Below are 127,916 nucleotides of genomic sequence, written 5' to 3' on the forward strand. Positions count from 1 at the left end.
TGCATAGCGACAATGAACATTAATTCAATAAAGGACTTAATACATTTATGATTTATTAAAAATGACATCAAATATATATGTGTATATATATATATATATATATATATATATATATATATATATATATGTGTGTGTGTGTGTGTAGGTATATATATATATTAACTCTATATATAAACATATATATCCAATTTCATGCAAGGAAGGAAACTCATAGCAGCAGAGTCACTTAGTAACTCTACTAATTAAAAATTATATGTGCATGTATGTACGTATGTATCATTTAATATACACAAGATTTAAATTCAAACTACTATTACGTTCATACATTGTCAGGCAAGCCTGTATAGTATACTGTGTGTTTCCATGCAACCTTTCAGGCTCAGATATACAACATCACTGGTCTTTTCTGAAAATAAGAAAGGACACTGGTCTTTGAGAAAAACGTGAGAAAGGTTTAGAGGATGGGGAAAAGAAAAATGAAAATTAAGAATTGTGTCCTCTTGGCACATTTGAATCGAAATTAATGTGGTTGGTGTAAGTTGATTCAATGGGAGAAGGTAAAAGTTTTTAAGACTGCATTCTAAATCTACAGAGGTTGGTGTCACCAGTTCAATAAAAGAAATTTGATCGGATGCTTACATTTAATAAAAATTTCAGATTTGGAATTGGGTAGTTAAGTAGTATGTACGAATGCTTAAATCTAAAAAGGATATGTATCTTCAGCTACAAGACTTGCATCTTATTGAACCATTAACATATGGTGTGGATCATTCCAAAATGCACCACTTCATGCTGTACAGTGTGTAGTTGGCCTTTGAGTCCCAGATGTGGCCTGATAACTTAGTAGCTTTTTTCTTATCCATGTGTTAGAAAGACGAAAGGTAGTTAGCATATCGTTTTTTAAAACTACTTTCTCATACCAATGGACTTTTTCTTTTGAGTTTCCATATTTTGGAGCACTACATTGACTTTAGCTTCATAAACCACTGAGTTAATCATACATTCTTGGTTGAGTGGGCAAGTTTCTGGCTCTCAGCAGTTACAACTCAGAGTGGGTACCTGGTGTGATGCGCATGTGATAATATTTCATGGTGGGGTAGCATCTATATGAGACTTTCACTGAACAAGTGGTTGGTATCAAGAAGGGCAAGCAGTTGTAGAAATTGAGCCAAAACAGACTGGAACCTGTTACAGCCCCTCGCCTTAGCAGTTTTTGTCAGTCATTTAACACTTGCCAACATGAAAAACATGCTAAATGCTGATACTACACACATCTCTCTCTTTCTCTCTCTCTCTCTATATATATATATATTTTTATATATATAAAGGAATACAACAAATGGGACAAGAAGCAAAACATCCAGAGAGATGATACAAAAAAGGGACAAGAAAAAACAAGGATGGATAATTCAGAGTTTTCTTTCTTCAGTTGAGTTCCAGATTATCTTTGCAATTTCAGCTGGTTATACTGAAGATTGCTCCAATCTGGCCAGCCCCAAGGAAAAACTAAGCTAAGAGCACTAGATTCCTTGGAAGAAAGCAATGAATGTATATGAAAACAAGGACGGAAAAAAGAATGGAGAAATGGTACACAAATACGAATGCAAATAACAGGATATTAACAACAGGCGTCTTTTGACTAAGGACGAATTAAATTAAGCTGGTGTGTGTGGAAGTGAAGCCTTACTGCAGGGACATGAGAGATGACAGGCATGGGGAGGAATATAGATATTGTACAGATGGTAGTCAAACCAAGAAAGAAAGGTCAGGCTTGGCCAAACACTGGTCATGTGGAGAAAGAGGAAAGAGGCAGAGGGATAGAAGAATTAGGGAGGGACAAGAAGAAAAGAAAAAGGACAAAGTGAAGTGAAAGGGGAGGGAAGGTGAGAATGAAGAGAAAGCCAGGAAATGTGAGAGGGAGAACAAAAGAAAGAAGAGTGGAAAGAACGAAGTGTGAAGGGACTGATAGAAAGAAAGAATGAAAGAATAAGAGAGTTGTACAAAATTTATATATATATATAACAATTTTTTGCATAAGATAAAAAAAAAAACCAAGGCTGTATAGATATTAGAGCATTTATAGATATAAGGTCTTACAGATGTTTCTAGGATATTAATTAATAATAATATCCCTTCATCGGAGACAGTGTGAGAGGAAAAATTAAGTCATCGTTAGTTTCGATGTGATACAAAATAGAGAGTGAAGTGGAGGAAAGAAAATAGATGTAAGATATGTATGGGTATTGAATTTGTAAATCTGTTTTATAGGCATAGTGGTATATATGCAATATTCCAATATCCCTTGAGTAAAATCCAGAACCATTTATTTGCAATATTACCGAATCTGGAACTTAACTATGGTCTGTCTATAGCACTTATTCAGCATTACCTGACACCTTTGGGTCTCATTGACATCATTATCTCATATATATATATATGTACTTACAGATATAAACAATAAACATGTCTAAAGATATATTGAATATCATACTCAATAAATTCTTGATTTATTGTAATTATTTTCCCTTCAACAGAAGAGTAAACTAATTCCGTGTAGTAATTGTGACCAAGTCCAAAAGAGAAGGGGAGGTAATCTCAGGAATTTCTTAAATTGACATCCATTAAAGAAAATACAAGATTAATTGTCTGGTGTGGCTCTTTGGTTAAGAAGCTTACTTTCCAGCCATGTGGTCTTGAGTTAAGTCCAACCACCCAGGAAAGTATCTTCTACTATAGCCCCAGGCCAACCAAAGCCTTGATAGATGGAAAATGAAAGAAGCTCATCTTTTATATGTTTCAGTGTGTGTGTGTGGTACCTTTGTGTTGACATCTTGTGAGGGCTGTAAATGAGCATTACCAATGTCAGGTTCCAGTCTTCCATTGAAAACATGTCTGGCCATGGAAATTTTACCTTGTTTGGAGACAAGAGAGAGTTAGTAAGAGGAAGGGCATCCAACTGTAGAAAAGCTGCCTCAACAAATTCTGATATGTACAGGAACAGAAACATGATAATGGTGAGTATATATATATATATATAGTGACTGAGACTTTTGGAAATATGCTGTGCTTGAGAAGACCCGGCAAGCCAAATGAGATCATAACCTCGTGGCCTATGCCAGGGGCGTAACTAGCCCACTTATGTGTACTTTTTCCTTCCTTGGACACTAAACTCTGCTTGCAAAGACCTGTTGAGGCAAGTGAAATCAAATCAAAGTGAAATTCGATGACTGACACCTGTGCTAGCGGGGTGCAAAGAGCACCATATGAGTGTGATCGTTGACAGAGTGGCTAACCAGCTTCCATGCCAGTGGCACATAAAAGGCACCATTTGAGTGTGATCATTACCAGTGTCACCTTACTGGCACTTGTGACCTGTGCTTGTAGGGTGCTAAGAGCACCATCCGTGCGTGATCATTGCCAGAGCAGCTAACTGGCTTCCATGCTGGTGGCATGTATAAGGCACCATTCAAGCATGATCGTTACCAGCATCACCTTACTGGCACCTGTGCTGGTGGCATGTGTAAAAAGATTTGAGCGAGGTCGTTGCCAGTACCACCTGACTGGCCCCCGTGCCGGGGGCATGTAAAAGCACCCACTACACTCTCGGAGTGGTTGGCGTTAGGAAGGGCATCCAGCTGTAGAAACTCTGCTAGATCAAGATTGGAGCCTGGTGCAGCCATCTGGTTCGCCAGCCCTCAGTCAAATCGTCCAACCCATGCTAGCATGGAAGGTGGACGTTAAACGATGATGATGATGATGATATATATATATATATGAAGTTTTGAATGGAAAGAGGTTGCTCTTTCGCAGGGTTGTATTTTATCCAAGTATACACGGATTTAGCCCCGTATCAATTAATATACTTTGGATTTCATTAATTTGTGTCAGTATTAGTGTTAACACTCATGAAGTTCTAGTTATTGTTATAGATGTTTTCAACCATTTGATATAGGAGAGCAGAATTTTAATAACATAATGTAAGGAAAATGGAAAGTTTGAACATTGCTTGCATATGTTTCTTTGAAATTAAGGTTGCATTATGCATTTAAAAAGTAAAAATTTCTTCAGGGCAAAGACTGACAAATATTTGTTCACATCCTAATGGATGGAGAGTTGCTTACAGACTGAGATAGCAGCAGGCTTTTGTGTGTTTTGTATTTGTCAGCATGAGTCTTTTGGATTCTTTTCTAAAAACAGCTTGAGGTTAAACTATGACCACAGTGGACAATGGCAAGTTGTAGTTCTGAGGAACTAGGTCATACTACCATTCTCCTGAGATTGGTTTTATAAATGCTGGCTACCACTCCTATCTCTACTCACTTTTGAAAAGAATAAAAATAAAATATATATTATATATATTAGCAAGAATCCAAATCAATATATTTATTTAACTTCTCCTAAAAAGAAGGCCAAAAACAAAACACTATAATAATGAAAATTGTGACTACTTAAATAAAAACCTAAATAGGATAACAAATAACAATGTCATATATATTACCATTTAGGTAATACATATAATAATAATAATTCTATATAAAAGTTATTAAACTCCAGAAAAATTACTCTAAAAGGAATTACTATGAAAATAATATAGCATGGTTCATAATACCATTTGCAAAACAAATTAGGACCAATATAGTGAAATTTTTCTTGCAAACAATAATTTTGTGATATTTGCTTTCCTTTGAAAAGTGTTTGGCCAAACACTTTTCAAAGGAAAGCAAATATCACAAAATAATAAACTCACACAAATTAAGGATGGGTTTCTGCATTTCAAAAAATATTGCACAAAATGCTAAAAAATTAAATGATTTCTATAATAATAAGAATAAGGAAAATACAAATGATTTACGTAATGGTCAAAATGATGAAGAACATAACAATAGTAAGAAATATACAACAAACGAAGGAAGGGAAGTAACCCTTAATGCCTCCCTCCTAAAATCGGAAAGGAATCCAAAAGACACACATGCTGACAAACACAAAATGCACAAAAGTATGCTGCTATCTCAGTTGGTTAGCAACTCTCCATTCATTAGGATGTGAACGAATATTTGTCGATTTTTGCCCTGAAGAGATTTTTACCTTTTAAATGCATAATGCAATCTTAATTGCAAAATATGAATGAAGGTAAGAAACTGAAATGTACATAGGTGATATGAAATCAAACTTTCCATTTTCCTTATATTATATTATATTATATATATATATATATATATATATATAATTTATCTAGCACTTGTCTCAGTTATTTGACCATGGCCATACCGAGACACTGCCTGAAAGGCTTCTTCTTCTTCTTCTTGACCAACATGTTGAACAAACATGGTTGGGAAGCAAGCTTCTTACCCACACAGCCACACCTGAGCCTAGATATAGGTTTCTAAGTTAGGCACAAGGCCAGCAATTTCAGGTGAGTGGATTAGTCAATTACAGTGTTCAATTGGTACTGATATTATCAACCCTGAAAGGATGAATGGCAAAGTCAACACTGGCAGCATTTGAACTCAGAATGTAAAGATGGACGAAATATTGCTCAGCATTTTGCTCGGTATGCCAACTTCTGCCAACTTGCCACATTTCTTTGCCTACATATTGATAACGGAAATAACTATTATCAATAACAAGAATATTTCTTTGTACAGAGAATAGCAATGACCTGACATAATAGAAAAAAAATTTAGTTTCAAAGCAATAACATAAAAATGGAGAGAAAATCTCAAACAAGATATGCAAGATGCATATCCTCTTTGTTTTAAAGTCCAATTTTCCACATTTCCACATATTCATCAAATGTTGCAAACTTGAAGTTTTTATATCTTGCTTATAAAAAAATAAAAAATAAAAAACAAACAAATGTTTTCAAAACACTCATCACTACCTTTAGTCTCAGAGTTATCAAAGCATTTTAATTTGCACCAAAGTGCATTCATTATATTTTTGACTTTGAAATGAGTTATGTTGTGCTGAAGAGTCCAGAAAGAGGATGTAATAATACTATCCACAGCTACCAGAGACTTCAAGGGCTTTATCTCATGAAAATATGAAAGAATAATATGGAAATATATGCATACTCTTTTCACTCTTTGATAATGATTTCTCAACATAAGAAAAATAAACTTAGGAATGCACTCTCCTCTTAAATAACAATTTCCAATAATTCCACTTCATTTATGTTACATCTTGTCCAACCAATACTGATATTTTATTTCGGCAAATAGTTCAGGAAATAGAAATAACCCAATATTTTCACACAATTCCTGACTGTCACTTAGGTGGCCAAGTTTTGTTTCCCAGTGTGGGAACTCATTAACATAGGTACAAATGTCTTCTTCCAGAGTGACCAAAGCCTTGTGAGTGAATTTAGTTGACTAAACTGAATGAAGCTTGTCATTATGTATGTATGTGTGTGTGTGTCTTTGTGTTTGTCCCACACCATCAATTGAATTGGTGTTGGCTTGTTAATGTTTTGTAACTTAGCAGTTCAGCAAAAGACACAGACAGAATAAATACTAGGCTTAAAAATAATAAGTACTGTGGTTAATTTGTTTAACTTGACTTTTCAAGGTAGTGCCCATTATGGCTGCAGTCCAGTGACTAAAACAAGTAAACAATAAAAGAACTGCAAAACAGTGACATCAATTTTTTACACGATCACCAATACACATAAATATGCAGTAATAAAGCTGTATGCAGAATTGTTATATTTTCACATAATAAACTGAAGACTATTATGTTTAATGACCTTAATTAAATAAAACTAATTTGTTTTATGGCATTGTTTATGTCTAATTCTAAATTTTGAGGTATCAGTTTCAGTGCAAAAACTCAACAATAAAAATGATGGAATACTTTTAACCTTCTGATAATCTTTTGTTCTTGCAACTGCAGCCCCATTAGTCCAAATACTTGAAAAACTTTGCATGAAATTTCATTTTTTTCTTCCATAAATGTATAAATGAAATTAAATATTGCTTATCAAAAGGTTGGCCAATTAATAAGTCTACTTCAGCACTACCTTCATAAATGCAGTGATAAAAGTAAAGCTGTTAAACCAAAAATGTTATTTGACTTATCCATTAAAAGAATGTTCAGCTTATTTTAACCTATTAGCTCAGTTTCACAAAAATTTGACATTTCCTGTTATGTACCTTGAAACTGTGTCATTAGTAAGTCATATGTTAATATTTTCAACATTTGTTAACTGCTATACATTGTACCTAATTCTTTTGTATATGGTTTTATTAAGTTTTCTGAAATTGCATGTGTTTCATCTGTTTATATATAAATTTGACAATCAACGTGAGATGAAGCAAGTATAGCATTTTAATTTTTAATTTTCTTTTACAAAATGGCAGAAAAATAACTTTCCTTTGAGTCAGTTCTTAAGAATTTTCCTTTAAAATTCTTCACTTGGATTACTAAATTCTATGTGCAGCTGTGTAGTTAAAAAGCTTGCTTCCCAACTGTGGAGTTTTAGGTTCAGTCTTATCTGCATGTTACATTGGGCAAGTATCTTCTACTTGGGTCAATTAAAGACTTGAGCCAATATATGTCTGTAGTTTGCACTAGGTACACCATATGGAGTTCCTACCCACAACATTGCTCTGAAGGGATCAGGGAATTGTCACTTTTTTTTACTTAGTAGGAATTTGGTCTTTGCTAAATTAAATCTAAGGCCCTTTGATTCCTGACCTTGCTTCCACACCTGAAATTTCTTATCTAGTTCTGGTAATGATTCAGCAATAATGATTCAGCCTTGTGAGTGGATTTGGTCGATGAAAACTGAAAGAATCCTGTTGTACACACACACTCACACATTTATATATAAGGGTCAAAGCTCAATTAATTAGTAAGAGAGCATAGATGAAATGAAGTTTTGTTTTGTGCCAAGAAGAAACGCTATTGGTGCTATCATCTTGGTGAAACAACTGCAGGAGAAGTATTTAACTAAAAATAAACCTCTGTATTTGGCTTTTGTTGATAGGGAGAAAGACTTTGGCAGGGTCCTCTGCTCCCTTATCAGGTGAGCAATGCAGAAGCTAAGGATAGATAAGTGCTTGGTAAGAGCTGTACAAGCCATGTACAGGAATGCTGTCAGTAAGGTGAAAGTTAGCAATGTGTATAGCAACGAATTTAGTGTAGAAGTAAGAGTTCACCAAGGATCACTTCACAGTTTCCTCTTGTTTTTCATAGTCCTCCAGACCATAATAGAGGAATTTAAGATGGGCTGCCCATGGGAGCTTCTCTATGCTGATGACTTTGTTTTTATTGCTGAATCATTACCAGAACTAGATAAGAAATTTCAGGTGTGGAAGCAAGGTCAGGAATCAAAGGGCCTTAGATTTAATTTAGCAAAGACCAAATTCCTACTAAGTAAAAAAAAGTGACAATTCCCTGATCCCTTCAGAGCAATGTTGTGGGTAGGAACTCCATATGGTGTACCTAGTGCAAACTACAGACATATAACAGTGGTATCATAGAAAGGATAACAGGGAACGTAGTCTTTGTGTGTGGCAGATGTGCAGATACAATAAACACTAGAAATGTGCAGAAAATAGACCCTTAAAAGTAGTAGATAGTTTCCATTACCTAGGTGACCAAGTCAGCATTTGAGGAGAAAGCTTTGAAAGTGTAGTTTCAGGAATAAGAACAGGCTGGGCAAAGTTCAGAGAGCTGCTACCTTTGTTGGTAACAAAGGGTCACTCCCTCAGAGGGAAAGGCAGATTGCATGATGCCTGTGTACAAACAGCTATGCTACATGAGCTGTAACTATTGAAGGCATGCAAAGGCTTGAAAGAAATGGATGGGTAATGTTAGTGTGCATGTACAATAGAATTTAAATTACTTAAGAGAAAACTGGGCATAAGAGGCACCAGATATAGTGTGCAAGAGAGAAGACTGTGATGGTATGGTCATGTGGTGTATATGGATGAGGACAGCTGCATAAAGAAGTACCAATCTTTAATTGTGGAAGGATCATGTGGATGAAGTGGTGAAAAAGGATCTTCAGACACTAGGCCTCACTGAAGACCTGACAAGGGACCAAGACTTCTGATGATTTGCCATGCTTGAGAAGATATGTCAAGCTAAGTAAAATCGTGGCCATCTATACATGCAGGTATGTCCCCCTGTCAGCCAATAGGTCTTTGCCCTGCAGACTTGTGGGTGCTGGTGTCACGTAAAAGCACCAGTGTTAGTGCTACATAAAAGAACTAGTGCTGGTGCCACATAAAAGGCACCTATGCCAGTGCCACGTAAGAAGTACCTGTATCAGTGCCATGCAGGAAAGCACCCATTCAGGGTCGTGTAAAAATCTCTCATGCCAGAGCCACATAAAAAGCACCCTGTAAAGTTGTTGGCATTAGGAAACACATCCAGCCATAAAAACCATAACAAAACAGACAAATGGAGCCTGGTCAGCTCTCCTGCTGGCTAACTCCTGTCAAACTGTCCAACCAAGACCTACATGGAAGACAGGTGTTAAATGATGATGATGATAATAATGACACACACACATGTATACATTTGTGTGTACAAATTATATGTGTGTGTTTGTATGTACTTTTATCTTGACAGCTGGTGAGGGCTGTGAATGAGCATCACTGCCATACAAGGATGTTGCTCATTTCCAGCCTTCATTGAGAAACCAGTGAGGGTTGGTGACAGAAAGGGCATCTGGCTGTAGAAAATCAGCCTCAATAAATTCTGTCTGGTTCATACAAGCATGGGGAGGCAGACTTTAAATGTTGCTGTTGCTGCTGCTGAGGTTGATGATGATTATGTATTGTCTCTAAATGTTGCTTTAGTTTAGCTGGATGTAAGCAGCTGTTACTTAAAACCTTTTCCCATTCAGCACACTGTCAACTGAGCTTGGTCTTTTCACCAGCTTAGGTGAAATCATAAGCAAATAAAAATGTCATCACCTTTCCTTTCATCTTATTGTTTTGATGTTGATTTTTTTGAAGATGAACTCATTGTTGTATCCAACTAAATAATTTCAGGCAGGGCTCTGTGATAAGAAGTTTCCTTCTCAACCACTTGGAACAAAGTTCAGTCCCACTACATGGCAGCTTCGATAAGTGTTTTCTACTATTGTACTGACCTGATAAAAGCTTTGTGAGTGGATGTGGTAGATGAAAACTAAAAGAAGTCCATTGTGTATATATATATATCATATATACATATATATATATATATATATATATATACACACACACACACATATATATATATATGCATATATATATGTATATATATACATTTATATATATACATTTATATATATATATATTATATATATATATATATATATATATATATATACATATATAATATACATATACATATGTAACAATAAAGTTTTTAATTAGTGCAGTTACCAATTGTAATGGGTAAGATTGATTAGTAAACAATATTATGAAATATCGGAGTCAGCAGTTGTAACGATAAAAATTTGTTGTTATAATTGTATACTGTAGGATGCGAAAGATGAACAATGCATAAAGTTTTAAGAAAGTATTTATTTACTGTTACGTTGAAAAATACCATACCTCAATGGGCAGGGTTATAACATCTGAGAGCATGCGAAAGAAAGCTAGATGTGGTAGAACTTTCTTTTGCATAGTTTGGCGTACACAAATTGTTAGTAGTAATCCACTGATAGTGATAGATGATGTTGTAAGAGAACAGAATTAGAGCTAGTGAAAGTTGGAGAGTTGTGGGACATTGTCTCCCAGTTGCTGACAGTAAATTTCATTTCTCTTGCTGATCATAGTCTTCAGTAGCTGCATTCCTTGTGATCATGATTCTAGCAGTCCGTTCCCTAACTAACTGAGTCGTCACAAGCCGCCTTGCTCAGTTGTAGCCAAGTGACTACTTGGTTTTTGCTTGGGGGTTCTTGCTTTTATAACTATCCAGAAGGCTAGACATATCATTGAAAACAATAGATTTAGTTGGTGGTCTTGTTATCTCTATTCTAGCTTTTGGTGAAGTAGAAGAGGTTACAAAGGGTCAAGTGGTGAAGACATTATTTCAGCCTAGCTAAAGGCATCTGGAAAATGTGAAACTGCTGTCACAGAAAAACCATTGTTCCACCGTGGGAAAAGTTCAGCTGCAGTGTTAATTTAAATTTGGTTATGGTGGATTGAATCCACTTCATACTTACAAGATCCACTACACATACACGTACACACACATATATACATATATATGTGTTTATTTTAGACATATATATATGTATGTGTATATATATATATGCTTTTTTCTCGTATATATATATACATACACACACTCATATACATTCATATATATATATATATATATATATATATACATACACACACTCATATACATACATACTTGCATACATACATACTTACATACATACATACATACATACATAATACATACATACATACATACATACGGGATTTGAACTCACAACCTCACGATCGTAAGCTTGATGCTCTAACCACTGAGCCATGTGCCTTCAATCTTCACATACCTTCACATATATACATGTATGTATGTATGTATGTATGTATGTATGTATGTATGTATGCATGTATGCATGTATGTATGAATGTATGTATGTATGTATGCATGCCTATATATATATGTATATTTTTGTTTCTGTTTCTTTGTCTTTGACATTGTGTGATAGTTGCAGAATGGTTGTCACTATCATACCAGCAATGTTCATTTATTTCCAATATTCTGTGAGAACATATCAGGGCATGGGGAAAATATTACCTTGCTTGAAAGCAGGTGAGGGTTGGTGATAAGAAGGGCATCCAGCTGAAGAAAAATCAGCCTCAATAAATTCTGAATGATCCATGCAAGCATGGAAAAGTAGGTATTAAGATGATGATGATGAGATAACGATGATGATGATGACGATGACGGTGGTGATGAGGATGAGGAAGGATGTGAGGATGAGGAAGGGGTGAGGAGGATGAAAAGGAAGGGGAGGCGGAGGAAAACAAAAAGGAGGAGGAAGAGTCTCAGCACTCAGGTCCAGTGAGAGGTAAACAGAGTGCAATTCATTGATTATAAAGAATTATAATTTCCCAAAGCTTTAAAAATTAAAAAAGTATTGCCCAAAGCATACAAAATTCACTAAACTATTCAATAACGATTGTACCCTTTTTAACGACTATTTCAAATTTGTCCTTACTAAACAAAAAGCAACTGAAAATCATCACATAACATTAACTTCTGTCACCAAATTTCACGAACTGAGTCAAATGCCTCTAGACTTATAATAATATTCATATATTAAAAGTATTGATTATCTAAGCAGAAGTTACTATATATGCCCTATATAAAATTGTACTGAAATTATACAAGACGTACTGTCACCCCTGCAGAAGTCTATATTGTGCAATCATATTAGTTTTCTTTGCCTGCTCCACCACTGCATGTGGCTGAATAAGTGTACATGTATGCATCTGTGTGTGTGTGTGTGTGTGTGTGTGTGTGTGTGTGTTGTGTGTGTGTGTGTGTGTGTGTGTATGTGTGTGTGTGAGGTATGACAACTCAGTGCTGAACAAGTGTAAGGCACTGACTGTGGAGGTAATGACAGTAGTAGTATAGAGAACAAATGAATAGAGAGGGAGCGAGAGAGAGAGAGAGGGAGAGGGAGAAAGAGAGAGAGAGTGTGTGAAGAATTTTAGAATGGGAAGAGCTATGTCCTATATGTGTGTGTATCTTGCCCCAGTGTATGTTAAGTTTTCTAAACTGCATGTTATATATATACTTATGTGTGTGAGTGTGTGTGTGTGTGTGCATGTGCATCTGTGTGTAAATATATATTTTTTCCTATTATGCAAAAGTGTCATAAGTCCTAAACATTGCTTTTTCAGAAAATGAAAAAGTAGTTTCACCATTCCTTAGCAAAACCGTTGTACTATACTTTGACAATTTTTGATATCTTGACATCTGAAGTAGCTATTGCAAGCAAAAATAAATATTGAGAAAAATATATTTGGTCAAATTTGGACACACGAAAATTTAACATAATAGCAATGATATATATATATATATATAGAGAGAGAGAGAGAGAGAGAGAGAGAAGAGAAAGAGAGAGAGAGAGAGAGAATTCACAAAAAAACAAAGACAAAGACAGGTGGTGTAGAAAACAAACAGAAGTATTAGTATAATGCTCGGGAATTGAAAAAGTCTTTAATGTTTTGAGCCTATGCTCTTCCACAGAAAGAAACGAGAAGAGAAAAATGTGTTTAGTGGCTAGCGATCTATTATGGCGAATGCCGAACAGAAGGGTCATACAGGGGAGCTAAGAAGAAGGGGAGATAACAAAGTAGTAGTAATCCCAATATAAGGTGCGCATGTGTGTAAGAGAGTACGTATGTGCGTGCGAAAGAGGGCTGGTGATCTTGACGTGTGCGTGTGTGTATGTGTAGGTGTGAAAATGTGGGGATGGAAATTGGTCAGTGCTGGTGTGTGTGTGGTGGTGTGTTGTGATGTGACGCGTTGTGTGGTATGGTGTAGTGCAGTGTGGTGTGATGGTGTTGGGAGATGGGGGAGGCGAAAGTGGGGAAAGCATGGGTGGGGTGTGGGGGGCTGGGTGTGGGGGTAGAGGTGAGGTATGTGGGTAGGGTAGAGGTGGGGTATGTGGGTAGGCAGAGGGTAGCGGGAAGAAGTGGGGTATGTGGGTAGGCAGAGGGTGGGGGTAGAGGTGAGGTATGTGGGAGAGGGTGTAAGGGATGAGATGGGGTGGGATGGGAAGGTGGGGTAGGAATGTGTAGGGGTGGGGTGAGCTTATGGAGGAAGGTTGACGATGAAGGAGGGAAGGAGAAGGTGGGTATGAGAGAAGAGAGAAAGAGAGTAAGAGAGATGAGCCCCTGGTCAACCAATGTTTCATGAGTGAATTTGGTTGGCAGAAAATGTGTGGAAAAGGCAGTGAGCTGGCAGAAACATTAGCTCACCGGGTGAAAGGCTTAGCGGTATTTCGTCTGCTGTTACATTCTGAGTTCAACTTCTGCCAAGATCGACTTTGCCTTTCATCCATTCAGGGTTGATAAATTAAGTACCAATTAGACACTGGGGTCGATGTAATCGACTTAATACCTATGTCTGTCCTTGTTTGTTTCCTCTATGTTTAGCCCCTTGTGGGCAATAAAGAAATAAGAAAATGTGTGGAAACCTGTCAGATATGTGTGTGTGTGTGTGTGTGTGTGTGTGCGTGTGTGTGTATGTGTGTGTGCATGTGTGTGCGTGTGTGTATGTGTGTGTGTGTGTGTGTTGGGGTGCTGGAAAGTTCTTGGCTTTGAAGGTATCGTAAAAGGCTCAGTTGGAGGCCCAACCTTCTGAGTTCTTTTACAGGGCTTAGAAAATCTAAAGGGCTGCTGCAATAAGCATGTGAATCTGAGAGGGGAACATGTTGAATAACATCATAATTAACTGATCCTTCTCTATTTTCTTTTACTCAAAGCCTGGATCTTTTCACCACTCCTGCATATATACGTGTGTATATATATATATATATAATCAGCCGAAATTGCTAAGATGATCTGGTTCTTGACTGATGACTGAGGGCTTCGAATGTCCCGTCCTGTGGTTCTTGTGTCGTCTCTGTGGTGTTTCATGTTCTTGTCCATGTCTGTAATTATTTTTACTGTTTACCTATATATATATATATATATATACACATACATATATAACATTTTAATGTCCACTTTTCTATGCTTGCTTGGCTGGGATGGAATTTTGTTGAGGCTGATATTCTATAGCTGAATGCCCTTCCTGTTGCCAGTCCTCACCTGTTTCCATGTAAGATAATATTTTCTCAGGACCAGACATTTTTTCCGCTGAAGATCGGGGATGATGGACACTGCTTGCATGACAGTCTCATTTGTTTCCGATTATCTCATGATGTCAAGACAAGGAGTCAGTAATACACACACACACACACACACACACACACACACACACACACACACACACACACACACACACACACACACACACACACACACACATACACACATATACATATAAAGGTCCTTTTTGAGCCATAGGCTCATAAGGCCAGCTTCCTGGATTCTGTGGTGTACATATTTCCCTGTTGGATGAGACACCGGTCCATTGCAGGATTACTCATTTTTGCTAGCTGAGTGGACTGAAGCCATGTGAAATGAAATGTTTTGCTCAAGAGTACAAGCAACATTCGGCCCAGCAACATTCAAAACCACAATCTTACAGTCATGAGTGTAACACCCTAATAACTAAGCCACATATACTCACATGAAAGAGAATCGAAGACATATTTATTAGCACATAGCTCATAACCCTACCTCCATAAAACACAAAGGATAAAGTTCTTACATATTAAATTGCTTATTGATCAAAGAAGCCATAGAGAGAAATGTACTGAACAAACAACCTTTATACCAACCCACATCTTTTTGTGAACATCAAAGCACAAGATAAACAAATTTCTATACTAACAACACCATGGCATACTTAACTAATAACCTCCACCTTCCAAATACAAACAGAAAATATTCTAACATCAATAGCAGTAAACAAACTTACTGACCAGCTAAAACATACCACTAACTTACATTCTATTATTGTGCACCCTTAAAAATACCATTATAAAAAATGCTGTCACATACAATTACTAAATTTTTAGATGCTGTTTTTATATTGCTAAAACAAAGGATTAAATCCAATAAATCCCAAAATGATTAAAACTAATGATGCATCTGCTAACTAGAAAACTTCCTTTAATTACCTACTTCCTTTTTGTGAACCACTAAAAAAAATCCTATGACCTGAAGCTGACACATATAAATATACACACCTATTTTCAATTCCGAACATAACCCCAAATTTAATTCTGAACAAAATTCAATTCTGAACAAAAACATAACCCCAAATTTAATTACTAAAATGTTCTCCACAACACTTCTCTATTACAACCCACTCTATAACCGAATTACTGTTCAACTGAACCCACAAACCCCAGAAAATTTTTATCTCAACAGAGACTATATAAAGCCAAGATTAACTTATTGAATCACAATCCAATGGTGGCTTGGCTGACCAAAACTTCAAAGTCACTGCCAATACTATTCTTGTTAAGGAATAATAAATCTCTACACTACAAAAGTTAGAGTGACTCTTCAGATTAATGCAAAATTGTTTTTATTATAACTAAACATCAGAACAAACATTTAAACATTTATGTGTGTGTGTGTGTGTGTGTGTGTGTGTGAGTATGTATTCAAGGGCTTCTTTCAGTCTCTGCCTTCCAAATCCATTCACAAGGCTTTGATCAGCCCAATGCTATAGCAGAAAATACTTGCTCAAGGTGAAATATGGTGGAATTGAACTCAGAACCATGTGGCTGGGAAGCAAACTTAATATCACAGTGATGTCTAAATATCTATCTATCTATCTATCATACATACATATACATATTTTCTTTTGTCTATTTTCATAAAGCTTCCCGTTATATATATATATATATATAATATTTATTATATAGAAGGAGCTTCTACAGGACTAGAACTGTTTCATTCAAGAGAAATCTTCAGGAAGCTAGTTAACAAGAATTGTATTGGCATTTATACATTTAGTAGGCAGGTTTAAAAGGGTGTTGGGGGGACTTTTTGGGGGTAGGCATAGCGCAAAAAATCATACTTGGGGGAGTGGTCAAGGAGTCAGTGTTAAATTAGATAGGAGAATAAATAAAAAATAAAAAATAAAAAATAAAAAAAAAAATAAAAAATAAAATAAAAAATAAAAAATAAAAAATAAAAATATAAAATATAAAAAATAAAGAATAAAAAATAAAAATAGAAAATAAAAAAATAAAAAAATAAAAAATAAAAAATAAAAAAATAAAAAAATAATAAATATTATATATATATATATATATATATATATATATATATATATATATATAAAGGGGGGAATAGAGTTTTAGGTAAATAAGGAGATTCTCACTTATACCTCTACACATACACACATATATAACAATCACACATACATATACATATCTACTACATACACATATATATGTATACATACACACACTCACTTGCATACACGTATACGCACATGTATATATACACACACGACCACACATACATATACACACAGAAAAAAATATAATACCACATACACACACATCTACTCACATACACGCATACACACACACAAATCCATACACACACATGCACACACAGCACACTAGTCCCTATATACACATATATACACATACACACATATATATACACCCACACATACACATACTACACATATATATAACATACATACACATACATATACACATATATATACATACACATATATATATATCTCACATATATATACATATGTGTACCCATGCATACCTACACATACACACATTATATATATACATATACAAATACAGACCCATTCCCTAATTTTAATTTTATTATCTTCGTTTATTACTTTTGTTATCTTTGGCCGCTTGGTCACAACATCTTGGCTATGACAGCCAGACCATTTATCCGGCTACTGGAAAACAATACTCATTCACTCACCCACTCTTTAGCACGTACACTCACTCATTCGTACACTCATACGCATACACGCACGCACGCGTTATATTCATACATACATACATCTACATACATTCACGTATAACACATACGTACGCGTACCTACAGATTCATGTCTACACTCTTAGAAGGCTAGTCTATACATATACACCAATAAATATAAATACACACACATACATGTACACCTACATACAAATACATACATGTACATATATATATATACATATATATATATATATATATAATATATATATATATATATATATATATATATATATATATATATATATATATATATATATATATACACGCGTACCTACAGATTCATGTCTACACTCTTCGAAGGCTAGTCTATACATATACACCCATATATATAAATACACACACATACATACATGTACACCTACATACAAACATACAAGTACATATATACATACATATAACATGTGTACATGTATGTATGTGTGTGTATTTATACTTATGGGTGTATATGTATAGACTAGCCTTCGAAGAGTGTAGACATGAATCTGTAGGTACGCGTATATATATATATATATATATATATATATATATATATATATATATATATATATATATATATATATATATATTGTATATATATATATGTACATGTATGTATTTGTATGTAGGTGTACATGTATGTGTGTGTATTTATATTTATTGGTGTATATGTATAGACTAGCCTTCTAAGAGTGTAGACATGAATCTGTAGGTACGCGTACGTATGTGTATATACGTGAATGTATGTAGATGTATGTATGTATGAATATAACGCGTGCGTGCGTGTATGCGTATGAGTGTACGAATGAGTGAGTGTACGTGCTAAAGAGTGTGCGTGAGTGAATGAGTAATTGTTTTCCAGTAGCCGGATAAATGGTCTGGCTGTCATAGCCAAGATGTTTGTGACCAAGCCCAAAGATAACAAAAGTAATAACGAAGATAATAAAATTAAAATTAGGAATGGGTCTGTATTTGTATATGTATATATATATTTGTGTGTTGTGTAGGTATGCATGGGTACACATATGTATATATATGTTATATATATATATATATGGTGTATGTATATATATGTGTATATGTATGTGTATGTATGTATATATATGTGTATGTATGTGTATGTGTGGGTGTATATATATGTGTGTATGTGTATATATGTGTATATAGGGACTAGTGTGCTGTGTGTGCATGTTGTGTGTATGGATTTGTGTGTGTATGCGTGTATGTGAGTAGATGTGGTGTATGTGTATATATATTTTTTCTGTGTGTATATGTATGTGTGGTCGTGTGTGTATATATACATGTGTGTATACGTGTATGCAAGTGAGTGTGTGTATGTATAATATATATGTGTATGTGTAGATATGTATATGTATGTGTGATTGTATATATATGTGTGTATGTGTAGAGGTATAAGTGAGAATCTCCTTATTTACCTAAAACTCTATTCCCCCCTTTATATATATATAATATATATATATATATATATAATTTATTTTTTATTTTTAATTTTTATTTTTTATTTTTTATATTTTTTTATTTTCTATTTTTTATTTTTTATTTTTTATTTTTTATATTTTATATTTTTTATTTTTTATTTTTTATTTTTTATTTTATTTTTTATTTTTTATTTTTTATTTTTTTTTTTATTTATTCTCCTATCTAATTTAACACTGACTCCTTGACCACTCCCCCAAGTATGATTTTTTGCGCTATGCCTACCCCCAAAAAGTCCCCCACCAACACCCCTTTAAACCTGCCTAAATGTATAAATGCCAATACAATTCTTGTTAACTAGCTTCCTGAAGATTTCTCTTGAATGAAACAGTTTAGTCCTGTAGAAGCTCTTCTATATAATAATTAATTTTACTCTGCTATGTATTGAGTACCTTATTTACTGTGGTTAACCCCGAATCAACCCGGGACCTACATATATATATATATATATATATATATATATGTATAATATATATATGGATGTGTGTGTACAGATATACATTTACATATGCACATATATACATAAATACATGTATATATATAAGCACACACAAACACACACACACAAACACACACTCACACACACACAAACACACACACACACATGCACACACATACACATACACGTGTAGCAACTGGGAAATTTTTTTTAGTATACTTTGGTATAAACACAAATGTTTCATATTTGCAGATTACAATAATTTTAGGCTCTTTTGGACAAGAACAATTATGATTTATTTGAAAGGCAAAATACAGAAAAAAAGCAAAAAAAAAAAAAACAGGAGAAAATGAAAAATAATTCAATTATATATTATGGAGCAGCAACACACAAACACACATCTGATATGCTTTCTATATGTATAAATAAATTCTTGGCTTTCAGCCATATTTTCTGTTTTCACATTTTGATTAATTACAAAAACATTTGACTATGTCAATACACACACACACACACACACACACACACACACATACACACACACATACACACACACACAAGACACACATGCTTTGCCATAATTCTATATCAAGTTTGATTTTCTTTGTGGAAACTAGTAGGGCAACTGACTTACAAGTGACACGTCATACACTGAAGACATGTTTTGAAAAATAAACCTAGTAAAGATTACTTGTATAATGTAGATTTTTAAAAATAAATTTTCTCATTGTAGCTCAGGAGTTGAAAGCACTAGTCTTGTAAACCAGGGGTCACGAGCTTATATCTCACTGTAGGAAATGGACTGTATAACTATATTGTACATTCTGATTTTGTCCCATTGCATCATAGTACCACTGTGTGACACCTTGGGCAAGTGTCTTCTACTATGTCTCCAGCCCAACCACAGTCTTGTGAGTGGATTTGGTAGAAGGAAACTGAAAGAGGTCTATTATGTGTGTGTGTGTGTGTGTGTGTAAGTCTGTGTGGAAAGGGGTTGTTCTTTCCTAGGGATATTTATCCAAGCATACACTGGTTTAGCTCCATATCAATTAATGATACTGCAAATTCCAGTATTTATCGTTGGTTATTCTCTGATATTAGTACCTTACACTTTTGAAATTCCAGTTGTCACTATAAATGTTCCCATCTTTTAGAAATAGGAGAAAAGTTTTAACAATACAAAGGAAATGCAGGATACATACACAGAATAATCAATATATTTATTATAATAGTCAATTCATGTTGCTTAAGTGCATTTCAGTTTAATTCAATTGCATTATGAATTTGAAAAAGCAAAATTCTTCATCAGGGCAAAAATTGATTGTTATCAAGATAAAGATTGATTGTTATTTTTCACACATCATAACGGATGGAGAGTTCATTCCATTGAATTGTAGCATGTGTGTCTTAGATTCTGTTCTAAATATAGCTAGAGGTTGATTTTGGTCTCACTGGACAAGGGATAGGTATAGTCCAGAAGAACTATGTTATTTAACTATTCACTCCTTTTTTAGTGGTGCAAACCAGCCCAGAAAAGCATTGTCTTACAGTTATCTTTTTATCTTTCACTTGTTTAAGTCACTGGACTGCAGCCATACTGGGGCACCACCTTGAAGGTTTTAGGTAAATAAATTGATCTCAGTACTTAGTTTTTTAACAAGTTTAATACTTATTCACTTATTCTATTGGCCTCTTTGGGTGAATTGCTAATTTGCTAGGACATAAACAAATCAACACTGGTTCTCAAGTGGTGTGGTGACAATCACACAAACATGCACACACACATTTTTATATGTATGACAAAGTTCCATACAACTTCTGTCTACCAAATTCGCTCATAAAGAATTGGTTAGCTTGGGTCTATAATCAAAGATGCTTGCCCAAGTTGCCATGCAGTGGGGCTGAACCACAAACCACATAATTGCAAAGTAAGGTTTTTAACCACACCAACCATGCCTGTGCCTAGATTTTAGAATGAATATGTATGTATGTATGTATGTATGTATGTATGTATGTATGTATGTATGTATGTATGGATGGATGGATGGATGGATGGATGGATGGATGGATGGATTTTTAAAGTTTAATTTAAGTTCTTCTTTAGAGAATTTAAGCTGGTTGCTAACAAAGCAATGAAACTTTTTGAATTAAGAGAGTAAATATGTGGTTGTGTTGGTGTGTTGGCTGAACTGTTGATGCATACACCCAAGTGTGTGCATCTATTCACATGAGAATCTCAGATAGAGAATTTTTAGAATGTCTTACAAACCTTCACTGTGTCACTAATAGATTGGATATAGGGAGTCCGCATAATTTTCTTTTGCTCCTTTTCTGTTAAACCAAGTATGTCTAGGTTTTTGTGCAAATCTGTTGGTATATAACCTAACACACCTATGATGATAGGTACATATGTAGTATGTAGTATGTATGTATGTATGTATGTATGTATGTATGTATGTATGTATGTATGTATGTATGCATGCATGCATGTTCTTTCTCCTTTTAATTTTAGAGTAAATTTTGACTGGTTATTTACTTGGTAGCAAGATTGTGAAGGGAAGTATCTTGCTTTAACCTTCATCCTTTAAATCTTAAGAAGGTCAATATGTATGTGTGTGTGTGTGTGTGTGTGTGTGTGTGCGCGCGCATGTGTGTGTGTGTGTGTATTGTTGTATACTTGGTAACAAAACACCATAAATGGTCATGTATATTATGAATTATTTAGGATTACAACAATAAACCTATATGCAGTGAATGAACAAACTAAATGTACCACCTGATACAAAATAGAAAGGATACATGCATGATCATAATTCATAGCAATATATGTATGTATATATATATATATATATATACACGTACATACATACATATTATATATTACATATATATATATATACATATATATGTACACATATATATAATAATACATATATATATTATATATATATATATATATATATAATATATATATATACCTACATATACACACACACACACCACACACACACACACATATATATATATATATTATATATATATTATATATATATATATAACCTACATATACACACACACACACACACACACACACACTATATATATATATAAGAAAGATTTCTTTGATCAAGCAAGGCTATCCAGGGATTAGACAGTAATATCAACAAAAACAAATATAACAGCAGCAACAACGACAATGATATTATACATAGATATAATAATGGTTATTATCAACTGAGGTTAAATCCTTCCTGACCACTTAATTATTAAACATAGCAATATGAGGCTGAGAGTGGTTGCTATGTTATTGTCAGTTTTATTGGATGAAATAATTTTAACAGTGATGAATACTTAGTGATTTCATGATTGTGGTATCATGTTGCTGGTCATATTTTATTGATTGATTTTTTGTGATTTACATACATATTTTTCTTGTTACCACGAATGCTATTTTCAGCAAAAGCTTTCTTATTGTATCTATATTCTACTATAATTAGTATGGATTGAATATATCAGATATATCTTTTCATGTGTTTAGAATGCATAATTTCATCTGTGGGACCTAAGTTTCTCAAATCTGGCTGATTTCACTTGCTTCAGTCATTAGATTGTCACCATTCTGGGGCACTGCCTTGAAAGGTTTAGTCAAATAAATCAAGCCCAGTACTTATTTTAAGGTCTGGTACTTATTCTGTTGATCTCTTCAGTTGACTCAGTTGACCTGCTTAGTTATGGGGATGCAATCCAACCAACACCAGTATCAATTGGTGATGGGGAACAAACACCAACCCAAAGACTCACACACACACCACACACACACACACCACACACACACACACACAAAGGACTTCCTTATAATTTCTGTCTACAAATTCATTCAGAAGGCATTGGTCAGCTGGGTATCTATAGTAGAAGATACTTGCCCAAAGTGCCACATGGTGGGACTGAAACCAAAGCTGAAACCAAATGTTTGCTGTTATGCCTGCAATAATCTTTTTAAAAAAATTTTCTCATTAATTCACAATATAGTCTCTAATATGTGTCATGTGATCAAATCATAATTAGCAAATTGATGGAGTTATGATTGTGATGTAGTAAATATTTCATAGGATTTCTTCTTCCAGCTGTCTGCAAGCATGAAAAATGTTGATCTTTGATAAAGAATCAACCCCTGTCAAAATATCAAAACCCACCAGATTTTTTTCACATCAGTATGGGTTCATATAACAGAGTCAACATATGAAATTTAATTCACCTACAATTATATATGTTTGTGTATAAATGCACGGGTGTAATACTTTGTGTAAGTATCTTTTACCACAGCCCTAGCAAACCAAAATCTTTAGCGGATTTGTTAGATAGAGACTGAAAGATATCTGTTGTTTGTGTGTGTTGTGGTGTGATAATATATATATATATATATATATAATATATATATATAATATTATTAGAGACAAAACCACTATTTTGCAAAAATCTGATTTTTTCCCCTGTAAATTGGATTATCCCTAATATTTATTATATATATATATATATATATCATATATATATATATATATAATATATATATATATATATATATATATATATAATATATATCTCATCATCATCATCATCATCAGCGTTTAATGTCCACCTTTCATGTTAGCATGGGTGAGATGGTTTCACAAGAGCCGGCCAGGCAGAAGCCTGCACCAGTCTTCTGTGACTGTTTTGGAAGGATTTTTACAGCTGGATGCCTTCCTAACACCAACCACTCAACAGAATGACACAAGCACAGGCAAGGTTAGTAGTGCTTTTTACCTGATACAAACGTAGGCAAAGTCGGTTTTGGCAAGGTTTTTGCAACTGGATGCCTTTCCGAACACCAACCACTTTACAGTGTGGACTGGATGCCTTTAAGTGGCACCTGCACTGACAGAGTCACCAAGTACTTGCAAGACAAAAAAAAAAATCATTCTAGAGAGGAGGAGGCATTGGAGGAGGTGATCTTGTGTTGGGTGATGAAAGATTATAGTGAGACAGATACAAGTGTCTTGCTGTAAAGGAAGTATAAGGTTACCTGGCTGGAAAGAGAGAGATCAGGAATGAAGATAGAAACAGGTGTGCTACCACAAAGGAAATACACAGTCATCCAACTTGAGTGAAGTGCAGGAGAAGGAGAGACAGCAGTATAGATATGGTTGCAAAATGCCAGGCATACTCACAACAAATGGGGATCAGAATACAAATGGGATGGTTGAGTAAAGGAAGAGAGAGATAGAGATGGTGGCAAGTGTCAGGACATACCCTTGAGGTTCCAACGCCATAATATATGTGGTAGGATATTGTGAATGAAGCATGATTAAAGGTGCAAGTAAGTGGTGAAAAACCTGGGTATATATAGAGTCAGGGGCATACCATATAGCAATGATGCAGAGGAACAGGACTGTGAGGACAAGATTGGAGAATGAGAGCTAGGCATAGTGTATGAAGGAGGTTATGTGAGAAAGAGAAGAGATGTGGAGATATAGATTGGTTTGTTGGGGTAGAATGAGGGAAAAGTTTACTTGTTACGTGTGGGTGGAACACACAGGTCAGGGGCTAGCATATAGCAATAATACAGTAAGATAAGGCATGTGGTAGAACACATCAGGGATAAGCAAAGAGCAATGATATTGTGGCACAGAACTAAGAGGTTAGGAGTGGGGACTTGGAGGCAAGCATAGAGCTTGGAGCGAAAATGTGAGGAGGAGAAGAGATCTAGAGATGTAGTTTGGTTTGTTGTGGTAGAGTCTGTGAGAAGTTTTCTTTATTGTGGGTAGGGAAAACAGCACTTCTAGAACTCAGTTTGCTGACGTGGGCAGGTATTCTCAAGAACTTCATATAGCCAGACATCTCGGTCCATTGTCATTTCCTCCATGAAGCCCAACTTCCTGAGATTGGTCCTCACCACTTCATCCCATGTCTTACTGGGTCTCCCTCTTTTGCGGGTACCATCCACTTTCAGTGATTGGCACTTCTTAATGCAGCTGTCCTTATTCATATGCATCACATGTCCAAACCAATGTAGTCTTCTCTCTTGCATGCTAAATTTGATTCCTCATATGCTCAACTTTTCTCTCAATACATTTGCACTTTGCTGTACATGTGCACTGATGCTGCACATCCAATGGAGTATACTACTTTCATTTCTCTCCAGTCTATGCATGTCTTCTGCATCAGAGCCCATGTCTCACTACCATGGAGTATAGCCATTCGCACACAAGGAGAATGTAAACAGATAAAGATTATAAACATATTCTCTGCCTAAATTAAATGTTTCTTTTTCAAGTGGTGCCAAACGTTTTGCTTTTTCACTTTATATTTTAATCTCTCTCTCTCTTCCTATCTATCTATCTATCTATCTATCTATACATACATACATACATATATATACATACATATATACATGTGTGTGTTTGTGTTTGTTTGTGTGTGTGTGCATGTATGTATGTGTGTGTCTGTGTGTGTGTGTGTTTGTGAGTGTGCATGAATGCATGCATTTGCGTAATATATATATATATATATATATATATATATATATATTATATATATATATATATATATATATATATATATACACACTATACTTGACTAGCTCTGATATATAATTTTCTACTAAAGTAAAAATGATATATATGCATCCAATTAATGGCTACACTTTAGATATCATTAGAAAAAACTTCATCATGACATTCAATACTCTGAGACTGACAACTGTTGTAGGCACCAATCTTACTAATATGGACTGGTTAACTTAGAATCAGATATTTACAAACTCTTCTATAAACCTAATTAGAAGCTAAAATGTATAAATAAACATTATAGATTTTAGAAAATGAATCAATAAACATTATGATTATAATTCCTAACCTTTATTCCTCTTTGATAGAGTGGCTCTCACCACAACAAGGTTTTGGCAAGCAATGGTTTCAGTGAGAAATTTCCTACACCCACAGTATACAACCTTACAAATCCAGGAAGTTGACTCAGAAAAATACACCAATTCACACCCACTTCACCTTCAACATTAAGACAAGTGAAGATATGAAATTCTGGCACATATACATATATATGTATATTATGTATATATTATATATATTATATATATATATATATATATATAGATATATATATATTACACACATATACTTGACTAGCTCTGATATATAATTTTCTACTAAAGTAAAAATGATATATATGCATCCAATTAATGGCTACACTTTAGATATCATTAGAAAAAACTTCATCATGACATTCAATACTCTGAGACTGACAACTGTTGTAGGCACCAATCTTACTAATATGGACTGGTTAACTTAGAATCAGATATTTACAAACTCTTCTATAAACCTAATTAGAAGCTAAAATGTATAAATAAACATTATAGATTTTAGAAAATGAATCAATAAACATTATGATTATAATTCCTAACCTTTATTCCTCTTTGATAGAGTGGCTCTCACCACAACAAGGTTTTGGCAAGCAATGGTTTCAGTGAGAAATTTCCTACACCCACAGTATACAACCTTACAAATCCAGGAAGTGACTCAGAAAAATACACCAATTCACACCCACTTCACCTTCAACATTAAGACAAGTGAAGATATGAAATTCTTGGCACATATACATATATATGTATATTGTATATATGTATATATATATATATATATATATCTATATATATATATATATATATATATATATATATACATTTTATAACAAATCTAGACAGGAAAACTCTTGATAGAGTTTGCATAGCAATCAGTTGCAGATGGTCTTCCAATATGAAAACACTTGTAAACAGCAAGCCAATGGAATGTAGTGTTTTTAGGTTATGTGTGTGTATATATATATATATTTACATGTTTAAAAAATATGTACATATATGTGGCCCATGTGATGATACATAAAAGTACCCCCATGCAGTGTCACATAAAAGCACCTGTGTAGTGTCACACAAAAATACCCATGTGGCGTCATGTAAAAGTGCCCATGTGGTGCCATGTAGAAGCACCTGTGCAGTACCACATAAAAACACCTGTGCAGTAAAAGTGCCTGTGCAGTATCATATAAAAGCACCCAGCACACTCTGTAAAGTGGTTGGTGATAGGAAGGGCATCCAGTCATAGAAACTATGCCAAATCAGACTGAAGTCTGCTGCAGACCCCCCCCCCAAAAAAAAAAACTTGCCAGCTCTGGTCACATCATCCAACCCATGCCAGCATGGACATCATCATCATCATTTAATGTCCATTTTCCATCCTGGCATGGGTTGGACGGTTTGACTGAGGTCTGGAGAGCCAGCGGCTGCACCAGTCTCCAATCTGATCTGGCAATGTTTCTACAGATGGATGCACTTCCTAAATGCCAACCACTCCAAGAGTGCAGTGGGTGCTTTTTATGTGCCACTGGCACAGGAGCCAGTCAGGAGGGCCTTGCATCAATCATGTTTGGATAGTGCCAGTCAGGGGATACTGGCATCGACCACATTTGGATAGGGCTTTTTACGTGTCACTGGAATGGGAGCCAGTTAGGGGGCACTGACCACAGGTTAAATGATGATTATGATGATGAATGTATATATATGTGTATGTATGTATATATAAGTACAGATATGGATGTGTGATTAAGGAGTTTACTTCCTAACCACATTTTTTGGATTTAATCCCATTGTGTGGAACCTTGAGCAAGTGTTTTCTACCATAGTCCTTGGTTGATCAAAGCCTTGGTAGATGAAAACTGAAAGAAGCCCATCACATGTGTATGTATGTGCATGTGTGTGTGTGTGTGTGTGTGTATGTGTGTGTCTGTGTGTGTTTGTATGTATGTGTGTGTATCACAAAGTTGTTGTAAATATGTGTCACCAATATACCACCAGTGTTCTATTTCCACTCTTTTCTGAGAACATGTCTTGGAAATATAGCCTTGTTTGGAAACAGGTGAGATATCCAGCCACAGAAAGTATACCTCAAAAATTTCATCTGATTCATGTAAATATGGAAAAGTAGAATAATGATTGATGATGATGATGATAATGATCATCATCATCATCATCATCATCATTTATTTCTATGTTGTCATGGGTTGGACAGTTAAACTGGAGCTGGCAAACTAGAGAGCTAGACCAGGCTCAAATTGTTTGTTTCTACAGCTGGATACCCTTCCTAATGCCAACCACTTTACAGAGTGTAGAGGGGGCTTTTTATGTGACACTGGCACCAGTGGGGTTGCCAAGTGGCTTACAAGATGAAGACCCCTTAGTTAAGAGAGGGAGCAGAACCAAAGGCAGTGGCTGTGAGCCAGGTAAGAGGTTAGAGTGTAATAGAGAGAGACATAGATAGTTGTGTTACTATAGAGAAGATACTTGGCTACGCCAGTAAGACAAGGAGGAGAGGAAGGGGAGATAGAGTGAGAGAGATATAGAGAGAAAGTCAGTGTGAAAGAGAAATAAATAAATGGTGTTGGAGAGGTTGGAGAACAGTGGTGGGGGAAGTACTGAAGATATACAGGGGGAAGTTCCATAGCAGTGCAGGGATATGTTTAGAGATGGGAAAGACATGAATGTAGCAAGTGATGGTGATATATGAGTGTGTGTGTTCCTGTTCATCTACAAATTTTTGCCAAAGTATTGTGGCCATGCTGCAATATTTTCAGTGCGAGTTTAGCATTTCGGCGATGTTTCGCTTGTCGTAGCACACGTTTCCGTCGATTTCCGTAAAAAATGTAAACACTGAATCGGCCATACATACATACATACATACAGACATACACACATACATACACACATACATACACACACACATACATACACACACACATACATGCAGACATACATATACACATACACCGAGTAAAAAATTTCAGTTATCTCTCTCTTTCACACATTACTCTCTCTGTCTCTTCGCACACACTAACAGAAGCACTTCACTTACACAACATACTGTCTGTCTCCCACACCCCATCAAACACACACACGGGGACTTCAAAGAGAAATTTCCTCGTCATAAAATCGCTTCCTCTTAGTCTCTTTCGCTCTCATTACTTATGTAAAAAAATAAAAGTTTTTTACGGAAATCGACGGAAACTTGTGCTACGACAACCGAAGCATCGCCAGCATTTCTGTTATCAATCATTATTTCTCAAAATAGCTACATTTGTCTAAATTACATTCCTTTAAAAAGTTATCTCCCTTGTATGAACTTGAAAAAATTTATACTGGAAAACACACACACACACACATCTATCTCTATGATTACACATATGTGGAATATTATTCAGATGTCTTTTCCTTTCATCAAATCATGGAACACACACAACTCATAGTGCATTAACAAATCATTGATGATAACCCTTTTACCTACTGCAATGTTTCATCATTTGCTTGAAATCAATAAGAACCTCTAAAATATTCAGGAATATCTATTGTTATTACAACTACTAACATTAAAACATGATATTGCAGTGATTTTCATTCTTTGATAAAATACAAATAGGTATGTATGTATGTATGTATGTATGTATGTATGTATGTATGTATGCATGCATGTATGTATGTATGTATGCATGTATGTATGTATGTGGAGGCGTAATGGCCCAGTGGTTAGGGCAGCGGACTCGCGGTCATATGATCGCGGTTTCGATTCCCAGACCGGGCGTTGCGAGTGTTTATTGAGCGAAAACACCCAAAGCTCCACGAGGCTCCGGCAGTGGGGTGGTGGCGAACCCTGCTGTACACTTTCACCACAACTTTCTCTTTCTTCCTGTTTCTGTTGTACATGTATTCCAAAAGGCCAGCCTTGTCACACTCTGTGTCACGCTGATTCTCCCCGCTAACTACGTAATATACATGTCTTTGGAGTGCTCAACCACTTGCATGTTGATTTCACGAGCAGGATGTTCGTTGATCGGATCAAATGGAACCCTCGTCGTCGCAACCGACGGAGTGCCACAATCTATGTATGTATGTATGTATGTATGTATGTATGTGTGCGTGTGCGTATATATATATATATTATATATATATATATATATATATATATCTATATATATATATATATATATATATATATATATATATGTCCTTGTGTTGTGTTTTCTACCTCACAACTACTTGACCACCAGTGTTGGCTTGTTTACACCCCCTATAACTTGGTGGTTCAGCAAAAGTGACTGATAAAATACGTACTAGATTCATTTTACTTGTTGAAAAGTTTTAATGTCGTGCAGCAGCATAACTATATGACTGAAACAAGTAAAAAAAAAAAAAAAAAGCTATCTGCTCGTTCTAAAGAGGGGGGGGGGAAGTTAAGTCAAATGTGACAGGCTATGAGTGTGAAACATGGTATGAGGCTGCAAAAAAGAAGAGGGTGTAAGAGAAATAAATTACATAGGTTTCATTGAATGGAAGTAGATATTCAGAACCGCATCCTGCAATTTACCTTCATCATGCATTAAGATGCTAAACAATTCATCACTCAGGAAATGCCTCACTCAAGATCAGCCAGATCTATGCTCTTACATGTTTCGGTGGATGATGAAGAGGCGGAATTCTGTCATGTTCTGAAGAAAGTGCTAGCACACAAATTCACTCACACTGTCAGGATAGATTTCAATGCAAAGGTCATAAAGGGTAGCAGGGCGAGAAACATTACATATATATGAGAATTGCGATGTTAGAAAGATGGGCACTCATAAATTTGTCAATAGAATGTTCTTTTTTTTTTCTATACCTGCTATCTCTGAAGAGCACATTAGATAACTTGTCCAGTTATCTAATATCTTGTAAATAGATACCATATACAATAGAGATTTTATTGCTTGTTCTCTCTTAATTGGGTGTAACGGATCTAAAAACCTGTATACTTATATATATATATATATATATATATATAATATATATATATATATATACCGGAGTAAACACATATGTGAAACAAGGTGGGAAAAGAGTACTCAAATACCAGGGGTAGAGTAAGATGCTTTATTTTTAACAAAACTGTCTGACGAACGGGAACGTGAAACTCCGAGTAACAGGCTTTGTTGAATTTCTGCTGCTTTTAAATAAAGTATATATATATATATATATATATATAATATATATATATATATATATATATATATATATAGAGAGAGAGAGAGAGAGAGAGAGAGAAATGAATAGAAAATGGAGATTTATAACTGGTAATTCAAAATTTTAAATATATTAGCACAATGGTATATTGTATTATATTCTTATAATAATATAATACAATAAATAGAAAAACTATTAGTTCTAAATCTCTGAGCGAGAAACCTTCAGCAACAGTACTCTAGAGGGATCTTTGGTAGAATGTGTTTATAAAGCATCTTTTTCTCTTGGCTTTATTGAGAAAATTCTATAGTTTGTAAGATATTTGTTGTCTTTTCTTCAATTTCTGCAATTTCAACCAATCAATGACGTCCATTGAGGTAAAAAAAAACATTCTGTACCGTATGAATATGTCCCTCGTTTAATAAACAGATTGGGATCTTTTCGGTTTGAACGGCAGTTTTTTCTAGCGGTGTCATATGAAATTGTCACCCATAATTATGACCCTAGTATCGATCTATTGCATTTCAATCTATTTTAGGGTTAGGGTCAGGGGTGGGGGGAAGGGTATCTTTTTTTCTTCACAAATGTAAATAAACCCAATCTGTTTCTTAAACGAGGGACATATTCATACGGCACAGAATGTTCTTTTTACCGCAATAGACGTAGTGATTGATTGAAATTGCAGAAAAAACAACAAATATCTTACAAACTATAGAATTTTCTCAATAAAGCCAAGAGAAAAAGATGTTTTATAAACACATTCTACCATTATACGAAATTTAAAATTTTTTATTTACCTAGAAATTGTTAAAAACTGCCGTTCAAACCGAAAAGATCCACAGATTGGGTTTATTTACATTTGTGAAGAAAAAAAGATACCCTTCCCCCCACCCCTAACCCTAAAACAGATTGAAATGCAATAGATCGATACTAGGGTCATAAATATGGGTGACAATTTCATATGACACTATTAGAAAAAACTGCCGTTCAAACCGAAAAGATCCCTCTAGAATACACTTTATTCTACAATATAAGTAATAAATATTAAAAATGAATTACACAGAGAGAGAGAGGGAGAGAAAGAAAGATATATATATAGAGAGAAAGAGAAAGAGAGAGAGAGAGATGAGCGCAGAATGGCTGAATAGCTCAGAAGTTTGCTTTATAACCATGAGGTCCGAGTTTGGTCTTATTGCGTGACTTCTTGGGCAAGTGTCATTTTCTATGATCTTAGGTCAACACATATCTTGAGAATGAAACTGTAAAAATAAATTTTATATAAACTTGTCAGACAGATCGTATCTGTAATTCTAAGAAACAGTCTTGTCATACATTACGTGACGCTGATTCTGTCAGAGAATTATGTTAGGGCGACACTTATTTGTGATATTCTCAGCCACTGACAATTCAGTGACTGAAGAGAATACTCGCTGTGAAAATTGAGGAGCATGCAGGGTGAGAAAGAAACGGAGGAAGACAAAAACGGGAAGGCGAAAGGGTGGGAGTGAAAAAGGGAGGGAAGAGAAAGGGAGGGAAGAGAAAGGGAGGGAGAGAACGGAAGGAGAGGAGAAGGAGAAGGGAGGAAAGAAAAGGGAAGGAAGAGAGAGAGAGAGAGTAATAGTAAGGTTTATATATGTGTTCATACATCTCTCCTATTGTGTGTGTGAGAGAGAAAGAGAGAGAGAGAGAGAAAGAGAGAGAGAGCATTAAGTAAAAGAGTACGCTAGTGTCTCGTATAACTCACTGTAAAGAAAACTACTTAAATCTCGCGTTAACTAGGCGAGAGTTACGAGTGGTGCAGTGAACCATCAAACACAGCACTGCCTCCGTCATCGCTACTATGTGCCTGACTGAAAACATTGTAGTTGGTGTTTGTCTTACATGCTGTTAACATCGACAGCTATACTACAATTGTTGTCAGACAGTCGAGCTTGTAAGTCACATGTCTCACCGAGCAGCACATTACTGTTTATCTTATGATAAATCTTCCTCATTTAACTTGTTAAATGAGTAAAGTTTTCCTTTTTTCCCTGCGCCTTCTCCTTGTCATCTTTCCTGTCGCTTTATCCCCTTCATCTCTCTTCCTCTGTATGTAATATATGATGATCACTCGGTCTCGGTCACTTTCTTCTGTTATTTTGTCTCGATGTCATATTGACTTGTAAACCAAAACTGCAGGCTGTGATATATATATAAGCAAGCAAACACTTCGGAGACTGTTGTTTAAAAGCGAAAAGAGGTGTGAGGAAAAGTAGAAAAAAAAAAAAAAAAAGAACTGGGAAAACATTAGATGGATTCTGTCCGTCAGCGTCGTCTTGCGGACACCGACTTTTTGTCGACACCATCTCGTCCCGATACAAAGACCAGCAACAACGATGCCTCTTCAATATCGTCTCAAAAAATCCCAAAGCAAAACCAACTCAAAAACATTCCTGGCAGCGTATTATGGACTGTTGTAGTTGTCTTTCACGTCAGTCTGTTTTTGTTTGTTATTCATCGTACAACTACTTTACCTCTGCCCAAGAAAACATCTAGCAGTCAGAGCGATGTATTCGAGGAGGAGACTGCTCGCAAACACCTGGATGCTATTACCGGCCTTGGCCAGCGGCCCGTGGGAAGCTACGCTAACGAGAACCTGGTCAAACATTACATCCTGAACGAACTGCAAAAGATCCAGCAGCAGTCTTTGGCCAATCTCCATGCTATACAAATTGACGAGCAGAATGTTAGCGGTCAGTTTTCTTTGCACCTGAAAAGCAACTTTCTCACTGTCTACAGAAACATCAAGAATATCGTGGTGAAACTTGACCCAGTCACCGAGTTCAAGGATGCGAGTAAACACAGTGTTTTAGTCAACTGTCATTATGACAGTGTTGTTGGGAGTCCTGGTTAGTATTTCTTTCTTTCTTTCATATTTTCGCAGTTAATCCCTATTTCCCCAACAAAATCACAACAATTTCTAATATTGGCACAAAGCCACACATTTTGTGGGAGAGTATAGTCAATTAAATCGCCCCGTGCACTTGACTGTTACTTTATTTACTCCAGAAAGGTTAAGTTGACCTCTACAGGATTTGAACTCGGAATCTAAAGAAAGGGTAGTAATTAAGTAATATTTTTTTATTGCCACAAAGGTGATGGATGAGAGGACATTACAAGGACACGTATACAAAAATAAAAGAGTCGGAGAGGTTTAAGAATCGGTTATATATGTGTGTGTGTTTGAAAAATTTTTGATATATATATATATATATATGTTTGAAAAACAAACCATTCAAATAATAGTCTATGATTTTCCCGGTTCGAACAGTTTCACACAGTTTAAGAAAACACATTTATTGAAATGCATGGATGTTGTATTCTATTTACCCGTAAATAAAAAAAAAAAATCCACGTTCCAAATCAGCACCCCCAAACAGACATAATCAAAGTTCTTAACATGATTATCTTGTTGTATTGGCAGAATCGTTGGAGCATCGGAATTTGTTTCATCGAGGTCAACCTTGCCCTTCATCCTTTCGGGGTTGATACAGTACCAGTTAACTACTGAGTTGATTTATATTCCTATATTGTTTTCACTATGTGAATGGAATTATGATAGCGAAAACTGCTTTTGTCCAGAGTTAAGTACCTGTCACGCACTAGGGTTCATTTATAGTCTTATAATGCATCTCCGATATGAATGGAATTGTTATGGAAGATCATCCCTCATTTGGGTACACTATGTTTGGAAAACATATTGTTTCCAGGATGACGTCTAATTTCTTTCTCTTTTTTGAAAGACAGTAAGGTGTGATGGAGATTTGGCTGCTATTTCTTACAGGCTGGCTAGAAATGTGAGCTCCCGTAATCACATTCAGTAAGTGCACCTATGTGCGGACACCTTCAGTGCGAAGGTGGTGAACCTGCAGTGTTCGCTGAGACTGCTTATTGCCTCCTTCATTAAAAATATGACTCAAATTAATTGTTTTCATAATTCTACTACTTCTTGGGGGGGGGGGCGGAATAATGTAGTCACATCTGTTTTCCGTTATTTTTAATTTCTCTTATTAATTTTATTTTGTAAAGTTTACAGAAGCTGGTTTAAAAATCTAATCCCTCAATATTTTTAGGGTGTGATAAAATGTTTCTTGAGAAGTAGTTCAAATTATATCAGTGTCATCTACAAAACTCTCGACCCTTGCTTTACTTACAGATCCTCATCTCTCTCTCTCTCTCCACACACACACGCGCTCGCGCAGACAGACAGACGCAACTTATTAGTTACAATCCTTAGCTGCACTTCTTCCGACTTGTTATATTCTGAGTTCAAATCCCACCAAACTCAACTTTGTCTTTCATTCTTTAACGTCAAGTACTGGGGGTCGATGTTATCAATTAACTACCCTTTCCCCAGCTGTGCTGAACATTATCAATACTACAAGGGAATGATTATGTTTAATGCACTCCAGTGTATATAATTAATTATTTTTACTTTCAGTGTTGGTCATTCGATACAGAAAGTAGAGTTGTTTAGAATATTTTATTCAATACTGAAAACTTCACGAAGTATTTACTTCTTGATTGAATTAACATCAGATTATATTTACATACACATATAGTCTTACTATTTAATTTAGCATCGCAGAAATGTAATTCTTCACATTTTTGGGGCGGAAAGAATATTTCTTGAGAAGTGGGACGATAGTATATGTGTGCATAATAATATATAGTGTATATTTTGAATGCATACACAAAATGAAAACTTCTCTCCAAAAGGCTTGTGGAATTCTGTTTTCCAAAGAATTTTTTAAAACGGTTATTAAGTAAAAAAAAAAAAAAAAAAAAATTAATAGTTAATAACTTTTAAGGAAATATTTCGTGAAATATCAAGACTGTATCAAGTATTTTTTGCAGAAACACTTATACGAGGCATAGCTGTGTGGTAAAAAGTTTGCTTTCTAACCATATGGCTCTGGGTTCAAAGCCTTGCGAATGGATTTGGTACATGGAAACTGAAAGAAGCCCATTGCTTGTATGTATGTATATACATATATATACACACACACACATCAGAGTAAGCACATAAATGTGAAACAAGGTGAAAAATAGTATTCAAATGCCAGAGGTACAGTAATATGCTTTATTATTAAAGGTGCAAAAATATCACAAAAAACTGGTACTCAGTGTTTTATGGTATCGTTTGTTGGACAGTTTTAAAATCAAAACTTTGACAAACGGGAATATGAAACTCTGAGTAGCAATTTTTGTGATGTTTTTGCAGCTTTAATAACAAAGTATATATATATATGTGTGTGTGTGTGTATGTATATATATATATATATATATATATATATATATATATATATATATATATATATATATATATATATATCGTCATCATCATCATCGTTTAACGTTGGCTTTCCATGTTGGACGATTTAACTGAGGATGGCGAACCAGATGGCTGCACCAGGCTCCAATCTGATTTGGCAGAGTTTCTACAGCTGGATGCCCTTCCTAACGCCAACCACTCCAAGAGTGTAGTGGGTGCTTTTATGTGCCACCGGCATGAGGGCCAGTCAGGCGGCGCTGACAACAACCACTCTCAAATGGTGTTTTTTATGTGCCACCTGCACAGGAGCCAGTTCAGTGGCACTGGCAATGACCTCACTCGAATGTTTTTTCATGTGCCAGTAAGGCGATGCTGGTAATGATCGTGCTCGAATGGTACTTTTTAATGTGCCACCGGCACGGAAGCCAGTTAGCTGCTCTGGCAACAATCATGCTTGGATGGTACTCTTAGCACTCCACTAGCATGAATGCCAGTCCTCAAATTTGATTTCAATTTCGCTTGCCTCAACAGGTTGCCAAGCAGAGTTTAGTGTCCAATGAAGAAAAGGTACGCATAAGTGGGCTGTCATAGCCCATGAGGTTATGGTCTCACTTGGGTTGCTGGGTCTTTTCAAGCACAGCATATTTCCAAAAGTCTCGGTCACTAGTCATTGCCTCAGTGAAGCCTAATGTTTGAAGGTCATGCTTCACCACTTCATCCCAGATCTTCCTGGGTCTACCTCTTCCACAGGTTCTTTCAACTGCTAGGGTGTGGCACTTTTCACACAGCTATCCTGATCCATTCTCGCCATATGACCATACCAGCGCAGTCATCTGTCTTGCACACCACATCTGATACTTCTTAGGTCCAACTTTTCTCTCAAGGTACTTACACTCTGCTGAGTATGCACACAGACATTACACATCCAACTGACATTATATAGATATAAAGAAATAAACTGTAACATCAGATGGGAGTTAAAAGAAATTTACTATAAAACGTACCATCTGAAGGAACCAACCTTAGCATTTTATGTAGAGAAATTCGGTTTCTACCTGGATATTATATCCCTCCTCTTACTAAATATATGTGTGTGAGTCTGTGTTTGTCCCTATCACCAGTTGACAACTGGTGCTGGGTTGTTTATGATCCTGTAACTTAGTGGACCCTTCCTTGATCATTCCTAAATTCAACAATATCTGTTTCAACACACGATTTCACATCAAAAATCTTGCAAAACAAATATATAAACGTAAGTGGTTTTATATTTATACTGCTCAAGAATATAAAAATATATTGGGAAATGTGTGTGTGTGTGTGTGTATGCATGTGCGCGCACACACACACACACACACAGTGTTTGGGTTAAATTTGTATGCCTCTTCTCAGGGACAGCTTGATGTATTGGTGAACAGTCAACAGTGTTGGAGAGCATAGTTGTAGCTGAGAAAAAGTTAGGTGATATGGAGGATTGGAAGCCATCCGTATATTGGAAAAGAATTACCTGGTATCATGGTGATTTGTGATAGATGTCAAAATGCCGACATCATGACTGCTGCTCAGTACTCTATAAACACTGTAAAGGCTACAAGACACGACATGGACAGCTGCAGTGGAGACTACAAAGCCTTGGCCAGCAGGAAGGGACACAGTAGCCCTTCTGATTGTGTCTGCTTGCTGAAATTCATCTAACAACTGATGAACAGAGCCTTGGGCTCATTTCAGATGGTTATGTGAAGCTGCTGGAATCTGGCCAAACCCTGGCTGGATAGGCTTGCTGCAGGTAGGCCATATACGAGGTGATATTTGCTGGACTAGTTATGTTTAGAAAGTTGCTGGACTAGTTATGTTTAATTAAAAATAACTTATTTACTTAAGTTTTAACATCCTCTCCTTTGAAATAGTTATCTTGTGCAGCAATACACAAGTCATTTACTGCCACTTTTGGAGTCAAGTCTGGAAGTTGTTTCCTGTGAGTCAAGGACTTTCTGCAATTTGCTCTTGATCTTGACAAGGTGTTAAAAGAGTGACCTTTGAGCTGCATTTTCATCTTGGGGAAGAGATGGACGTCTGCAGGTGCTAAATCTGGTGAATAAGGTGGGTGCAGAAGTGATACCACATTCTTTTCGGCGAGAAACTCACAAAGTGAGAAGAGCTTGTTAATGGGGTGCATTGTTATCGTGAAGAATCCAGACACTAGAATGGCCTACATGGACCCATACGACACCAACAACATCAGCAATGTCGTTGATTGTCCTGACAATCCTCATGCACAAGCTGATGAATTTTCTCCACATTTCTGGGGTGACGTTCATGGCAGGTCTTCCAGGGATGTTCTTCCACTTTTGAAGCATCTGTGCCACTCGAAACATCGTATATGACCCTTTGCCTTGTTGTAATCTTACTGAAGCATGTTCAATGTCTCTGTAGCAGACTTCCCAAGTTTAACGTAAAATTTCACATTGGCTCTTTGTTCCAACTTGCAGGCCATGACAAAATCACAGACTACAGCAAACACATGCTCCCAAAACACAAATTTTACTTTACACACTGCTTCATAAAGGTCACTGCTAGCTCTCACTAAACATGCAACCGTGTGCTGCCATCTGTTAGCATGCTATAAAACTAGTCAGAACTTTTTGATACCACCTTGTATGTGACAGCAGGATATGGCTCCTTGTTATACCTTTGGAAAATGTCAGAAGTGGCTGTTGGAGAATTTCTATGATGTCATCACCCCCAATTGCCGGTCTTTTAATTCTCCCTATTGTAATTCCATGTGTGCGGTGCAGTTGAGAAAGATACTGACCGCTCTGCTTGCAACACCAAGGCAAAGATCTAGGAGGTTTTTGAAGTTCTTCCCAGGGACACAGTGAGGAATGCATGCATCAGGCTCCAGAGCTGTTATGAGGCCATGATGGAAGCTGAGAGTGGCCACTTGAGCCATAATCTAGTTGATATTGTTTGTTTTTTTAAAAATACTTTTATTTTTGGGTGGGATATGCTGGCATGGGTTAGACAAATATCTACACACATACACACTGGTGCTGGTGCTATGTAAAAAGAACCTAGTGCATTCTATACAGTGATTAGTTTTAGGAAGGGTACCAGCTGTAGAAACCAAGCCGAAAACAGTCTATGACACCTGGTATGGCCCTTGGCCTTGCCACCTCCTGTCAAGCCATCCAACCCCTGGTTGCATAGAAAATGGACATCAGGCGATGACAATGACAACGATACTCACATACCCCTTGTATACACATCATTCTCTTATCTATTTGTATATGCAACTTTCCATATAAACACATACCTTACGCCTACTTTTGTTTATCTGCCTTTATATACACACACACATCTTCTATATCCTGTCTACTCCTTGCCAACTGTATCATTGTTATCTTGCTGCTCCCCTGGATGTCCATGTTCATTCATTGCATTCCCCCTTCCCCTCTATCTGTCGGCTACTCACCTTTCCCTCTCTCCTGAACTCCCTTTTCACTCAAACATGGAAGGACATTAAATTTAAAACACCTTTCTGATATGATTAATTGTAAAATATATATATATATATATATATATAAAGTATGGGGGTTTAGTTCACAGGTGATCTAAACGATTAGTTACACTAGGTAAGTGCTATAACGGATTACTAGGGCTCCAAGGTTGTAGCCGAGATGGTAGTTATGGAGCCATTGCAGATCTCTGATATAGTGGATATATAATTGTTGAAGAGGACAACAAATGTTAAGGCATGGCAAACATCTCAAGTCATATACATTATTATTATTGGAACACAACGCAACGCTCAGTCTGGGAATTGAACTCACAATCTTGCAATTGTGACTGCTACACCCTAACCACTAAGCCATGTACTTTCTCTCTCTCTCTCTCTTTCTCTCTCTCTCTCTCTCTCTATATATATATATATATATATATATATATATATATATTACACACATATACATACATACAAAGTTTGGGTAAAAGAAAATACAGGAGGATCAGTTAGTTATGATTTTATTCAACATATTCCCCTCTTAGGTTCACATACTTATTGCAACTGCCCTTCAGTCTTTTTAAGCCCCGTAAAAGAACTCGGTAGGTTGGGTCTCCAACTGGACCTTTTGCAATATCCTCAGAGCCAGGAACTTTTCAGCACCTCCTTGTATATATCATCATCATCATCATCGTTTAACGTCCGTTTTCCGCGCTAGCACGGGTTGGACGGTTTCGACCGGGGTCTGGGGAGCTCGGGACTGCCCCAGGCTCCAGTCTAGTCTGGCAGTGTTTCTACAGCTGGATGCCCTTCCTAACGCCAACCACTCCGCGAGTGTAGTGGGTGTTTTTTACGTGCCACCTGCACAGGTGCCAGAGGGGTCTGGCATCGGCCACGTTCGGATGGTGCTTTTTATGTGTGGGGGGGGGGAGAAATATAGGGGAGCACCAGTGGGGAGGGGTGGTTCAGAGAAATGATGACAGGTTCTAGGCAAGTAGAACGTAGGATATCAAGAGAGGGGTAATGCATGGTGAAATAGCGTATTGAAGAGGGGGGTTCGAAGAGTAGACACCTATAATGGTGGTGGGAGAAGCGACATCCGGTATAGATGGAGCAAAAATATAGAGATATCCGGTATTGGTGGTGGGGGTGGGCAAGGGCGGGTGCACCGGGAATATGACGGGCTGGCTTAAAAATGCTCTTAGCAAAGGAAGAGGGGGGATGGCAGACAACGTAAAAGAGGGAGAGAGAGAAGGGAAATAGTGGAACCCCGCGAAAATGGGCCGCCATTGAAAAAACCCCTGTATGGAGAAATAATATGCAATACAAGGCGAAGCTGAAAATAGTAATAATAATAATAATAATAATAATAATAATAAGCAAATTTTCGACCGAGGATCAAAGGGACAATACTAATACTAATAATAATAGTAATAATAATAAATAATAAACAGCTCAACCACAACATTAGATTAGAAAGACTCTCTTATCTTGGGAACATTTCGTTCTTCGGCCTGACACGGGAATATGACGGGCTGGCTTAAAAATGCTCTTAGCAAAGGAAGAGGGGGGATGGCAGACAATGTAAAAGAGGGAGAGAGAGAAGGGAAATAGTGGAACCCCGCGAAAATGGGCCGCCATTGAAAAAACCCCTGTATATATATAATAAATCTTTGAACAAGGTATATGCCACATAAACATGGCTAACCACTAAGGGTAGATGCTACTGTAGCTCGCAGCCCCAGGAGAACATCTTCTCCAGCCGGCCATTGACACACCTTCTGCGCCCCATCAGCACTTGCAAAGGGAAGCCATCCTTCCCATCGTCGACCCGATGCGATACGCACGGACCTGGGCTTCTGGGTATTTACCCATCATCAGTGCACGACAATCACCGGTCCCCGATGCGCAGGGGTCCCAATGCAAATACATATATCCCCCCTCCAGCGATGAAAAGTCACCAATCTCGAAAAAGTGCAAACAAGCAACAATAAATCTCTGAACGAGGCATAAACAGTAGCTGCACAATATTTAAGTGGAAAATATACTTCACGTTGTCGTGCAGCTACTGTTTATACCTCGTTCAGAGACCTACCACTGCTTGTTTACACTTTTTCGAGATTAGTGACCCCCCATCACTGGAAAAAGGATATATGCACTTGCATTGGGACCCCCCCCCCCCGCATCGAAGACCGGTGACTGTCATGCACTGACGATGGGCAAATATCCAGAAACCCAGGTTCGTGCGTATCACATCAGGTCGACGATGGGAAGGACGGCTTCCCCTTGCAAACACTGATAGGGCACAGAAAATGTGTCAATAGCCAACTGGAGAAGATGCTCTCCTGGGGCTACAAGCCACAGCAGCATCCACCCTTAGTGGTTAGCCACATTTAAGTGGCAAATATACTTCACGTATATATATATATATATATATTTAAAAATGTAGAGATAACACACGAGTATGTAGATATTTATGAAAAAGAACAAGAATGCTATTTTTTTTTAAAATTAGGTGCATTTAAATTTATATAAATACAGTTTAAAAAATGCTTTTGTTTTACATGTTCTGGCTGTTTATAAAGCTTATCAAAAATATGTACTTAAATGAAATATGTAGAGAAAAAAATTATTAATAATATATATATATATATATATAATCATCGTCATTTAACATCAATTGTTCATGCTGGCATGATATATATTTATTTTGTGTCTATGTATGAGTATATATGTGTAAATACGTATACTTATATTTGTAGGTATGTGTACAATATATATGTATATAATTACATTGTACTGATTGTGTTTGTATAGCTGCATATGCATTATGATTCAGCATATATTAACAGTTGTTAGGTCCTGCATAAATTATTACTATTTACCCAGTGAACATGAGTCAGAAAGGGTTTAAACAACTTCTCAGTAATATCATTTTAAAGTTTTCTAATAAAACATTTCACCCTTGGTTTACTTCAGTCTCTTTAAACTTTCTAAACTTGTCCAAAGAAGTTTTATTTACCCTGATCAAAGCAATTTTTTTTTCATTTTTACCTCTATGTGCAATTTTTCAGACAATAAAACAGTTCTTTTTCATTCAACAATTACCTCAAATATGCTGAGTGGTGACAGTGAATCATCAGCTTCTCTAAATATATAAATAAGTATAAATATATGAATAAGTATAAATATATAAATAAGTATCTCTAAGTATATAAATAAGTGCATATAAATAAGTATTTGACTATTTAGTTAAGAAGTTCTCTTCTTGACTATGTAGTTTTGGGTTCAGTCCCACTGTATGGCACCTTGAGTAAATGCCTTCTATTATTTCCTGTATGTTCTTAGTGTTTATTGCTCCTGCACACCTGCCACACAACAAAGTCTGCTTTCTCTATTAACCTTCCTGTGACTCCACTGCATCTCTTGTGTGTCTATAGCTTGCACTAGGTACACTATATGGAATTTCCGTTCTTTTATTCTTTTACGTGTTTCAGTCATTTGACTGCAGCCATGCTGGATCACTGCCCTAAAGGGTCTTAGTTGAAGTAATTGACCCCAGGACTTATTCTTTGTAAGCCTAGTACTTATTCTATCGGTCTCTTTTGTTGAACCACTAGGTTATGGGGACATAAACACACCAACATCAGTTGTCAAGCGATGTGGGGAGACAAACACAGACATAAAGACCCACGTATAAATATTACATGGAAAAATGCAAGCATGAAAGGTAATATTCTTAAGATTATAAACCTGGAAAAGTACAGGACAAGTTATTACACATGTAAAAGTATAGGACAAGCTGTTACTTCTAGTAAAGTAAAGAATAAGAAACTTTTTACTTAAAATATTGCAGCAAAGCATGCCAGTTATATGTATATGTATGTACACATATGTATATAATGTTCAACTATTATTACTTAATATTCTAAAAACATATATACTACAGTCAGTTTAAAAATAGTAAAAGAATAACACAATACATTAATAGTTCTCATCTTTTAAATTTATTTTACAAAACTGTTCAGCTAATTTATAAGTTTGTCTAATTAGTCACTTTTTTCTGTATTTAAGGTAGTAAATTAGCCAAATTCTATGTAAATAAGTATACTGTTATTTGTAAACTATAATAAAATAAGTTTTAATATTCAAATTTTAATTTTAGCTGCAATATTTTAAGTAAAAAGTTTCTTATTCTTTACTTTACTAGAAGTAATAGCTTGTCCTGTACTTTTACAGGTGTAATAACTTGTCCTGTACTTTTCTAGGTTTATAATCTTAAGAATATTACTTTTCATGTTTGCATTTTTCCATGTAGGCCATGATTTTTCCAGGCATTGCTGTTATAATTAATAATGTGTCAATAATTTAAGATTTTACCTTATAAAATACTGAAAGATAATATTTCAAATTTTCCATGTAAGTGATGATAATATTTAAATTTTTTACGTGTTTAATTTAAATATATGTTGTGATTGAATTATTTGGTATTACCCATCTACACCAAATTAATGGCAGGGATTTTTACCATGTTGTTGGTTGCACCATGGCTCACCAAAAGTTACTAACAACAAGACCCCAAAACCATCAGTTACCAGGCTCACCTTAAGTAACCCAATTTTGCAATATTAGGAGATCACAGGAATTCATTCAACGAAAAAAAATTTCCAATGATTCCGAGATTGGTGGGGGGTCCCCACCTCATTTTTTCCAAACCAAAATAAGGGATTTGTTGCATATTAGGAAGTCAAGGTACTTGATTCCATGCAAAAAATCAAAATTTTTGTTTTTTTTCTTAGTGAAAATTGTGAGGGCATTAATATAGAAATTTACCATAATGTTGTTGTTATTTATCCTCAAATCAACCCTGATACTGCAAACCTATCATCAAAGACATTCCAGCTTTCAGCAAACCGTCTTTTTAGGGATAATCTAGGACATTACATACAATGGGCGTGTGATTTAGGTAGGGGGATATTTTGGTTGCTATTTTTAGCATGTCAAGCGACCAAGTAGAGGTTCTTTCATTGGTTTGATTGCGTGATGAGATTTTTTTACACATATGTGTAATATGTGTATATATCATCGGCAGAAGTTAGAGAGTAAGTCAAAAGCTGAGAGTTTCATGTATTGGCACTTATCAAACACAAATTTGTCCATTGTCACTCTGTAACTTCTGACGAAATAACTTCTAAGATACAAAATTTTGTCAAAAACATTAAGAGTAAACCCTGTTCTATGTGACACATTCTACCAGTATCAGAAGTTTGAAAATATTTAGTTAAAAAATTAATTAAGCTGTACGTTTAATTGAATAGATCTGAAATAGATGAAAGGCAAAGTCGACCTTGGCGGAATTTGAACTCAGAACGTAAAGACAGACAAAATACCGCTTCTAAAATACTAAATTTTATCAAAAATGTTAAGAGTAAACCCTGTTCTATGTGACACATTCTACCAGTATCGGAAGTTTGAAAGTGTTTCGTTAAAAAAAATTAATATGTATGTCAAAGTCAACTTTGGCGAAATTTGAACTCAAACTGTAAAGACAGACGAAATGCCATTAAGCATTTCGCCTCGTGCGCTAACGCTTCTGCCAGTTTGCCAACTTAAAATGTAAACATTCATTTTAGAAATATATTCTTTATTCTTATTGCTTAAGTGTTACTCCCTTATTTCCTGTCATTAAATTTTGTAACATTTTACCTCATAACTCTTTTTCTACTAATTTTTGTTCAATGCAACTAGTAATTCTGAATTCCCCATGCATTTTCTATCATTTAAACTTAAGAAAGGTATACCTTTAATTTAAAATTGAAAAAATTATGTTAATTGAAGATGCATTTCTGCTCTACTGCTTGTAACTTTTTTTCTACTGAACCAAATCTCAAACTATTTATGCCAAAGTGTAGCTAAGAAGGTGTCCTCTTTAAAACAATTTGCAATTTAGTTGAGAACTGAATTAGTTATGAATCTTAGAATATGCTGCGATTGATGAAATAGTGGACTTAATATGTTCAACCACTACCGTGGATGAATGAAAAACATGTAAAAGCACCGTCCGTTCGTGGCCGTTTGCCAGCTCTGTCTGGCCCCGTGTCGGTGGCACGTAAAAGCACCATCCGTTCGTGTCCGTTGCCAGCATCGTCTGGCCCCGTGCCGGTGACACGTGGATGAATGAATGACACGTAAAAGCACCATCCATTCGTGGCCGTTGTGCCAGCTCTGTCTGGCACCTGTGCAGGTGGCACGTAAAAAACACCCACTACACTCGCGGAGTGGTTGGCGTTAGGAAGGGCATCCAGCCGTAGAAACACTGCCAAATCTGACTGGGCCTGATGAAGCCTTCCGGCTTCACAGACCCCAGTTAAACCGTCCAACCCATGCTAGCATGGAAAACGGACGCTAAATGATGATGATATATATATATATATATATGACGAGCTTCTTTCAGTTTCCATCTACCAAATCCACTCACAAGGCTCTGGTCGGCCTGAGGCTATAGTAGAAAACATTTGCCCAAGGTGCCATGCAGTGGGATTGAACCTGGATCATGTGGTTGGGAAGCAAATTTCTTACCATGCAGCCAATCTACACCTTTGCTACATATTGAGCAGGGAGTGGACTTATGTCTGTCTTCCTACTTACTAGAACTTTAGCCTTTGCTAAGTTAACTTCAAGACCCTTTGATTCCAGGTTTTACTTTCACACCTGGAATTTCTTTTCTAATTCTACTACAGATTATGCTATAAGAATGAGATCATCATCATATTGTAGTTCCCAAGATGAACCAATTTTGAATTTTTGGTATGACCTGGATGACTACGATCATCCAGGAGAAGTAATGATGCTTTGAACATGGAAGGAGATTAAATTCAAAACATCATTCAGATATGTAAAGTGAATACGTTACAAATTAATTTTAAATATTAATTAATAAGTTTTGGTTCTTGGTAGCTGCAATGAAAGTTTGTGTGTAAGTGTTTTTAACCCTAAGTAGAATATCTATGATGGAAGATATTCCAGCTTTGACCATTCCATTTCATTTTTAGCTCATGTATCCAGAACTACATTATATATTTTCTCCTTTTAAGGTGATATGGGATAGATCGAGGGAAAGTTGCTACTATTGCTTACTACATAGATACTTTTTTATTATTGGTTTCAAATTTTGGTACAAGGCCAGCAGTTTTAGGAGTGGGAGCAAGTTGATTACATCAATCGCAGTGCTCAACTGGTGCTTATTTTATCAATCCCAAAAGGATGAGATGCAAAGTTGACCTCGGCAGAATTTGAACTCAGAATGTAAAGATGAATGAAATGTTGCTAAACATTTTTACCCCATGTTCTAATGATTCTGCCAGCTCACTGCCTTCAACTTCTTTATTACTACAACTACAAACGACATCCAAAAATGGCTTAGAGATAACGCATTAAAACAAGCAGTATAGTAGAAATACAAGTCTGGTCTTCTCTCGAAATGATCCTGTCTCTAATTAGAAGAAAAAATCTTTGCAGTTAGTCTCTCTAATGTCGTTAAAAGTATTTTTAAAGGAAAGAATTAGGTTAATAATCTATGTTTATAAACATTTTTATGTATTTGGCATTTCCACAAGTTGGCAGATTTAAGGTGGAGATGTTTAACATTTCTACATTTATTACTTTACTGCTTTTCAGTTTTTCATTTAGTAAATTTCTAAATCACACATACAGACACAAACACAGCGACTTAAGCATACAGACATGCAGTGATACACAAACACATGCACATACCATACTCTAAAATACACCTAATTCAAACACACACACACACACACACATACACACATGTGTGTCATAAATGCTATCTGTTAGAAATATTACATAATTGTTCTGAATAGTAAATGTTCTGTTGAATATGAGAACAAAATGAGATTAAGTTAGCCAGGTGGCATCCTGTGTATAGGTTCATTATAATTTAATGTCCACTTTACCATTTCTCCATGGGCCAAGTGAAATTTGTTGAGGCAGATTTTCTACAGCCATTACATCGAATATATTCAGCCATAGAAACTATGTCAAAGCAAACACAGGAGCTCAGTGTTAGTCCTTGGATCCATCAGATCCTGTCACACCATCCAACCCATACCAGTTTGTGTTTGTGAGTGCAGTTTTGTGAATATTTATATTCTACATATTAGCATGTAAGTGTTTGAGCAAAACAGTGATGTTATATTGGCACTCCCTGCTAACAAATTAGCATATCTGCTCTTTCAAAGACAAGCAGAATTTAAAAAATCCTTTACTTCCAAAATAGCTAAGGATTAGTAACAGGAAGAAAATCTAGCTGTAAAATTATAAATATCCACTCATACACACTTTTACGTAGTAGACTACTGTCCCTGTATTGTACTGGAAACCCGTGATAAATTTCAGTCCTTGACACACCATTAGACTTGCGGAATCAGCTAACTGGTTTCAATTCTTCCTTGGTACACATTACCAGTAGAGCAACCATGTTTACTCTGTAGTGGTCAAGGTCAAACCTTTGTTACAAAGCCACAAGAATACCACCTTTTAGCATGAGAGTGCTGAAGACAGTGTGGTCAACCCAAAGAAAGTTTTGGTGAAAGTTTTAATAATTTTTGAGTTCCCCTTATATGTATAATTTCACTAGAGTTGATGTTCCTAACTTTTGTGTGTGTCTGTATGAGAGAGAGAGAGTGATTGTGACATACATAAACATATATAAAATTAGGATGGAAAGTTTCAATTCAGAAATAACAGTTGTTTAGTTCATTAGAATAAGCATTAAACATTATAAAAAAAAAAAGAAGATAATTTGGTTATTTTTGTTATTTGGTAATTTTGTTAATTGAAAATTTATTCACATTAGTTCCACTTAATTTTATTCCACAATAGTATTGTTGTCATTTACATTCACACACATATATGTATGCAAATACACCCTCATATACATGGACTGGTTTTCACATAAGTGCACAAAAGTAAAATATTGCTGTGTAACATCTGCTTGTTTTATTAATGAACAGAATTTTAATTAGATATATTTTTATTTACTAAGTGTGTGTGTGGCCATGTGGTAAAGGCTGATATAAGGATGCTCTAAGCTTCACAAAGGAAGTGCCTGAGGGATTGCAACAAGCAGCTAGATGATTGGAGAAGAAAACCTATCTGACCAGTGCAAACCTGGAAAAGCAGATATGAAATAATGTTGGGGATGATAATATATGTATATATCATTGTCATCATCTTTTAACATCCATCTGCCATGCTGGCTTAGATTATATGGTTTGACAGGATTCGACAAGTCTGAGGAATGCATCATGCTTCGGCTTGGTTTCTATGGCTGGATGCCCTTGCTAATATCAATCACTTTGAAAGTGTACTGAGTGCTTTTTACATGGCACCAGCACTAGTGAGATTACAGTGTAGCTTGCAAGACTAAAAACCCCATTGACTGAGTAGGGCTGGGCTACAGTAGAGACAGAAACAACTGTATTCAAGGTGATGAAAGCATAGAGTATGAACCTGGAGTAGGTTTCTTCCTATAGAAGAGGCACATGCTTCTCACATTATAAAAGAGTGGATGGGAGTAATTTGTGTGGAGCTGGAAAGATAGCAAAGCACTGTAGAAGTTTTAAAATACAGTATTAGGTTGGCTGTTTTTTGGGGGGTGGGGTGGGGGCATGGGGATAAATGTTGGTAACACAGTTGCATGTCAGGTTTTTGTTAAGTTGTGTGTAAATATCAAATTTCATTTTTTTTTGTTTTTTCAAAGCTATCAAATTTACAAAAGTAGGTTTCCTGTATAAATGTATTCAATATTTATATCAGCTTACAGATCTAACAAACAGCAAATAAAATGGGTGTCATCCATGTAGTCACTACATATATCATTGTATCTTTCCTTGCTACATTGTCAAAAGTAGGTTTCCTGTATAAATGTATTCAATATTTATATCAGCTTACAGATCTAACAAACAGCAAATAAAATGGGTGTCATCCATGTAGTCACTACATATATCATTGTATCTTTCCTTGCTACATTGTCAGCACACAACTAGAACCCTCAAGGTTGTTACAAATGCTTGGTCTCACCATGACTGAAGAGCTTTTATGGCAAAAGCACATCCTCAACAAAGTCAAAACTAGCCCAAAGACTGGTCTTCCTCTTCAGAATAAGAAAATACTTCACCCTCTAACAACAACTAATTCTGTACAAAGCTCAGGTGAGATCTACTATGGAATACAGCCCAGACATCTAGAACAGCACTGCTCCTGTTGCTGCTACACATAGAAATATCTTAGACTACTTTCAAAGAAAGGCCACTTGAGTGATTGGTATGAAGTCATTTACCAAAGCACTCTGACCTTGTCTTTCTATCTTCCTTTTTCTCTCAGCTCATCTGATTTAGTTACCCAGGTAACAAAAGCTATCAATTACTTCTATGGAACCTTATGAGCACTGAAAAGAATTAATTTTACATATACCTTGTTGTTCATATCCAGTGGAACATAATTGTTTTATTTCTTTCCACCTTTTGCTCATCCTTTGCATTCAGTGCCCACATCTCACTACTATGCAGTATCACACTTTATATCCAAGCATTGTACAATTCATCTTTGACTTAAAGAGAGAACCCTCTTGTTGCCAGTTGACATAATAACTCTCTGAACTTTTTCCCACTCTATTCTTAATCTGTCTTTCTATCTTCCTTTTTCTCTCAGCTCATCTGATCTAGTTACCCAGGTAACAAAAGCTATCAGTTACTTCTATGGAACCTTCTGAGCATTGAAAAGAATTAATTTTACATATACCCTATTGTTCATATCCAGAATAACTCTCTGAACTTTTTCCCACTCTATTCTTAATCTGTCTTTCTATCTTCCTTTTTCTCTCAGCTCATCTGATCTAGTTACCCAGGTAACAAAAGCTATCAGTTACTTCTATGGAACCTTCTGAGCATTGAAAAGAATTAATTTTACATATACCCTGTTGTTCATATCCAGTGGAACATAATTGTTTTATTTCTTTCCCCCTTTTGCACATCCTTTGCATTCAGTGCCCACATCTCACTACTATGTGGTATCACACTTTATATCCAAGCATTGTACAATTCATCTTTGACTTAAAGAGAGAACCCTCTTGTTGCCAGTTGAGATAATGTCTCTCTGAACTTTTTCCCACTCTATTCTTAATCTGGTTACTGTGCTCTCTGGGCACCCTCCTCCACTGTTGATTTAGTTATCCAGGTAACAAAAGTTATCAACTACTTCTATGGAACCTTCTGAGCATTGAAAAGAATTAATTTTACTTATGCTGTCTGCTAATTACTCCCATGCATGTCACATATATTGTATAGCAAGTCCTGTTTGACTTTTAGTACTTATTGGAGAGTACACACATGCTGTTTAACCTTTTCGTTACTGTATTTATTTTGAGATGCTCTGTATTTCTTTCAATTACTTTAAATATAACAAAGAATTTAGTAAAATAACTTTGTTATCATTCAGCTAGTGTTAGGAACATAAATTGCAACTAAGGTTTGGTGGAAGATTTTAATTCAAATCTTATGAAAACAAAACATTTGTACTCAGAGCCAGAGCCGGTTTCAGCCGGGTTGGTAACAAAAGGGTTAATACTGCTAATTTAGTGATCTATATAATTTCTTTTATTTTCTATCACTTCTCTATTTATTTGTAAGTTCTTGAATGCCTGATTTAATAAATTTCTTGGGTTTTGAATTAAAATATATATTTATTTCATTTCCCATTTCTTCCCTGCTGGGCATACTCCCCACCCAGTGTAATTGATTTTGTTAAGATCTAAATAAGTGGATATCTGATAGTGCAAAGTCTTGAAAATATGAATGCATAGTATTTTTTTCCCATTTGAATGATTCCAGAGCATATTTAGTGATTTGTGTAGTATGAGGTCAAGCTTATGAAAGATTATGTGCAAAAGTTTTTTAAACCAAGATATTTTTATCCAAAACAGTATTTGAATAGTGATGTTATTGACAGTAGACTTTAGAAGTGATTGCTTAATTCTGCTCTAGTTATCCTACCAAACAGCCAAAAAAATTTTCTTTGGGTAAGTCTCCATCATAGATGTGTTTATAGATTTTTGATTTGGGCTCAGCTACTGTCTGCATTACTTAATACTGTTGCAAAGAATTCATTTCCTATTTTCACTCAGAATCTGGTTTAAAAATGGTACTTGACAGTTACATGTATGGAGCAATTCACTGCAATTAAGCTGCCACATGAATTCATTTCCTATTTTCACTCAGAATCTGGTTTAAAAATGGTACTTGACAGTTACATGTATGGAGCAATTCACTGCAATTAAGCTGCCACATGAATTCAGCTTCATTTTCATTGTATGTCACTATGGGCAAGTGTCTCCTCCTAACATGAAGCTCACCAAAGCTTTGTGAGTGGATTTGGTAGACAGAGATGTAAACAAGCCCACTTTGTGTGTGTGTGTGTGCGTGTGTGTGTTTATCCAGTTGTTCTCCTCAGGGTTTATAGTTTTGCAAGCAAGATGGTGACCTCACTGGTGTGAGTGGCATGAAAAAACACATTCAGTACTCACTGTAAAGTGGTTGGCGTTAAAAAGTTACCCAGCTATAGAAACCATGCTGAAGCAGACACTGAAGAATGATGTAGTCCTTGGACCCATTGGATCTTATCAAATGCCAACAGGAAACATGGCTGTTAAATAATGATGGCATGTAGTGTATGTGTCTGTTTGTTTGTATCTACACTTCACCAAAGATCAATAAGTTACAAGTGGTAACATTGCTGTCATTTCCTGTGTTAGCACATCATCTGCTGGCTTTGTGCCTTCAAAGACTTGTGGAATAAGATATCCCTTACTTGCAAAACAGGTTAGGGTTAATGACTTGAAGGGCATCCAGCTGTAAAACAAAAATATAATATATTTGTCTAGCATGGAAAAACAAATGTAAAAACAAATATGTGTATACATACTCACACACATTCATACCCACATGTAAGCACACATACACACAACTGATTTGTATTGTATCTCATAATATATATCCTCTTGTCATACAAAGATTGCTGGCCATGGCTATTTAAGGCTGACAGCTTGGCATTTCATTCATATAACCTCTAGCTTTTGAAGTAAGTAACCCAATTTGCACAACTGTTTTGCATGAAATACATTTTTCTTTTTCAAACTGCTTTCATTTCCACCTTATAGGCAATAGTCATAGCTTTGAAGTTTCTTATTTCCCTTTGGCTATGGCATGAAACAGATATGTTCTGTTTAGCATGTGTATGTTCATATCCTTAAATATATAAATATATATATAAATGTATATATTTATCATGAAGGTGTGTTGCCTAAAGGTGTTAAGGTGTACTCATGAATGCAGCACAATTGTAAGATTGTGGTTTCAATTCTTGTATTGTACAGTGTATTATGTTCTTGAGCAAAACACTTCATTTCATGTTGATCTAAAACCATTTCAACATCTGATGTGTGACACATCATCCACCTGTATAGGCAATGTCAATTTGGTAGAATGAGAGAGCTAATGTATCTCAGTTTCTGAATGACTGTACACTTTTATTCACCTGCTTGAAGTAACAGCTCTGATTACATTGTACCATTAAAAAAAAATGGATAATGAAGTCCTTGATACATTTCAATATAAGAAGAGATGGTCATTGTTGGAATATCTTTGATTAAAGGTCTACTCAATTAAAGATAACCTGGAGTTAAACAATATACTGAAGATTTTTCTTTTAATCGAAATATATTCTTTTTTCATTCCATAATGTACAATTTTTGCCTAACAACTCTATATATTATGTGAGAAGTTTCTTCATGAAGTCAACATGTCTTGATATATTTCTATTCTGTCATATGCTTGGATGATTTGTAATAAAAATAGCATTAATATACATACCACGATAGGAATTTTTGCATCATAAATAAAGAACTATTTATACTGAACAACTTTTATTCCTTACTGTAGCTTTAGTATTCATATTATATTGGTTTCAAATTTTGGCAAAAGGCCATAAAGTTTGGGGTAAGGGATAAGGCAATTGTATCAACCCCAGTGCTCAACTGATACTTACTTTATTAACCCTGAAAGGATGAAAGGCAATGTTGACCATGGCAGAATTTGAACTTCAGAACAAGAAAGACAAATGAAATACTGCTAAGCATTTTGCTCAGCATGTTAACAATTCTGCCAGCTCACCATCTTAGCTTTAATAGTCATATTCTGGAATGTTTCAGTGATGTTCATTAAAGACTAACTTTCTTTCTCTTAACCTGCTAGAAATAACAACCAAATCTCCTTTATATACATCAGTTATGGTCAAACTGCAACCTGCAGGACTTTTTGAATGGTACACCTAGCAAAAAATTACCTTGAGATTTTTAGTTGTGCGGCCTGCCTGATAATGAGCCATGTCTCATGCAGCCTGCTTCTTGGGAAAGGTTGCCCATGACTAAATTATACTCTGCCATCTTAATCTTTTGTTATCATATTTCTGTGGAGCTAAACTGTATCATCATCATCATTTAGCATATGTTTTCTATGCTGGTATGGGTTAAACTGTTTGTTAGGAGCTGGCCAGCTGGAGAGCTGCATCAGACTTCAATTGTCTGTTTTGACACCCTTTCTAAGGCTGGATGCCCTTCCTATCGCCAATCACTTTACAAAGTACTAGGTGCTTTTTATGTGGTACCAGCATGGGTACATTATATGCGACACCAGTACAGGTACCTTTTACCATGGCACTGGCATGGGTGCTTTTTATGTGGCACCAGCAAGGGTACCTCTTATGTGGGACCAGAATGGGTGTTTTTTATGTGGCACTGACACAAGTGCTTTTTGCATTGGTACCGGCACAAGTGCTTTTGAGTGGCACTGGCATAAGTGCTTTTTACATGGGACTGGTATGGGTGCCTTTTATGTGACACCAGCCTATGTTTAAAATAATTTTGAAATAATGATGAATTAGTAAAATAATTTTATCATTGCTTGATCAAGTCCAACTAGAGGATTATACAAAAACAAGCAACATTGATCAAGAAAATACATTTGATCTTATCAGTAAAGAGAGGGGGAGAAGTATTGGTTGTGCTGAACTAGATTACTATTCACACAGCTATATTTATATGCTGTGTGGCTGTCATTTCCTTAGAAAAGGAAATATTCAAGTCCTACATTTTAACTCCTTATTTTTTTCAAATTAATTTATTCTAGTGAGATATTCTTTTTAAGTCAATAATGATAAGATTGTAGTAGTAGTAGTAGTAGTTGTAGTAGTAGTAGTAGTAGTAATGATAGTTAATGTTTCTAATTTAGGCTCAAGGCCAGTAGTTTTGAAGGAAGGGAACTAGTGGATATCATTGGCTTTCTAGTACTTGGCTGGTACTATATTTAATTGACCCTGAAAGGAAGAAAAGTAAGCTTACCTTTAGTAGGATTTGAACTCAGAACCTAAACAACTGGAAGGCATTTTTTCTAATGCTCTGTGAATTCTGTCAAGTAACTGCCTTATAATAATATTGATAATGGTTTCAAATTTTTGCACAAGGCCAGGGATTTTGGATGAGGGATAAGTCCATTATATCAACCTCAGTGCTCAACTGATGCTTATTTCAATGACTCCGAAAGGATGAAGTGTAAAGTCAACCTTGGCTGAATGTGAACTCAGAACACAAAGATGTATGACATGATACATAAAACCTTAGAGAGATGAAAGGCAAAGTTGACCGCAGTGAGATTTGGACTCACAATGTAAAGATCCAGAAGAAATATCACAAATCATTTTATTTTATGCTTTAATCTGCTAATCCACTGGTAATATGTAATCAGCATCATCATTTAGTGTCGGTTTTCCATGCTAGCATGTGTTGAATTGTTTGATTAGATCTGGCGAGTTGCAGGGCCATGTCAAGCTCCAATATCATCTTTGGCATGGTTTCGCTGGTTATATGCCCTTCCTAATGCCATCTTCTCTACAGAGTGTACCAGATGTCATTTTTGTGCCACTGGTATTTGTGATGTCACCAAGTAACTTGCAAGACAAGAAAAGAACAGGAAAATAGATGGGGAAAAGAAAAGGCCTTCTCAACTAAATGGGGTGTGAGTGGGGGTTAGTATTTAAAAGGAGGACGAGGGGCACTGGTTCTCTGTCAAGTTTTGAGAAGTGAAAGTGTGATAGAAGAACAAAAATTAGATGTCTTGCTTTAGAAGAGATACAAGACTACCTAGCATTATATAAGTGTGGACGGGAGTAACTGGAACAAAAGAGATGCTGAGATGCCAGAGCATCATCAAATACAAGAAAGTTGGTATCAAAAGATATAGACCCATGGTTCTTAACCATTTTTTTTGTAGTGCCCCTTTTTAAGTAGTAGTTATGCGTAGTACCCACCTAAGTGACAAGTGAGGTATCATGACTAAGCTAGCTTAACATGGGTGACAATTTATAAATTTTACTCAAATTGTGATCACAATATCTGAAATAAACAAGTAAGACTGTGTGCCTAAAAATACTATTCAGAACAGAAATATACCATTAAAATTTAATTATTCTTTTTCAAACATGTCTTTAGTCACGATATATACTTATCTCTCATTTTATTTTAATAACCATTACTGGTTTTATCATGTATAATATAATTACTACTTTAGGTAAAATTTAGTATGTTAGTAAGCCAAAATCAGACTGGTGCCTGGTACAGCTCTCTGAACTCATGCCAGCATAAAAAATGGATGCTAAATGATGATGATGAACTATGTTACCTCACTGCCCCCTAAAGCTTAACGCTCTCTTCAACTTGCCCAGCAGCCCCTTGGGCTGGTACTGCTCAAGTTGAGAACCTCTGATAGAGACAGTAGATTGGTGGTGGGTCTGGAAGTTTCATAAGAGTGTAAGGAGAGTTATAGATGGTTAGAGAAGTGAGTGATGATAATTGTATCGAGTGGTGAACAAGGGTGGAGGTGTGGTTGAGGGGAAGTACCAGCATGGAGAGGGATAAGGGGAAAGATAAAAGAATGTCAGTGTGCATACTTGACAAAGTTTAAGTGCCCTCAGAGAAAAATTGGACATAAGCAGCATCAGATGTGGTGTGCAAGAGTGACAACTGTGCTGGTATGGTCATGTGCTGTGCATGGATGAGGACAGCTGTGTGAAATATCACACCCTAACAGTGGAAGAGGTAGATCCAGGAAGACATGGGATGAAGTGGTGAAGCTCAACCTTTGAACATTGGGCCTCACAGAGGCAATGACAATAGACCAAAACCTTTGGAGATATGTTGTGATTGAGAAGATCGGGCAAGGAAAGTGAGATCGTAGCTGTGGATGATAACCAGTGTCACATAACCAGCCCATTTAAAAGTATCCTTGAATCGCTGGGCGACATGTGCTTGAGAAGACCTGTTGAGTTAATGAAATCATAGGTGTGGCCAGTACCAGTGCCGCCTGACTGGCACATAATAAGCACCATTCAAACATGGGTCGATGCCAATGCCGCCTGACTGGCTTGCCTGTCCTCAGTCAAATTGTCCAACCCATGCCAGCATGGAAAATGGATGTTAAACAATGATGATGATGTACTATGTATACAGTATAATGTTTATAGGATGAAAATTAAATAAAGAAAAATAAAGATCATGATTTTGTTTAAGAGATACAAGTACAAATGAATACACTTGTAAAGTAAAGTGTGTTTTATCTTTATCAATCCAATAAAAAAAAAATTACAGAACAAATCTATTTTTAACACACACTATGCAAATTAAACAGCTTCAGAAATGATCTATTTATGCAATACTGGGGACAGTATATTGCATGGTATTGTACACTATTCCTGGACTTCTGTAAATTCTGGATTTGTGGAAGCAAATAAGAGGTACTGTATTCTTAACTTGATGACCCAATAACATATTCACTTCCTAGTTTACATTGATTGAATAAGCCAATGTAAAATGACAATATGAATCTCCTTCAGACCACATCTTACTGTGTTTAAGAAAATCAAGCAGGAGACATTCGATAATATAGCCTTAAATAGACTCAGTATCTAAATAAAAGATAGGATGATCATGACTAGAAAACCTTTGATCATATGTCTGATCCATTGGGGGCTAAACAGCATCATTGAAATTAAACCTCATTTTATCTTTATCAGGTACTTGAGTTAAACAAGTAAATTGGTACATCGTTTACTCACCTCATTACTTGTAAGATAGTTGATTTGAATATCAAATATCTAAAATTTCCTCTTTGTCTTTCCATAGACAACAATATTCATCAAAGGATGGTATTTTTAGCTCTGTTGACCTCAATAGAACCAGAAATTGGGGGTCTTCTGGTATTCATACCTTTCCCATGGTCTAGAATGACTTAAATGATGAGAACTGGTTCCAACTAGGACATGCTTCCACATTCTTACCACTACTCACTGAGGTAACAGTCCACATGGTTTACCCACAGATAGTTATCATCATCACCATCAGTTAACATCTATTTTCCATGGTAGCATGAGTTAGATGACTTGATAGGGGCTGGCTAGGTGACTGCATCAGGCTTCACTGTCTGTTTTGGCAGGGTTTTACAGTTGGATGCCTTTCCTTGCACCAACCACCTTAATGCCAGTGGGAGCACAAGTTAACAAGGATACCTCTTTATGGTCATTTGACATTCTAGAAATAGCAACCAAATCTTCATATCTCAGGAAATATGTGTTGTTCATGTCTGGATTGCCTTTGAGTATTTGTATGTCTGATGATGAGTGACCAGAGGCTAAACAAGGATAACTTTAGAAATACGAAGTCAATGACAGGGCCTCTATATAGTTGTTCAACCTGTTACATTAGCAGAACTCTACATCTAATAGAAGAGTGAGTGATGGGGGAAATGAGAAAGTGTCCAAGAGGGGCAACAGACATCAACTTTGTGTGTGTATGTGTGTGTGTGTGTGTGTATGTATCTATCTATCTATCTACCTATTTATTTATCTCTATATCCACCTCCTCTACCCACTTAGTTTCTGTGGACCCCAGCAGGTCTTTCAATGTAAAGGGTTGTTTTATTCATTTACTCTGCAGATTCTGATGAAAGAATCATTAAGTATCTATTTAATCTTCAGATACTGCATAGACCTGTCTTGGGCAAACAGCAGCCCATGAGACTTTCTGAATGGCACATCTAAAGAAAAATTACCTTGGATTTTTTCAGTAGTGGCCGATGATGATCCGTGTCTCATGCAGCCAGTTTCTCTAAAATTGTAGTCCATGCCTGGCATAGACCCTATCCTTTCCTCTTCTGTTTAAGGTACATTTTATTGTTATCAAGAGCAATGTCAGACTTTAATCTTATACATATCTGTTGTAAGCTGTTATCTTCTGGACTAAAGGCAAAAGGCATTTGGGTTGTGAAGTGGGAGCACATGTAATGGTAGTGTTGGAAAGTGGAGTGATGTTGCTCAGTTGATGGTATGATTTAAAGGTATATCCTGCAATGTACTTTAAAGGTACTCATTAACTTGATTTGTGTTGGAGGACAAGATACACTGTAGGTTAGAAATGATGAAACAGCTGTCTGCATCTATGTGTATGTAACCGTATGTGTAATTGTATGTATATGTTTGTGTGTATGTCTGCATGTACTTGTGTCTGTATGTGTTTATGCATCAATGTGTGTGTGTGAGAGAGAGAGAGAGAGAGAGAGAGAGAGGGATTGAGTGAGAAAGAAAGAATAATGTAGCTACAGAAGTATTCTCTTAGTGATTAGTCTTGATAAAAGTATAGAGACAGTTAAGTGTAGGTCAAAGACTACTATTAATGTTTGTGTTTAAAATCAATGTACATACAAGTGTTGTTTGGTGGTGATTATAATAGTGATGATATTTCTGGCAAATTAGCAAATAGAATTCTACTTAAAGTGCTTCAGTTGCTTTGATGGAAGATTACGATGGCTGGTGGTGACTAGCAGATTACTCAAAGTGTTAACATTTTAGCAACATTGGTTTTTTATCATGAGGGCATGAATTCTTTTAAGGAGCTGATAACTGTCAGACAATATTCATTTATACTGCTTTATTGATCTGGCAGATATGTATACGGATATCTATTCTTTGCTGAAGATATCTTCTAATAAGCCTGGAACATGTTTAGAGGTGTCCCTGTCTTTGTCAAAGATCACAGTGTTCTCTTCCATCTGCTGCATTACCTGTTTTCAATTTTGAAAAAATTAGACTTAGGAGGTGTGATGTGTCAACTTGTTTAATATAAATAATTTTTGTTTCAAGTTGTGACATTCATAGCTTTACTTAATTTAAGTGTTGTCTAATATTTATGTCTCCTGGAATAGGTGTTGATTGATTAGATGTCACACTCACCTCATTAAATATATTAGTTATTACTTACTTAGTTATTAATCTATGTCTCTCTGACCTAACTAATGTCAAGGTAGCTTGTATGTATATGACTGGAAGTATTACAGTTTCTACTACATTACTAGTTTGCTTTTGAATTCTTATTCTTTAGCCCTTTAGCACTTAAACTGGCCTTATCCTACCCAAATATTCTACCCATGTTATGTTTAAACCAGCCAAATCAGGCCTCTCATACATACCCTTCAGTGCCATCCTAAAAATAAACAACCACTGTACCAAAATCTTGAAGCTACAAGATAATGCATGATTAATTCAAAAATAATAAATATGCATTACATTTGATAGTAATCTTAGTGCTAAAGGGTTAGCCCCCTCTTTCTCCTTTGGTGGCCCTGCTTGAATCACTTTGGGAGAAGGATCAATAACCAAATGCCTTCTAACTTCAACCATATTGTTTTCTCTCCCTTTTTTTGGTCAATGTACTCCTAGGTATACAATGCCTGTTAGTCTGGAATGCCTTTCATTATTGGTTTAGCATGCTTTTTGTTGTAGGGCTGATCAGAAGAGGAATAAGGTAGCCTCTGTATTGTCATTCAACCTGCTAGAAATAGTAGCTAAATCTCCCTTAAATCACACCCTCTGTAATCTCATTAAGAAATGTACATATTGGATAAATAAACCATGTCTGAAAAATAAAAAAAGGGACGGTTATGACTGGAATACAATATATGAAGTGTCCTTTTTCCTAAAGACAATATAGGGTGTAATGTTAGGGAAAATTGTCTGCTATTTCTAGCAGATTGAATAATGATGGAGAGAACCTTCTTTGTTGGCTTTCTTTCAATTTTTCTCCCCTACTTAGGTGATGTGTGAGGAAATAATACATTTGTTTAGACAACAGACAAAAATAGATAAAATAATCAATGTAACATACTAATTTCCTTTAAATAACTTCTATTTCACTGAAGTTTCTACTTAGTTTTCAGTTATTCCTGTCATTCAATCAACCATCCATCTACTCTGTCAGTCAAATAATTTTGTTGTTTTTATTTATTCCCTAGTCAGCCCTATTTGAACAGACATATAATCAAAAGCATTCCAACCATAACCATCCAGTATGTTTTCTTATCTAGGTCTATATTATCCAAAGTGTTCTTTCTTTTTTTAAGACATTGTGGAGGATGTGATCTGCAGTAGATTTAACTGCTATTCCATGCAAGTCACTTGAGCTCACAGAGGTTCTTTTATCCCTTTGGTCGAGCCCTGTTGTCCTGTAATCAGTGGTATTTCAGCCACCTCACAGACATTGCATATTTAAGACTACATTATTAAATACCTTCCTTTTAAGATTGTAGGGTTTGATTTAGGGAGAGCTGGCTGTTATTTTTAGTAAGTCGAGTGGCAATGGTTGGTTTGTGTATATTGTTGTTATTTTGGATACTACCACATGCTACCACCACCATCATTGCTGTTCCATGCTGAAAGAAGTTTGAAAGGTTTACATAACAGTCAACAGTTAATTCTAGTAGAAGTGTTAAGCAATCTCATTAATGACATCTAATTCTGATATAGCTATTTCAAGCTTGGCTTTTCTCAGCTTCCTTTCAATATGCTCTACTTAGGAGATAGTGGCACATAACATCAACATGCATCACATGCATACATAGTACACATTACATTCTTCCAAGCATAACCACTGTTCTTTCTTCATAAAACAGGACAGTGCTTCTGACACGGTCTCTGAGAGAACTTTGGTAAGGAAGCACAAAGGCACCAGGAGTGGTGGGATGTCCTCCCAAAATTAGAAGTTGTATTTATTTGTTTATTTTTAGTATATGCACAGGTATGACTATGTGGTAAGAAATTTGCTTCCCAACCACATGGTCTTGGATTCAGTCCCACTGCATGGCACCTTGGGCATGTGTCTTCTGCTATAGCCCCAGACTGCCAGAGCCTTATGAGTAAATTTGGTAGATGGAAACTGAAAAGAAGTCTGTCATGTATATGTATGTATTATGTATGTATGCATGTGTGCGTGCGTCTGTCCCCCCATCACTTGGACAACTGGTGTTGGTTTGTTTACATCCCCATAGCTTAGCAGTTCAGTAAAAGAGACCAACAGAATAAATACCAGACTTTAAAAAATAAATAAGTACTGGAGTGAATTTATTTGACTAAAACCCCTCAGAGTGGTGCCCCAGCATAGCTGCTGTTCTATGACCTAAACAAGTAGAAGGTAAAAGAAAGGATAAATATATATAGAGAAAGGCAACCAGCAGATAGTCATGAGCCCTCTCCTTGGCACTCCTGGCTCTGGACTGTTGTAGTGGTTGACCCTACTCCATATAGGACCTGCATCATTTGTATACAGTACAGTCTGTCTCACAGTATGTTTGTTGTGCAGTTAATAGTTATTCTAATTGCTATGTAAAATGAAATTGTTACCTGAAGCTTCTTTACTGAGATCAGAAACTAGTGTATGTTGGAAATATGGCTTCTTGTTGAGATTTGACTGTGTAATAAATTGTGTTTAAGTAATCCATCATCATTATTACCACTACCCCAAGGCAGTGAACTAGCAGAATTGTTAGCATGCCTGACAAAATGCATAGCAGCATTTTGTCCGTTTTTACATTCTGAGTTCAAATTCTTCTGAGGTCGACTTTGCTTTTCATCCTTTCAGAGTTGAAATAAGTACCAGTCAAGCACTGGGTTTGAGATAATCTGCTAGCCTAGGCCTTGTGCCTATAGTAGAGAAGATTACCACCACCAGCTTCATCATTATAAGCAGCAGTAGCAGGGATATCTCTGCCAACAGTTATGTTGTTAAACAGTTCTGATGGACAAACTTCCTTTTTTAAGGCATTTTATCTATGACCATATTAAATAATTAATAATTTATCTGTTTTCTTCAATACTATTTATAAATCAAGTGATATGTTGATAATACTCTGAATAAACAATCACTGGCAAAATTTTGAAGTTACTGTCGATCTTTATTCAGTCAATGTTTGTTGTTTTTGTGAATTTAAAAACTATATTTTTAACATATACATACATACACACATATATTTGTGTATATATGTGTATACTTATATATATATATATATATATATATATATACAAGGTGTTGCTGAAAAAATGCTGGCTTTGAGGGTGTTGTGAAAGGCCTGGTTGGAGGCCCAACATAAGTTCTTTTACAGGCCTTAGAAAAACTGAAGGACCATTGCAATAAGTGTATGAACCTGAGAGGAGAATATCTTGAAGAAAATCACAATTAACACATCCTCCTGTGTTTCCTTTTACCCAAAGCCAAGAACTTTACAACACTCACTCATACATATATATATATATATATATATATATATAAACCAAAATGTAGAATTTTGTTCTAAATTAGAAACAGTTCCAGCCAAATATTTAATTAAACTGTTTTTGTAGAAAAGAGATTTGTTTGCCTAGAAATAACTAGTTATATTTAATTTTGTATATATTCTTTGCTTTAGCTTTGGATTTATCTATTTTAGTAGTTTACAAATCAAATGGTTTGTTGCCAGTACCGCACATAGATATATGTATATATATATATATATATATATATATATATATATATATATATATATATATATATATACATGTATGTTTATAATCATAGGTTTGCTCTCTCAAATCACTCTTAGGAATAAATAACAACAAACATAGCTCACCCCTATAACTAAGAAAAAGTTCAACAAGTTCAGATGAATCCTCTCCCCACTGCAGCTCCCTGTAATTTTAATTATTATCTAACATATTTTACTATTGTGTTTTTTTACAAATTAGCTGGGTAATGGGGGATCTGTTTTAATAATTGACTTTCCCTCTACACTTTGGTTGAAATCCTGACATTGCCAATGTAATTGCCTATTAACCTACTTCATGCATATAATGGATATTGCTTAATAATAGGACAACTGTTTCTCTACATATGACAAGGAAAATGGATTGGTTACACTTTGCTTGCATTGGAAATGTGTAGAAGAAACTAGTGATCAAGTTCATTTTGTAGCCATGTGGTTTTGAGTTCTGTCCCACTGCGAGGTACCTTGTGAGCGAATTTGGCAAGTGAAAACTGTGTGGAAGCCTGTCATATTTGTGTATATAGTATGTGTGTGTGTGTCTTTGCATTTGTCCCCCACTATCACATGTCAACTGGTGTCAGTTTGTTTATGCCTGTCAGTTGTTTGGCAAAAGAGACCACTAGAATAAGTACTGGAGTCAATTCATTTGATAGACAGTGCCCCAGCATGGCCACAGTCTAATGACTGAAACAAGTAAAGGATAAAAGATATATATTGATAAAAACCACCTCAAGAAGTATTAACATAATTTGTAAATAAGATGAATTTGTGTGCCTTGTGTAGGTATTGACTAAACAGTAGAATGCTTCTGTTCAAGTTACATAATCTTATATTATGAATTTTATGAAAAATATTTTTATTTTTTAACTAGCAGTATCGCCCGGCATTGGTCGGGTTTGTAAGGGAAATAACTATATAAGCATTTTTAGAGAGTTACTTCCCTTATAGATGCCAATTCGGGCTTTCTTAGCCATTTCTGTTTTGGTGTCTTCAAGCCATGAAGTCGTTGTTCTAAAAGAACGCTGGTCTCCTTCACAACGCTTTACGACGTTGATTTCCTTACACTCCCTTCCCCACAGCTTCACGAGGGAAGAAGGGGGAGAAGCAAACAGGTGCAGGTGTGACCATGGACGCCAACTCCACCGCCATCGACACACGAAAAATTATGCATTAAAATGGAATAAAAAATGATGTTAAATTATTTTTAAAATCGTAGACTCATCGTAGACGCGCGCTAATACTCAGATGGGCTCGATATAGTTAGTTAGTTAGTTAGTTAATTTGGCTCAAAAGCAAATAGCAAGGCCATGTAGGGGGACATGGAGTTAAGTACAGGGTGGTGTTCATGTAAAGAGTTCAGGCCACTTGAGGTCCAGGGAGGCTTTGAACAAAGCGGTCGTCGGCATCTTCACCATCTCGTCTGGCAGCTTGTTCCACGGATCCGCAACCCGGACGGAGAAAGCTCCTCTCCTTCGATTGAGATGAAATCGTCGCAGGTAGAGCTTTTCGGAATGACCCCACAGCCGACGCTCCGGAGCAGGAGTGAAGAACAGCTCTTTCGAGAGGTTACACTTCCCGCTTATGATGTTGTGGGCGAGAATGAGATCACCACGGCGGCGGCGTTTTTCAAGAGAATAAAGGTCGAGCGTCCTCAGCCTTTCTTCGTAGGACAAATTTTTGAGACCATGAACCATGCGGGTAGCCAGCCTCTGGACTCTTTCGAGGTGCTGTATGTCTTTGAGGAGATAAGGAGAAGAGGCTTGAATCCCATACTCCAATATGGGTCTCACCAGCGTGACATAGAGTGGCAGGAATATGGCTGCTGTGAGCATTCCGAATGACCGTCGAATCAAAAACAGAATTCCGCGCGCTTTGTTGGCAGCATGGACGCACTGGGCCGAAGGCGAAAAGGAGGAATCCACCAAGATACCCAGGTCCTTTACCTGATCGGTCCTCTCCAGCAGCAGACGACCTGCTGTTTTAGTCACTTGGCTAGTAAACCTGTGACTGAAAGGCTATCAATTTTGTGTTTCTATTGTATCTTTGCTGCTCATTTCACACTAACCTTGTCCTCCCAACTAAATAAAATAAATGAAACCATAGAACCAGAGAAAACTAGCACTGATCTACATTGGCAGATGAGAAACTCAAATGATTCATTAAGTGGAATAAGTCTGTCATGCATCCTAGTTGAATGTCACTGTTAACTAATTTGCTTGTCCCTAGCTTGTGGTTCTGTGTTCAGCACTTTCCATGTTATATTTTGACAGACAGCTGTTTGTATCTAAGGTGAGCATGCACTTACATGTATTTACTGTGATAGCAGTTGGTAATAGCAGTGGATTCAAGGAAGCATTTTACTGTGGTTTTGTAGTTAGGTGTTTGTGGAACTGTTAACTTTGAAGTAGGAGGGAGAGGCTGTTTTTGTCAGCCATGTAGATTGAGAAAAGTAGAGTTATAGGGCCATGCCTTATATTGCAATACATTGGTTGAAGCAAAGTTTGAAGTAATGATCATGTGGCCAATAGTCCAGCAACTTTATTGAAAGACTAATGAGTAGTTAAGATGATTGACACCTCTCACTTGCAGTGTTTTTTTCTTCATATTCTTGCCAAAGATTCTATTTTTTTTTTGCCTACAAGATCCCCAATTAGAATAAGGGGAAGCCTGGAGATATTTAAGATTGTTTGTTTTTGTTTTGCTTTGCTGATTAACTCCAGGCTAGCTTTGCTTGAGTAAACATGCATGATCAAAGACATTTCTGTCACCATCATTCCAGTCCTTTTTCTGACAATTCATTTGGAACCATATCCAATGTATCTTTTTATTTTTAAAAACCAATAGTTCATTTAACAGGAAGAAATACATCACAAGAGAGAATCAAATTTTTATGACATGTTGGAACTAAAAACAGTTCTTTAAATAAATTTTGCTGTGATGATACAAAATATCATAAACTGTCCATTGTTGTTGTAATAAAAAGGAAGCTTTTGGATCACCTTTAACTGTCACCAAACTTTGGCATGTTGGAAATAAGAATTAAATTCCATCAAATCACACTTCATGGCTTCAAGGCTTCAAAAAAGAACACATTGGATAATGTAGTCTTAGATACCCTCCTCCCACTCTAAAGCTGGAATATTTTTTATCATAAGGTTTGGTCATTCAAGATTGACCTTGGACTAAATAGCAAACAACAGCAATAACAACCAACCTGAAAGTGGGTGAAAAGCATGACAATTGTTGATTTTGGTGAAATTCTACTGATTATTATCTAACTGTTAATTAAAGCTAATGGTGAATCAAGTCCGTGAAGTTGCCTTGATGTGGTTGTTGTACCTGCTAGAAATGTAGCCAAATCAACCTAGTGTCTTAAAAAAAAAAGGAAGGGTACATTTTATTTTATAGTCCTAGGTACACTGGTTAAACAAAAGATGATATAGTCATAACTGAAATGTCTTTATTTATAGGTTTTCACCATCAACGCTAACTTCGAGGTAAACAATAGCAGCACAAATGGTGTGTATGTGCGTGTGTGTTTGTGTGTGTGTGTGTGTGTTGATGTTCTCAATGACTATAGTATGTTGTTTTTAGTAGGATTATAAGGTTTGTGACTGCTAAACTTATCGTTTGAAACAAATATTTTTCAATATTAACATAAGTTGGCAGAATCAGTTATAGTGTTAAACACAAAGTCTTGTGGTATTTAGTTGGGACTATTTATTTGAGTTCAAATCCTACTGAGGTTAACTTAGCCTCTTTTTCTTTTTAGAGTAAATAAAATAAAGTACCTATCAAGTATTGGGTGTTGATTTAATTGATTATATTCATTCTAAACATTTGAGACCTTGCATCAATGCTAGAAATTAATATTGACATTAACACTCTTGCAGTTGCTACCCATCCACCCTTTTCTTCTGTCTTTAGGGCCACCCTGACATCACATCACCACTTCTTTATCTCTCTTTCCATCTTCACTCCAATTGTTTCTATCCACACTTGTATGTTGTGAGTTACTATGCATTGCCCCTACCACAAGAAACCTGTTCCAGCTCCTTTTATACTTTAAATTCTCATTACTTAGCCTAAAGCTGCCACCTTCTCTACTATAGTCCCTTTCAGTTGAAGGGGGTCTTGGTCTTGCGAGCTACATGGTGATCCATTACACTAGTGCCACAAAAGAAAAAGGGACCCAGTGGTTGTCATAAGGAAATACACGACATTGGAGCATGATACAGTCCTGTGACCCATCAGATCCTGTCAAACTATCCAACTTGTCCCAGCATGGAAGACGGACATTAAAAAATGTGACAGTGTTGATGATGATACTGTGCTTCAATCTCCAATTGCTGTTGTATATCTTATTCCTGGACGTTTACATGATACTATGTTAGGTTAGATCTAAAATACTAATTTCCAAATTCAAAAATATATAAATGTGCGTAGTTTAAATCCAGTTGGGTACTCATTTTAGAAACTCAGAAACTCACTTGAAAGTTCCTAGTATGGATCCTGTTCTAGTGCTATGTACATAAGCAGGAATAAAACCGATTGAAATGTAGCTTAGATTAAAATTTAAAAAATGTTTAATCTCTAGAGATAAAGCTGACAGTCTAAAAAATCATAATCTCTCTGGCAAACTCGCATTGTATCCCTGCTTAAATTTTTGTAATTTAGATATTAGCAGTGTTGATTTGTTTTGCAATGTCTTATAGGTGCTGGTGATGATGCTTCTAGTTGTGCTGTGATGCTTGAGGTCTTACGTTCTTTGTCCCAGAGGAGCACACCTTTGCGGCATAGTATAATCTTCCTTTTTAACAGCGCTGAAGAGAATATGTTGCAGGTATGTTTGAATCTGTTGTCTTTGAATTACTATTTTCTTTTGTAGTGGCCTTGTACAGGCATGACTGTGTGTTTAAGAATTTTGCTTTGCAACCATGTAGTTTTGGGTTCAATTCCACTGCATAGCATCTTGGACAAGTATTTTGCACTATTATAGCCTTGGGTCAACCAATGCCTTGTGAATGAATTTGGTAGATGAAAGCTGTGTGGAAGCCCATCGTATGTGTGTGTGTGTGTGTGTGTGTGTTAACCACTGTTGATTTGTTTATGTTCCTGTTACTTAGTGCTTCAACAAAAAGGACCAGTAGAAGGAGTACCAAGTTTGAGAAAAACAAAATAATAATTACTGGGATTGATTTGTTCAACTAAATCCTTTGTGGTGGTACCCCTTTATGGGGTACCACCTCAAAGGATTTTTAATCACTGGACATACTGTCCAGTGATTAAAACAAGCAAAATATAAAAGAAAGATAAAAGATGTAGATGTGTAAACAACCTCTTGAATTCCAGCAGATTTTAAGCATCACTATGCATAGTTCTGGTGTCATGATGCTGAACAAATAACAAAGTTTCGCCTAGATGCTGGTCTATTGAAGGTAGTAGTCCCATATGATCTAATGTTGAATGAATAAAACATTATGAGACACTTCAGTGGATTTGAACTCACAATCTTTTGAATTGCTATTTAATATCCTATCCACTTGGTCATCTTGCTTTTTCTTTTCTCTGTAGGATTTTGTTGTTGATGGGACTGCTCAAGTCAGCCATAATCCACTAGACCTATGACCAAAGATTTTCCAGCAGTGGGTATCCTGTATTTTAACAGACACAGGATATCTAGAACTACATTATCCAATATATACTTCTTTTTTTAAGATGGTGGGTTGTGGTTTAGTGGGAATTTGACTGTTATTTCTAGCAAGTTGGGTGCCCATGCAGAGGTTCCCTTCTTGGCTTGATTGCTATTATTATCGTTTATAATATTAATGTCAGTGATAAATTCTTGGGTGTAGGCAGTAGAGTCTGTTTATACTTTAAAATCTTCTGTACTTGCTATATTCATCTGTATTTAGTTTGAAACAAATATTTGAAATTTTTTATTCATTTGGTGGTGTTTAATTCATGATAACTAAGTGTACACTTCTTTGTTGATTTTGTTGATGAATATTCAGTTGTTCTATCAACTGAACTATCTGCTCATTGAATTAGCAGGTAAGTGGCTGAGTATTCCACTGATATGTCTACCTTTAATGAAATTCTCAGGTAGAATCAGCATGACAAAGTATGTGACATGGTTGGACATCTGAATCAAGGCACCATCCACCCAACAGGCTTCAGCTCAGTCTGTCTGTTTGTCCAATTCATAAGGTTTAGTTTTGTTAAAGACCACAAAAAGGTACTTTTCCAAGATGGAAATTGAACCAGGGAGCTAGTAATTGAGAAATGAACTTTGTTATCATCTGAATATGCTGTATCCATAATTTATCATAAGACCTCATCTCTACACAGTTTCTGTCCACCAAATTCACTTGAATCATTGGTTGGCCCAAGGCTATAGATGAAGACACTTGCCCAAGGTATCATGTTTTTGGGAATGAACCTGAAATCATGTGGTTGTTAAATGTGCTTCTTAACCACATTGCCATACCTGTGTCTAGCCATGCCTGTTACAAAATTTTAGTAAAGGGTATTGTTTTATATAATCATGACATTATGTCTGTCATTCAGAGAGTCAGAAAGAGCTGCATGTGGTTCAAATGCAGTGCCAATTTGAGTTATCCATGTCAACTCTAGGTGGACAATTTAGTTTGATAACAATAGAAAGCAAATTTCTCTCAGATCATATCTTACTATTGTGAGAACATTGTCATACTTAGACATACTTAGATGGAAAAATGAGAGAATGATTGTAGCTGTAATGCTTTTGATTATAAGTCTGCTTGAACAGGGCTGACCTGTGGTTGAACACTAGTAACTCTGTTGCATGTCACATGACACCACATCAAAATACTTCACACTCTTGACATATATCTGTATGAGGTCAACGAAAGCTAGGAAACTGCTCCTTCATCTACAAGTGTTGGTTGTCAATGTACTATCATTGGAATTTGTTGAGTTTTTTCTTCTTCTATTTTAAAAAAATTATATATTTAAGGCTAGCCATGGATTCATCACGCAGCATCGATGGGCAGAAACAATCCGTGCCTTTGTCAACCTGGATGCAGCTGGAGCTGGTGGATGGGAGATAGTATTTCAAGCTGGTATGGTATTTTAATTTTTATTATTATTATTATTGTTATTGTTGCTGTTGCTGCTGCTGTTGTTTAGGCAGTGAGCTGGCAGAATTGTTAGCATGCTGGACAAAGTGCTTAGCTGGGTGTTTTGACTATCTGAGTTCAAATGTTCAAATTACACCAAGGTTGACTTTGCCTTTAATCTTTTCAGGGTTGATAAATTAAGTACCAGTGAAATACTGGTTGCTGTAATCGACTATTCCTCTCCCCACAAAATTTCAGGCCTGTGCCTATAGTAGAAGGGATTATAATAATAATGATGATAATAATAATAATAATAATAATAATATAATAATAATAATAATAATAATAATTATTATTATTATTATTATTATTAAGCCTTTCCCTCGGATAACATCAGTGGCATGGAGAGGGGAGGCTGGTCTGCATGGGCGACTCCTGGTCTTCCATAAACAACCTTGCTTGGAGTTGTGCTTGAGAGGGTAACTTTCAGGTGCAATCCCATGGTCAGTCATAACTAAAAGGGGTCTCAGCATTATTATTATTATTGTTGTTGTTGTTGTTATTGTTGCTGCTGCTGTTGTTGTTGTTGAAGCAGTGAACTGACAGAGTTGTTAGCATGCTGGACAAAATATTGAGCAGTATTTCATCTGTCTTTATGTTCTGTGTTCAAATTCTGCCAAGGTTGAGTTTGCCTTTCATTCTTTTGGGGCTGATAAAGTAAGTACCAGTCAAGTATTGAGGTTGATACAATTGACATATCCTACTCCTGAAATTGCTGGCTTTGTGCCAAAATTTGAAACCATTATTATTATTGTTGTTATTTATGTAACGGATTGTCAGAATCATTAGGGTATTGGAAAACATTTCTTGCAGTATTTGTTCTGGTTCTTTACATTCTGAGGTCAGATTTGCAATTTATCCTTCTGAAAATAAAGTATCACCAGTCAAGAGTACTGAGTTGATGGTATCACGTAACATTCTTGCCTCAGATTTACTGGCCTCATTGATATCATCTGGTGACATAATATATCCTTCCTGTTACCAATCTTTACCTGTTTCCAAGTAAGGTGATATTCTCCATAACTAGACATGTTTTGAGAAAAGATTGAAGTTGAAGGACACTACTTGTATGATACTGACATCTGTTTACTTCATATGAAGTCAAGACAAGGTGATAGTAATACACTGACACACACACACACGCGCACATGCACACACATACATGTACACACATATACATAATTTATATATATATATATATATATATATATATATATATATATATATATATATATATATAACTGATTGGCTTCTTTCTACTCATAAGGCTTTGGTTGGCTGAGAGGTATAATAGAAGACATTTGGCAAGTTACCTTGCATTGGGGCTGAAACCAAGACCATGTGGCTGGCAAATAAACTTCTTACCATACAGCCACTAGCCTATATGGAGTTTGATTCTGATGTCTTTGCCTTACAGAACTTTCCTTGAGTGACTTTTATGAAACCATTATCATCAATTAATAAATTTGAAGACTAAACAAACAAAGAGTATTTAATGTGTTACTGGTAATAAATGTTATTACTAGTGCTTATAATGTATAAGTGGTTTTACCAACTATAACTGAAATAAGAAAAGGTTTTTCTGTTGGACTTGAGATGCAAATAAAATGATGAATGGCAGCACAAGCCTAACTATATATGAACTTTTGTATCACATTGTAACCTGTATGAATTAAGTCATATAGTAAATCAAATGACTCAAGGATACAGAAACAAGAAATATTTCCAATAAAATAAATCTTTCCAACGAAGCAACAATAAATTAAATTATTAGCAAGAACTAAGTTTATACAAAATTTCTGACCAAAGGCTTGAGAGAGAACATTGTTCACACATGAAGGCAAGATTGTGTGTGACAACAAACAGCTTACCTTTTATCTTTTACTTGTTTCAGTCATTGGACTGTGGTTGTACTGGGGCACCATGTTGAAGGGCTTTTGTTGAACAGACCAACCCTGTACTTATTTCTTAAATCCGGTACTTATTCTACAGGTATCTTTTGCCAAACTGCTAAGGTGTGGGAACATAAACAAACCAATAGGGGTTGTCAAGCTGTGGGTGGATGAAGGAAACAAAGAAGCACAAAGCTGCACATGTGTGTGTGTGTGAGAGAGAGAGAGAGAGGGAGGGAGGGAGGGGGTACTGAAAAGTTCCTGGTGTTAAGGGTATCATGAAAGGCCTGGCTGGAGGCCCAACCTGAGTTCCTTTACAGGGTTTAGAAAAACTGAAGGACCACTGCAATAAGTGTGTAAATCTAAGAGGAGAATATGTTGAATGAAATCACAATTAACTGATCCTCCTGTATTTTTTTACTCAATGTCAGGAACTTTTCAGTACCCCCTCATATATATATATATATATAAGTAATATAAATGTCTTAAATTCAGTGGCGGTGTTAATGAAGATGTTATACGTTAATTTAATGTGTTAAACTTATCTTTATTAATGTATATCAAATTAAACAAGATATATACAAGATTTACACAGATATAAGAATTAGAACCTGTGATCCGCCTGTGGACTCTTTTCTTAGGAAATTTTTGCCTGCTGCACCAAAAAGTTTCCTCACCCCTGTTCTACTGGGGCAAGGGTGAGTGGGCTGAGATTACCTATGTACCTAAAACTATGAGTGAAAGCATGATACATGTTGCTAAGCCATGCTCAGTCACAGGTGACAGCAGCTTGTACAATCTTAGGTATGTAAAAGGACAGGTTGGTAATGACAAGAAGTGTTTGCTGAATCAGCGTTGACTTGTGACTAAATAACAATGACAACCATGACAACTCTAACATGTTAAATAAAAAGAATCATTAGTTGCTATCTTTATAATAGTTAAAATATTGTTATGCACAAATGCACACATGCTCGCACACGATATATGATATATATATATATGTATATGATATATATTTTTTTCAGGTCCGCAGCACCCTTGGTTAATTCAAGCATATGCAAAATCAGTAAAATATCCCTTTGCTTCAATCCTGGGGCAAGAAATCTTTCAAGGTGGATTTGTTCCATCTGATACAGATTATCAAATTTTTCAAAAATTTGGAAACATTCCAGGTGAGTTTGTAATATGTTGCCTAATGACTGTGTAGATGTGTTTCTGTATGAGTGGGAGGGGGATAAAAGAAAGATACAGTTAGACAGTGACAGAGAGAGGGAGTGAGAGAGAAAGAGAGAGAGAGAGAGAGAAATGAGAGATTTAGAAAGAAAGTGAAAGACCTGCACAAACGAAAAGATTGAGCGGGAAAATAGGAGAGAATAAGATGTAAAGACAGACTGACAGAGAGAGGGGGGAGCAAGAGAGAGAGAGAGAGAGAGAGAGAAATTAGGACAGCTGAGGTAAGGGAAGAAAGAGGACAGAGATTGGGACAGAGTAAGAGGCATAAAGTCATACATGCTGAATTTGTTTATGTATTTATGTTTCTGTGGTTCATAGATATTTTTAAAAATGAATTAGCAGCAAAACACAGTTATTATAACAATCAATCTTGTAAAGCTCCTTGTTATATGTTACCTTTGAAAATTAGATTCTATAAATAAACAAGTAAAACTTCAGGTGTTACACATCAGTTGAATCAACTGCTATTGTATACCAATAAAAGATATGATACTCTGAAGTAGTTGTAGAAACCTGTTTCCTAAGTTCTGCTAAGTTTGAAGAAACAGAAACTTCACTTACCTTTTGTATTTTTTGCTCTTTTTAGCCTAGAGTGGGTATTTAACTATTTGAATGGTTTTTATTCTGAAATAGGGAACTACGCTTAGCTGAACACACTGATCTGTGTAACATCATCACCACTGCCAGGTCTTCCAATGTTTCTTGTAGGGGTTCTCTCTGTTGTAAGCATTTGGACTGGAGCCCAGTTCTCTCCTTGTTTCTGTTTGTCCTCTTGACATTGACCTGCTGATGTTCAAGCTGGGCATAGCCCACATTAATCTCAACAGTTTTGGAACAGAGCCTAAAGACCTTGTGTGTTGTCACTTCTCCCTTGACTAACATATAAAATGAAGTAATCTATTATTAGCAGAGAACTTCAAAGTATACAGGTGTGTGTGAACAGACGTAAGGAGCCTCCACTATATCAACTCTACACTTCTGGTAAAGACGTATGTTGTTGACTTTGTTTGGTAATGAGGATTATATGTAAGAGTTTGTAATAGAAAGAAATCAATTTTTCTGTTACTATATTCATCATTCTCAAAATCAAAACACTGATAATGTAAAACAGTACAAATCTGAGAAGGTAGCGGGAGTCAAGAAATTCCATGACTTGTGAGTCTGCATATTAATAACTGCACTGTTAATGTTAGGTCATTTGAAAAATAGCCAAAGATGGCCTAAAATAATTTAAAAACTCTTGTTTTAAAAATATGTGTTTTATGATGAGCTTTTCGTCATCATCATCATTTAGCATCTGTTTTGCATGCTAGCGTGGGTGAGATAGTTAGACTAGTAAGTCAGAGAGCTGCACCAGGCTCCAGTCTGTTTTGGCTTGGTGTCTAATGGCTGGATGCCTTTCCTAATGCCAACAACTCCACAGTGTACTGGGTGCTTTTCATATGTCACTGACACGAGTGCCTTTTATGTGTTACCAGTACGGGTGCCTCTTTTGTGTCACTGGCATTGGTACCTTTTATGTGTCAATGGCACAAGTACTTTTTATGAAATATAATGTTTTGTGGCAGTGAAATATAAATGGTGTAAAAATAAAAATGTTTAAAGTGACTGAACTGAAAGAAAACATGAGCTTCAGAGAGACAGTTTGCATACTGATGAGTTTAAGGTGAAATAATATAATAATTTATGTTGTGTTTGGGGAGAGTCATATTGTCTTAATGCCTTATTATCTAACACACTCACCAGTTCAATTTCCACCCATTTATTATATTTTTTCTTACAAAATTTTCGTTGCTTTTACATCTTTGTCAATGGATGTTCCATTGACATCCATTGAGAAGGTTGCAAAAGCAACAAAAATTTTGGAAGAAAATATATAAATAATAAATGAGTTGTTGTGTAGCTCAAAGTCATTGAGCAGATCTATTCAGTTACACCATTCCTTCACCTATCTATGAACCCATACTGCACACTGGCCCTCTATGTTTAATACTCATCTTACCAAAATTTCAGCCAAATCTCTTTTAAATTGTATACAACTATTTTTAAAATGCACGAAAATTTTGGTTAAAGTATTCTTGAATATAATATACCAGAGAAGATGGAAAAGTCATTGTTTAAATGCGAGTTGAAATTTGAAGGTTTGACTCACAGAAATATTTCTTTCATGTGCAGATGTCATCAGAATATAATAAAATACTATGAGTATATCAGAGTGAGATTATATTGTTGTGAAGACAGAGGATCCATAGTTAGTAAATTGAAATGACTTGAGTTTTGTCTGATGAATGATTGAAGATTGAGAATTATCAAAGGTGCTATTGCTGGTAATGATTATCTGCTTGTGTAAAACAGTTGTAATGGTTATGTATATTAGTCCCAGTTTAGCTCTAATTAAGGAGATTTATCGTCAAAAGTGTTCTGGTCATGAACATTCAGTTTTTTATTCATATATAGTGTATCAAAGCCCACATCATGCAATGTATCTTTATTTTTAAACTAATAGGGTGTGATTTGGCTGCTATTTTTGGCAGATGAAATAACCCTATATCTAACTGTTTCACTTGAAGAAATGTCATATTTTCTTTGTCTCCCCTTCTTATACACATCCCCGTATTCTATCTAAGAAATCTACTACAAATGTGATATTTCATTAATTTATTTGTTTCACACTTTGCTTTCCTTTGCGTGTCTGTTTGAGAATAAATAATATTGCATTATATACATATTTACAACTTTTCTCTCAGGTTTGGACATAGCCTATGTTACCAATGGTTACGTCTACCATACCAAGAATGACCGGACAGAATTCATTCAACCTGGTTGCATACAGAGAGGTGGTGAGTGTGTATATATTTAATGACCCTCTCCAAATCCTCAATATGCCCATCTATCTTTCTCTTTCATGTTATTTTTCCTTCGTACCTTCTGTTCATACTTCCCTTTATAATGTGAGTTAGCTCTGGAACTCCCTAAGTAACCCACCTTATTAACCTTAGTACTCTGTCTTTCTTTTTTTTTTTTTACTAACACCTAATACAAATTCCTACCCTATTCTTGTTCTGTTCATCTCCCTTCCTTAATAGCGTCTACTTTGTTACTCTCTCCATTACCACATTCTCACAACTATCAAGCTATTTCTCTCTTCATACTTAATCTTCTCTTGTCGCTTCACCTGGAATCATTGCACCTCTCTCTTTATTGTTTCCCTTCAGTCATAGGGGCCTCATCCAGGTCCTCAGTTTTGCAATTTGCAAGGTGATCTCACTAGTACTGATTCTATGAAAAAAGCACAGTGTTTTGTCACAGGAAGAGAATCCAACTCTAGAAACAATGTCAAAACAGCAGTTGGAGGATGATGCAGTCCTTCAGCTTGTCAGATCCTGTTGAACAATCTAACCCATGCCGACATGGAAAAGGGATATTAAATTATAATGATGATGATGATGATTATTATATATATATATGATAATAATTATATTTCTGGCGTTAGGAAGGGCATCCAGCTGTAGAAACATTGCCAGATAAGACTGGAGCCTGGTGCAGCCTTCTGGCTTCCCAGATCCCCGGTCGAACCGTCCAACCCATGCTAGCATGGAGAACGGACGTTAAACGATGATGATGATGATGATGATATATATATATAGGCACAGGAGTGGCTGTGTAGTAAGTAGCTTGCTTACGAACCACATGGTTCCGGGTTCAGTCTCACCGCGTGGCATCATGGACAAGTGTTTTTTACTATAACCTCGGGTCGACCAAAGCCTTGTGAGTGGATTTGGTAGACGGAAACTGAAAGAAGCCCATCGTATATATGTATATATATGTGTGTGTATATTTGTGTGTCTGTGTTCATCCCCCTAGCATTGCTTGACAACCAATGTTGGTCTGTTTACGTCCCTGTCACTTAGCGGTTCGGCAAAAGAGACTGATAGAATAAGTACAAGGCTTCCAAAGAATAAGTCCTGGGGTCGATTTGCTTGACCAAAGGCGGTGCTCCAGCATGGCCTCAGTCAAGTGACTGAAACAAGTAAAAGAGTAAAAGATATATATATCATTTCAGCTAACGGTTTTTTTAAAATATCATATTGTGTAAAATCAAAGAAAACCTTAAAACAAAATAAATATTAGTTTAAAACATACATGCCACATAGGCGCAGTAGCTTGCTAACCAACCACATGGTTCCGGGTTCAGTCCCACTGTGTGGCATCTTGGGCAAGTGTCTTCTGCTATATCCTCGGGCCGACCAAAGCCTTGTGAGTGGATTTGGTAGACGGAAACTGAAAGAAGCCTGTCGTATATATGTATGTATATATATATATATATATATAATATATATATGTATGTGTGTGTATATGTTTGTGTGTCTGTGTTTGTCCCTCTAGCATTGCTTGACAACCGATGCTGGTGTGTTTACATCCCCATCACTTAGTGGTTCGGCAAAAGAGACCGATAGAATAAGTACTGGGCTTACAAAGAATAAGTCCTGGGGTCGATTTGCTCGACTAAAGGCGGTGCTCCAGCATGGCCGCAGTCAAATGACTGAAACAAGTAAAAGAGTATGCCCAGAATAAATTAATTAATGTTAAATATATTTAACCCTAACGTAACTCCTTCGTCCAATCCACCTGTTTGACAAGATCTCATCAAGGAAGGATCTAACATTGTGATGGTAGTGGGGGTGAGGTTTCCATCTTGCTGAAAATAAAACTCCTCATCTTCAAAGTCTTCTCTAATGCTTGGTATGACAGACTGTTGCAGCAAGTTCAAGTAAATGGGACCAGTCACAGTAGCATCAAAAAAGAATTGTCCAATTAATGCTCTTGATGATAAGCCACACCACACTGTAACTCCTGGTAAATTAACATGTTCCACCGTAACATGCGGATTCTCAGGTCCCCAGTAGGTGCAATTGTGATGGTTAATTGAACCATTCAATTTGAATGTGGCCTCATCACTCCACACAATCTTTGTTGGAAAGTGTGCATCTTCTACACATCGTGCCATGTACCACTCTCAATACTGCACTCTTCGGTCTGGATCATCATCATTAGTAGCATGGACTAATCTTGGAATGTAGCTTTTCCATTGACAACACTTCAAAATGCGTTGGACAGATGATTTTGAAATACCTACCTCATGACTCACTTGCTGCACAGATTTTCTTGGACTTTGGTGATACGCTTCCAGCACTCCTTCTTGCTTTGTGGGGGTTGCCGATGTTCATGGTCTTCTCGAATGTTACTCATGGACATTCTGAACAGTTGCATCAGCTTCAAACTCCTCTCTAATTTGAGTGATGGTAAGTTACATTGGTGGATCTGTTTGAAGCACCCTCCTAAACTGTCTTTGCACTTCAAATGCATTTTCACACTTCCAGTAGCATTTTAGAATGAATTTCCTTTGTTCAAAGCTTAGTCTGACTGCCATCATTAATTCCAATGGGTTTCATCTTGAAAGAAAAAAATCATCAATTGAGTTATCAGCTGCTAAAATGCGTATACATTTTTTTGGGACACCCTATATATATATATATATATATATATATATATATATCCCCCTCTATCATACTTTAGCCTCAATACTTGGCATAAAGCCACCTCACCATCTACTACAACCCCACTCAGTTAAGAAGGTCTCCTTTTTCTTGTCTTACAAGTTTCTTGGCAACCTTGCTAAGACAGGTGTTGCAAAAAACACACATATATATATTTTTTGAGCCAGAATGTAGAGAACCAGAGATGGTTGGATACCTTTCCTAATGTGAGTCACTTTACAGACTGAACCGGATGCTTTTTTTGCAACACCACTATTAACGAGGTTGCTTAGTAACTTGCAAGACAGGAAAAAGGAGCTCTTCTTAACTGAGTGGGATTGTAGTAGATGGGGAGGTGGCTTTATGGTATGATAGAGGGATAGGCATAAGTGACTTGCTATAGAATATAAATGTACATATTTATTGATCGTTATGTGTACATGGTATGTAGTTATGAGCTACTTCTAGTTTCATACATTAGAAACTCATAAAATGATATTTATGTACCTTAAACAATATTTCAAATGTACATTAAACGATATTTATCTCTCACCAGCAGGAGTACTTTTTTGTTGATCTTACCTAAACAGGAAAGGAAACTAATATATATATATATATATATCAAAACAAAGAGGAATTGTTAAGGGATTAATAATTCAGGTGAAATACTTCCTAAGCTCTCTACAGATAAAATTACACCAGGCTAACAAAAAGTCTTGTGATCACTTTTATACTCTATGTAATTCAAAAATCGATTGATAAAATTGAATCATGAATGCATCCTGATGCATATCTAAAACAGCTGTAAGGCTATAATTAATAAATGTATATAACTTTGTTTTTTTTTTTACATTATTTACATTTAATGGATATTTGTCCTCATCTTGTTTGTTGTTAACACAACGTTTCGGCTGATACATCCTCCAGCTTTCATCAGGTGTCTTGGGGAAATTTCGAACCTGGGTTGAGCCTGGTGCAGCCTCTGGCTCACCAGTCCTCAGTCAAACCGTCCAACCCATGCCAGCATGGAAAGTGGACATAAAACGATGATCTGCGACGATTTCATCTCAATCGAAGGAGAGGAGCTTTCTCCGTCCGGGTTGCGGATCCGTGGAACAAGCTGCCAGACGAGATGGTAAAGATGCCGACGACCGCTTTGTTCAAAGCCTCCCTGGACCTCAAGTGGCCTGAACTCTTTACATGAACACCACCCTGTACTTAACTCCATGTCTCCCTACATGGCCTTGCTATTTGCTTTTGAGCCAAATTAACTAACTAACACATATATATATATATCATTGCTATTATGTTAAACTGTCACATGTCCAAATTTGGCCAAATGCTTTGGTGTTACAAGAAGTTTTGTTGGTCTCTTGCTCAACTGCGCCCCACACATAATAATCAAGGGTGTTGCTGTCTGAGGAGTTATGTGGCCAGATGTTAGGAGTGATCGCAAAAATTGTCTGACAGCCATGACTGGGTTCTCCTGCTTGTGTGGCATGGTGCAGAATCCTGTTGCCAAAACATAGGGTCTTTCAGCAGCCACCCTCTTGACCCAGGGCAGCACTACCTCCTCCAGGCATTTGGTGTAGGCCTCTGTGTTGAGTCTGAGGCCATGTGGGAAGATGAACAGAGGCATAATGTTGCCATCACTAGTGATCACTCCAAACACTATGATGTTGATTGGATGTTTGATTTTTATCATTTTTGGTACATGTCCTCAGATTGACACCTAAACACTCTGAAATGTTTGTATTGGAGCTTCCGGCACAAATGCCAAGCAGTACAGCATGTTGTTTCAAAATTTCTGGCAGAGTGAATTGTGTCCTGGTGTTGTTTTTCTCACAGATGTTCCCAACTAACCCTACAATACTGTGTAGTCAACAGAATCAGAAACAAACAATGCACATGTGTGAAATTGAAAATATTAAATGGCGACAATTTACCCATTGCGCCCTGTATACACATACACACATGTATAAACATACATATACTTATATACATACATACACACATACACACACATATATATATATATATATATATATATCATCATCATCATCATCATCATCATTTAATATCTATTGTCCATACTGGCATGGATTGGACGTTTTGACTGGAGCTGGTAAACTGGAAGGCTGCACCAGACTCCAGTCTCATTTGGCATAGTTTTCTATGGCTGGATGCCTTTCCTAATGCCAACCACTCTGAGAGTGCAATGGGTGCTTTTACATGCCACCAGCATGGGTGCTATTTGCGTGACTCCCGTATCTGCTACAACTATGGTTTTGCTCATCTTGATCGGTCTTCTTCTCAAGCATGACATAATGCCAGAGGTCTCAGTCATTGCCCTTGTGAGGCCCAGTGCTCGAAAAGAACTCAGCCACTTTGCCTCTGTGAGGCCCAACACTTGAAAGGTGCTCTTCATGTGCCACTGGCATGGGTACCAGTTACGTGACAGCAGCATTGGCCATTGTAAATATATCCAAATATTTCTTATTTATACACTTTATCTATAAATTAAATCATCATCATCATTTAATATCTACTTTTCCATGCTTGCATGGGTCAAATGGAGTTTATATGAGGCAGATTTTCTACAACCTGATGTCCTTCCTTTTGCCAACCCTCACCTACTTTTAAGTCAATATTTTCCCATGGCCAGACACATTCTTGCAGAATACTGGAAATGAATGACGCTGCTTATATGACAGTGACACTCATTTACAACTATCACTTGATGTTAAGACAAGGAAACACAACCACACTCACTCACTTACTCACACACACACACACACACATTTGTATGTCTACAAAGTATCCTCAGTCTCCTGTGAAAGGACAAGGTGCCTCATACCAAAATGCTACAGAATTGAGGTCTGTATCCTTTATCGTCTTCTCTATTGAGTTGGACATGTCATTCGAATGCTGAGTAACCAGCTCCCAAAGCTGGTCCTGTTCAGCAAGATTGAGGCTAGAAATAGGCTGCATGGAGGTCCAAGACTTCGTTTTCATGACCATCTTGAGCAGTTTCTTGTTTTATGTGGCGTCCGTCCCACTCGGTTGGAGTCTGGCTGTTAATCAGAAGGCATGAAGGTCTGTATGTGATGCTGGAGACTGCATGAAGAGACAAAGAGATGTTGTCATCAACCTCCCTGTGGTTGTTGTTTGGGGTCATTTTCAGTGCCCTCAATGCTACAGGATCTGCCTGTCTCATCTTAGTCTTGTCAGCCACATCTGTTCCCATGAGAAACAATGTGCTGGATGCAGAAGAGGATGAATGTCTTGGATTAATGCTGTCATTAGTTTTGATTGGCAAAATGAAGTAAAAATACATGTATATATGTGTGTGTGTGTGCATATATGTATATATGTATGTGTGTATGTATATATATATATGTATATGTGAATGTGTGTGTGTGTGTAAGCTAAGATATTCTCACCATTTCTGTTGTTATTTTCAAGGTGAAAATTTGAAAAACCTGTTGGAAACAATAGCCTCCACACCAAAACTAGCTGACCCAGGTGCTGATCGTCATGGCAACATGGTATTTTATGATGTGCTGGGTTTTTATATGTTTGTTTACCCTAAACGAATAGCAGCAATCTTGAACATTGTCATTGTAGTGTGCAGTCTGTTACTTATTGCTAAAAGTTATCTTTTTTATGGCAACAGTTCTAAAGGTGAGTGTTTTTCTTTTTCTTTCCAGAAATTTATTTTGTTTCAAATTATTTTGTTGCTTTTGTTATTGTTATTATTATCTCCACCTTAGTGAAGACGGAGGTATTGTTTTCAGTTGTGTTTGTTTGTTTGTTTGTGGACAAGATATCTCAAGAATCGCTGGATGGATTCAGATGAAACTTTCGGGAATGTTTGGTCTTGCGACTGGCACGGTCAAATTAAATATTGAGATTGATCCGGTACTGGACAAGGATTCTGGATTATTTTTCCGATTTTTTTTTTTTACTTTACATGTATATATAAAGTTTCACATAGTTCTCTTGTACATGCACACACATACACATATATACTCACACATTTTCAGCATTGAACATTACCATCCCATTTCCATTGTATACACACACACACACACACACACACACACACACACACATGCAAACATACATCTCTTTTACACACACATATACTCACACTTCAAACACTGTTTACCGGCTTTTTCACTCGTTTCCTTGTTATTCATCTATCACTCCTTCCTTTCTCATTCATATGGTGCTCTCTTTGTCACTTTATTTCATCTTTCTCATTGTCATTACTTTCTCTCACTCCCTCTCAGCCATGGCTATTACTCTCACTACTTCCCCTTCACTGTATTAGTATTTCATCTCCTCTCCTTTCACCTCTCAGTGTCTTTTAAAAGACACTTGGGTGAATGTCTTATACTATAGCTCTCAGCAAATCAAAGTCTTGTGAATTGAGTGCATTTAGTAGGCGGAAACTGAAAGAAGGCCATTGTATATGAATGTATGTGTGTGTGTGATTATATATAAACTAGCACTATGACCCGGCAACGCTGGGTCATACTGCTAGTGCATGCATATACAGCTGCGTGTGTGCGCACATACACGCAAGTACTGTCCAAACCTCCGACCAATCACATACAGCTAGCTGGCATTCAATTGGCATATCAAGTTTTGGGCATTTTGATTGGGTTTTGGATAGAAAATTCACAAAAAAGTCACTTCTATTGATTTTTTAATGGCTTTGCGGGGTGACTGGAGAAATGCAAAGATGTGCACGACCACCCTTGGACAGTTTTGAGTGACAATAGAAAGTGCGAGCCCTCTAACTGAAAAATTGTGGATTTGTATAAAGGACACACTCACACAGACATTTTGCCGTTTATATATATAGATGTTTGTGTGTGTGTGTGTGTGTATATGTATGTAAGTGTGTGTTTGTGTGTGAGTTGGTGTTTCCTTGTCTTGTCATCAAGTTGTTGTAAGTAAGCATCATCATCATACAAGCGGTGTCTTTCATATCCAAACTTCTGTGAAAACATGTCCAGCCATGGGAGGAAGTATTACCTTTCTTGGAAACAGGTAAAGATTTGCAACAGGAAGGGCACCTGGCTGTAGAAAATCTGCCTCAACAAATTCTGTCTGAACCATGCATGCATGGAAAAGTAGATTTCAAAAGTGGTGATGGTGACAGTGAAACGTAACTCACTTTGTCATCACTTGAAACACATCCTTTCTTTTTTTTTTACTTTTCTTTATTTTTACTTTTTTTAGGTAAATCATCACGGAAGTCTTTGTTACAGTTATTTGTGGCAGTTTTGGCACTATTTGTTATGTGGATCTCTATAGTGGCCACCATGCTGGCATCTGCTTTCGTGCTTGACAGATCTGATCATGCTATGTCTTGGTACAACCATTCCACCAACATCATCTGGGTGTTTGTTATTCCGGCTTTAACGGTGGCACTGTTTGTATTGATTTGTACAAAGCACTTTCTCTATAAAGTAAGCAAAGTTATTCTACTATATTCTTTTATGTAATTATTGATTTATTTATTTTATTTGTTTTTGTATATCTTTTGTATTGATGTGTCAATGTATCTTTGTGTTAGTGTCCTCAAGGCTCTGCAGTAAAGATGGCTCTATTAGAATTGCTGAATTTATAATTGAATTCAAGGTTATTGTTATTATCATTTTTAAGGCTGCAGCTGGCAGAATCATCAGCATGCTGGGCAAAATGCTTGGTGGCATTTCGTCTGACTTTATGTTCTGAGTTCAGATGCCATCGGGTTCGATTTTACCTTTTATCCTTTTGAGGATGAAAGGTAAAATAAAATAAAGTACCAGTTGAGCACTGGCATTGATGTATTTGATTTTCCCCCCTCTCTGGAACTTGCTGGTCTTGTGCCAATATCTAAAACCAATAATATGATAATAATAGTGGTAGTGATATCACTTAATGTTTAAAAGGAAGGCAGAAAGTTAGCAGAATTATTAGCACACCAGGCAAAATGCTTAGCATTGTCTGTCTTTATGTTCTGTGTTCAAGTTCTGCTGTAGTTGACTCTGTCATCCTTTTGAAGTCAATAAAATAAGTACCAGTTGAGTACTGGTGTTGATGTAATCAACTTGGCCCTTGTCCTGAAATTACTAGCCTTTTGCCAAAATTTGAAATCATCATCATCATCATTATTATTATTATTATTATTATTATTAAGGTGGCACGCTAGCAGAATAGTTAGCATGCTGGACGAAATGCTTAGCAGTATTTCACCTGTCACTATGTTCTGAGTTCAAATTCCGCTGAGATCGACTTTGCCTTTTATCCTTTTGGGGGAAATAAATTAAATACCAGTAAAACACTGAGGTTGATGTAAGGCAATGATTTAGTAGGATCATTTGCATATTGGACAAAATGCTTGGCAGCATTTCTTTTGGCTCTTTATATTTTGAGCTCAAATCTTGCCAAGGTCAGCTTTGCCTGTCATCTCTTTGGAGATCAATAAAATAAAGTACCAGTCAAGTACTGGGGTTAATATAATCAGCCTCCCCTCATCAATACTGGCTTTGTGCCTATAGAAAGAATTACTATCTTATTATTAATAAGTGGTTGGCGTTAGGAAGAACATCTAGCCATAGAAACCATGCCACAACAGACAGTTGGTATCTGGACAGCTCCCTGCTAGCCAGCTCCATGTCAAATCATCCAACCCATGCTAGCATGGAAAGCAGATGTTAAGTGATGATAATGATGATTATTAATAGGTGCAGGTATAGCTCTATGATTAAGAAGTATGGCTTTGCGTTGCACCCTACAGTGTGACACCTTTGGTAAGCATCTTCAGCTATTTCTCCAGGCTAACCAAAGCCTTTATCATTGTCATCACCATCATATCTTGTCTGTTTTCCATGCTAGCATGGGTTGGACAGTTTGACCAAAGCTGACAAGCAGGAGAGCTATACCAGGTTCCAGTCTGATTTGACTTGGTTTCTACTGCTGTATGTCCTTCCATTTTACAGATTGTTCTGAGTGCTTTTTACATGGCACCTGCATGGTTGCTTTTACGTGGCACTGGTATGAGAGCTTTTTATGTAAATATAATTGTACACAAAGGATTTATATATATGTGTGTGTCTATCTCATTGTCTTGACATTGTGTGAGAGTTCTAAAAAGTATCACCTCATACAAGTTGTATCATTCGTTTCTGGTCTTTTCATTCTTGGAAACTGGTGAGAGTTGGTGACACAGAGGGCATTGAGCTATAGGAAATCTGCCTCAGTGAATTCTGTCTGAACCAAAAAAGCATGGAAAAGTGAACATGAAAATGATAATAATTATTATTGTTGTTATTTACAATAGTAATGATTTCTAACATTTGCATGAGGCCAGAAATATTTTTGGAAGCAACACTGTTGGTTAAATGGATCCCAGTACTTGACTGGTACTCTATTTTATTGATACCTGCTTTCTTCTTAAGCATGATAGATGAAGTTAACCATGGTGGTATTGGAAAACAACTTTGCCTTTCATCCTCTAAAATAAACTATCAGCCTCAGTCAAATACTGGAGTCAATATGATCACACTGAGCTCATGTTCTGACAATGAGGACATATTACCTTGCTTGGAAGCAGGTGAGAGTTAGTGATAGCAAGGGTATTTGGCCATAGAAAATCTCCATCAATAAATTTGTTCTGATCCATGCAAGCATGGAAAAGTGGACATTAAAATGATGATGATGGTAATGAATTCCCTTCTGTTCTTCATGTTAAGACTTTCTGATTAGCACCGACAAATATATTTCACTTTCTCAATCTCTCTCTCTCTCCCAGAATGAAAACCTCTTCACCTTGGAAAAGTTATACTATGATGCCAATGTTGTGGTATGGTCCAGTCTATTGGCATTACTTACCTACTACAATGTTGGTTCAGCTTATCTTCTCTCAGCTTGGTTGCTGTTCTCACTTCTTTTTAGACTGTTCAGACCCTGCATCAAAGGTGAGTCACCCTAATTTCTTATCAAATTAATGCTTTAAACTTCTTCAATATTTCCCCATACATTTTTGAGCTAAAAACCATTTATTAAAATCAGACACTGTTACACTTTGATAAAGTCATATTAGTTGTTTATTACAGGCACTGTTTAATTTTCTTGTTTATTCTTTGATAATGTACCTCTAACTTTTTCACTAATACTTCAATACTTCCTTGGTAAATTACTGAGTGGATGTGTTTAATGATGGTGACCAATACTAATGGTTTGAAGTTGTCAGGAGGTTGTCAAAGAAGTGTGTATGTGTGTGTGTGGGGGGGGGGGTCATTCTTAAATGCATGCATACATATGAGCAGTTGGATGGCAAAATCATTAGAATGGTGGGCAAAATCCTGTGTGGTATTTGATTCTATCTTCTTGTTTTAAGTTCAGATCCTATCCAAGTTGTCTTTGCCTTTCATCCTTCTGAAGTTGAGAAAATAAGTACTTGTCTAACAGTATGAGGGTAAATATATATTTAGTTAACTCAGTTCATGAAGGCAGTGCCCTAGTGAGGCCCCAGTCCAGCAATTAAAACTAGTAAAATTAAAAATAAAAAGAATACACAAATGAGGTTAAGTTGATAAACTACTGACTATACAATCATGAGATTAATGCCAGCTATAAACACTGTGAGGTAAAGGTTAAGTACATAAGTTCATTTCCTTAGTTCTGCCTTGCTGAAAGATTAATGTGACATCACACCATGCCACACTGATACACTGTAACACACTATACCATATCCCATCATATCACATTATACTATATCACTCTTTATCACACTTGATAATACCAGACCACTTCCCACCACACTACGTACACTGCTTTATATCACATCACATGTTATGCACCATAAATCATCAAAAGTATCCTCATCTGACTACTCAGCTAGCTTGAAATAGTATTGAAATTTCCCTCACATCTCACATTACAGTATTATAAAAAGGTGTAACATGCATTGAATAATATAATCCATGATAAACTGTCTGAAAAATAAATGGGGTACTCATGGCTGGTACACTTTTTTTTTTACATGTCTGCTTGATGAAGGCTGACTTGGGAGCTAACAATGCAACATAGGTCACACCATACTACATTACTGTGAAACCTAACACTTGTGTGTTATTGAATTCTGTATAATTGATTTGTAAATTAACCTGATTAAAGGGCTGTTTTCACTATTTTTTCTATACTGTTTATTGTTAAGAGGAATAAAAGAATTTTCATTTTATTTCATGTGAGCATTCAAAAGTAATTTTTAATGAGAAAAAATAATCTTTGACAAAAGAAATATATCCAACATAGTGTTTAATTTAACAAAACAGTGTTAATTAATCATGAAACATTAATTTATGATGAAACATCTTTAATTAATAATGAAACATGTTTAATTATCAAGGAAATAATCATCAAAGAAACAGTGTTTTATTAACAACAAAATGTAAAGCTTAATTAACAATGAAGCATGTTTAATTAATGATGAAATATAACTTTTAATTAGCAATGAACATAATGTTTAATTAATAGTAAAACATCGATTTATTAATGTTTTGCTTTTGACATTAATTTTTGATAAAATATAATGTTTAATTTACAGTGACCCACATTGTTTGACGACAATGAAGCGTAACATCTAATTAATGAGGAAACATAAATAATGACAAAATGTAATGTTTAATTAAGGAGAAAACAATAATGCCAATAAAAAAAGTATAGCTACACCATGTAACTATAATAGTAATGGTATGTGACCCTTATGAGTTTTTGTGGTAGCAATGAGAACTAGTGTACATCTAGATGTATCTTGAGTATATCCAGAATGTCTGTTTGACGGTATTTGATCCTTCTCAAGATGTATATTCTCACATTAGGAGTTTGACTTAGCACTTGCAAGTTAATGGAGCACTTGTTAATTTCATGCAGTTTCTGTTGCTCACAAGGTTGATCAGCACCATACCATGGTATCTATTTATATGAGAGTTTAATAGAATATTGGATGTGTTGAATTGTTGTGTGAAGTGTTGAGTCTAATTATTTTGGCCCATGTTCTTCATTTCTGTGAAGAACAAAGGAAAATGTTGAGGTGTTACTTGAGTTGTAGGATCTACGATTGGACTCACCAAATCTGTCCTAATCTATGATTCAGAAAGCCAGTGAGTGGTGAAAGAAAACAGAAGATCAATGCTTTCCCCCATAGGTACTGAAGAAAATGTCTTGCATTTTCCAACAAATATCAAATGAGAAGTTGTACTACAAAACTGTTTGCAATACTGTGGTTCTAGAAATAGAACTCCAGTGACTCAGATGGATAAAGCATACCTTCAGAATAGATCAAGACATATACCAAAGATAGCATTGAAATGGGCACCTCTTGGGAAATGAAAGCCTGGATTACCCAAAAATACCTGGTGCAGAACAGCTGAAGGCCAACTGAAAGAAATGCATCTTATAAGAAGTAAAGGACAGAGTATTGCTAAATGGAGCTGAATTATCTAAGCCTTATGCTTGAGAAGAGGATTTTATAAATGAATAATTAACATATTTACAACTCACTTTCTCCGTTACCTTCATTTTCTGATGAAAGGCAAGGCCCAGAACATTAGATTCTACACTCTTCATGACGATTGGACTTAACTAGTTTTCTTACTAGTTAATTATTGCTGACACATTGGCTCAAGTGAAGTTAAGATGTTAAATTATTGACTGTACTGGTCATCACCAGTTTTCCTGAATCCAGATCTGATCCTACCATAATTATCTGTAATGTAGAGTGAGCAGGCACTGAAAGTTAGTTACTGTTGACAATAAATTTGGCTGGCGGTCCAACAATGTATCAACAATTATCTAAATCTGTGTCTATATGTCTTATGTGTTTGTTTTCTATAACTGTCTTGATTATCTCCTTGCTGTATAATATGTTATATGTTATTTCTGTTGACCATTTCCACAGACATCTTCATACATTGACAAAACTGTTACATCTTTCAGGTCATATACTGCGTCTGTTGGCTGGTCACTTCGTTGCACTCTGTCTGCCCACTCTCTTGACACTCTACATGTCTCATTTATCACTACTGTTCTTTCTTCCCATCATGGGTCGTGTTGGCTCCTTCATTGTTCCTGATGCTGCTGTTGGTGTCATGATTGCTCTCCCCATCATTGTTATCTCTGGATTCAGTGTAAGTTCATCTTCTTTCTATAGGAAACTATCTTTATTCTTTCTATTCATCATTGATCTCTGACCTTTTTCCTTTATATTTTTGGTTTCATTTTATTTTTCATTGGGAAATATAATGGGTCAAAAATCTGAACTATTTTTTCAATTCAGATTCTACCTTTCGTTTTGTCCATGGGTAATGCACTCAGGGTTACTTGCCAATCTAAAAAAAAAACCATAATTCTTTTAAAGTTTATTTATTCTTTGCTGTTTGATCAGCATTTACTTGGAAGAATTAATCAGTTCTTTCACATGAATTTGGGTTCAAAAGTGGCTGGTGTTTAAGTCAAAACCAATTTGGACCAGTGTATTTGCCTTGTATATAGTTAGGTTAGGGATTGATGCAAGGTTTGTTCTGGTAATTATACCAGTCTTCAGTGGCTCTTTACTGTAAATCTGTCTGAAGCAAGGTTCAAATTAATGGCAAAACAAATGAAGGTGTTTGGAGAATGACATATATGGCCTAATGACAAGGTGTACTTGTGCAGATACAACACCACAATACTAGACTTGTGCAAGGTAAAGGAAACTATTATATATTAATAACATGTAACAGTCAAACAGGTTTATCGTCTTCTTTAAGCTTTTCTAAATACTTATATTGATCAATAATTTGTGTGTGACTCATCCAATATATGTTTAAGGAGAGGTCAAGTTGAGTTTAAGGTTCCTAATTAAGTTGGTGATCATTATCCTGTGGGCTATTTGGTCAGGGTATTTTGCCAAAACTTTTGTTTTAAATTTCAAAAGTTATGGATCTCTGTATATATATATAAATAAATAAAGAGTAATGGCCCCCTTTGGTCAGGAATGACCTTGGGATTGCACCTAGAAAGTTCCTCTCCAAGGCACAAGTCTGGGCAAGGTTGTTTATGGAATACCAGCAGTTGCCCGCACATACCAGCCTCTCCTCTCCATACCACTGATGTTATCCAAGGGAAAGACAAAGGCTGATACAGTTTGCCACCAGTGATGTTGCAACTCATTTCTACAACAGAGTGAACTGCAGCAGTGTGAAATAATGTGTCTTTGATTCTGGTCTGGGAATTAAACTCACTACTTCATGATTGTGAGCCAGATGCTCTAACCACTGAGCCATGTACCTTCACAAAAGTGTGAGATGCAGTCACCCACTTAAGTACAAACTAGATTTGGCATTGCTTAACTTTGGTGATCGAACAAGAACTGGCGTATTCAATGTGATAAGGCTGTAAGAACACACACATCTGTGCATAACTTATTTTTTTGTATTCTTAGCTTATAATTAATAAAAAGATAGCATGATATATCACTCCAGTATTCCATAAGTAAATACCTAGAGCAATCTTTATAGAAACCACCTAATAAGTAAATAATTAAGTACAGGAATGAATATTAAACTAATTCTATGTAATCTTCCCATTCTAATGTTGAAAATTGGTATATATACTCATTTTATCTATTCTAGTTTTAATATCATTTTTAGTAATGTTATCTTTATACAACATAATATTATTTATATACGATCATCCGTAGTACCCCATGATAATTTCCTCTGTATTAATATCATAGGTTTTATTAGCATCTTGCCCCTTTAACTGGTAATTAGCATCTTGATTTGGGGTCTTCCCCTACCCAGCCTCCTTTATAGACAGTTACTTTTACAAATCCTAAAATCCTGACACTATTTATGACCATACCCAACTATAAACTGTCAACTCATTCCTGCCCGCCATTCTAAACAGGCACTGTCCTCTAGCCTTAGATTTGGTTGTTGATGAAAAAAGACTAATAAATTAAAAATGAACCACAATCCTTTACAATCTATGACCCTAACAAACTTCATACAGTTCTTAGAAGTGTAGTATATTTTTAGCTATATTAGTAGCTAATAATGTACTCTCTTCCCCGTCTTACTCTCTTAGAGAATTTGAGTAAAATTATATTAATGTGTCCAACTGATTAAAAATTTTATTTATTTATGCAGCCGAGGATAGCCTTGCATTTAAATTGATGTAATGATTGCATTGTTCAATTAAATGGAGCCACTTGAAACTGTCATTCTACATTACCTCTTGATACTCCTGTTGCATATTTTGATTATATATATATATTATATATAGAGATATGTGTGTGTGTGTGAGTGTGTGTGTGCATATGCATACATGCATGTATGGCAAAGTGGTTAAGAATTTCATTGCTCAATTATAATGTTCTATGTTTGAAGCTACTATGTGGCATTTTAGGCTAAGATGTCTTTTACCATATTCTTGGGTTGATCTAAGTATTATTAATGAAATTAGATTGGCAGAAACTATGGAAGCTGTCCTGATGGACTCTGCTTATACTTACATGCATGCATACATACATACATACATACACACACAAACACACACACACACACACACAACACACACACACACACACACACACACACACACTCTTCATTGTTTTAATGTCCATCTTTTCATGCTTGCATAATTTGGACAGTGTTTATTGAGATGTATTTTCTTTACCAGATGCCCTTCATGTTACCAACCCTTACCTGTTTTCAAGGAAAGTAATATTTCCTCATAGCCAGACATATATATGCAGATTGTTGCAAAAGAATGACATTGTTTGTCTGACACTGACTCTTACAACTATCATGTGATAAGGAGACTTACTCCCCCCCCCCCCCACACATGCATACAAATTTAAAATAGTAAGGGTGAAAAATTGAATATTAATTTGAATATCAATTTAAAACCAGTGGTCTACATATTGAAAAATCTGAAGTTTCAGAAAAAATTATATTACATACATATAAGAGGTCTTATATGGTCTTACCACTTAGTGGTAAGACCCTAGCAGATCTTCTTCTAGCATAATGGATGTCCACTTACAAGTCATCCCTCTTATATATATATACATATACAACTGGCTTCTTTTAATTTCCATCTATCATATCCATTCACAAGGGCCAGCCTAGGGCTACAGAAAAAGACACTTACCCAAGGTGCAACACAGTGAGACTGAACCTGAAAACTGTGTTTGGGAAGCAAACTTTATAACTACACAGCCACACATGATCCTGTTTGAGAACTACGTTAAGGGAATTTGTCTCTGACTTGCTGCTTCAAAATGCACCATAAATGTTCAACTATATTAAGAATCAATTATTGTAGGGAATAGTCCAAGCAGTCTTCATCACTTTTGTGCTGACTCACAGCAGCTAATGTGTGAATCAACACATTATCATCTGGGAAGATTGCACTACTACCAGGGAACAATACTTGTAATGTAGAATGAACATGATCAGTGAACTTACTCAGATAATCTTTGGTGTTAAATTGACCATGTAGAACAACTAAAGAGTCATGTGAATTCTGTGACATGGCTATGCAAATCATCACAGAGCTACCTCCATGCTTCACTGCAGGGGTCAAATTGTCAGGATGAAGGCTTATTTGGGCTGTCTCCAGGAATAAACTTACTCTTAGGTGGGGTGGGGGGGGTGAGTAATGATTCATCAAAGATGACATTGTTCCCTTGAGCCAATGACCACTTCTGATAAGTCTTGAACTTCATTTTTTTTCTGCTTATCAGTGTTGATAAGGGATAGTTGAGGTTTAAGCAGTTGCAGCCCTCCTATGCTATACAGATTTATGGAGTACAAAACAAATGGTTTTAGTTGACACACAGGTGGTTTAGTTTTGCTGTCAGTTTAGCTGACAGTTCAATGGTTTTTACAATCACTCTCTATGAGCTTTGCCTTCTGTCCAGAATTATGCTTATTAGGGCTGGTTTTACCTTGGTTTTGGAATGTCAACATGATTTTAGAGATTTTCCTGAAACATTAAACAATTCAGTTGTTTGAAACATCAAAAATTTATGCTCTTTGAAAATCAAGTATTTAATGCATTTTTACTTATTTAAATACATAAAGCTGCAAAAAAATGAAAAACAGAGCTAGGTCATGAAATACAAAATATACATAATTCAAATGAATACATATCTACAGACGAGAACAGGTTTTACTTTGTTATGTTGCCAATAGAAAAAGTAGTGCAATAAAAAGTGATGATTTTATTATTTTATCCAACCCTTATGTGTATTAATATATGTATATATGTGTATGTGTGAGTATCTATCTGTCTGTCTGTCCGCCTGTCTGTCTCTCTGTCTGTTTGTCTATCTGTCTGTCTGTCTATCTATCTATCTGTCTGTCTGTCTGTCTGTCTATCTATGTATCTGTCTGTCTATGTATCTGTCTATCTATGTATCTGTCTGTCTGTCTATCTGTCTGTTTGTGTGTGTGTCTGTCTGTCTGACAATCAATCAATCAATCATGTTGTATTGAAGCTGAAAACAACTTCACAAACTGTTACACAGAGTTTCATATATCCGGACATCAGACAGTCATAAATATTTTGAGCAGTTGTATGGTTTATAAATGACATTAATAAACCATAATGTTGTTCTAAATATGCGTGGGTATCTAAGTCAGTTCTGTGAAACTCAGAGTAACAGTTTATGAACCCTTCAGAGTTTCAATACAACGCTATTTTACGCTGCCTTTTTTTTGTATTATAATGTGATTTTCTTCCCTGTGTTCTACAACTATGTGCACATGTGTATGTGTGTGTGTGTGTGTGTGCATATATATATACACAGTATACATTTAAACACATAAGAGGTATCATCATCATCATTGTTTAATGTCTGCTTTCCATGCTAGCATGGGTTGGACAATTTAACTGAGGACTGGCAGACCAGATGGCTGCACCAGACTCCAATCTGATCTAGTACAGTTTCTACAGAGTTCCTAACGCCAACCACTCCAAGAGTGTAGTGGGTGCTTTTATGTGCCACCGGTACGAGGGCCAGTCAGGCGGTACTGGCAGCGACCACACTCAAATGGTGCTTTTTATGTGCCACCTGCACAGGAGCCAGTGTAGCGGCACTGGCAACGACCTCGCTCGAATGTTTTTAAATTCCAAACCACTATTAGGGATAAAGTTTTGAAGGGAATGAAAAATAAAAACATTTACCATCTAACTCCTGGACCAATAGTTTCATATTTTTTTAGCAAATAAAATAATTTGCTAGGAGAAGTCTTCTTCAGCAGGTACACCTTAGATTAAATATATATACATGAGGCAATCAAGTATGTGCCCCGTGCTTATACATTCTAATTTTTCAAATCTACCATGCAAGCACAGCTCCTTGTCAGCAGTAAATAAAATGCCGGCTTTTTGATTTGAAAATTATCCAGAAAAATTATCAATGATTAATAATATCAAAGGGTAATCAGAAATATTTGAAATTTCCATTACCAGTGGCCTAGCATGTAAAAAAATTTAGTCAATAAACTATATATTATTCATATAAATATAGTGTACATTCAAACACATAAGAGGTATCCATCATAGGATTCCTTGAACGCTAGAAAGGAAAGTTAAATTCCAAACCACTATTAGGGATAAAGTTTCGAATGGAATGAAAAATAAAAACATTTACCATCTAACTCCTGGACTAATAGTTTCATATTCTTTCAGCAAATAAAATAATTTGCTAGGCGAAGTCTTTTTCAGCAGATACACCTTCGATTAAATATATATACACAAGGCAATCCAGTATATGCATATATGTATATATATGTATATAATATATATGTATATATATAGGCGTAGGAGTGGCTGTGTGGTAAGTAGCTTGCTTATGAACCACATGGTTCCAGGTTCAGTGACTTCTACTATAGCCTTGGTCTGACCAAAGCCTTGTGAGTGGATTTGGTAGACGGAAACTGAAAGAAGCCCGTCGTATATATGTATATATATATATGTATGTGTGTGTATATGTTTGTGTGTCTGTGTTTATCCCCCCAACCAATGCTGGTGTGTTTACATCCCCGTAACTTAGCAGTTCAGCAAAAGAGACCGATAGAATAAGTACTAGGCTTACAAAGAATAAGTCCTGGGGTCGATTTGCTTAACTAAAGGTGGTACTCCAGCATGGCCACAGTCACATGACTGAAACAATCATGTAAACTGTTTTTAACATTTTCTTATTATTATCAGAGAATGTATATATGTATTTTAATACTTTTGATAATCTTTTCTAAAAAAACCGGTCAAGTGAATAAACATCTTTAAAATTGCATTTTTAAACCTTCTTTCATATATATTTCCACTCACATATATATTTCCACTTACAACTTCACTTTGTTATGTATATATATATATATATATGTATGTATGTATGTGTATATGTATACATATATATATAGGCATGTCACAGTTGCAGGCATGTTAAGAAGCTTACTTTAGTACAGTGTGGTTTCAGATTCAGTTCCTCTACATGGTGCCTTGAGCAAATGTCTTCTACAATACCCTTGCATTGACCAATGCTTTATGAATAAATTTGATTGATGGAAACTGTGGTAGCTTGCTCCATATATTTATGTGTTAGTATCTTTATGTTTGTACTTCCCTCTACTTCACAACAGGTGAAATAAAGTACTACTAAAGCACTGGGGGTAAAGTAAATGTTAAAAGAAACAAAAGAAAACCTGATGTCGAGCCTATGTTAGGAAAAAAATTCATCATAAATATTGTTGTATTTATTGGGGGGAAAGTGATGAAGTGGTGGAACTGTTAGAGACGACCAAAATTCCTTGTGGCAAGCTAAGGCTCCTTTTATTCAGAGTTCCCCCAGGGTCGTTAAAATAAAGTACGTGTGAAGTAAAGGAGTCACATTGACTAACTCTCTCTATTTAAAATTGCTGTCCCTTATGCCTAAATTAGAAAAATTATTATTATTAATGTTGTACTTTTTATTGTTTTTTTTGTTATTATTGTTACTAATGATTAGATATATTCTTTTTTTTAGGCTAATATATGGATAGTCAGCAGTGGCCTGAAGAAATTAGTTGGCATTTTATCTGTAGTCACTCTTATTGGCTTTGCGGTGATATTATTCACTGACTATGGCTTCCCTTACAGCCTTGATGACAAGAAACCAGCTTATCAACGTCTGATGATGAAAGTAAGACTTCATACTGTTGCTGTTATTTTTGCTGTTGTTGTTTAGTTCTAAATCAGCCCCAATCAAGCATAACTATCCATGCCATTGTTTTAGAAGTACCAAGTATACATTGTGCAATGTGACCATTTTACGATGGTAGTGTGGGTGTGATTTGAGGGAAATTTGGCTACCCTATCTTGTAGGTTAGCTTGTAAGACCTCATATTTGATATCATACTTTTCCTTCTTTATAATATCTGGGTTATTTTTAAAATCTAAAATGCTAAACATAACAAAAGCAACAGAATTGCTGTAGGATTGTTGTTGTTTAGCTCCTGGTGGGTTCTGATCGTTCAAATACGATGTAGCCATGATCATCTAATCGTTTTCTGAGGTACAGTCCACCCAAGACTACATTTCTCAATGTGCCTTTTGTAGTATTATGAAATGCTATCTGCAGGAAATTTAGTTGGTTGCTATTCCTAGTAAGTTGAGTAAACTGCATTGTGACTCCATCATTAGTTCAAATCACTGTGCTGGTCTACTGACTTCAAGAGTTCATTGTTTCTACCCTATGGCACCATTTTACATTTAATTGGATTGAATTACTAAAGAGTCAAGTCTGTTGGTTACAACACAATGCAGAGTTAGAGACAAGATACCAGCTTCTGACTTTATGTCTTGTTAGCTGCTATCATCATCACCACCACCACCGCTGCCACGGACCCCCCCCCCCACCATCATAATTTAACATCATTTTCCATGCTGGCATGGGTTGGGCAGTTTGACTGAAGTCTGGAAAGCCAGTGGTTGCACCAGGCTCCAATCTGATCTGGCAATGTTTCTACAGCTGGATGCCCTTTCTAACGCCAACCACTCTGAGAGTGTAGTGGGTACTTTTTATGTGCCACTGGTACAGGAACCAGTCAGGCGGGCCTGGCATTGATCACATTTGGATAGTGCCTAGCTTTAAAGTTAATAAAGGTATTTATCAACTTGTAATGCTGAGTTCAAACCCTACTGATGATTTGGAAAAACTAGTACAGTATTCAGCTGGCCATCTTTGCCATTGGATCCTTGACCAGTTCTTATTACAGGCTGCGTGTGAGAGATGGTTTTCAGAACCTCATTCTATGTTAAACACCACCATACACTGACATTTGATCCCAGGAAAGATGTCTTTCCCCACTATATGATGTTGTGACCACTCCTTGTATTCTCTCTGTTAAGTAAACACATTTTACTGTTCAAGTTAGTAGGTTAATTGGTACCATTCCTACTTCATAGGAAACCCATGTTGACAGTAAACTATTAAAGTGGAGAGAAGTGAAATAAAAAAAAAAACTTGATGACAATTGTAAACTACTAAACCTATCTTGTATATTGAATGTTCAATTTGAATTAAAAACTTTGTAGTGGCTCTGCAGCTGGGATGTAGACAGTAAATTGGCAGTGTTGTTCTCAGTGTTGCTGCTTGGTAGATGGACTGTTTGTCGATAGACAATAGGCTAAGAGACAATTTACAGACAGGACAATTGTGTGGTATGGTGCAAAGTCCTGTTGCCAGACATAGGGTGTTCCAGCAACCACTCCCTTGACCCAGGGCAGCACAACCTCCTCCAACCACTTGATGTAGGCCTCTGTGTTGAGTCTGATGCCATGTGGAAATTGTCTGCACATGTTGCTGCTCTGGGTTACCAACAGTGTTAGTATGTTGCTAGTGTTGTTACAGTGGTTTGCCAGTGTTACATTGCTAGTGTTGTTACAGTTGGTCGCCAGTATAACTGCAGGTTTGCCAGCATTGCATTGCCAGTATTGTTACAGTGTGTTGCTAGTTTCATTATGGTGAATTGCTAGTGTTGCTGCAGCAGCTGGCTTACAAAGCATTGCAAAGGGGACTGCCAATATTGTTATTGTGTCTATGTTCCTGCAGTGGTTTGCCAATGTTGTTGTCCATATTGCAGCAGTGAGTTATGAACATTGCAGCAGTTGGTTACCAGTGTTCTAGCAGTAGATTGCCACTATCATCAATTAGACAAACTTTAATGAGAAGTATAAAACTAGTTTTCTAATTAGCTTATATAACACAACTATCTGAAATCTTTGTAGCTTTTCTTGTTATTTCTTTCATTTAATTTTTTTACGACTTTTTTTTTCTTCAACCATTCTTCATACTGACTTTTGAAGATTGGTTTTAGTATTTGAACATTTGCATATTTTTAATACATCTATGATTTTTTCACTATTGGAAATCTTCCTTCTCATTCTTAATAATCAACTCAATTGTGAAATGTGAGAAGAATTTGTTTTAAACAGCTCCAGTGTTCTAAACCTATAAACCTTTAGTCATTTATTGTGAGCACACTAGGCTCAACACTATTCTGCCATTTATAACAGGTATTAAATAAAATCTTAATATGATTTTTTGGTTTAAAAAGTTTGTCTTGCAGCTACTCGGTTTTGAGTTTGATCCCACTGCAGAGCATCTTTGGGCAAAAGTCTTCCACAAAAGCTTTGTGCTTGTCAAAGCCTTGCTTAGAAACCCTTCAAAGAGACCACTCCTGTTTTGAGGTGGAAGACTCATTTCATCACCTGTTTTAGCACTTGAATGTGGCCTGTGGTGTCTTAAATGCAATTTACCCTTTGGCAACCCTTTTGGGTTATCATCTAGTCTTTTGGCTAGTCTCTGACCTGATGATAACTTCTGCCTTTCCTTCCAAGTTTTGGAAGCACCTAAAAGAGGCATATTAGTTTACCCTTCCTCCTCTGACTATGCCAGAAAAAAAAAATGGTAAAAGCATGGATTGTTGTGATAATTTTATGTTTTCTTTTTCTTTATAAGCTGTTTTATCTTTATCTTTTTTCTTACAGCATATTCGAAGACGATTTCATGATGCGCAAGGTAATGTAAGTCACACAGATTCTGGTATATGGTTTATATCACTGGATCACAATGGTTTAAAAGGAGTTCGTGAAGCACAGCCAGAAGCTTTCAAAAGTTGTGTAGAGTTGAAATGTGAAGGACCTTATTGTGGCTGGCCATATTATTACCCAATGCTCTGGATTATTGATCTCAGGTAACAACAGTCTGTCAATCAATGCATGGTTTTAGTATTAATATCTAGACTGAGGTGCATGTAGAATTGTAGGTGATTGACTGTATCAGTGGTACTTAATTTGCTGATGCTGGATGACATATAAGGTAAAAAAGACTTTTACCTTATATGTCACCTGTGCCAGTGTCACATAAAAGCACCTGTTGTACCTAGAACAACTTTGTTTAAAAATCTACTCAATCAGGGCTAATCTGAGACTATATAACAGTAACACCAACAGTTTTCCAGCAACAGTAGTAGATAGAATTTAAAAGTTTATGTATCTATTTTGCTCAGAAATGTTCAGAAATGCCTGTGTGTTTCATATTCTATTTCTGTTATATTTTCACTGATTTCACTGGTACATGATGAAAATTCAATTGGTATTTCTTTTTTTTTTTTTGCAGAATATTTCCCCATTTAACTAATTACTCAGTTTTGATATTTTTATTTTGTTATTTTGTTGATATTTCTATTTGTTATTTTGTTTTCATGCAGGAAATCCGCCTACATCTTACTCAACACAGAATTGCGTTCCCCTTCGGTTGAAGTTAAACTGGAAAATCGAAAAAAACTTTCTGCTAAGGAGGTGGAACTAACATTCTCAGTTATAGGTAAGTGTTAATAGCCACTCTTTACATATTTAAGAGTCAACAACTACTTTATACATCATCATCATCATCATCGTTTAACGTCTGCTTTCCATGCTGGCATGGGTTGGACGATTTGACTGAGGACTGGTGAACCAGATGGCTACACCAGGCTCCAATCTGATCTGGCAGAGTTTCTACAGCTGGATGCCTTTCCTAATGCCAACCACTCTGAGAGTGTAGTGGGTGCTTTTATGTGTCACCGGCACGAGGGCCAGTCAAGTGGTACTGGCGACAGCCACGCTCAAATGATGTTTTTTATGTGCCACCTGCACAGGGTCCACGGGTTCTGGTCTCACTTGGCTTGCCAGGTCTTCTCAAGCACAGCATATTTCCATAGCTTACACTGGGTACATCGTATAGAGTTTCTACCTATGCCTTTTCTACAGACCAAGCAGGGCCATCTACCTGAAGGGATTTATGGTTTGTCTGCCTTCCTACTTATTAGGACTTTGGTTTTAGCTAGGTTGACTCTAAGGCCCTTTGATTCTAATCCTTGCTTCCACACCTGAAACTTCTCCTCTTGTTCTGATAGTGACTCAGCAATTAGAGCAAGGTCATCAACATATAGGAGCTCCCAGGAGCATCCTGTCTTAAATTCCTCTGTTATTGCCTGGAGCACTATGATAAATAGGAGGGGGATGAGGGCTGAACGTTGGTGGACCCCTACACCAACCTGGAATTCTTCACTGTACTTGTTGCCAACCCTCACCTTACTGACAGCGTCCTTGTACATGGCTTGCACAGCTCTCACTAACCACTCATCTATCCCTAGTTTTCTCATTGACCACCAGATAAGGGATCGGGAGACCCTGTCAAAGGCTTTCTCCATGTCAGCAAAAGCTAGGTACAGAGGTTTATCTTTGGTTAGGTATTTCTCCTGCAGTTGTCTTACCAGAAATATATCATCAGTGGTACTTTTCACTGGCACAAACCCAAACTGCATCTCATCTAAACTGACTCTCTCCCTAATTTTTTGGGCTATGACCCTCTCTGTGACCCTCATTACTTGATCCAACAACTTGATACCCCTGCAATTATTTGTATCTAAAGCGTCACCTTTACCTTTGTAGCAGTTGACTATGGTGGTGCTACATCAGTCATTGGGTGTGACTCCTTCATGTATCACCTGGTTGACTATATGGGTAACTAGGCTATAGCCAACACTGCCAGATATTTTGAGCATCTCTGCAGTGATTCCTGATGGGCTGGGGTTTTTCCCTGTCTTCATACTGTTAATTGCTTTATCTACCAAGGCACTGTCAGTTCGGAAAGCTGGTCCCTCTGTTGGGTTGGCATTCGGCAGGCTCTCTTTCTCCCATTCATTCTCTTTATTTAGCAGCCTTTCATAGTGGTGTCTCGAAACCTCTCTCTTTGCAGCCTTGTTTAATGCAAGTGAACCATCATCCATGTGAACACATTTCTCTCCTATGACATCATGATTCTCTCTCACACACTGTCTTGCAACACGAAATACCTCAAGTCTTTGGTCCTCAGGGTGCAGAACATTGGCAAATTTTTTCTTATCTGCTTGCCCTCTGGCTAAATAAACTTGTCTCCTAGCTTCCCTTCTGGCAGTCTGATACAATTCCCTGCTACCACCATTCTTCCAGTCCTTCCAAGCCTGTTTCTTTTCCCTAATAGCCCTGTCAACAACATTGTTCCACCACCACGTTATTTTGGGTCGAGAGGGGACTTTGCACCATCCACAGATCTAGTCAGTGGCCCTCAGCAGATTTTCCCGTAGAAACCTCCAGTTGTCTTCTACATCGTGTGAAGCTATATCCCCTTCTATTTCGTCAAAGGCTTTGGGTAATATGTCTCTAAATCTCTATCTATTCGCAGGATCTTTAAACTTCCAGACCCTTCTCCTCCATACTGGTCATCTTCTGGGCATTCATTTAGCCCTGATCCTGAAGGCACTAACTACCAATCTATGTTGTGGGGTATACATTCTTTGCCTGGGAAGGTTTTGGCATTTATAAGCAGCCATCTTTCCCTTTTCTTGGTGAGGATGTAGTCAGTTTGACTAGTGTGTCTACCAGATCGGTAGGTGACTAGGTGACTGGCAGGTTTCCTGAAGTTAGTATTGCAAACCGTGGCCTCCATGTACGCCATGGAAGTCCCCTGTATGTTGTCCAACATGTCCATTGAAGTCACCAGCCACAAAGAGAAGGTCCCTGTCATTCATGAACGAGGTAGTCAGCAAGAGGATGTCATAAAATCGGTCTTTCTGTCCATCAGGTAGCCCATGTTGAGGGGCATAGGCCGAAATAATAGTTGCTAACCCATGATGAATCGCTAATCTAATCTTAAATATTCTGTCACATACTCTGACCACCTCAATTACCTTATCAAAGCATTTCTCCTCAAGGAGTATACCCACGCCCCCGACACCGTCAGTGTTCCCTGCCCTAAATTTACATTTGTTGTTAGTGTTGTTACTGATACTACTGTTACTATTTGTAGTTTCACTGTCCACTTATTGACTGCAATATTTCACTCATATACTGACATATATAGAATATAGTGTTTAAATGGTGACATCTTGTCATCATTAAATTCTATTTATTTATTTTAGCTGTGAATTTATTTATTATAGCTGTCAATATGTGATTTTACATCTTTTCCTTTTTCTTAATTCTGAGGATCTTCACTTTCTCTGTCTGTCTGTTTGCCTGTTTGTCTCTCTCTTTTGTTTGACAGTTGGTCTGTTTCACCAATCTTAATGTTTAGTGCATTACACAAACATCATTATGCACTTAATTCATTCATGTTTTCCATGCCAGAATGGGTGAGATAAATATTATTGAGATTTGTTTTACAGCCAGATGTCCTAGTCACTAACCCATGCCTGTTTTCCAAGCACTGAATTCTTTTTTTATTCCACTTGGTTTTGGAGGTGCAAAGTGAATGGATGATTTGTTGATAGGCGAACTAAAAATAACATCTCTGCACTTAATTTGCAATTTTATAGAAACAAGTACAAATGTAAACAAACTCAGACACACATGCATGTACATGCATACACACACACACAATCTCTCTCTTTCTCTCTCACACACACACATGCATGATGACCTTTCATTTGCCATCTACAAAACCCCCCACAAGGTTTTGATTGGTCCAGAGCTGTAGTAGAAAACCCATGTCCAGTGTGCTGTGCAGTGGGACGGAACCGGAAACCATTGGGCAGTGACTTTCTCACATCTAATTATATATTTGAAACTGAGTAGAAAATACAATAGTGATTTTTAAGAAAGATTGCTTTAATTTATAGGAGCAGACATTGCTGTATGGTTTGAGGTTTGCTACCCAGCCAAATGGGTCTTGGTTCAGTCCCACTATTGCTCCTTGGGCAAGTGCCTTACTATAGTCCTGAGCTGACCAAAGATTTGTGAATGGATTTGGTCAACGAAACTAAAAGAACTTGTATATGAGTGTGTGTGGTTGTGTTTCCTTGTCTTGACATCAAGTGATAGTTGTAAATGAGTGTCACTGTCATATAAGCAGTGTCATTAATTTCCAGTATTCTGCAAGAATGTGCCTGGCCATGGGAAAATATTGACTTAAAAGTAGGTGAGGGTTGGCAACAGGAAGGATATGTAAAAGCATCCATTACACTCTCAGAGTGGTTGGCGTTAGGGAGGGCATCCAGCCATAGAAAACCATGCCAAATGAGATAGGAGTCTGGTGCAGCCATCCAGTTTACCAACTCCTGTCAAACCGTCCAACCCTTGCATCATGGACAATGGATGTTAAATGATGATGATGATAATAAAAATGTATACCCAGTTTACACTGAGTAAGGCATAGTTTTCTTGTTTGAAGTGTCACTCATTCAGTTGTTCATGCCATAAGTGTAATATGAAAAAATTATGACTAAATTTTATGCCACACACACATATTGGACCACCAAATCTTTAAAGGTGTGTGTGTGCATAAATTGACGGAGTTAGGTTTCTGTATACGCTTGGGTGTATAGAAATAAGTGAGCGGTCAAAGGGAGATAAATCTTTCGTGCTGTTATCACCCTTGAATATTGTGTTATCTAAAAAAAAAAAAAAGAAAAAAAAAGAAACGTCGAGTTTTAAATATAATTTAATACTTTACTCCACTTTTTCTGAATCTTTATTTTCTGGGTTCGAATACTGCTCAGATACACTTTGCCTTCGGGGATGATAAAATAAAATAGTCAAATTCTGTGGGCAGTTCAGTGTGTCTACATTCTGCTCAAAATTGCTGTCTTAGTGTCTAAATTAGAAATCTTTCTAACAAAATATTAACACAAAATATGACGGTGTGTGTGTGGTTTTTAATGGCCGCAGTGGATTTATCAGGATGTAATTGTTGTAGTCTCATTATTTGATCACAGATCAAACCGTTGAACAAATTCAGTTGGGAAATGTATGTGTTATCACTGAAAAAGGTTAAAAGAATCTCAACCCATTATGTATCCACTTCTCTTCATGGTATCCTTAATAGTGTCTGTATTAGCGCAACAGCAGTTGAGCAGACTCTAATGAATGGCATTCCAATAGTTCGTATCACTGTAACTGTTAATATTGCTTATCCTCAAGTTGGTCCTAATTGAGTGGATCTATGATCATAGGCATTCTAGTTATGATCATCTGCCTATTTTTTAAGTATGGTGTAACCTGGTATACATTAGTTGTGTTCATTTTCTAACGCCATAGAGAATAATTTAAAAGAAATTCAGCCGCAATTTCTAGTAGTGGAACAACTCATAATGTTATCGGTCGTCATCAACAAAGTTGTCTCCCTTCGCTACGCACGCACTCGGGTTTCTTAATTTATCTCCCCTTAATTTATCGTTTTCTTATCTCTTTTTGTCTACTTATTCTGTATTACCTACTATAGTAAAAAGATCGGAAGAAGGTGTGAGGGCGGTTGCTATAGCATTGAGTTAGATCCGGCCATCCCCGTTAACGGAAACAGAACCTGGATTTAAAACACTGGATGATGATGATTCCAAAGATAATAAAAATCCAGTAGTAAAATTATTGTATTCATTGCGTTTATAACTTGGGTTCTTGGGTGTACAATGATTGTATCGAGTAAAGGGTTTTTAAGTCTGATATGATTAGGACTTGTTGTAAAGACATGGTCATGTAGTGAGGAATTCCAAATAAAAATAGTTCAGGCATAGTTAAAATGAGTAGATATTAATTTAGTATATAAAATCTGGGTACAGAGAGGATAGGATTTTTACATGAAGAATATTAGTAGCTTATTTACATCTCAGATAGCTCCTGCATAATATTCATGGAACAGCATCTGAAAGCAGTTGCTTTATATATCCGTGTAACATTCTGCAAAGCATACCACTGAAAATGCCTCTGAGAAGCTGATGAAGACTGGAACAGAAACTTGAAATAGGATGCAGTTTTGTGTTCTTAAGTAAGATGATGAGTTTCTTTGTTATTTTTTGTACCTGTTCACCATCCAGTCATCAGATTGACAGAGGGTATACTATATCAAGCCCAATAAGAATCAAAACCCTACACCTAGAGTTTACATCCACCATGTGCAATCAGGTATTGATTCTCATTGAAAATATTCTACAGTCTACGACTGACAAGGATCTTGATTAATGTGGACTCACATTTTCAGTGAGATGTGCAAGGTGTTTCACGATCATTTTGCCCAGCTATTCAGGAGGAGTGGCGGACTGGAGCGTTGGGAGAAGCTCACAGACTTCCTGGCCAGTTTGCCATGTCTCTCAGGGTGGGATGCAGAATCTTGTGAAGTGCCGACCACAGCCAAGGAAAGTTGAGAATGTGTTGGCAGACTGCGACGAGGACAAATTGTTGGGACTTGATGGTCTGCCTTATGAACTCTATAGTAGCAGTTCAGTGCAAACAGCTGCTTCAACTTTTATTTGACAGATTCTTTAGGCAATCAACCATGACATTCAATAATTGGGAGAGTATGTCCACAAAAATGAAGTACTCTTTGTTCTAGTAAAATGAGATAAAAAAAAAAGAGAGCTTAGATGAGGATCAAAAAATTAGGAACATCTGACATAGGAGAAATAGTTTTCCTTGAAGCTGCAGATGGAATAGGTAAAACTGTTTTGATTCATCCATGGGTATATGGCGGAGTGGTTAAGAGCGCAGGTTACTAACCCCAAGATTCCGAGTTCGATTCCAGGCAGTGACCTGAATAATAATGATAATAATAATAACAACAACAACATCGAAAAATACCTTAGGAATGAGAACCCAGGTTCGAAATTTCCTCAAAACACCTGATGAAGGCTGGAGGGTATATCAGTCGAAACGTGTTAACAACAAACAAGATGAGAACAAATATCTGTCAAATGTAAATAATGTAAATTAGAACTCGTTGAGCATGGGTCAGTGTAATCAACTCATTTCTCCCCCCAAAATTGCTGGTTTTGTGCCAAAATCTGAAACCATTATCATTTAACGTCTGCTTTCCATGCTAGCATGGGTTGGACGACTTTGAGGGCTGGCTCCAATCTTGATTTGGCAGAGTTTCTACAGCTGGATGCCCTTCTTAACGCCAACTGCTCTGAGAGTGTAGTGGGTGCTTTTTACGTGCCACCGGCACAGGGGCCAGTCAGGCAGTACTGGCAACAACCTCGGTCGAATCTTTGTACACATGCCACCAGCACAGGTGCCAGTAAGGCGATGTTGGTAATGATCACGCTTGAATCGTTGGTAACGATCCTGCTCGAATCATTGGTAACGATCACGCTCATATGTATGTATATATATATATACACACACACACACACACACACATATATAGTACTTGCATAGCTATATTATGTATATTTATCAGTATGTATGTTTATTTGTATACGTGTGCCTGTGTACAAGACCTGTGACTCAGATGAGCTTTCTGTAGGTTTTTTGTTATTAGTAAACTTATACACTCTGCATAATTGTGCATCAAGTTCTTAGATACACATGCATATTTATATGTGTGTATGAATGTGAGTTGTGTGTGAACATACATGTAGGAGCGCATGTATATATATATATATACATATAGATGAGCATTTGTGTACATTCATGTATGTATATATCTATGTATGAATGTATATGTATATTATAATCATCATGTATGAATTTACCTACTAATTTCGTGTTTCTTTTTATCCTCATTCTAGGTCCAGATCATATGACCATATTTGTGATGCCGCATCAAGAAGCATCTCTTGTTTCATGGTCTTTGAGTGAAAAAGCACCACAGTTGGCCAAAGTCCCTGAATATGCTGACCAAAGAGTTTATTTCATTTATTACTCCCATGCTGAAAAGCCTGCTGAGCCTTGGACGTTCAGTATGATATTTACTGTAAGTATCTTCATATTCAGAATACTTTCTGGTTTCTTGCTTTTATTCAACTCCAGTTCAGTACTGACTCAGTAGATCTGTGATAAAAGTAATTCCTGCAGGATGTTTACAGCCTGCTTTTAAAATATTTTTTACATATAAGTGCATGTTTGGCTACGTGGTAAGAAGCTTGCTTCCAAACCACATGATTCTGGGTTGTGTTCCACTGCATGGCACCTTGGGTTATATGTGTTCTACTCTAGCCTCAGGCTAACCACAGCTTTGTGAATAGATTTGGTAGAAGAAAACTGAAAGAAGCTCATTCATCATCATCTGATGTCTTTTCCATACTGGCATGGGTTCGATGGCTCGACAGGAACTGGGAGGCCAAGCTGCACCAGATTCCATAGTCTGTTTTGGTTTGGTTTCTATGACTGGATGTCCTTCCTAGTACCAACCACTCCACAGACTGTACTGGGTGTTTTTTATGTGGTTCCATCATAGGTGTGTTTTAAGTGACACCAGCACCAGTGCTATTACATGGAAACTTGGTTTTAGGATCTCAATTTTGTTATAGTAGGTGAGTCTTCTTGAGTACAGCAGTGCGCCACATATCTCAGTCCTCTGTCATCTCCTTTGTAAGATTCAGCATTTTCTGATCAGCCTTCAAAGCTTCGTCCCATGTCTTTCTGGGTCTTCCTCTTCCACAACTTCCTTCCACTTTAAGTGATCAGCGCTTCTTTATGCAACTGTCCTCATCTATCTACATTATATGATCAAACCAGTCCATCCTCCTCTCTTGCACACTGCATGTAATTTCTATATACATGGTCTGATCAATAAGTATCTGGATTGTTGCCATAGTAATGAAACTAAAGTATGCAGACTGAAGCTGCTTGGCATAGATTGACCTTGAACTCTGCTGTGCATGTGTACTAAGTTTTAATGTTCTTGCTCAGCTGTTTATAGCAGTGCTTGGAAGGAAGGTGTGTAGTGTGTGATCGTCACATTGACCATGACAGAGAAATGTCAAAAGCTTGGCGATACCTGCTCAAAGGCCTATGCAAAGTTTTCAAAAGGTTTTCATTGTTCTCGACACAATCAAGGAGATCTTGTACAACTGAAACCCGAGTGTCATTTTGGTCAGCTGAAAGCAGTTTTGGCACAAACTTGGCAGACATGCGTCTCATACCCAAACTTTGGACTGAACTGAACCGTAACTAATATGTACATTTTCTGATAACTCTCAGATAGTGATTCGACGATTTCCCCTCACAGCTGCATGTACATCTGCGATGTTTTTCTCAGTTCTGTTGGTTGCAGGTCTCACAGAATTTTTGTCACTATTGACATTTTTTCAGCCATCTTGGAAACGTCTGAACCACTTGTACACTTGTATGTGACTCATACACTCCTCTCCATACACTTTCTGCAATTTTGTGTAAGCCTCTGAGCAGGTATTGCCACAACATCTTTGTCATGGTCAGTGATCACATGCTACACACCTTCCTTCTAAGCACTGCTGTAAACAGTGGAAGTGAGCTAGAACGTTAAAACTTAGTGCATATGCACAGCAGAGTTCATGGTCAATCTTTGCCAAGTGGCTTCACTCTGCATGCTTTAGCTTCATTACTATGGTAACAATCCAGATACTTATTGACCAGACCTCATAATTCCCATTGTATACATGTGTGTGTGTCTTTCTCTTTGTGTCTGTGTTTGTCCCTCATCACTGGTTGACAGCTGGTGTTGGTGAGTTTACATCCCTGTAACTTAGCAGTTCAACAAAAGAAACTGATATAATAAATACTAGGCTTAGTAAAAAGAAAAGTACCGGGGTTGATTCATTTGTCTAAAAATCCTTCAAGGTAGTGCCCAAGCATGGCCACAGTCTAAAAATGATAAAAGATAAAGGTTGTGCTGGTGTCCTGTTACAAGGCCTCTGAGACTAGTGCTAGGGAGGGAAGAAGGTATTGTCAAACTAGGCACCTGGCTGAAATGCTTGCAATGCCAATTCCTTGTGTTTTATCTGTCTGTTTAATTGTGTGTTGTATTTGTGTGTGTGATTATGTCTATCTGTGTGTCATTGCATTGACAATATTCAGTTAGTGATAATGATGATGATAACTATGATATTCATGTTCCAGTTTGTGTGAAGCTATGAAATAAAGTTTCTTAATTGCAAATAGGTGAGGGTCAGTATCAGGAAGGACATGATGGAAAAAAAAAATGGACATAAAAATGTCCAAAAGCTTATGAATGGATTTGGTAGACAGAAAGTGAAAGAAGCCTGTTGTGTCTGTGTATATGTATAAATATGTGTATGCATTTGTGTTTGTGTGTTTATGTTTCTTCGTCTTGACATTGTGTGATAGTTGTAAACGAGTGTCACTGTCATACAAGCAGTGTCATTCATTTTCAATATTCTATGGAAACATGTCTGTCCATGGAGAAATACTGCCTTGCTTGGAAACAGATGAGTGCTGGTGACAGGAAGGGCATCCGGCTGTAGAAAATCCATTTCAGTAAACTTTGTGTGACCTTGGTAAAATGGACATTAAAATGATGATGGCAATGTCATCCATGCACGAGTGTAACAGGAGTTTTAGATACCCTTTGAAGTGTGCAAGTGTGCGACAGTTCACAGTTTGACAACAACTGAAATAAAGGTTTGCTTGCAGTGTTTGGTAATGCCAACCTGCCTAAGAATATCTTTGGTTCTAGAATACAAACTTACTGTTTTAAAGTGATCTAAATTAAAATTTCTATCAAAACTTTGTAAATTTATTTTACAAATTAATTTTACAAATTTATTTTACAAATTAGTATTTTACAAATACTAGTTAAATAATAACAGTTATTTCACTAAATTTGCCATTATTTTAAAAATTAACTGAAACAAAGGCCGTATATTACAACAGAAATATAGTAATGAAAGGGTTGATGGGGGTAATCAAACTGAAAAGAAGCAATTATGTGACTGTAAGTAGTTTGATGTACCTAAGTTGTAATCAGCAGCTCTGCAGAGAAGATTTATTTAGACATTAAATTATTCAGAGATGCCATTTGCTTGAAAAGCAATAGTCAAGTTATTGTTAACATATTTAATAAATGAGTATTATAGAACTAAATAGAAATAAATATACAGTAACGAAAAATCATTCAATAACTAATATTATATAATTTTATTAGCAAGTATTGGAAAAAAAAAAGGGAAATGCTTTAGGTTTATTCTATCTTCTTAGAGTATAGGATAATATTTACTGAAGTAGAAGTTAAAAAAAAAAAAAAATTAGTGATAAACTGCAAGTCAGCTCATATTTGAAACTTCCTATAATCAATGGTATCCCAGCCATGATCATCTTGTGTTTTATTCAGACATAGTGTATCTAGGATTACATTATGTTATGTGTTCAGCTGAAAAAAAAAAAAAAAAGGAACTCATTGGCAGGATCATTAGAATGTCAGATAAGAAGTCTTGTAGTATTTGTTTCGGCTCTTTACATCCTGAGTTCAAACCCCACTGAGGTTGAATTTGCCTTTCGTTCTTTTGGGGCTTATAAAATAAAGTACAAGTTGAGTAACTGACTTGCCCCTCCCTTCAAAACTGCTGGTTGTGTGCCGAAGTTTGAAACCATTATAAGGTGGCGAGCATATCAGACAAAAATTTTTAGCAGTATTTCTTCTGGCTTTTAACATGCGGATTTCAGATTCTGCTGAGGTTGAATTTTCCAGAGCCTTTGCCTTTCATCCTTTCAGGGTTGATAAATCAAAGTAGCAGTCAAGTACTGGGGTTGATGTAATCAACATGCTCCCCCTTCTAAAATTGCTGGCCTTGTGCCAAAATTTGAAGCCCACTGAGGTTTGCATTGCTTTCTGTTCTTTTGGGATTGATAAAATAGGTACCAGTTGAGCACCAGTGGGGGTGGTTGATGTCCCTCCCCTCAAAACTGCTGGTTGTGTGCCGAAGTTTGAAGTCAAGTACTGGGGTTGATGTAATCAACATGCTCCCCCTTCTAAAACTGCTGGCCTTGTGCCAAAATTTGAAGCCCACTGAGGTTTGCATTGCCTTCCATTCTTTTGGGATTGATAAAATAGGTACCAGTTGAGCACTAGTGGGAGTGGTTGATGTAATTAACTTCCACCTCCCCTAAAGATTGCTGGCCTTGTGCCAAAAATTAGAAAGAATTATTAGTACTATTTTCAATGCTGTTAGATGTCAATCAACAACACCACCAACCTTTCCATCATCATCATCATCATCATCATTGCAACATCATCTGTGCTATTTTAAGGGTTCTCATTGGAATTTGTAAGATTTTCCACTTACCTTGTTCTGTGGTGAGATGGAACAAAGAAGAAGAAAAACTAATATCATAACAACAATGACAGCAACAAACAACTAAAACAACAACAACAATAATAGTAACAAAATACTAAACAAACAAAGTCAGACCCAAAAAGAAATGATGTCATCACCAAACATTGTTAATGATTAACAGAAAACATTTGTCTGTTGTTGCTGGTATCGTTGCTGTTGTTGTTGTATGTATATATTGTGTCTGGCTGTTCAAAAGCTTGTGGTTTGTTTCCTAGTGTTGTTAGTACAGTGTGCTCCTACTAGCAACACTAACACATAATGTAGTGAAAGTATATTTATCAAGCAAACCACAGTCTACGTAAACAAATGTCAGCTGTGAAGCTCTGGCTGGTAATAATGTGATTTCACTTTTTTTTTAACCACTGAACTGCCTTCATCATTTAGTGTTTATATATATATATATATGTTTATATATATATATATATATATATATTTATATATATATATATATTTATATATATATATATATATATTATATATATATATATATATACCTATATATATATATATATACCTATATCTGCATATATATATATGTGTGTGTGTATGTATGTGTGTGTGTGTATGTATGTGTGTGTGTGTGTATATATATATATATATATATATATATACACACACACACACATCTAATTATATGTAAAAGAAAGATCCAAGAATCAAGGTGTAGGAAGTTAGTAAGCTTTGAGCAGTCTCTAGAAGGTATGAAAAACAACTTTCAAGGACAATAGTGGTTTATTGATGTAGAATGTTGTAAATTTTCCCCATATTGAAGTTCGATAAACTGAAAAAAGTTATTTTATAGTTCACAGTTTGCAACAGGGGTTGCTGTGTATGCAAATAAAAATGTGTTATATATATATATATATATATATATATATATATATATATCTACTACATGTGTGGAAAATCTGTGTGTTTGTTTGTGGCGTTGTTATCTAACTCCTCCTACATCATTTTATTGATTTTGATGAAACTTGACATGTGAGTAGAACTTATGTCTGGAAACCTTGTGACATACTTAGATTGGTGAAAAAAATCGATAATAGGGCTCCTCCAATGGATCCTTCTAATTACTACATATTACTAATATTTTATTTAAACAGCCCAAGGGAAATAACCCATACCACCTGCAGTTTTTAGCGAAGCAATCAATATTTGATTCTTACGATCAGCCGACCTAGTTCTATGTTTCACTACTCATAGTTTTGAACTGCTAAACATTATTATTGCACTTCTTTGATTTGAATCTTAAACATTAAAGACTTCATTCATACATTTCTATACATACATACTTTTTTGAATGCCCATTACTCTGATAATTCTGCATTTTTTCCATGACAGTAGATAAACTTTTTATTCCACAACGTATTTGTAGTGGCTTCATGCAAACATAGTGTGGATTTGATCCTCGAATGTCAAATTTCACTTAACAGCGATTTCTCATAGTAAAACAATAGTCTTTCTGTGAATGACAGCAGTTATACATTTCCCAGATGCCTTCGCTAAGCAGCATAATGTCTTTGCTGCTTGACCCTTCTAACCTCTTCTAGGACGCCAATGGCTCCAATGAAATCATTTGTTCTCAACAATATGTCTATCCTTCTGGTTGATTTTTGATAGTTATAAAAACAAGAACTCTGTAAGCTAAAGGCAGTTACTGAGAGTGACTATCAATGAGTGTGAACGTTACTATTGCACTTTCTTCAAACACTTCATTCAAATATTTATATAACCTCTCTCACCAATCTCCGAAAACCTCTCTCGCCAACCTCCAACAATTTCTCCCTCCTCCTGCTGACAGTTTTTTGTACACTTTTGTGATGGAAAATACACCGTTTGTGGCAGTTGTAATGAAATTACTTTCTTATATCAGAGTAATAAGGCGTTTCAATAGAACATCTTTACCCCCGGGAATTACTGGGTAGACCAGCTAGTATATATATATATATATATATCATCATTATTATCATTGTCGTTTAATGTCTGCTTTCCATGTAGGCATTGGTTGGATGGTTTGACTGTGGACTGGCATGCCAGAAGGCTGCACCAGGCTCCAATTCGATCTGGCAAAGTTTGTACAGTTGGATGCCCTTCCTAATGCCATATGATATATATCATTTCATATTATATCATTATCATCATCATCTTCATATTTATTATTTTGAAACAAGAATTCTGTTGACAGTGACTTCAAAGTGACTTCAAAAACAATTAACTGATCATTACCATTCATCATGCTTGTATGGGTTGGACAGTGTTTAATTGAAGCAGAGTTTCTATGGCTGTTGTCAAATCTTACCTGTTTCCAAGCAAGGCGTTAATATTTCCCCATGGCCAGACATGTTCTTGCAGAATATTGGAAATAAACGATACACCTTGTTTGACAATCATGCTCATTTATATCTCTCAAGACAAGGAAAGATGAACAGACGGACAGGCAGCATTAAATGAAGATATAACTTTGAATGGATCTTCTCTAGCATATCATTTCACTACTTTCTGTCCCTCATCCTTATTCTTTCCCTACTGAATCAACTAACTGCATCACCAATATCATTTTCCAGCCCGCATTTTATTTTTCTTCCCAAGCTGGCATGGATCAGACATGTCTTTTCAAACTTCACTGCCTGCTGCAGTCTTTCAACATCTGGCACACACAGCAACAGTGATAGATCATGTTGTGTATGTTGATATTTTGGCATGGTTTCCATTGCTGAATACCCTTTTCATCACCAACCACTGTACAGCATGGACTGGGTATATTATATTTTGCTACCAGCACTAGAGAAGTTGTTCCCTACACTGTCTTTTTTCCTTTTTTCTTGTCTTTTTTTTTCTTTTGGCAAAGCTTTCACAGTTTTGAAAGTGCATGAGCTAGTGTTGCACTCACAATCATAAAATCATCATTTCACTTTCCAGACTGGGTGGTGCATTGTGTTCTTGAGCAAAACACTCCTTGTGTGTGTGTATCCTTGAACATCACATGATTGTTTTGTTACTGTTGTTCAGGCAGTCTCAATCATTTCAAATATTCTCCAAGAACATGTCTGGCCATGGGGAAATATGTTTCCTTGGTAATATCTCCTTAAAAACAGGTAAGGATTGGCAACAGGAAGGGCATCCCCTTGTAGAAAATCTGCCTCAATAAACTCTGTCCAACCCTTGCAAGCATGGAAAAGCAGACAGCGTCAATCCACTTAGCTGCAAGGCCTCTCATTTAGGGAGAATACTGAAATCTCAGACGCTTAGATGCCATGGAAACTGGGTAACCAGCTGTAATGAGTCAGAGACCTCAAGGTAGTACTTAATTATTTTCACAGCTGGATAGTCTTCCTGATGCAGACCACTTTAGAGGCTGCGTACTTTTTTTGTTTTTTAAAGCATTCGCTTGTTACAAGGTCCTTGGACCACTGAAAATGTAAGAGTTACTAGAATAAAATGGACGCTAGAAAGAAGTCAATAGGTGACGAGGTACATTAGACTTAAAAGACTGGAGGTCATATAGAAGAGGAAAACAAAACTGTGGGAAGGAATTCCAAAGTTCAGAGGTGCGAAGGAAGAAACTGGTACTGTAAAGTGCTTTATGACACTTAGGAGGTTGCACAGTATACTGGTGAGCACTGGATGCAAGTCTTATTGATAGCTGATAAGTTCTTGAAGGAGAAACCAGAGAAAAGAGCTCAGCTGAACAATGTCCATGAAAATACATATGAAAAAGAGACAAGGAAGTGACACAACGACAATGCATTTTATCATACGACCAATGAAACTAGCAAAATTACCTTCAATGAAACCAAAGAGTTACCTCTAGTCCCCAATCATGAATTCCTTTTTGGTGTGGATGACCTCCCTAATACAAAAGTATTAAACGGTATGGTCTGGGTGCATTTACCGTTACATAATACTAAAGGTAGATTAAGACAACTTGAAGAAAGAGATTCTGGATCTTGTTTCTTAGATTATTTGACTTTCTTATAAAATGTTTATTATTTTTCTGTGTTTTATGTGGTATTTTCTTTTTGCTTGCGCTGTGTTACAGGTTCCAGAAGATTGGCAGGACAGCGCAACAATCACAGATATCGCATTTGCTGGTCACTACATGCATGGTGGATTGAAGGAAACACCAGAACTGTCTGCATTAGAGAAGAAGTTACCCAAGTGGGTAACTGCAGTTTCATGGACAGCTACATATGATAGCTGGAAGTTTTGATAATGTCCAACATGTTAGAGGAATGCAAAGCGAGAGAGAGAGAGAGAGAGAGTGAGAGTGAGAGAGGGAGAGAGGAGGAAAGAAGAGAGTGAGTGGGAAGGACAGGAAGGAAGAAGACAGAGAGACAGAAAGAGAGATGGAGAGAGTGAGTGATGAAATCAATTTCCTATATTCATTCCTTTTGATAGCTATAATGTTGAAAATATTTTACAAGTATTTTATAATACGTGAGAAAAAAATTGAAATGCAGTTTAACCCCCAACCCCGCCAAAAAAAAAAAAACGTGTAAAGGAAATTTAGTTTTTTTTGAAGGAAGGAGAAAAAAAACGATTATACATTTTTTATTTTTAATAATTAAAAAAAAAATCAACAATATATTGAACTGAAGCCTAGGGATGAGCCTCTTGGAATTTTTTAAGCCTGTGCATGTGTGTGTGTATGTATGTGTGTGTGTTTTCAGTACAACTAGTGCCATTTTTAGTCATGAGAATCAGTTCCACTGTGAGACATCCTACACAAGTGTCTTCTAGTTGGTCCAAGCTATGTGTATTAAATTTGGGTTGTTGTGTAGTGCCTGATCAGCTCAGATTGAGCAGTTCTCTTGCTTGCAGGTAGTCAGCCAAATAATTTGATGTAACCAATGTTGTGGACATTCACACTTCCTTTTCTACCTACCTAGCTGAGAACCATACTGCACATTCCAACATTGAAACTAGATAGAAAGAATCTGTGTTGAAGCTTGTTGCATCGACTGTACTTGTAATTTAAAGGTAGTCTCAGTGCTGTGGAATTCTCAGCTGCTTACACTGTAATGCAATGAGTAGTTAAATTCCATTGATTGCACAACTGGAAACATGCACTGTCAAAACTGACATGAGACCCATCACTGTGTGTGTGTGTGTGTAACTGATTGAGTGAATATCTTGATATAGTCTTCATGTTTGCTTGTTCCAAATTTACATTTAATTTACAAGATGAGTATAAAAGTTTATAATTTTTGATATTTTGAAGTTGAGAAATGTATTTTCCAAAACTACTATTTGGGATTTGTATTTTACCAAAAAAAATTTTTTTTTTTAATAAAATTTATTTCTATGGGTTGGCAGGATAAATAGACTGAATGGTTAATAATATTGTGTAAAAAAAAAACTAACAAAAAACAAAAACAAAAAATGCAGTATTAGACTTGTTCCTGAATGAACTTTGTGCAATGGATGATTTAATCAATTATTCCCCTCACCCTACAAACTGTATTAAAGATGTCTACCTACCTCTATATAGCCAGACCCAATTAGTTTTTATTTAAATTGGCTAAATGAAAGTTCATAGTTGTATGGAGGAATGTTTCTACATCTTTTTGCAGTCCTTGTTGAAGTCTTCTTTTTGCGGTTGAGTAAATTGTCTTCTTAGTAGTTGAGCCTTTACAGTGGATCTTTGTTTCTTTCTTCTTTCTCCTCTTCTCTTTAGCTAACCATTTGTTTCTAGCATATACACTTATGATGCTGTAACTTACAAGTTAGGGCTTCACAAGTGCTGTATGTTCATTATGGTTGTATTGAAAGCATATGAGCGTGATAATAATAAATGATTCAGGGCTGGTTTTCTTCTCATTTGTCTAGTCACTATTTATAAGATATAAAGATGCAGCGAAGTCATCAACTTTCCCATCAAAGTTGACTTTACAATCATCTTCATCACCTGATAATTGCAGGAGTGCTGTGAAGGGAGATAAGTGATGAAAGAGCAGTGGCTGGCAGCACCAAGGGAGATAAATCTACAACGGCCTAAAGCAGTTTTCAACCGACTTTTATCTACGGACCCCTATGGTTCCTATTTTACTTGGGGTTGGGGACCCTCATTGCCATTCGATGTCTAAAAACTGCTATTATATTTTTATGATTAAATATTATTAGGAATTGTATGAAAAAAGTGTTTAAATATTTTGTCTATTGTACAAGTATGACCAGTTTATTGTACATAAATTTTAACAATAAAATCTTATATGAACCCCCAAGGGCCGTATGGATCCCGGTTGAAAACCACTGACTTAAAGTTGACATGGTTTGATTCTCTGTTAGAATGCTTTCGCTTTCAATTATGTTGCTCTTGTGAAAAACATAAAAATCCAGAGAAAGACTTTCTCATTCCCCGTGCCCTCTTCTAAAGGTCCCTCCCACCTGTAAATGACCACTGCTATGATGATTGCATATTTATGCAGTTGCTTGACCTGCTACAAAAGAGTAGCCATTCTCATTCACTTCATGCCCTACTGTTTTAAAGGAAGATAATTCTGGACAATGTAGCCCTTATGTATCTGATATACAAAAATGGTTTTGATGGTCATGGCTAAAATGCTTTTGAACCATAGGTTTGCTTGACAAGGGTTTACTTGAGAGGTTAAAAAGCAACTTCATCAACAACAAATGTTGACTGTTACTATCATTAATTCGTCCATATGAATGTAAACAAAATCCTTGTATGTTTTTCTTTACCTCATCCAACTATAGTTGTCCCATTAACCACAACTTAATGAATTAGTGAGAGAGCTTTTACACAGTCACTCGACCTGTTAGAAATAGCAGCCCAATACCTCTCAAATTGCACGCTATTGTTTCAAAAGAAAGGGACAGATTAAATGAGTTCTAGATATTGCTAAAAAGATGGCATGGTCATGGATGGAATAACTTTGATCATAAATCTGCTCAATGAAAGTTGATTTTTGTCTGTGTGTGTGTGTATTAAACAGCTTGCTAATGGAATGGGCGAGGTGCTTTGGTTATCTGTAAGTTTGTTAAACATGCTTAGGTAATAATATTGGATAAATGCATATGCTATGGGGTGATGAGCATCTTGATTTTTTTTTTTACTAAGTTCTTCATTGGAGACAGAAAAATGCTTTGACCTCGTCACATATGAACTGACCCAAAGTGCTTAAATTTAACTAAAATTTTACCAACCCAGACCACCATTAGTTCCATCAGACTTTCTTTTATATATATATATAAGGATTTTTTTTGTGTAATAAGATAAAAAACCAAGGCTGTATAGATATTAGTGCATTTATAGATAAAAGGTCTTACAGCTGTTTATAGGATATTAATTAATAATATCCCTTCATCAGAGATGGTATGAGAGGAAAAATTAAGTCATAGTTAGTTTCGATGTGATACAAATAGAGAGTGAGGTGGAGGAAAGAAAATAGATGCAAGATATGTATGGGTATTGAATTTGTAAATCCGCTTTATAGGCATAATGGTATATATGCAATATTCCAATATCCTTTGAGTAAAATCCAGTCATTGTGATACTAACATGGTGTAGAACTCAATGTACATATGTTTCTGAATGGAACGTTAATTAAATACAGAGTGATAATAAGAAAAGAGATGACAAAGGAGTAAACAATTATTGTATGAGCTTAGTTTCATCAGAGCTTCAAATATATAAAAACAGTCATAAGCTAATGAAGTTCATATATATATATATATATATACACATGTATGTATGTATGTGTGAGTGTTCATGGTTAAGGTGCTTCAAAGTATACCACAGATAATTATAAATGTTATCTGGATAGTGAAACTTCCCTACACTAGTCCTACTTTGTGCTACCTAACTCCCTGAATTTAAAATTTTATTTAATTTGATGGAACAGTTGCTGTCATGGACTCCTAATTAACCACTGTATTGTTGTTCAATAATTTTTTACTAATTCCAGTTGTAGTGGTTCAAGTGACTATAGATTTTGAGTGTATAATTCTAGACTGCTGTCTGTCAATAGGCTGCCTGTTATGTATTAGTAGAACTTGTGACAACTATTGGTTACATGAAGTTTACCACCCTCTGTGGTGGTTAAAGTAAAAGAGAAAGAGAGAAAAAAAAACCAAACTAAAACCTTAAAATCAAATATTGGTGAATATTAGTGTAATGAACACTGATAAAATTCTGTTTTTGTATAAAGTCTGTTAAAAGATTTGTTTTAATTATGTTCCATTTTTTTCATTTTTTTCAATAAATTTCAATTTCTATCTCCCTCGAGTTTGTGTTTATTTTCTTTCGACTGTATTTAACAATATGCTGCAAATTATGCTCTGTGTGTGTGTGTGTGTGTGTGTGAGTGTACATGCTTTTATATTGCAGAAACGTTAGAATGCTATTTCATATGGTAGCTGGGAGAAAACTGGAAAGAAGACTGCGACAGTTGGTGAGGATCTATTAAGTTATAGCATTAACATTGATGTATTATTTAAAACATACTATAGGCACAAAACCTGGAATTTTGTGGGGAGCAGAGCTAAGTCGATTACATTGACCCTAGTGCTTGACTGGTATTTATTTTATGGACCCCAAAAGGATGAAGGGTAAAGTTTACCAATTGAACACAGACCTTAAAGATGGATGAAATGCCACTAAGCATTTTGCTTGGCATGCTAATGACTCTGTCAGCTGAAATGGAAATACATTTTTCTGGATAGGAAAATCAGAGAATGTGAAAAAGAAGATAGTGGAATTGTGTTATTTTTCAGAATAGTATGGAATTGTATCAGGAATTTGGGATTCGTTGGGTAGAAAGTGACATGCTATGCTCCTAAATTTAATATCCCTGCAGAGTTGATTGATGACTCCTTGAGAAATTTCTCCTGACTAATGCGAGGATTAGAACTGATTATGGTATCTGAACTGAGGAAAAAAAAATGAACAGTCTTCAAGTGCTTCAGTTTTGCACAGAGCAGGGCTTGGTCATTATAAATACATTCTTTCAGTTCACGCCCATGCACAAAGCAAATTGGATGTGCTCTGTCTAAACACAGATACATTATTGATTTTGTAATTGTGCATTGTTGTGATATGCAAAATGTATGCAAGTTGCATACTCTGAGAGATACAGCATGTTCATCAGGCCATCATATGGTAAGAGAAAAGTTTGAATTTGTTGTTAGAAATAAGAAGCGTTCTGGAGGCTGTAGTGTTCAAAACATTGAAGTATCCAAGCTCGAAGCGAAAGAAGTTGCTAAAAGATTGATGGAAAAATTGGACGAATGATTTGAAGGATAAAATCTACAAGATTGCGTCAACCACGTTGGGTTTATACATAATTAGATCAGGACTGGTTCAACTATAATGGCACTGAAGTTGTAGCAATGCTAAAGTATAAAAACACCGTTTGCTAAGTTCCTGTAACAAGATATTCTTGTGATACTGAAAAACGCATTGAAAATACAAAACACTGTCAAAGGTAACTTGCAGTGTAAATTTAGAGTGATGAAGTACAGCTAGTGGATAGGAAAAAAACTTGAAATAGACCTAAAAGCAGAAAGGAAGGGTATCGACGGCATACATGATCTGAGGTAGGTAGTTTGATTCCTTGTCAACATTTAATTGAAAAAAGTTCAAAGTACATCTGAGATTCGAATGGCATTATGAATCTCTGGACTGAATATGGACCTTTTTAGAAATCCTATCGTGAATAAGGATTATTATCATTTCTTTTCCTTCACTCATCCATGAATCAAGATTGCGTAATACTCTATCCAACTCTGGAATATGTATAGAGGGTGATTGGCCAAATGAGAGCTAAAAAGGCCCTTTGTATTAAATTGGCTGGTAGTTTTCATCAGTGTTGATTTCCAATTTTTTGTTACAAGGCTAACAATTTCGAGGACGGGCGTAAATCGATTACATCGACCCCTGTGTTCAACTGGCACTTACTTTTATCGACCCTGGGAGGATGAAAGGCAAAGTCGACACCGCAGTATTCGATCTCAACGTAAATTCGGAAGAAATGCCGCAAAGCAGTTTTCCTGGTGCAGTAACGATTTATGATATAATAGATGATATAATGGCGAGCTGGCAGAATCGTTAGGACCCTGGGCAAAATGCTTTGTGGCATTTCGTCTGTCATCATGTCCTAAGTTCAAATTGCCTTTCATTCTTTCGGAGTCGATAAAATAGGTACCAATTGATCACCCTCGAAACTGCTAGTCTTGTGCCAAAATTTGAAGCCAATTTTAATAGATGATGTTCGGTAAGGATTGTTGAACATCAGAACAGGAAAGATTTTGCTGTTATCTCTATATGAAAATAAGAGTAAAGAAAAGGAATATGGAAACTATAGGGGTTTCTCTTTATTTTCAGTAAATGGGAAGGTGTTTTCGAGGGAGACTTCTGAATAAACTTCTATTATACGATGTAAACACAAGGCGGATATTTTCCCTTTGAACGGCAAATGTGCAAGGTGTTTCACGAGCATTTCGCCCTGCTATTCGGAAGGAGCGGCGGACTGGAGCGCGGGGAGAAGCTCACAGACTTCCTGGCCGGTTTGTCGCGTCTCTCGGGGCGGGATGCGGAATCTTGTGAAGCGCTGATCACAGCCAGGGAAGTTGAGGATGTGTTGGCAGACTGCGGCGGGGACAAATCGCCGGAGCTCGATGGTCTGCCTTACGAACTCTATAGTAGCATGCCGGATTTGTTTGGGCACCTACTTGCATGCGTGTACACCAACTGGCAGCAGAACGGGAGAATTCACATATTCAACGTTTTTTGTTCTCTTATTACAAAGTTCTTAAAATTTCGAGTAGGTACTAATCATATAGTACTATTTCAGTCTTTTAAAAAATCGTCAGCATGATATAACTGACCACATAATTCTCTTTTCTCTTATCTCTCTTCCTAGATGATGATATAGACATTGAAAAATAATCAGAGTTAATGATAATTCTCATAAAAGACAACGGAAGATAACTTAAGTGTTAAAATTGGTGAAGAATTGAAAGGCTGTGACTTTATATAGGTTTTGAGAGAAAGAAAAAAAAAACATTCACTAAGTAGGCAATTGAAAATAACGAGGTGGGAAATTTTCCTCGGGAAAGCTTTGGCAACTAGACTACATAGCCAAGTGTAGGTTAACACAATGCTCTGAGCAAAACAAGTTCTGATAAGTCGTTAATGAAAAGTAAGGGACACAGCTCCTGAATCAAAATTGATTAGAAATTGAATAGAAGCAGGCAGTGGGCAGTGATAACGACGTCTACCCATATAAGGCGTTGTGTGTTCTATAGATATTCAAAAGATACACAAAAATGACATAATGGGCACGAATAGAATAGACTTCTGGCATTTTATCGTATTGTTCTCCACCTCAGTGATGCATACAAAATCTGGCGCATTTCGGCTGAATGGTAACGTGGTTTTATACATACATACATATGCACACACACTCATACATATATACACACATATATACATATATCTACATCTACATCTATCCATCCATCCGTCCATCATTACACACACCTATGCAAGCATGCATACATACATACATACATACATACATACATTACTACCACACACACACACAGACACACTCACACGTACACACACACACACACACACACACACACACACACACTCACACGTACACACACACATACACACACACACTCACACGTACACACACACATACAGAGGCATACATAGATGCGCACTTATATGTGCGTGGAATTTGGTGTGCACGAGAGTTTGTGTGCAGGAAGTACATATGTAACTCGTCTGCGTTGCATAGCGTCAACAAAATCTCTTATGAAATATATACTGTAGTTCAACAAGCGGAACGAATCCCGTAAACAAGTTTCCTGAATAAATATAGCACACACACACACACACACACACACACACACACACACACACACAACACACACACATACACTCTCACACACACACATACACACATACAAACACACACACACACATACAAACACACGCACTGCCTTATACTGAAACAATCATATACGCATATAAATTGATAATGTGACTAGCAGTTATTTCGTGAAAACAAACAATTTCACCGTCGTCGTCGTCATGGTCATGATCATCATCACCATCACCATCATCGTGATCATGATCATCATCTTCGTTATCTTTGTTGTTGTGGTCCTTCCTAGTCGTCATCGTCGTCGTCGTCGTCGTCGTCGTCGTCGTCGTCATCATCGTCATCATCATCATCATCATTCCATTGCCAAAACGAAAAAAAGGTAAGTATCAAACATTCTTCGGAATTGTATAAGAAATGAACAAAAACGAAACGCATACACGCACACACACGCGCGCACTCGCTCACACACACACACACACACACACACACACACACACACACCACACACACACACACACATATATATATGAAATAGCAAACAAAGCAGTTGGTATCCTGCATGGAGCATTTAATTGTCTGAAAACAATTAGATTCCTATCCATTTCTAAAAGTGTGCATGACGTGTAACCATATAGACAGATGCAATATTAATAGCAACGGCAAGATCAAAGCACAACTTAAAGAAAACACTATTTACAAAGCTTCATGCCCGTCTGACAGCTGCAAATGTCATAACATGAAAATCTTAAGTCGGTATAAACTACAAAATCATGATGCAGAGGAAAAATTCAGAAACCTTGCAAGAGGAATATTTATTTTGACTTTAATGTTAAATTCAAGACTTGATTTTGTAATTAAATGTATGTAATTGATTATGTAATCGATTTAGTATGCATTTGGTGGTTATTTTCATTGATTATTTCTTTGAACTGAAGATCAATGGCAGTCACAATGATATTTAGAATTGAACCATCGAAATAAATACAAGGATGGGTCGAGAAGTTTACTCAGTGATGGCAGTTGCTTTGTAAATAATGTTTTAAGTTGTGCTTTGATCTTGCCCTTGCTATTAATGTTGAGATGCATTAATTTCAACTCTTATTAATTATTACATAGTTTCTTTCCAGGTAAACTGACATCTGACGGTTCAGAAAAGACTTCAGATGTAACTAGTATCGGCATCTCTTGAAAATGGACAAAATTTGGCATCGTGTTGTTATCGAGTACCTACAGAAAAAGGGTTTATCCCTCAAAGACATTCAGGCTGATATGGTTGTGATATTAGGGGATGACGTTTTAGCTTTAGCAATAGTGCAAAAGTGGTCAGCTGAATTTAAGACAGGGGTAACCTTGAAGATGAGCCAAAGTCTGGATGTTCTGCAACTGCCACCACTGAGTAAAACATTGATCGTGTTCACCACATGGTGATGGATTGACTATATAAATCAAATAGCCAATGCTATTGGTATATCCCGTGAGAAAGTTCAGAATATTCTGTACAAGGAACTTGCCATGACGAAAGTTTCTGCTCAGTGGTTGCCACGTTTTCTGACCCCTGTTTGAAAATCTGACATTGTTTGAAGCAGATCCAGCTGGTTTCTTTGTTTTCGAAGCCAGGATGAGTATATAGTTCATCACCTTGAACCAGAGACAAAGAAACAATCCATGCAGTGGAAATACTCCCTCCTCATTTACTTCAAAGAAGGCCAAGGTTGTTTTATCTGCATGGACGGTGGTTGTCTCAGTTTCTGGGATGCAAAGGGCATTGTGTTTATTGATTATCTTCAAAAGAGCTACATCATCAATGAAGAGTACTATGTCAACTTGCTGAGGTAGTTATGTCAAGATCAAACGCTCAGGAAAACTGATGAAAGGGATCTTGTTTCATCAGGACAATTCTCCAGCATACAAGTCTTTGCTTTCAATAGCTGCTGTGCGTGACTATACTTTTGAACTAGTTGAGCATCCTTTCTCTTCTGACTTGTCCCTATCTGGCTATCATCTGTTCCCCAATATGAAAAAACCCCCCTTGGCTGGGAACCAATATCGCAGTGATGACGATGTCACATCTGCTGCTGATGACTTTTTTGGCCAACAGG

General features: G+C 36.4%; 1 protein-coding gene and 1 long non-coding RNA gene across 2 annotated transcripts; one reads left to right on the forward strand and one right to left on the reverse strand.

Annotated features, from left to right (window-relative positions):
- Positions 1 to 33,380: 33,380 nt before the first annotated feature.
- On the forward strand, positions 33,381 to 119,339 carry LOC115210286 (endoplasmic reticulum metallopeptidase 1). The gene is made up of 14 exons (XM_029778789.2): positions 33,381 to 34,518; positions 69,182 to 69,309; positions 71,464 to 71,569; positions 74,547 to 74,693; positions 77,502 to 77,594; positions 83,757 to 83,975; positions 85,545 to 85,774; positions 88,102 to 88,267; positions 91,290 to 91,480; positions 98,371 to 98,526; positions 101,376 to 101,581; positions 102,098 to 102,213; positions 109,412 to 109,596; positions 117,996 to 119,339. Exons 1-14 carry the CDS (start codon positions 33,921 to 33,923, stop codon positions 118,164 to 118,166), a joined length of 2,712 nt encoding a protein of 903 aa, XP_029634649.1. The 5' UTR covers positions 33,381 to 33,920; the 3' UTR covers positions 118,167 to 119,339.
- On the reverse strand, positions 110,712 to 117,561 carry LOC118763062. The gene is made up of 3 exons (XR_004998815.1): positions 117,320 to 117,561; positions 116,602 to 116,603; positions 110,712 to 110,722 (listed from the first exon to the last, which is right to left on the reverse strand). It is a non-coding gene; the product is annotated as an uncharacterized LOC118763062 (long non-coding RNA).
- Positions 119,340 to 127,916: the final 8,577 nt, after the last annotated feature.

This window comes from Octopus sinensis, linkage group LG4 (genome assembly GCF_006345805.1).
Source record: "Octopus sinensis linkage group LG4, ASM634580v1, whole genome shotgun sequence".
NCBI classification, from domain to species: domain Eukaryota; kingdom Metazoa; phylum Mollusca; class Cephalopoda; order Octopoda; family Octopodidae; genus Octopus; species Octopus sinensis.

What these genes read in the sequence shown, in the direction of transcription:
- LOC115210286 (XM_029778789.2), top strand. Translation starts at nt 33,921, where the DNA reads ATGGATTCTGTCCGTCAGCGTCGTCTTGCGGACACCGACTTTTTGTCG. An exon ending in CAGTGTTGTTGGGAGTCCTG is followed by an intron (nt 34,519 to 69,181) that starts GTTAGTATTTCT and finishes AATGTCTTATAG; the next exon opens with GTGCTGGTGATGATGCTTCT. An exon ending in AAAATTTGGAAACATTCCAG is followed by an intron (nt 74,694 to 77,501) that starts GTGAGTTTGTAA and finishes CTTTTCTCTCAG; the next exon opens with GTTTGGACATAGCCTATGTT.